The sequence below is a fragment of the Pholcus phalangioides genome, unplaced genomic scaffold (assembly GCF_987345545.1).
Source record: "Pholcus phalangioides strain wild (caught in Gottingen) unplaced genomic scaffold, Ppha-v1.0 ptg000009l_1, whole genome shotgun sequence".
Taxonomy (NCBI): Eukaryota; Metazoa; Arthropoda; class Arachnida; order Araneae; family Pholcidae; genus Pholcus; species Pholcus phalangioides.
Window position 1 is genome coordinate 60,834,461 of NW_028301602.1, and position 144,179 is coordinate 60,978,639.

The 144,179-nt window shown below is 35.7% G+C and overlaps 6 protein-coding genes and 1 long non-coding RNA gene across 7 annotated transcripts in view; all 7 read left to right on the top strand.

The window, feature by feature from the left end:
• Positions 1-5,566: 5,566 nt before the first annotated feature.
• Positions 5,567-12,787, top strand: LOC149083429 (retinaldehyde-binding protein 1-like). Its single transcript, XM_089236933.1, has 3 exons — positions 5,567-5,795; positions 11,208-11,453; positions 12,637-12,787. Exons 1-3 carry the CDS (start codon positions 5,645-5,647, stop codon positions 12,642-12,644), a joined length of 405 nt encoding a protein of 134 aa, XP_089093059.1. The 5' UTR covers positions 5,567-5,644; the 3' UTR covers positions 12,645-12,787.
• A 554-nt stretch (positions 12,788-13,341) lies between these two features.
• On the top strand, positions 13,342-17,399 carry LOC149083430 (uncharacterized). The gene is made up of 2 exons (XR_016193314.1): positions 13,342-13,446; positions 17,000-17,399. It is a non-coding gene; the product is annotated as an uncharacterized LOC149083430 (long non-coding RNA).
• Positions 17,400-32,604: 15,205 nt separating this feature from the next.
• Positions 32,605-74,726, top strand: LOC149083431 (uncharacterized). Its single transcript, XM_089236934.1, has 5 exons — positions 32,605-32,724; positions 46,561-48,374; positions 58,292-58,380; positions 64,400-64,589; positions 72,772-74,726. Exons 2-5 carry the CDS (start codon positions 47,516-47,518, stop codon positions 73,065-73,067), a joined length of 1,434 nt encoding a protein of 477 aa, XP_089093060.1. The 5' UTR covers positions 32,605-32,724; positions 46,561-47,515; the 3' UTR covers positions 73,068-74,726.
• A 5,076-nt stretch (positions 74,727-79,802) lies between these two features.
• LOC149083432 (retinaldehyde-binding protein 1-like) lies at positions 79,803-91,963 on the top strand. The gene is made up of 5 exons (XM_089236935.1): positions 79,803-79,983; positions 86,075-86,320; positions 87,638-87,834; positions 90,991-91,095; positions 91,282-91,963. The coding sequence occupies exons 1-5, from the start codon at positions 79,848-79,850 to the stop codon at positions 91,447-91,449; spliced, it is 852 nt and encodes a 283-aa protein (XP_089093061.1). The 5' UTR covers positions 79,803-79,847; the 3' UTR covers positions 91,450-91,963.
• Positions 91,964-104,661: 12,698 nt separating this feature from the next.
• Positions 104,662-108,814, top strand: LOC149083433 (uncharacterized). The gene is made up of 3 exons (XM_089236725.1): positions 104,662-104,845; positions 107,210-107,396; positions 107,533-108,814. Exons 2-3 carry the CDS (start codon positions 107,222-107,224, stop codon positions 107,673-107,675), a joined length of 318 nt encoding a protein of 105 aa, XP_089092851.1. The 5' UTR covers positions 104,662-104,845; positions 107,210-107,221; the 3' UTR covers positions 107,676-108,814.
• A 1,061-nt stretch (positions 108,815-109,875) lies between these two features.
• Positions 109,876-118,955, top strand: LOC149083434 (clavesin-1-like). The gene is made up of 3 exons (XM_089236724.1): positions 109,876-110,505; positions 113,167-113,277; positions 115,746-118,955. The coding sequence occupies exons 1-3, from the start codon at positions 110,347-110,349 to the stop codon at positions 115,911-115,913; spliced, it is 438 nt and encodes a 145-aa protein (XP_089092850.1). The 5' UTR covers positions 109,876-110,346; the 3' UTR covers positions 115,914-118,955.
• A 24,641-nt stretch (positions 118,956-143,596) lies between these two features.
• LOC149083435 (uncharacterized) overlaps positions 143,597-144,179 on the top strand; it is a 5,525-nt gene continuing 4,942 nt past the window's right edge. The window contains exon 1 of the mRNA XM_089236937.1: positions 143,597-143,683. Coding sequence (XP_089093063.1) covers positions 143,672-143,683 — 12 coding nt within the window. The 5' untranslated portion in view covers positions 143,597-143,671. The remainder of the gene's footprint in view (positions 143,684-144,179) is intronic.

Below are 144,179 nucleotides of genomic sequence, written 5' to 3' on the forward strand. Positions count from 1 at the left end.
AATTTATTTAAATTGCAAAATTAAAATTTCGTTTTTCCTTTACATAACTTTAATGATATTGAAGTAAAAGTGGTAAAGTTCGTGATAAAATAAATATAGATGATCTTTGGGTTAAACATAGACTTAATCCCTAGATACAGTGCAGAAAGAAAGATTTTCTAGTTCTAGATTTTGTGCATAGAAAAAATTGCAGAAGAATATAGAGAGCTGAACTTTGTCATAACTGCGCTAAGTATTCACAATGCATTACAATAGGGCACCGGGGGTTTTTCCTAGTAAAAAAACAGAGAAATTAGTTTTTGCATGAAGCCTTCAATTCTATGCCCCTAATTGCAGGTTTGAAATAATAGATATTGTGCCAACATAAATATTGTTAAGCTTTAGACTTCTTTATTTTTCGTATTAAAATTTCAGGTTTACTCGTTTCTTTTTTTTACCAAAACTCATTAAATCTGTGAAAGAATAAAAATGTGTAAATTATAATAAGCACATCACCCAAGTCTCGAAACACACGATAATAAATGCACCCATCAATTGCGCAAGAAACAATCTTGTCAACAGAATATTTTTCAATTTAGTTGATGCTGAATGGGTCTTTGGTTGTACATCGAGTGAATCGAGAACTATTGATCTATATATATATATATATATATATAGAAAAATGTACATTATGAAAATTTAATTTTTGTCGAAACTCCCCAATACCAGCGCCATAGGCAGTTGTAATATGCAGTGTACTGAAAAACATTGTTAAAGTTCCATTTTAAAATGTGAAAATATTAATTATGTTAACTGGAAGGAGAAAGCAAAAATTCGAACATTGAAAAGTTCAAAAAGAAATTAATCGAAGAATTCAAAAATGAAAAATTAAAATAGAAGTTCAAAAATGAAAAAGTTATAGCCAATGTCTAGGGCTCTCATCATTGGGAAACACCCTGACATTGGCTTAGCACAGAACGTTCCTGAGAGCATTTCTTGCCCTCCATAGCCTAAATAGATGCTCGATTCCCCCGACGTTCTGCTGTAATACCATTGTATTCAAAAAACAAAAAAAAAATGTTTCGTATAATATATATAATATATTATTACATTAGCTATATGTCCTGACTCATTGACTACTACTACTACTTAACCGCACATGCACCTCGTACACATTCCTCTATGGAATTTCTAACGAATCGGCACATGACGGAATGTGTGTTCTTAGTGTTTGTGTGACTTTAACGTACTTTATTTATGTACTTTCTTTCTTCTTCTTTCTTTCAAACCGAACACAACTCAGGTCTATCACCATTTATGGGCGATTTACTACCTAGTGAGTTGTGCCGGAGGTGTAACTGTGTGTGTGTAACCTAACAGTCTGAGTGCATATGTAGTGTTGTGTTTGATTTTTCAGTGCTGCCATCTACATTTCAGAAGGGAAGTGAGTGATGTATTATGATTGAATTACATTTGTGCTCTTTGTAGGTCTGTTGCTCTCTGTGGCGAGACTTTTTAACGGGGAGATCGGCTCGCATTCGCGCCTTGAAGTTGGGAGCCACAGAAAACCAACTTCAGCCGACCACCACTATGGCGACGGTGGGACTCGAACCCGTGTCAGGACATCATTTAGAATGCTGGTTGCAACTTACTGTACATCGGGTATGCAAACCGAGATGTTCCGAGAGAAAAGTATTCAATATGCACAAGACGATATATATTTCATGGTAAACGAGAAATATGAAAATACAAGACATCGCCAATTACTGCCACAAAAATGGGGGAAGTCATAAGAAACTTAAACTGAAATTTTATTAACATACATACACACGCATATACAACACATAAAAACACAAATTAAATGCAACACCACACATATACGAACATTCCCGAACAACATACATGGTTTGCTTTTGTTGCGCCTAAGGGATCAGTGCTATCCGTCCAAGGCAAAATATATAAAATATTTATATTGGTGGCAAACACATATAAAGCAGAATGAATAACGTAGCCTTAAACATGGTTTTCACTATCAATCCAATCACGTGCCAATTTCAACTGTATTATAATTTTAAAATGGTTTCTGAAGCTAATTATTTATATAATGGATAATGGATTTCCTAAAGAAGTTTAAATTTTCATCATTTTTTTAAATCGCGGTTTAAGTTATTGTAGTTTCTGGGGGCGATATAATAAAAAAAAACTGCTTTTGGAAAACGCTTTATGAAAATATGTCATTTAACATAAAATCGTTGCAAAAATCGCCAATTGGCTGGAGATGCAGCGCTAGAAAAAACCGCAGCGAACTGAAATACATAATTCACGAAAAAATGTTCAATTCAACAAATGTATGAGAAAATGAGGTGAATGTTCTCATGACTATATATAATTGGTTATGATAATTACAGTATAATCATACTTGACACACTATAATTTATAAGCTATAAAAAATAATCTTAATCCTTGATTTCAATAACGATTTAAAATTCAATGAAGCATCGGAGGGGGGGAAACATGTAATTTTTTTTATAAAAATTGTCGATACAGAAAAAATTACGGGAATCCCGAGTCATATAGTCACCATAATATTTCCAAGTTTCTGGCCCGTCAGCTGGAGAAATATCGCATGGAGGGCCCACAGTCTGATCTGAAAACATACAGCATGTGCACCCCTTGCTGTCGAGTGGTTAGGGAACTAGCTTCTCACTGCGCAGGTCTGGGTTCGAATCCCGGTTCGGGCATGGATGTCTACTAACGCTAACAGATTCCCTGGACGGATCATGCTAATTCCTTGGGAATACGTGAACATCACGTTTTTTAAAAAAAAAAATCTTCACTTTTCATTTTTTAGTTATTGGCCCACACACACACGCAACAAGACCGACATCTCACAACGATTTTGGATATTTCGGTTATATGGTCATACCAGTTCAATTTCTCGTCAAAATGGACCCCCAAGAATCTTTACTCTGCTGCCCTTTCTGATGAAATGCTCGCCAATCTTAATTGATGACATGGCCCCCCTGACAGAGTTTGGCACGCTTTGTACCTTTTGAGAAACAATGCCATAGTCTACCTTTTTACAGCTCTAAAAATCCCTGTTTTGAAAGTACATTTTATATGGCAGCTCTCCTTCGCTGACACTTGGAAATGGCGGGGCAAAAAATGCTGATACATAAAGTAGTGGCTTCGGACTGCATTGAAATAGCGGAGAATATATATTATCTCAAAAAATAGAGCCAATCCTACAAAAGTAGCACCAGTTTTCAAATCAACAGCCAAAAATATCCTAGAACAGTTGAAACTTCCAGATACCATGATTTTTTCCCCCTTGAGCAGTGTTATTAATATCTTCACACAAAAATAACAATAATGGAGGTAGCGACATGTTTATGCAGATGAAATGCGTAATTATTCCACATTATACTAGTAGGAATGAAAATTAGTTCTGTCATTTTCTTGGCTGCTTTTAGGTGATTTCCTTGGAGATTATAGCATCCGTGATGCCAACATTTGCTATATCTGGCACTGATGAGCGAAAAAATATTTTCTCTCCTCTCCTCCTAAAGAAGTTAATTTGGTAAATGTTTGTGTTTGACGTATCCTGCACTGTAAAAACTTTAGGTTTTTCCAACAACTTTCACCAGGAAATACCTAAACATGGGTGAAAGAAAAGAAGTTTTTCTGGGAGAGAAATATAGAACTAAAATTTTTAAAATGCAAATTGTATTTCAAGGAAAAAGAAAAAGAGTTTAAAATTACTATAAGTTCACACAGTATTCCAAGGTAAAATAGGAAAATTTTATGGTGTTCCAAAGTACACAATCTTTTTTGTTTTAAGGTGCACGATGCTCTAACATTTGTGAAAAATATTAAAAACTTTATTCACAGTGCTTGGTATGATTGAGCACTTGGTATGGTTCTTCAGGTGAATGCATATATAATAATTATTAAATATAGTTTACTGAATTTGCAATGTTGAGAAGACGAACAAGCAAAAACAAGCTCACAATTCTTCAACTAACTACTTGTGAAATCTCTGTCAATGTAACGCAAAGAGACGTAAAGCCACACTCAATTGTAAGCTTATATATTCCTAATCTTTTGCACTCCATAAACATAAACTAGAATGCAATACTAGAATTAATACTATTGAAACTATTTCAAGCGTTTCAAGGTTTACTATGGTCAAGATACAATAATTTACTCCATATACAGTATATTCAGCCTTTCGTAATACTCCAAAAACCTCGTTGGAATGGCGTCATAAAAATAAACGTATTGTGTCGCCTCGATACCGTGTCTTCTGATAACTGAGTAACATCAGTATCTCCGAGTCAGGATGACCCAACGCACCACGGAAAGAAAAAATAAACCCCACACAAAATATGAAAACTAGAGGATGATGATATTTAATAGGATTCAATGCCATCTGTGGCCATCGCGTGGCATCACAAATCCGCCTAATGAAAAAAATATGTTCCGAGAAATTTTTATACAGACGATATATACAAGGTAACTATTTAATTCTCCTTGCCGCAAATTATTGGCAAACCGTTGATCCTAGAGGCATACCTACAACTTTTAACAAGTGAATTTTCTAAGGCGAAGAGATGAGAAAATATTTTATTGCTCATCAGTGCCAGATATAGCAAATGTTGACATCACGGATGTTGTATCTCTAATGAAATCAAATAAAACCATCAAAGAGAAAATGACAGAAGTAAATATTCAAAAACATTCAATTTTCCTTTCTACAAGTATAATGTAGAATAATTATACGCATTTCATCTACATAAACACGTTACTATACCTCCATTCACTGTTACTTTTGTTCATATGTATTAATAATCATAGTTTGTGCATTATTTTTATACTTTATACTTCAATATATGATTTATAATATGTAGAAAAAAAATTATATTATTTTTCATGTAACATTTGTATTTTTTTATCTTTGTAATTTAATTTTTCCTCTGTTTCAAGGTACAACAGTACATGCCTTAATGTACAAGACCTTTTGTTGTGCCATGGAATTTATTTTCTTTCATAAAATTCGTATTTCTTGATTACGGTAAGAAAGAAACGTAATTTGAAATTTATATGATCTTTTATACGGTAAGCAAATTTTAAAAATTAATTCAGTTAAATTTTACGGTAAAAATTGATTGAGAAAAAGAAAGTGTGAAAAATAATGTGCCAGGGGGTGTAACAGTCTCCCCTACGGTTTTCCAACGTGCAAAATTTCTGATACATTCGATTATTCTTTCTAGTGTTAGTTATTTGTTTTGTTTACAGAGAGCGGTGTACTTTCTTGGAATGATTTTTATGCCCATATGCCTTGCATATACTTGTTTTAACATTGATTATATTTTTCATCTTGTATCATTGAAAGTTCTCATTTACCTCTAATAGTCTTTTAATCTCATTATTTCCTACTAAGTAGAACGGGTAGTTTGTCGTTATTGCGATAACGTTATGAGGTCATATTAATAGCCACGTGTCCGTATGTTTAATAAAGGCTGAATCGCAAAGAGATCCTCAATAGATTTTTCGTTTTTCCATTGGACGTACGTGGCTCTTTTCTTAATTTTTTTAGAAACATATTCCCGAACCGACTGGAAGTCAAGCGGTTCAAGCACCAACAAAACCCGATTGTGCAAAAATGAAGCCTCTTAATGAAACATCTCTGATAACGTATCCATATAATATGGGATATCTTCCCCCGGAATTCGTCAAGAAAGCTGAAGAAGAACTGTTGGAGACGCCACAGAAACTGAAAGAACAAGTGCAAGAAATTAGAAGGTTGCTTCGTAGTAAGTTCTATAGTCCATGAAATTAATTATGTGTAAACTTAAAACTGATTTTTAAAGACAATAATATTACAGTATAAAACCTGTCTTTTAAACGGAATCGCAAGGGACTGATATTTTTTCAACACAGGTTTCCGCTCAATAAATGCTCTATTGACATAATGTGCAAAAGTAGATTTTCGCAGCATTTTCTGTATAAAACTTCACCCCCACGCTGTTCCCCTTTTGAATTCTGAGGACGTTTACGTTCTTCTTTTACTTTCTCTAAAATTTACAATGAGGGGTGTCAATATCTGTCGTGAATAAGACAACCATAAGTATTATGGGCATTGTATAATATTTTATCACGTGTGTATATTGTGTATAATTTTTATTAATTACATTGCTGCATTTTTGAAATATATGACATCCATATTTTTATGGGCATCTTTTTCTCAGACACATCGTTGGGCATTTTGCCTGTTGTGGCGTTGTATTTGTATTTGTGTCAGATTCAGTTTGTACATTGTCGTCTATTGAAGTCCTTAGCACTAGGATTTTTGTGGAGTTGGGTACAACATGATTTTGTTGCCCTCCTCTACCACTGTAAAATTCTTTGATTTTATAACGGTGTTTTTGTTCCCACTCAAAATTTTCCAGGTTTTTAGATATGTATTATTGATTTTGGAAAGACTACCCTAGGACTACGAGAGGGTCATATGACGCCAGGATAAGAATCATTTATCCATGCCGTTCTATTACGTTTCGATAATTGTCCAACTTTGATAATATAAATCTCAAAGGGACAGCAAAAAAAAGTTCTAATTTTCCAATTCATCGATATAAGATAACAAATTTTCACGGAAAGTCGAAAATTCTTGATAATTATAAAAATGTATCGAATGCTACCACATGTGGCACTAGTTTCTTCGTTGTCGCAACTAGTGTTTGTGTAAAACGTAAATGATAAAAATACTATTTCATTCGTAAATATATAATTTTCATTTGTTTTCTTTTGGATGCTCTTAAACATTGTATAAAATTAAAATGATATGATTTTTTGAGAGTGAAAGATACGAGGTTTGAACTTCAACGGCTTTAGTTTTTCTAACATGTCCGTAGCCTCTGACTTTATTCTCTACGTCTTTTCCAATTTCCGCATCCGTCTCAGTTAACCACAATTTTTGTTTCTAAAGGTTGAACAAGCCTATGAATCGCGTTTGGAAGTGATTAAAAATATTAATAGGATATTTTGAATACTCCAAAAAATAAACGAACAATAATGATAGAGAGACATGAATCTTCAACAAAATAAAATAGGATTTCAGCATTCAAGCTTCCGCATGAAGAGGAGCTCTTCCACCATGAATAAAACCATCTGGGTAAGCTTATATCCCCTATTGTTACGTTGAATTGTCAAAATTCATCATAACATTACATCAACTTAATCTTAAAATAGTTTTAATTGTAGAGAAAAGAAAAGATTATTATATGGAATGGATTTGCTTTATGGGATGTTGGATTTTTATTTGTACAGCGGAATCTTGCATAATTAATCATATGCTTATGTATATATTTAATTGTATATTTTATGGTATATAATAATAATGTAGTTGGAAAGCAAAATCTATTCTATAGAAAATTTAGGCCTTAAGATACAGTTGGGGACCAGATGAGAAACACAGATCGAATTACAAAGGGTTGTAAGAGAGTGAAGGAGATGGTCATGGAGCCATATCAGGTAATGTTTGTTTTTCAGGGGGTGTGATTAGGGGTCCTTGGCGAGAGGAAATTCTCCGAAGGTCTGGGGGTCTATCACGTTCACGTCGTTATACAACGAGGTCGTTAGTGACGTCACGCCCTTAACGCAAATCTCAACGACCATCGTTAAAAACTCGATTTTTCTCAGCAGCCGGCGGTATATCGTTATCGATTTCACGAAAAACTCTCTTGTCCGAGAGTTGCGTTAGCTACGAAAGAGATGAACCAATCAGATAATTTTCCCCGCTGCTGATAAACATCATCACTATCAACAAGTGCTGCAAAACAAGTGCGTTATTATTATTGTATTTTTATTTATTTTGTGTTTTTGATTGTCCCTAATTTAATAAGCTACAGTTTTTACCTCGTAAGCTACATATATTTTTTTTAATCATCCGGATTCTTTTTATTTTCATCAAATATTTGAGAAAAAGATAGGCTATGCACGCACATGAAACTGTCATAGAGGAAATTTCTAAATTATTACGTTTAAAACAAAATGTTCAATGATGTTATATGAATTTTCAAAACGACTAGCAAAAATATCACCATCATATATTCCCATGATTTTACATATTTATCTACCGTCTTGATATTAAGACAAAATCAAGAACAAGTAGCCTTTTATTTACATCATTAATTAGACAATTGGTTTCCTTGTTTCACACAACATGAAAATGAATTGTCACCAAATTTACACTGTTTTGTTGACATCTCTTTTATACTCCTATCAGAAAATGCACTCAAGGATTAGAAAAAATTTGTTGATTAATAAAATTTACTTCGAATTTTTATAGTGTACTTAGTGCGTATAGTGTGTGTGTGTGTAAAAGGGTGTTTACTGCATTACACTTCTATGTGCACTGCACAGAAAGTAGCAATACGATTATTTTAACACTATCAGTGATATTACAAAATATCGATGTTATTAAACGAATTAAGAAGGGAAAAATATGGAGACGTTTAAAAATATATTGACGTCGATTTTGAACGAGATGTAAAAAAAATATTGTAGCGAATTTCACAAAATGTTTTGAAAACATATCGCGATAGAGAGATTCACCAGTTAAATAATAATAATTTCTATGCAAGATTTGAAAAGAAAAAAAAACGTTGTAGAGTGATTTATCTTTGTACCGAGTATGATAATTTATAACGAATTATCACTATGAATAATTTTTTCCAATCAGTATGTGTACAGATAACGTTTTAAACGATAATGCTGTCTCTGAATCATGTTACTAACTAAAGTAACGTAATTCAGAGAACTATATTATTCATTATAATGAAAACTTGATAAATTAAAAATGAATGAATAATTTCCAATTCTAACTAATTTGTCTCCGTTGCTCTCACCTTCATCGAAAATTGTAGGCGCTAGCGGCCATGTTTATTTCCGTAACGCGAGCTTAACGAGTGGTTTTCGCTCTCCGGTGTCGCGGAAGCAAATAGTATAATGTAAAATATTGTAAAATAGTGTAATGTGAAATAACAGCTACCAGTAAACAGTGCGGAGTGAAGTTAACGTACAAAGTAATCGGCGACCACATGACAGCTGACAGCCTTCCGAGGTTTTGCCCACGGGCCATCTTGTTTGATGGCTCGGACCATCGTCATGTAGCTATTCATGTAAAACAACTCCGGTCCGATTTTCACCTATCATCAGAGATACGTCGATAGTTGTCTCTTTGCACACTGGCTTCTAATGGAGACCCCACCACGAATTCACTGCCAACCACCACCAGTGTAAAGACAGAGGGCTTCTTCAAAATGTGGACGAACTAAGAACTTGTGATTCCGGAGTGTTTTCCCGCTCAGCTGCTATCACCCTACATTAACTCCAAATTCGTCCATCGACTGGTCACCGTCTTCGGACATTAAAACCATGTCAACCTCATGCAAGTCAACCTTTAAAATGAATTTCGTAATCTGTGTATAACCATCCGGCAGCAACCTACAACTTGTCTGTTTTTTTAATTTTTTAAATATTCTTTTAAACTTAAACCCTTGAACTCTGATTTATTTGTTCACTGAAGTGTTGTGTTGTTTTCCTCTCGTCTTATGGAATGGTTAACCGTGTCTTGGTCCTATAATATTTATTCGAACCTGGTTGAATAGATTTCAATTTACAATCAAAGGTAAAATAAATGAGGAAAGGATCAAGACACTATGGGGCCAAAGCGGGGTGAGGGGTGATGGTCGGTTTCGGATCTTCGCAATGCCACTCCATCACTATGCCCACTCCACCACCACTGCGTGCGGATTGTGTCGACTTTAACTTTTTTCAACGTTTTAATATAGGCTAAATGTTATACTCTGGTAAAAATGAGTAAACCACGAAATAAAGAACAAGATGACCTAAAGTTAGGAATACAGAGAGAGAAAAAACTCATTTTGCAGGTGACATGTCTGAATCAAAATTCGAATTATCCAAATCATTCGGGGAAAAAATTCGAAGTAAACAGGTAATTCCACCATTAAATTCAATTAGAATCTCGGAGGAATCACACTAAAATCCGAATTTTCCAAAAGTTTGAATTTACCAAGTTCCTTTATATTTTAGTTAATAGTCTTTAGAGGAGGTCAGAGTCAAGCTTAGGATTTTCTCGGCACGGTGTGAAAGTACTTTTGCTACCTCTACAGTATTGGTGTGTGTCCGTGTTCGTTAATAAGATTTGTTAATAATGATACACGCATAAATTGATAGAATTTTGAGCTAAAGGCTTTGTCAAGCAGTTGAAGACAGCAAATAAGTATATTCAATGTATTATAATTCAACTTTTGGGAACTTGAAATTTTGCTGTCCGTTGCGGTCTCAACTTTCGGAGTTTCTCAAATGCACCCTCACCAGACGCAGAGCCCGGTGAAAAAATTTAAGCGCCGGTTGCCTGTCAACAATTCCGGGGCACCAAAAGTATTCACGACCCCCTCCCTCCTTCTTCACTTTTATATATTTTGTGGGGAAAGGGAACTTGCACATCTAAAATATTTGAGAATATGCAAAAGAATGCAGAGAAATACCTATACAAAAAATTCCAAACACATAGCTAAGTGTAAGTTAGCACAAGAATTGATGGAAATTCGGCCCAGAAAGTAATTTCAAACTAATGAGGGGGAAACGATTACTGAAATTAATTAAACTTTTCGACTTGATTTGAAAATAATTGAAATAAATAATTCTTGCTCGAATGAAAATTCAGAATTAATCAAAGAAAAAAGCCCAGAATCGACGGAAATTCGGAATCAACGGAAGAAAAAACTTCCAGAATCGCTGAAAATTCAGAATTTACGGAGGAAGTAATGCCAGAATTTCGACGAAAATTAAAAATTGATACAATAAATAGTTTAAGAATTGGGAAAAATTCTAAAATAAATGTACCGTGAGTGCGGGGTCCCATGAAGCGTGGAGCCCGTGATATGCTGTAGGTGCGGTCGGACATCCCAAAGGGTGGCTTTGGCCCTGTGAATCCGGTAAATTAACTCGAAGTTCGTTATTATCAATGAAACAGACAGGTTTTGAAACGTTCTTAAAATATTTCTTTGTTCATTTGTATTTTCAGATCTATGGCTGTGGTTGTATCACGGCCGTGATTCCGATACTAAAAATGTATGCGATGTGATTTTACGAACTCATTTTTTATGATTTTTGATTTTGTCATGTTTTTATCAACTCAGAAGAGGAAGGTATCGAAGACAAATGGTTCAACGACGATGCCATCGTCATGTACTTGAGAGGCCGGAAGTATCGGACACTAGAAGCTTTGGCTTCCATCAAGAAAACGGTCGCTTTCATCAAGAAGAATCCGAAATTTTTTATGACACTCGATCCAGAAGTGACAGATAGACTCATAAACGAAGATACTTTGAAATTTTTGCCTCACAGAGATAAAGACGGGTGCGTTGTCTGTGTTCTTAGACTGGGTAAGTACTTAAAAATGCAACTGCTATGTTCAAAAAATTCCGTGACCTATATTATTACGGAAGAAGGAATACAGATTGAACGTGTTTATTTGGTATTTCCTTCGAAGTTACTCTGTGCAATAATGCATTTTTGCCATTGTCCGTAAGAAGATGTAAATATGGATTACAAGCATTTTATTTTGTCACATCCTCCAGTGCCTTCGTCGTTGCACTTCTTTGGAGTCTGAGAATCGTTGCCGTTAACAAAATTCTTTATCCGAGGAAAAGGAAAAAACAAGTCACATGTGGGCCAAGATTAGGGGAATAAGCTGGTTGCGGAAACATCGAAACGTGATGCTTTGACAAGTAATCTGACACAAAGAGGGTCCTGTGAATCCTTAAATGTCTTCATGATTGAGTAATACATCTGTACACCATTGTCCCACCCGTAAGGACATTCAGGTTAACTTCGTAAACAGGACGACGCCAAATTACTCAGTACAGATCTGACTGGGCGAGACGGAAATTATTCCCGAATCGAGAGCAAGCGGAGTCAGGTTCGAGGGGTGGTGCCAACCTTCTTAATGTCCGTCTTGTGGTTTTTACTAAAGCTACAGAGCTATAGCCTTCGACCGCAAGACTTAATGCTACATAATGCATGCATGATACGATGAGACGTAAGTTGCCAGATCTTTGGAAGGATAAGTCTTGGGGTGCTCCATCACGATAACGCGTCGGCTCACGGGTCCCTCCTGTGTCTGATTTACCGGTAAAACATCACATTCCGATACTTTCACAATCACGTTAATCATCGATTCTCAAGCTCCGAAGAAGTGCAGCGACGAATTCGGTGAAGGATGTGACAAAGGAGGCTTGCAATCCGCATTCACATCTTTGTATGAACCTTGGCAGAAATGCGTAATTGAACAGGGTAATTACTTTGAAAAAAATACCAAATAGACGGGTTCTATATGTATTCATTCTTGCGTAATCATGTTACTCTTTACGTAGTAGTCTTGCACGTAGTAGTATAATTAAAATATAATGCTAACTTTTTATCTATGAAGAAGGATTAATAATATTATTTTTGTTTAATTTGGAGAAGAAATTCTTTTATCACAATTTTGATGTCTCTCGATGAGTATGGAGTTATCTCATTTTTCTGAAATTGCGTTTCATTCTGTCACATGTGGCTATTTAATAGGTAGATAGAATACATCGAAATCTAGCTTTGAAGAGCACATGAGACATACAGTGATGGGCGCTCTGGACTGTTTGAAAGATCCCATGTCACCAGTTAATGATGTCATCATTGTATACGATTTCCAGAATCATGCGCTGCGATACATGAAATACTTCACGCCGTTTTACATCTACGCCGTGTATCAAATGTTTATAGTACGTACATATTTCAAAATATGAGTACATACTTTCATATTTCTTTTTCTCATTCGTCACAAACGAATAATTTAGAATTCGAAGAGAATTTTTATTTAAAAATGGAATTTTGAATTTCTTTAACTTTTGAATAGCTTTCACGTGCCACGGTTGGCCAGCCCTGGTCTATGACAAAGGAACTGCCCTTTTTCCAAGGTTGCACGAGAAAGAAGGGGTGGAGGGTCGAATCAAGACACTGAGCTTGGCGCTTTTCAAGTGTTGCCAGCTGAGTTGATGTATTTTAAAACTTGCGCGCACGCACGTGCGTGTGTGTGTGTGTGTGATCTTTTTCGGCGAAAAAATAAAAAATCAATGTTCGAAGCAACGAAGCAAACTAAGCTACATAATTGACAATATTACTGGCGAAAATTTTCTAGTTAAATTTTTTTGCCCCCCCCCCCCCCCCAAGGATAAAAATGATAACTGCATTATGTTTCTAAGTCTAATTTCATTCTCATACACGTAGGATTGCCTTCCTTCGAGAGTAAAAGCCGTTCATTTGGTGAACCCATCAACGCTTGCCAAAATGGCGTGTTCTCTCGTGCTTAAAGTATGCTCCGAAAAGTTCAAAAATAGGGTAAGTCATCAAGAATTCTGCATTTGTTGGTTATTTATCTTAATATAAAAAAGCAGAGTTTCAAAAAAATTTTGTTCCACTACTCTCTTCTTATGACTTCTTTCCTCACCACCCCCAACTCTTAGGATCATGTGTTATACCCGTAGCTTCTATCACACAGAGCCGCCCTTAGGAGTGTGCAACAGGTGCAGTCGCACCGGGTCCGTATTTATGCTAACAGTAATTTCTTTCATAAATTTTGAATTTTCATCAGTTCTCAAAATCTGTATTTTCATCTAGCAAGAAAGAATTCTGGATCTCTTTACATTTTTACCTACAAAGAAGTAATTCTGAATTCTGTAATTCTGCATTTTCTACATTTTTATCTCGATTGAGAAAAACGATCTCGATTAGATTATCTCGATTTAGATATGTGTAGTGCTTTCAATGACTTTTTCGCGTCGGCTTTTAATAGGGAATATGATATTCTATGTACGGGTGTTGCATGGAGTAATAAAAACCTAGGGGATTTTATTACTCCACGTGTGTCAGTCGCGCAGATCTACGGGAGTAGTGTTGCTGAGGGTGTCATCCCAAGGGATTGGAAGCTTGCTAATGTTGTTCCGATATTTAAAAAGTGTAGTATACAGATCCTGTCTCTCTAATTATCGTTCAGTGAATTTGACGAGCTTCCTCTCGAAAATTTTGGAAATTATTATCAAAAAAAAATTGGTGAAGTGGTTAGACGAGAATAGTGTATTGTCGGATAATCAGCATGTGTTCAAGAAGGGGAAGTCATGTGTAACTAACATCTTTTGCCTCTATGATCACGTGACTAGGGCTCTGGGTACGGGCAAAAATGTAGATGCTGTTTACATTGATTTCCAGAAGGCATTCGATCGAGTCCAACCTGGTAATTTCTTGAAGCGTTTACATGAAATTGGGATTTAGGGCAACTTGCTGAATTTGATAGAATCGTGGTTGGGAGATAGGTCACAGCGGTTTATGGTGAACGGGGACTTCTCTGATTGGACAGATGTCACAAGGGGAGTCCCTCAAGGAAGTGTCCTTGGCCCCATGCACTTTGCATTTTTTATCGATATACTCGATCAGGGTATCGATGGGATTGTTAGCAAATTCACAGATGGCATGAAGCTAATGGGAGTTGTTGGGAATCAAAGCGAATTGGAGTTGCTCCAGACAAACATAAATAGGATTGCAGCATGACAAATGGATTGAGTATGATATTTAGCGTTGACAAGTGCATGGTCGCTAATTTTGGTACGAACAACCCATGTTTCACTAACGAGTTGAATGGTGTCACTATCCGGGATGCAACCGGGTCACCAACTCGGGAATTCTCATTCACGAGCGGTTTGGGTTTTCTGAACATTGCATCAAAATTTTCCGTGGTCAAAAAATCGGAACGAATGCTCAGTTTGATTTTCAAAAAGGACTCTTCGCGTTCTTCTAAAATCATTCTTTCGTTTTTCCGAGGCTTAATTCGTCCTCGGCTGGAGTACGTTTAGAGACCATACCTACAGAGGGACATAGACTTGGTTGAAGGGGATGCAGAGAAGAACTACGCGTGTCCTTGTTGGCACACGGGGCTGAGTTATGAAGAGGCATAATTTTTTGAAAACGTTTATATTGGATGAATGTGTCTGGGGGATATGATCGAAGTGTGCAAAATTTTCAGCGACATGGATAGGGCTGACCATGAATTATTAATACGCCGTCAATCGACTGCTTCGACAAGGGGGACACCGGTATCGATTGTTAAGGAGCAGTTCTAGGTTGTGGTGACGCAGGGAGTTTTACTCTGATGCGGTTGTTAATAAATGGAATAGCTTATCCACGGGGGTAGTAAATTCCAACACAGTTGACACGTTTAAAAAGAAACACAATAAACATATTGGGATAAATAGAGAATGCGTAGGAGACAAACATAATTATTTTTATGGGCATCGTATTAAATCGTATCATGTATACGTAACTTTTAGTTTCTATAATCGCATTTTTAATTGGGGGTTGCTGTGTTTTAGAAATGCATGACATCCATATTTCTTGTGGCATATTTTTCTCATCCGCCTAATTGGGGATTTTGCTAGTTGTGGCCTTGCAGTTGTATGGAAATAATTCTGGAATTTCACATTTTCTTCCCGAAAAAAAATGATTCTGAAATTATTTCTTCCATAAATTCTGAATTCCTATCAATTCTGTGGTTATTTTTTCGATTACTTCAAATTTTCATCACACACACACACACACAAAATTCTTTTTTTTTTTTTTTGTTTTATTCTGAATTTTCACTAATTGTAAAATTCTTTCTAGCATTTATTCTAAGAGTTTCGATTTTCCCTCTTCCACAGAAGGAAAAAAACCGGGAGCTAAGGGGCCCGCAATTATTTTCGCACCGCACCCTGCGTCTGGTAAGGATGGCCCTGCTACCTCACCTACCCTCACCCTTCCCCTGAACGATTCCATCGTTCTCCCCGGGGAGGAAATGGAATATTTACCGATTTCTTACGTTTTCTTTCATTCGATTTTATCTTTCCGCGATCACTCTATATTTAATACACCACAAGTAAATATGTAATTGAAAAAGTCTCTCTCTCTCTCTGATAAGTAATATTACCACGGGCTCGTTCCCAACATAAATTCGGGCCAACAATTCATCACGTTCCTCAAGTTCGGGCTCTGTGCAAACATTACATTTTGGCCCTCACTTAACGTTCTTTAAGGAATCGTTACGGAGTATTGTTTTGCATAAACACTTTTAAAATAGGTTCTGGAATGTACTATGGCATTTGGTTATTTTACAATTAATTACAGTGTTCAATTTTATAAACACCATTCAAGATTTCACCAAAATGTGAAAATAAAATAATGTTTTGGGCTCTTTTTTAACACTTTCCACAATTTTAAAAATTTCACTGATACACATTATAACAGACAGAGTGGAAATAACCATACCTTCTGTAAAATGTGTCACATCTTTTCCCAAGACTTTTTCTCGATTTTGTGCAGATGATTGCCCCCTACCTCCCAGCTCTGGTAATAATAAAACGAGGAACAGCAATACTCAATAATTTGTATACCGTACACATATTCCTATACTTCCCCAAAGGGGAATGGGGGGTATATTTCACAACACCGTTTATAGACGATCTTGAATCGGTTGGTACAGCTTGAAGAGTGGTAGAATAGAAATCCGGATTTGATTTCCACTTGAGGGGGCAAATTGGACAAAGAAAGCACCAATTCCACTCCCCTTCTCCTCCGTGGAACGAAAGTAAAAAATATTTGGTCAATCAATGCACGAGTTGTTTAAATTTGGAAAGGACCTACTAAGGGGCTCCTAAGTGAATACGCCCCCTTTTCTCATGAATAAGGCTCAGATAAAAGAAAAAGAGAGATTGACCCCGAAAAATACTGTACGAATATAAAATGGAATTGAAGCCGAACATTTATATACATTTTATATTCGTCTTTGAAACGTGTTAATTCTCTTTTTTAATTTGAACCACGCAAACTTTCTTTTCGCATCGTAATAACTGGTTTTTATTCACAGATTATACTCCACGACAAACCACACAGAGTTTCTGATTACGTGCAGAAAAATGTCCTACCCGTAGAATACGGAGGAGACCTGAAAGAAGAGGACGAATATAAAAACGTTTGGACCAAAACGATATCAACGCCAGACTACGTTGTTTCCATAATGGAATCATCGAAGTCCTGAATGTAGAAGATTCTTCTTTGTTCGTCAGTCATTTAGGAAGAAGAGGAGGACATAAAAATTATGCAATGATCATCGAATTAACTTGGAATAATCATTTTCGCCCATACGTATAGAGCAATAAAAACATCATTTTGTTGTGAGCATTATTCAAAGTGATAATATGGTGTCATGATGACTTCTATTTTTTGAAGAAAAAGTGTGAAAAATTCAATTCAAATGTAACTTTGTTGATGCGATTAATAAAAGAATTGAATGTAAGTGGTGATATATTTGATTTTAATTTTTAACCGCTTTCCTGACGCAGACAAATATTTCAAAATCAGCGCTACAACAATACAAAGAACAATCTTGATTGTCATCATTTCATGGTTGTTATTTCACATGTACTTTAACCATAAGCGCACATGATACACATTGCTCAGCGGAATTTCTAACGAATCGCATACACGCAGGAGCGTGTTCTGTGTGAAAATATAAGTAGCCCTGACGTATTTATGTTGTCAGAGTTGTATTTCGTGTTCTTGCTGGTGCTGATGGCACACATGTTCTCACAATCAATCCGATCACGTGTCAATTTCAACTTTATTATAATTTTAAAATTGCTTCTGAAGCTATTTAAAACATTATTATTTTCTATTTAAAGTATAGAAGTTGTATGTTATTGGTTATTTATGTAATGGATTTTTCTCCTATAGAAGTTTAAATTTTTATCATTTTTTAAATCACTGTTTAAGTTATTGTAGTTTCTGGGAGCGAGATAATAAAAAAACTGCTTTTGGAAAATGCTTTATGAAAATATGTCATTTAACATAAAATCACTGCAAAAATCGCCAATTGGCTGGAGATGCAGCGCTAGAAAAACCGCCGCGAATTAAAATATAATTCACGAAAAAATGTTCAATTCAACAAATGTATGAGCCAATGAGATGAATAATTGGTTATGACAATTATAATCACATTTGTCACATTATAATTCAGAAATTATAAAAATACTCTTAATCCTTGATTTCAGTAAAGATTTAAAATTCAATGAAGCATCGGTGGGTATACGGGGGAAAAAACGGGTAATTTTTTAAATCAAAATAGTCGAGACACAAAAAATTACAGGAATCCCGAGTCATATAGTAACCATAATATTTCCAAGTTTCTTGAAAAGTTGCGCACAATAGGGTGGGTCGAAAAAAATGAATTTTTAATTTCAAATAGCTATATATAGTGCGGAAAAGTTGCCTCCTTTAATAAGAAGAAAAACGACGTAAAAAATTTTAAAATTGGTTAATATCTTCCGGTCGCGCATCGTACTTGAAATTTGTAGAAAAATTGGCAAAATTGAACATTTTTTTTAAATTTTTTAAAATATTTTATTTATTTTATTTTATTTTAAAATAGTTTGTTATGCTTAATTTATGGTCCAATGACATAAAATAAATTAAAACATCGTTAACATTTCAATATTCACCGGTCACGCAATGTGTGACGGACTCACATCGTGAGGATGCGGGTTCAAACCCCACGGTCACCGCAGTCGATGGTCGGCTGAAGTTGGTGTTCTGCGGTTCCCAACTTCGAGGCGCGAATGCGAGCCGATCGCCCCTTAAAAAGTCTCGCCGAAGAGAGCAAGTAGAAAAGCCAGACACGTCCAGCGTTAATATTCGATACCGTGTCTTCTGGTAACTGAGTAACATCAGTATCTCCGAGTCAGGAAGACCTAACGCACCACAGAAAGAAAAAATAAACCCCGCACAAAATATAAAAACTAGAGGATGATGATATTTAATTGGATTCAATGCCATCTGTGGCCATCGCGTGGCATCACAAATCCGCCTAATGAAAAAAATATGTTCCGAGAAATTTTTATACAGACGATGTATAACAGGGTGCCTATTTAATCCCCCTTGCCGCAAATTATTGACAAACCGTCCAATTGGAAATAGTATTCAAAAAAGCGTAGACCGTAGATGAGTCATTCATGTTGCAAGGAATTGTATGGTTATCGAAACATACAAATTAACTTCTTATCTTTCGTGCTCAAAAATCTGATTAGAAAGTTGCTTCCCTGTCTCTCCTGTGGCCAACAAAAAAAAATTTCATGTTTCCAAGTGGAACGTGAAATCCTTAGTGATTGTGAACGTGAGTTCCTAAGTAGTATTCACTGAGATTTTATTTCATTTCAAAAATCGCGAAGGATAGTTAAGAAAGAACAGCATAAATCAGGAAAGGGAGCGTTAGTTTATGCTGTTCTTTCCAAATTTTCTACCTTTTTTGAATTCAAATATCTCAATGAATATTGTATTAAGAAACGTAAAAATTTTTTGTTTCTCTGAGGGAAGACAGAGCAAGGACCTTCTAATTGTGTAAAGGGGGTAAGGAGATATCCGTATAAAAAGTTGATTTTTTTTTTTTAATAACTTCACAACCCCTTACAACACGAATAACGTATCTGAGTTACACGTTATTTGAATGCCTTTGTAATTTGAAGTATGCCTCCAGGATCAACGGTTTTCCAGTGAATTGCGGCAAGGGAGAATTAAGTAATCAATCCCTATATTGAAAATTTTCGTACATGCATTAGCTGATATTTTCAATCAATTATCTTATTTCTAAAAAACCTGAAATACAGCGTGTTTCAAAAATAATCATCCGATCTTAAACATACTAATCATAAGCATTCGGCTTGCAATCCGTGCCGCTGTGGTGGTCGAGTTGTCATAGTGACGGACTCGCATCGCGAAGTCCCGGGTTCGAACCCCACCGTCACCACAGTGGTGGTCGGCTGAAGTTGGTTTTCTGTAGTTTCCAACTTCAAGCCGTGAACGCGAGCCGATCTCCCCGTTAAAAAGTCTCGCCACAGAGAGCAACAGGCCTACACAAAGTTACAAATATTCAATCATTACACTTCACTCACAATTTCAAGTATAGATGGCAGCACTGAAATATCAAAAACACAACGCTAGCTGCACACTGAGCCTGTTAGGTGCACTCACTCTGTTTCAGACTCTGCTACGAAGCTGGGCTGGAGGAGATCTCGGCAACGGGATAAGTCGGGTGGCAGAGCCCCTGGCGTTCATTTAGCTTTTAATCAGTTTTGATCGAATAATGTATAGGTAGAAAGGGGCAAATCTCGAGTTTCACGCAGTTGCCGACGGGTAGCGCTAACGCTTTTCCTTCAGTGTTTGTCAAGATTGACTTTTCAACACAGTTTGAAACCGATTCGGATGACTTCATTTTCCAACAGGACGGGGCATCACCTTACTGGAGCTTGGACGTTCGAGAATTTTTCAACAATCACATTTCTAAACGATGGATCGGCCGTTCGGGACCTGACGATTCAGTTAAACATAACTGGCCTCCAAGATCGCCGGACCTCACAGTGTGCAATTTCTTCTTGTGCGAGTTTATGAAAGACAACGTTTATGCGCCTCCCCTTCCAGCTACATTAGCCGAACTAAAGATACGCATAACAGCAGCAGTAGATGCAAAGATGCTCCCAAAAGTTTGGAACGAAATCGACTACCGTATAGACACATGCCGTGCATCCCAAGGTGGACATATTGAGCACCTTTTATTTGGTTTGTAAAAAAACTTTATGATTAGCCATGTAATATAAAATTAATCTTAAGTGCCTATGTTCAATGTTTTTCGTAATATACGCATTTAAAATCGGGTGATTCTTTTTGAAACACCCTGTATTTTTCAATGGAAAGGGAGAGGTAGAGGCTTGGTTTATTCTAATATTTTATAAAAATAATGAAAACTGATTATTCAACGGTTTTCATTCATTAGTTAATTAAATAAAGAGTGTCAATTCTGATAAGAAACTACTCGAAACACAAATAAGAGAACATCGATTACCGTAACAAGAAGCCTTTCCGAGAGATGTTATCTTTCAAATATGCTTTCAAGCCTCATCAGCATTCGTTAATGCAAATTATGGCCCGTCTCATATTATCATCGCATCATTTTTTATGAGAAAAAAATTTTTAGTTAACGTTTTCGCACTGGACAGAAAAAAAAAAATTATTATTTAAAAATTAGTGCTGGAGTTTTTTCGGGTTTGTTTCATCCTAGATAAATACTTTTTGATACAATGACAGCCGACAAAAATCCGTGGGAAAAAGGTAAAAATCGTTTAATCTTTAATTCATGGCAGCCACGGAGGGCGGAATAAAATACAGAAACTCGAGTCCCGGGTAATGATGAACCGCTTGGCCAGACCACCACGTTCTATAGCAGAAAGCATCCGCACGAAGCTCGTGACGTCACCGAAGTCGTCCAATTCACCTACAGTCATTGAATATACCGCAAAAAAGGTAAAGATTTCATATACGTCGGCCTGCTTTATCCAATTGCTACAGGTGAAATGGACCACTTCAATGACGTTAAAGCGGAAGCTTTCTGCTCTAGTTGGTGTTGTCCACGCCTCCCATTACCAGACGCGGAGTCCGGTGCGAATGTAATTACGGGGGGCCAAGTGCGTCCCAACAATTGGGGGGGGGGGTGAAGGAATCAGAATCAATTATTTCAGAATAGACGGAAATACTGAGAAATATCCATACAAAAAAATTTAAAACACGCAATAAAATGTAAATTGACACAAAAATTCATGACAATTTAGCACTGAAGGTAATTTTAACCTAATGGAAAAAACAATTCCCGAAACACTGATGAGAATTTCGCACAATTGATGAATTAAAAATAATCGAATGAAACGATTCTAGCTCAGATGAAAATATAGAACTAATGAATGAAGTAATTCCGGATTTGATGAAAATTCTGAATTTTCAGGAAAAGTCAAGGGGATGAAGTCGCTGTCCGCTATATCTATACGAAGGTTTTTAACAGCTGGCTGATGCGCGGACCTCATGCCTATTGGAGGCCTAGATCAGATGAGATCTGTTATTATCACCTTCGAGAGTAAGACTTATAAATATATAAGTAGTAACTTCCGACTCCGTATGGGACACCCCCCCCCCCCAGAACCCATGATATTATGACGGCATACTACTACTGCTACTAAACCACACATGTAAATCGTCTATATTCATCTGTGGAATTTCTAACGAATTGGTACATGTTGGGATGTGCATGGCGGTGTTATGTACCTAACGTGAAGCTTGTTTATGTGTAATGCTTGTTATAGTGCTGCCATCTACCACATATTTTTCGAACTATGAGTGAAGTGTAATGTTTTGAAGGTTTTATCGGTGTAGGCCTGTTTCTATATGCGGTGAGACTTTTTAATGGGCAGATCGGCATCTCGAAGTTGGGAACCACAGAAAACCAACTTCTACCGACCACCACTGCGGCGATGGGATTCGAACCCAGGTCGTTGCGATGCAAGTCTGCCACTATGACCGCTCGACCAGCACAGTGGCTATATGACGTCATAGACTCCCCACCCCCACCAAAAAGAAAGCTCACTGAACCATAGCTCATGGTAGGCGCTATAATCTAGAGTAAATATGTCATTAGATCGTTCCGTATTTTACAAGACAGAATGAATTTTTTCCAAATAATAGGGCTTTTGGGAAGGGCTGAACGTCTGCCTCCATCGCCCCCCTCCTGATCCTTACCTAGCCCAGGTGTCCAGATATCGACCTGATTTACAAAAATTCTGTTTATTTTAACTAAATTCAATTTAGTATGTAAGAAGAATTTTCTCCTGGTTGAGATTGAGGGCGCTGGAAAAGACAAAAGGGGGCATGAGAAAAAAAATGGTTCAAATTTGGCCATTGGCTAAAAAGGGTCACGGAACACTGGTCTAGTGCTTTCACCCGGCAAGTGAGAGGACTTGGGTTGGGGCCCTCAAGGACAGTTGAATTTTCTTTCATTCCTAAATTCATCTTCGCGTCAGGCAGCTGTTGGAAACTTTCGAACTACAGAATAACCTGTAGAAAAAAATTGCAGAATTAATGAAAAAATTCAGATTTATAAATGCAAGAAATAGTTCCATAATTGGTATGAAAGCGTTTAATAATTTAATAAGAAACGCTGGACCCGGTCCGACCGCACACCCTTTAAGTTATGGGGCATAACATTTTATAATTTGTCTTCCTTTGATTACTAATTGCAAATTATTGGGCAGCCAAAATGTACGTTTGAGGCGAATGACAAAATATCTAGTTTTACAGCCCTGATCCAAAACATATATTTCACATGCTTTCTACGGAAATGTTAATCACTGGGACGATCACTGGGATCACATCGTCACGATAGGTTGTACGTTGCCTGTGTTTCGAAAATTATCTCAGCGATGAATTTCAACTAATTGGTAAATTCGGAGCTTGGAATATAACGCGATGGATCGGTCCTTCCGAAATCTCCAAACGAGGCTATGAATTACCAGAAGCTAGAGAGGGGAAAGATCATCGGCTGTGTAAAACTTGTCACTAACTAATAATTAACACATTAATATTAACTATTATTCTTACCTTTTTCTCTGATTAGGAAAAAAAAAAGAGGAACCTATAGAATGATGACTTCATCTACAGATAGGACCGGTTGGGAAAGGAACTAATTATGTCGCAATCAATATTCAGTTTTAGTCGTAAGGACTAAAAATAAATATGCTATGGGATTGGAGTCTCTTTATGGACGTGGATTGGGACAATTGAAAGGACGGAGGCATTGGAATGACGCCCGATGACACACCGGAAGGTAAAGGTCCCAGGGACACCTGGAGCAGAAAAGGGTTCACCCTTTATAGGGCAAAAGGCTCAAGGCACAGATTTTAATTCTTTTTTTTCCTTGTTGTATGTCAGGAGGTGCATAAGATCATGTTACTGTAGAAATTCTATTGAATATCATTGATATTATTCAAATTGTAAGGTAGGAAATTATTATCCCCCTCCCCCCGGTTAGCACAACATGATACATCGAATGAGCAATATGGGATAATAATTTCGCCTTTATATCTACTACTTTTAACCGAACATGCACCTCGTACACACTCCTCTACCGAATTTCTAACGAATCGGCACATGCCAGAACATATGTTCTGAGTGTATGATTGGACCTAACGTTATGTTGTCGAGTTGTACTTGTTTCGTGTTCATGCTGCCATCTGGCTTACATTTTTTGAAGTGAAGATTGAAATGCTTGAATGTTCATGTTTTGTCAGTATCGTGTTGTAGGCCTGCCTGCTCTCTGCGGAGAGACTTTTTTTAAATGTGAGACCACCTCACATTCGCGCCTCAAAGCTGGAAAACCATAGAAAACCAACTTCAGCCGACCACCGCTGTGCCGTCAACGGGGTTCGAACCTGGATGCTCAGGACGAGGGTCCAGCACGATGCCCACACGACCGCACAGCGGCCCACTTTATATCTGCAATATAAGGATAAAATATAGCTTTGAAACATGAAAAAAAGGCGAATGCACAAATAATAATTAATGAACATGACTTAGGAGCTGTGTGAAAAGCAGCGAAACAAACTTTACATTAAGCCACACATTTCTTACAAATCGTATTGCTCCTTTTCTTCTTTGGCCTTTGTGATGCACAGGCCTATACAAACTGACATATGTGTGATCCTACATCTGGAAAACGTAATTTACTTTCGATCACACATTTATTTCTTTTCTCACAAACTCCATGTAAGGTTACGTAACCAGCGCGTTTTTTGTTGCAAAAATGAGATTATCAATTCATTTGCTAAAATTGAAGGAGAGTATAAACGGCTAATGAGTTTCTAATGGTTATGGGTTATAAACGTACTTGTTTTCTGTTTGACTTTCTTTTTACAGAGTTTAATTTCCCTCTATTACTTGCAGGCTCGTGAATAGAGCAGATGCCTTTGGAGGAACTACAAATCGATGCATGCAATGATAAAGGGAATTACTGCTTATAAAATCGTTACCATAACATTTGAACCATCAAAAAAGCGCTATTTGTAAGGCTTACACATTCAATAGTTCGAAAACAACAAAAAAAGTTAATAAATTACGACACATTGCCGACAAAAAGAAATTTAGAATATATAATCAAAACTGTCATTATTATTTTAAAACTCACCGAATTATATACATTGAATTGCATTGAAACTGGTTACATACCTTTCAAATAAGTCACTGCTTTTTTAATAAGGAAAAAAAATTGAACGCGAACTCCACAGAACATCGGTATCCAGCTAAGTACCACTGCCCAGTGAACCACTGGGAGACACACTTCTCACTTTCATGAGAAACATTCATTATAAAAGCAAGAAATGAATCTCATATCAATAAAATGCTTTCATCTATGAACAACATTCCCACCTTCATGTAACTTCACAAGAAAAATAATCATTTTTAATAATTAATTTAATTTTTAGTGGTGGGAAATTATTATCCCAGAGACATATAAAGGGTTAACGGGGTAGAGATTCCAAACTTAGGGGGAAATTCGAGAAAAAAGGTGGGAGGGAAGAAAACCTTAAAGGGCAAAGCGGCGATGAATGTTATAAAAACACAAAGAAGGATAGAAATCCGGAAAACGGACAAGGTGGGTTGCAAACATTAAGAAAGAGGTTAGAAATTCGAAAAACCGGCAAGAAAGGACCGAAAATCTTTAGAGGGGGGGGGGGTTAGAGAAGAAGCTACAAAAAATGGAGTGGGGAGAGGAGGGAATTCACTAAAAAAAAAGTAAGTTGTTTTCAATTCCCTAAAGTTTGGAAAGATTTTTTAGAATAAGTTTGAGATTGTGATGAATCGGAAATTTTCTTTCGAATATATCGTTTCCTCATTAATTGATTCAAATTCCCAACCCAACTTTTCCCCCCTCAAGTGAAGGGGAAAAGACTCCTACTAAAGACTACTACCAAACAAACATTTCTATGTTTGCTTACAATTTTACTTCGTGCACTGAATGTGTTCATTCTGCAAAATAAAAAAGGTATTCTAGGTTAAATATTCACAGGCTATATCCCATTTTACTTAAAAACCAATGCGACTCTCAACGCATAAGACGTTCAATTATATCTTTTAAATGAATTTAATCATGGCCCCCCACATCTTGGAGCGGGGCCCCTAGGCTGGGATCTTTTGCGGGCCCTCTGGTCAGACTTTTCACGGGCCCCATCTCTGTAGTTAATTTATAGCGTGAAAAAAGCAAAAAATTATGAGAACTGTCCCGGGCCCCAAGGCTAGAGTCCTGTCAGCGCCCCCCCCCCTTTGTGGGGGGCGGAGGCATGAATTTAATATATGACATGAATGTCGCTCTCCACTTGTTAATACAAGATATACGGAAGACTGGATGTTGTGAAGATATTTATTATTTGAGATGTTAATTTTTTAAGGAAGGAAAAAACTCATCTCTGCCTCTACCGGGAGTCGAACCCGGTTCCCTCGATTGCCGGACGAGTGCTCTGAATATACGCTCTAGTGAAGGAAAATCTCTATCTCCTCTGTAGCTTAGTGGTCAGAGCACTCGTCCGGCAATCGAGGGACCCGGGTTCGACTCCCGGTAGAGGCAGAGATGAGTTTTTTCCTTCCTTAAAAAATTAACGTCTCAAGTAATAAATATCTTCACAACATCCAGTCTTCCGTATATCTTGTATGAATTTAATAGTTCACAGCTGCCTGTCGAATGTGAGAAGCAGCAGGCTTTTGACAATGAAAAAAAAAATGTCAGTAAGTGTAACACACTCTGCAGGGTTTACATACTGTATATATTCAGAAATACTGTGTTTTTTTTCACTTGATATTCTAAATGTTTCAAGTCCTTTTTATCAAAGTACAACTATGAAGAAAAAATGTATAAATGTTTTAATAACAGGTTTTGAATAATTTTTAGGTAATTAAGTTGTGTCCTAAAAAATATAAAATCTGTCTGGTGTGTTAATAAGATACTCAAATACGTGTAATATTCATGAAAATACAAATACACATGTATGTGACAGAGAGATAAAATACAAATATACTCTCAGCATGTCATCAAAAATCAAAGTTTTTGATGAAAACAAGAAATCCAGAACTCCTAACAAAAAGCGGGACGGACAGAAAAACAACGAAAAAAAAACAGTACTGTACTGAGGGGGGGGGGGGGCCTATGGTCACCACATATCTACATCAAAACCATTCTAATCTGAAATCAATAAATTGATCCATCATCGCCATCTATTGATGCAAAGCGGAACCTCTCCCCTTGTCTTGACGATCTTGCGTTCTACCAAATACTCGAGGTGTCTGTCGCCGACAGATGGCAGCAGAAAATATGTTTCAAATCAGTTGAATAGAGCCCGTATTATTATGCACTGTGAAAAAAGTGGCGAAATATGCTCAAAAAAATATGCAAATGAGCACTAAAGAATACCAAAAAAGTATAAAACCACTTAAAAAATCTCCGAAAAGTCATTGGAAATTCCAAAATATGTTCTAAAACAGGAAAAAAATATAATATGCGTTTTATTTCTAGTTAACCAGTAGCTGCTTGCGAACAGGAGAAAAGGTCTTTGAAGCAACGTCCATGTTTTTTTCAAAGTTTTTAATTCAACGCATAATATTTTTTGCAATTTTATTAATGATTTTTTACGTAACATTCATTTTTTAAATTAAACATAGGAATTCTGAATGAAATCCGATAAATGCTGCATTAACACGTTCACAGCTGCCTGTCCAATGCGAAAAAGCAGCGAGCTTCTGACAACAAGAAAAGTCAATATGTATAACTCTGTGTGATCTATGTATATTAAGAAATATTGCCTCACTTTCAAAACGTTTCAACTCGCTTTATATCAAAGTATAATACAACAAAAAGTTAAGGGGAAAAAAACGGTAATTAATGTTTTATTAGATGTTTGACCGATTTCCAAATAAATACGCTGCCCGAATAAATATAAAATACTGCCTAGTGCCCTGAATCCCAACGTGGGGCTCCACGCCACAGGGGGAGAAATAATGTTTTTGAGGGGAGGACTATTTTATGACTAAGATTGGGAAACTATGGTCTAGATCATTGATTCTCAACTTTGGCGTTAACGATAGGCGCTGGAATGTTACGGGGGGGGGGGGGCGGTAGAAGCTACGCGTATAACGTAGGATCCAATGGGTGAGATTGCGTTGGGGGCGATGGGAGGAAAAACAAATTTCTGAAGAAGGAGGCGATGCGACAAAAAAGGTTGGGAAACTATGCTCTAGATTCTAGAGCATAGTTTCTCCCCATCGCCCCCTTTTTCAGAATTTTTTTTCTCACATCGCCCCCAACGCCATTTAACCCATAGGATCCTATGTTATACCCGTAGCTTCTACCGGCCCCCTGGAACATTCCATCGCCCCCACAGGGGGCATTAACGCCCACGTTGGGAATCACTGCTCTAGATACATCCCCGAATCACACTCATCAATTTTTATTCACGAAAAACACTTTTTCCAGTCGACAATACATGGCACCACACAAAACTGATACATTTTTTAGTACTACAAAAAATAGTTTCCGAAACTTTATGTTCTCCATTACCCCTTCTTCAATTTTTTTTAATCTACGTAAATACGATAAACTAATAACATAATGTGGAAATTAATTAGTGATCTTATTAATTAAATATAAAAACACTTTTGCGGACCGGCTTTCCCCCCCCCCCTATCCTGTGTAATTAGAAAAATCTCCTAGCACTGATTGAATGTATAAGAAGACATTAGGAAATGTTTGAATAAGAAAAACACGAGCGAGTAATTGCGAAAGAGTGAAAAAACTCATTCTAATGATAAAAATAATAATCTATAAATAAATAATGATTTTATTTATTCTTTTAGGTGTATTCGGCCTGCAACTGAATATGCAGGGTGTCCCATAAATTCATATATAGTTTAAAAATTCATAAAAATTGAAGGAATTTTCAATGCGGTTTACGAAAAATCAATTTTCACGAAGAGGAATTCTTTCAGCACAGAGAAAAATAGTTTAAAGTTTTGTCGATAGAGAGCGCTGCAAGAAAGTGAAGCAGGAGCTATTGGAGACCTGAGTCTTTCTTTTGACTCGTCTGCGTCCGAAACATTCGTAAAGCTTCAGTCGACGAATTCGTGCCTGAGGTAAAAACAACTTCACCATTAGTGTTTTATCCAATAATGTGTCAGCAACACAAAGAAGGCCTCAGCGCCAGAAACAAAAAAATTCGGAAATGACACTGATTTGCATAGGTGTGTTGAAGGTGCGCGCCTCCTTTGAAAATTTTAAAGTTATTAATTCAATTCTTCAAATGTATTTATTACCAACTAATACCATTGAATTTCTTTCTTTTTTTTTTTTTGCAAATGAATTTGATAAATTAGAAAAGAAATTTTGGATGCACTGATTAAAAAAACAGTGTCCCGCCAAATACAAGTCATATGGTCACGATTTGGCGGTGCCTTCCATGGAGGGCTATGTATTCTTCCCTCTCTGGGCACTTTCCGTCGTGCGCTGATATGAGATGCCCTTGAGGTTAGAAACACGAGAGAAGGGAGAAAGGGGATGGTTAACTCAGGTTATCAGGCTGAATCGATTGTTAATCGGCAATGGATTTTTTCCATTATATAGATCCATCTATGGTACGTTCTTCACGGGTAGAAAAATTAGAAGTAGAAGCCTTGTTACCATACTCTTTCTTTCAAACGGAACACGGCCCAAGCTTGATCTTTAGCCAGTCTTAGCCATTGCCCCATTGAGGGGGTGAGACCTGTCAGAAGTTACCATATATTCTAACAAATTAACCGGAATAAAAAAGAAACGGCTAATAGACATTATAATAGAATCACTGGACGTCCCCTTCTACGTTGATAGAGCATTATTATTTTTGTACTGCGTAGATAAATAGGGATGATAATAAACGACAATTGGTTATTCGAGGTTCCGAAGGGTAGTATTAACCTATCAAACCGCCTTCGTCATTACTCTACCGATTCCCATACAAGTAGTGCGCTTTGCCATGACGACTATAAGTATTAAGTGGTTAAATCAGTGGATGGTCACATGATAAATAAGATAGTTTGATAAATGAAAATAATAATAAGTTTTAAATAAGTTAAATAATAATTTTTCAATTCGATATCTTACTTTGCTAATAGTAAATACTTGACTACATATTTTCGCCGATAGATGACAATATATTTTTCTGGCCTACAACGTACAGTTGTACAATCATTACACTTCACTCACAGTTGATATAGATGGCAGTTTATATAATCGATGGAAGATAGCAGCGTTACGCATATAACAAGCCTCACACAGAAACAAACTTCACGTTAGGTTCTCAACACGTGCACACACATTTCGCCATGCACCAATTCGACGGAAACTCCGTAGAGGGATGTGTACGAGGTGCATGTACAGTCAAGTACACTCATGTCCATAAATTAAGGATAATTCAGAATCACACGGAAATCGAAATCTAAAGTAAAAGTTTCACCTGTAGAATTATCACACACATCTGCAAGAATGATATGCAAATTTCAGGAAGCCGCCAGATGATGCCGATAGTACGTCACAATGACGAGAGTGTAAGAGGGGGGTATATAAGGAATGGTGGCAAAGAAGTGAAATTGTTCACAAGAGTTCTGTAAGGCACTCAGTGCCATAAGCGAATAGTTATGACACAGAGGACGCATGTGGATGATTTTTTACGTGGTAGAATTATCGGCCGCCTGGAATGTGGACGTACTCAGATGGAAGTATCCGAGGAACTTGGAATTGCCCAAAGTGTCATCTCTAGGCTTTGGCAACGATTCCAAGATAACGGAAATGTTAGTAGACGTTACAGTACAGGTCGCCCCCCCCCCGAGTTACAGCGCCGAATGAAGACCGGTATATTTGGCAGTAACTGCCAAAAGAAGCAGACGGAGCACAGCATCCGACCTGTCTCGTCAGCTATCTGCAGCCACGGGTACCACAGTTTCAAGGCAAACCGTGTACAGACGTTTGGGAGATATTGGTCTATATGCTCGCAGGCCTGTCAGATGTGTTCCGCTCATGGCAACTCACTGTCGGCAGCGATTAGCCTGGAGTAGAGAACATGCAATGTGGACATCGTCACAGTGGGCTTGTGTGATGTTTTCCGACGAGTCCAGGTTTAGCTTGCAGTCTGATTCACGTCGGACTTTCATATGGAGAACGCCAGATACCCGTTACCACCAAGACAACATCATTGAACGACACCGTTACGGTGGTGCAGCATTGCTCGTTTGGGGTGGAATTATACTGGGTTCCAGAACAGATTTGCATGTTCCAACCGGAACCACGAAAGCCCAAATTTATCGGGACATCATTCTGGAACAACATGTACGTTTGTTTAGGGGTGCCATGGGCGCAGGATTTGTGTTTATCGATGACAACGCCCGTCCTCACCAAGCAAACATCGTAAACGAATGCCTTGAATCTGAGGATATAACCCGTATGGAATGGCCAACATTCTCACCTGACTTGAATCCGATAGAGCATGTGTAGGACATGCTTGGCCGACGAGTTGCAGCCCGTCAACCACCTCCTACGTGTGTACCGGAATTTCGGAGAGCATTGCTTGCTGAGTGGAGTGATCTTCCCCAAGATCAGATCGATAATTTGATGCTCAGCATGCCTAGGCGTTGTACGGACTGTATTTCATCGCATGGAAGACATGCAATGTATTAACCATCATACCAACCACGTAACAGTAAGTTTTTGTAAAGGAGATATTTTTTACAATTGCTCCAGGGAGCAAAAATCGTAGTTTTCATGAATGGTATCATACATACACCATCGTTTTTGTTGTTTATCTTTTGTTTAATAAATGGGCTTTATGAATAAGTAACGTTTGTTTTGTTTCTGAACCTTTATTTGCCGGAGCTGGCATTATCCTCAATTTATGAACATGAGTGTAGTAGTAGTAGCAGCAATAGTATATTTTTGAAATCTGTGCTCTCCCCCCCCCCCCCCCAGAAAACCGACAAAGAGCCGTTGATGGATTTGCATATTTCCGGTGATTTGCTTTCATGCAGCGCCCTCTATTGACGAAATCAGACAAATCTTTATTGTACCAAAAAAAAAAAACCCCCCTTCCTGAAAATAACTTTTTCGCAAACCAAATTCAAATATGCCGATTCCTTCAATTTTCACGAATTTCCAAACCATTTACGACATGTATGGGACACCCAGTATTACTATATGAATAATGAAAAAACCTAGCCCGAATGAATGAATGATACGGCAAAGGGCAAGGATCGCAAAGGGTCATGAAACAAATGTCAAGGGATCCCGAGGATTTTCTCCTCTTTTTCTTTCTAATTCCCCGAACGAAAGAAAATAAGACAGATAGAAAAAAAGGAAGAAAATTCGAACGAACTTCCGCTTTCTCCGGGACAAAGTTGCCGAGCTGAGCATGCGCAATACGGAAGCGGAATTCCTCCAGGTTTTCTTTTTTTTTCGTTTACTTTCGTCCATCCCCCGTATAATCAGCTGTTCCCGTTATTCCCAGTATTTTCACTTCACTTTCGTTTCGGCACGTGACAGTGAAGAATGGCCTTTCGGCTGATATCAGTCTTGACAGTTTGATGATTTTTCGTCCCGCGCTTATACTTCGAGTGAAACTTCTGATTACGTAATTCAAAAATATATACCTTCATAAAAAGGTGAGTTGATTTTTTCCCCAATTATTTCATTGCTACTACGACTCGGAAACATTGAGTTTTTAAAAGATATGTATCAGTGGAATCTCCCCTAACGGGCACCTCTCGTTAACGGACACTTTTGTGACCCCTTGTCCCGGGTAATTGGACTTCAACGTATTTCACTCCCTATTAGGGGACAATAAAATCAGGCAACTTTTTTTCCCCAAACTCCAGTTTATTAATTTTTGTTCACAAATCGAGAATTTATCATATTCAAAGGTGATAATGTATAGTCCCAAGCTCGTATTGGCAAATATGATAATCCGTCAATAATTACTTCATTAACTGAACGTAACTATGATACAGGATGGTGTGATTCCGAATGGTAATGCTGGTTATGTTTGCGCATGTTGGTACATGTGAAGAAAACCAACATTACAAAACTGATAATGTTGTTATGAACGTTTTTGTCTTCTTTACAATTATTTAAATTTAATTCAATTTTTATTTCAAAATGTGTTTAATGCACGTATCATGTACGGGTAAAAATAATTGGTTTAATGAAGAAATGATATAAAATTTTCGATATTTAACACAATTTTTTTTATTTTGGGAGTATTATACATAACCGCACGTAAAACTGATAAATACAGTAAAACTTAATCAAAATATTCTCTATCGAGACAATCAGTGATTATGCATAACCACCACACTGGTGTTCTCTTTTACACAGTAATATATTTTAACATTAAGATATATGGGAACCGATTGCGACCGAAGCCAAACGTCGTATAAATGTGAAAGTCGTACAAACGAGGTTTCACTGTGCGTCGTACCTCCCAGTTAGCGGACAAAATTTTTGGTTTCGTGGGTGTCCGTTATCGAGAGGTTCTACTGCATGTACTACAATTTTGCGGGCATAAATGTCCTACATAAACACAGGAAAAAAAAAATTTAAGTTTTCGTTTCACAAAAATCCCGAATAGAAGCATTGAAGCATTAATAAGACTGAATTGTTTGTACATATTTATTAGCACTTGTTTAGTGTTAAGGTAAATCTCACTGCTCAAAAAAAACATTCATGTTTCCAATGAAATTTTAATGATTTTGAGATATATTGGGGCTGCTGATTTTAAAACTACTGTTGGTTTTGCCGAATATGCTCTAGTTTTCGAGAGACAATGCAGCTCACAACATTGTCTACAGCCACTAACTTTTTCATAAAATTATATTCGTGACATGAATGTCGCTCTTCACTTGTTAATACAAGATATACGGAAGACTGGATCAGTCTTCCGTATATCTTGTAAAATTATATTCATTTTTTTACATTTATGTCATGATCAGTGGTCTTAATTTATTGATATTAATTTTTTCAAATTTCGCACGAATATGATTCGTATGCTGCTTTTATGTATTTACCATTGAAACTTAACTTTCATTTTATCTCAAAAACTGCAGCCAATCTGACAAAATTAATGCAGATTCGAAATCAGCACCCCAGAATCACTTTAGAATCATTGGAAAATCTTTGAACAAAATCAGTGTTAAGCAGTGTTGAAAAAAAGAACTAAAAAATTTATTCCGAGCAAAAAACGTTCAAATTTTTTGCTCAACATGCTTTAATAAAATGAACCTCCGTTTTACAATTGACTAATGGGAAGTGTTTTATAAAGAATGTTGAATTTCAGATTCTTGAAGTTTATATTTTTCCAAACTGTAAAATTCATTAAATTCTAACGAGTAGTCAGATATCCTAGTTCGAAGTGGATTTTACTTAGGGCGGTATTCACCGACATGGTTTAAACTATAGTCAATTTTTTGATAAGAGATCGGCAGGGATTGGTTAAATTCAGGGTTTTAACCAATCTATGTTGATCTCTTATCCAAAAATTGTGAATACCGCCCTTAGGGCCGTATTCGCCGACATGGTAGTAGTACAACTGTAGTCACAATTTTTGGATAAGAGATCGATACGGATTGGTTAAATTCAGGTTTTTAACCAATCCGTATCGATCTCTTATCAAAAAATTGTGACTGCAGTTTAAACCATGTCGGTGAATACGGCCCTTAGACGAATAAACATTTTTACAAAATTTCAGAATTTTTGATGCAGTAGCCTTTTTTTTTATCTTACGGATGAGCTCAAAAACTGAAATCTGAGAGCAAAAATCGCGTTCAAATTTTTTTTTATTGCGTACAAAAATTTACACAATAATTCGTCAACTTCTTTATTTTATTTTAAAGGAACAAATAAACCGATATTGCTCGAAATTTTTTGCATTTGATTTTCAATTCAATGAAATATTTTTTAGTCATTTTTGAAAAAAAATAGCGACTTTAAGGGTCACGGTACCCCTTAATGATAAAATCTAGTTAGACTTTGTCCAATATAAACCCTAAAGTACACACACACATAAACATTTTGGTCCGAAATACTTTTACAGGATGTGCGTGAAAGCTACATTGTGTGGTTCTCCGGGCAAAACATAGGATTAAAAACACAGATAAAATCAATGTAAACACATTCGTTCTCACTGATTGGTGCACCTTGAGCTTTCTTAACTCTGTTTAGTAAATATATTACGGTGAAGTTAATAAATCGGTGATTATTCATCATCACCAATCATCTAGGCAAGTTTTATGCATTTTTATACAAATACAAAAACAACGCCACAACAGGCAAAATGCCCAACGAGGTGGCTGAGAAAAAGATGCCCACAGCATTTTCTACATTTATCACTTTTACTGGGGATTATGCATAATTGCCGAAAGAAGTTGGTATGTGTGATAAATATATGGAAGAAATCAAGCGGAAATATCACTTGAATTTCGACACCTTATCAGTATCTCCCGAACGTGATGAGTGCGCTTCACATATATTTCGCCATAAAAATTAAACTAAAATGAGTATTATTAAGGATAAGAAGGTATAAATTATCGGTCTTGCTACTTTAGCTTTATTCACATTTATCAGCATTTTTAAGCATAATCGACATCGCCGACTGAATCCATCATCCCAGACTGAAGTTTGAGCAAAATGTTCGATAAATTTAACTAATTCGTTGACGATGCTTTCCGATACGAGCTGGTTATAACACATAATCACTGGTAAATGTGATAAATTTGCCAAATTTATTATTCTTACCAAAAATGACCGGTGATTGTGCATTTTTATCTCACTGGATTTATCACATTCACCGCGTAGCATGTATTACAGTCGACGTCGCTTATTAGAATCACGGATAATGTTATCATTCGTTATCACTTTTGCAAGGAACGGGACTGATCAATACCATAGCAGGGAAAAAAATTCGTTTTTCATTATCGCGACTTCGGAGATAATGCTGTCAAATATTTCTCTGCCGAAAGTTTTTTTTGAGCATAAGCTAAAGTTTAACTAAACTTCATTTTTTTCCTCGTAAGTTATCGCTATCAGGCTGAGACTAAGTAGGAGGCTAGAAGGTGCCCCCCCCCCCCACCGCTTGTTGACAAACATTTCTGTACTTTAAACCGTAAGTGGTATTCGGTCCATAGTATTCGCCATGATCCATGTACACGTGAAGCTGCTTTTACAATGGCCTGTCTATACTAAAGCCAAATGCATGGCGAAAAAAGACTTCTCATCAGTTCTTGATCAGTTTCTTTCATTTGTCCAGATTCAAATTTATTTTCGCGAGAGACTTCCTCAAGGAATCTATGAAAACTATTGTGTACATTAAAAAATATCGTAATATTAGTGAAGTACATTACATAGTTTTATTCTAACGCCTCACAATGGCTGAATAAGAAAAATGCAAAGTTTTACTTTAAAGGAAGAAAAAGAGGTTTCCCCCCTTTCAGAATAGAATAAAAAGAAAAAAATGGAACGATTTTGAACATTTTACAACCAATTACATGGGAAAGAAAAGCAGTTGTCGCATTTTACCAATACCCGTATACCATTGCGTTGAACGGAACGCAATGGTATATCCGTTGACGGTTGGGCCGAAATTTGTACAGTAAAGTCTTATAGAACTCAATAAACGTATTCTTTGCGCATGTGTGTTTTGGATTTACAAAAGTTATTTGGCTCTTACAAATAAGCTTTAATTGTTTTTCGTATAAACATCCACGAAATTCCCGCCACATATTTAAAGAGGTTCTTATTCATTTCAAAACTAATAAGAAAGCAAATGAGTGAATGAGTGAGACACTCATACAGTCACTCACTAAGGGCCGTATTCACCGACATGGGTTTAAACTGTAGTCACAATTTTTTGATAACAGATCGACACGGATTGGTTAAATTCAGGTGTTTAATCAATCTATGTCGATCTCTTATCAAAAAATTGTGACTACAGTTTAAACCATGTCGGGGAATTACGGCCTTAAGTCGCTCATACGGTTACTCACTCGGTCACTCATGAGGTTATATTCACTCACTCTGTCGCCCACCTACTCACTTGGTTTCGCATGTGGTCATTGAAAGCGCTCAGTCGCTCACACTAAATCACGCGGTCACTCACTCGCTTGGGGCGAACCGCTGTCGACGAATTTTCCGTAAATCGCTGATAAAAACTAATATCAAATATACTGTGCATCATTCATTATCATCACTCTGTAAAAAAAAAATTAATAAGAGAACTGATCACCCGAAATGTGTTAATAATAACAAAAATGTTAACCATTACTGCGAAAATTCATCAAAAAACTTTTACGATTATTTTTTTTTTCCAATACAAAAATGGTTCTTACAACATGGGAACATGGCACGTATAACATGCCTCGGAAATTGACATCAACTGGACTAGGCTTCTACTCGATTAACCTTAAGAAAAAGATCATGGAGTGACACTTAAATTATCGTCGAAGAACGATTATCCATTAAAAAAAAATTCCGCACGTCAAACTGAATACAATATACTGTATATATAAGAAAAAATAAATATTATTTTTTCCTGTTCTTATCATAGACCATAGAGCCATCCATTTTCGCGAGGATCTGTTGTCGAGAACCTACATGATTGATCACTAGACCATAGATAGTTCTCCAGACTGGTCTATAATTCCTCGTTTTTTATCTATATATTTCTCAACATGAATTTCTATCGCGAACCTCCACCGGGAGAGGGGGGGGGGGGATTATATTGTGCTCAGCAAAGTCTATCACTAAAATAGATTAAAGTAATAAAAAATTGGAATTAATGTTTGATATTTTTCGTTTTATTAACGGTGCTGATACACGGGGGGAATATAACATGTTCTTCTAAACGAAAGGGGGGAGGGGTGATAGGCGAGCCCAAGTTGAACATGAAAAACACCCTCTACTAACCCCTATCCTATCTCTAACCTTTTTCGAGTTATGGTGGATAATCGATTATGGAAAAAAAAATGCACCAAGTCTGAAAAAAACCAGTTTTGCGAAGTTCCTGAAAGACATACACGCAAACTGGAGAGCATATTATTTTGTAATGAGTAGGAAAAAATCCTATAAAGTGACGCTAATTTCATCGAAATATCTGGATTTGATAGCGAGCTACAAGCGCTGTAAGATTGGCGAAGTTCAAAATCGAATTGTGGCCAACATTTTCCATCGCGAATTACGCAAACACCCTTGGTTGGTCGATCGATAAAATTTACCAAAAACTTATCCATTGTACCAACATTCGATTCTGGTTCGAGAGAAATTTAGCATCTTGTTCTCAATACATCACATTAAAATCGGCGTTTGTTCGACGAAAATTCGAAATTAGTGGATGCAGATTTTGGTCACAATTTGATTTTGCAGAAGGAATCCTATAATATATATGAGGCAGCTTTTCTCAACCTTTTTGAATCCAAGGACCAGTGAAATGTCTGAAACAAATCGATGGACCACATACTTAGATTATTGTGTCCCGTATTTTACGGGACTGTCGGAACGAACATATTTAATACAGTTGTCCCGTTTTTTACTCAACGAAGCTTATTTGAATTTGTATGCTTTCTAAACTCATGAATGAAGGTAATTTTTATAGTTTATAAATCACATTTTGATAATAATGAATTCCCATATTTTCCGTAATGAAATATGGTCACCAAGTCGGAACAAATTTCTTTTACTACGATTTTCAACAGCCCTTTATTTCATCCATTTTTGGAGTAATTAGCAAATTTGTCGTAATTTGCACTTTTTGACTACAATTAGGGTTATCCTGTATTTGGGTCGCAATTTCTTGCATTTTCCTGGATGTGATATTATGGTGACGCCAAGTATGAAACTATAAATTTTATTTGAACCCATAAGGATGTTACTAGCAGTAGCAATTACAACAATTGAACAATTTTACGATTGATATTTGGAAGTAAATTATCAAGCCTGCGTGCGGACCACCTTTGTCATCGTCGAGGTCCACCTCTGGTCCGCTGACCATTGGTTGGGAATGCTGATATAAAGTGACAAAATCTTTCTACAGATATCTATCAAGAGCGAACTCCAAACGCCGCTCGCCAATAAATCCAGATATTTCGATGAAAATGATGTCACCTTATAAGATTTTTTACTGCTCTTTCCAAATATGCGCTTAGTTTGCGCGTGTAGATTTCTCAGAAATTTCGCACATTTGCATTCTTTTTTCACAATCGATTATCTACCATAACCCGAAAACGTTTCGGATAGGACAGGGTTGGTAGGAAGTTTCGTGTTCCACTTGGGCTCGTCTATCGCCCCCTTTCGTTTGGCAGTGCATGTTATGTGCACCCTGTATAATAATTTTTACAATTTAAAAGACATCTATAGCCATGCCTATGTAAGAGAAATTATGTGAAACATGACTGTGTGAAATGATTTAAATATTGAAACAGATGAGTCAATGATCAGCGGAGTCAGGGAGATGGTGGGTAAGCGAACGAGCGGGTGAGTGAGCAAGTCAGCGAATGAATGAAGACATTAATGATGAGCAAGTGAGTAGTTCAATGAGCCATTCTGGTTGCATATAAACAAAACGGATGAGTAAGTGCGAGAGCAAATGAGCGTGTGAGTGAGCAAGTTGGAAACAACAGAAAACCGATTCCAACCGAGCTGACTTTCGACTAGAATAGTCCCTTAAAATTTTAATAAAATTCCTAAACTGAGCAAAAAAACAACCGGAGACACACTGGCAGATATAAGTCTTAGGTCCTTATAGGCCATCGTTTTCCAGCGGAACCCTTTCCATGGTTATGAGGTTGTTCCTTGGAATCCTTGTTGTGGCTGTTCGGCGGAAATCTAAAGAAAAATTTGAATATATTTCTATAGTACATTGGGTGTCCCGTAAATTTCGGGTAGCTGATGTGGTTCAAGAAAACTTGCTCCTAGTGAATCAAATTTTTCTCAAAAATCAACAGGTTTTTCTCTACTTATACGGGAATGTCCCATACATTGCGGGACATACACTGAAGTTACACAATCCCTCACGTGGCGCACGATAAGTTACCAAATATCTTAAGGCAGTGGTTCTTAAATTTTAAATCCCGCGGCCCGGTTTCGTTTATTTTTGTAAGGGTTTAACCCGGTCAAACACACGACTAACAAAAAATGAATGGGAAAGATGAAACGACCAATCACTCGCGATCCAGTATGGATGACGTCAGGACCCGATCCTCTTGAAAACAGGGAAAGTGGATCTGAGAAAAAACCATTCCATTCTCTCTATCTATAGAATAGTTGTTAAAGTTAAGGGAGGTAACTGATGCGTCTACTCCAGCACCTCACGCCACAGTGCGTGAAATAAGGAATGCAGAGTCATTTCTCCAGTGGCGTATTCGGCACTCGTGTGGAGTGGTGGTAAGACACTGTTCTACCATCATGCAGGTTGTCGTCAGGTTCCAGGTTTGATGTTTGATCCGAGGGCAGAATATAGATAACAAGGTATTTTCCCTAACGAGGTTGGTGTGACCACCGAGAGATGGCACCTTCGTTTTCAACCCAACTCCTTAACGACACTAAATTGCAGAGTAGCGATGTGGCCGAAGTCGGTGTGTGGCGAAGTAGTGGCGTAAATGATAGCGCGCGCACTTCCCGGTTTGCAAGAGGACCTTTGTTGATTCCCAGTGGAGACCAGATGACTTTTCCGAAAAGGTCTATTTCCTTGATGCATTAAACTGAGAAAAGTCATCTAATTCCAAAAGATTTCAGTAATTTTAAAATGCAGCTTATTTGTATTTTTCACTGGTGCCTGGGAGGTAACTGATGCGTCTACTTCAAGACCTCACGCCACAGTGCGTGAAATAAGGAATCAGGGCCATTTCTCAAGTGGCGTATTAGTATTAGGTATTAGTCAAATAACCTCCACTCCAGACGTCATTCTTATTCAATATACACTGTTTACTTATACTGTGTATATATCAATAATCAAAAAAAGATCAAAATATCAATCGATACAATTCAAACCGGAGTTATATATATAAGATTTTTATTCCATTCAAAAAAAACACTCTCAATAGTACTTTTTTTATCCCTTCTTAGTTCACGATCACGAGTTTGCCGTAACGGTATATATGTGAAAAGACACGTCATTTCTGAAACTCGAGTCCTAGAATCACTATTCTCTATGAAAAGAGCCCTTTTAAACTTCCAATTGGAAATACTGTATACAATAATGGCAATGATAACAAAAAAGAAAAAAGGAAAAAAATGTAAGGAACCGCTTGAAAAATGGATGAAAATTTCGATTTTCTGACAAAAATAATCGTTTTTATGCGTCGTTTTCAAAGAACTTCTATTTCCTAATACTATTTTTGTATTTCTACTAAAGAAAGGTATATTTTGAGTTATTTATTATAAAAGAAACAGTTATGGCCATGGAAATGCATTTTCCTCATATTCTTCTCTATTTCGAGAATATCGAGATGACTACCTTTCTTGTCACTTTTCTTTAAAATTGTACTGGAGTGAACATTAATAACATTTTTCGATAGAAAGTGTCCCAGAATTATTAAAACAATAATAAATATTGGACTTCCTGTAACATTTTTCTGTGAAAAGTCATTTTTATGTCAAATTTTAGGCAAAATTCATGCGTTCTTTCAATCACGATTGCAAAGAATTCTATGAATGAAATGTTTTGATTTCACTGTATATTCAGCTAGTAATGGTGCAAGTTACAAACCAAATTTGAAGGATTTTACTTTCAATTTCATTCAAACGTCATCTATAAAACACTGTAATGAGACAAATATATGTTAAATACCGTAGGTTGTGATTCATAACCTCAACAATATATAGCAGAACGTCATATTAAACTTTCGTAGTGATAACAATGAATAGATTTTTAGAAAAATCATGTTTCAAACTCAAGTGAAATGTCAAGAATAGCACATTCTTCGTTAAATACGTTGAATTTTTATTTTATTCACGTATTACTTGCGTGTAAAAACGCAACACTATACTGGATGTGATTGCGGTTCTGAACGTCATATAAACAAAGCAAGACCTGTTTCGGAATCATAACACACACAGTGCTTTCATAAAAATAGAAATCGATATTTTCTTCCAAAATGACGTTTTCAACGTAGTCTAATACCTTAAGATAAATATTTTTCACCTACATTTGATCATTCAAATTTCTCAGTATAATTAGAAATTATCGTTATTTTCATGTTATTTCTGTTGAAATAACATGAAAATAATATATATATGTTCTCCGAAGGGAATGTATATATATATATTCACTTCGGAGAACATAGTTTCAGCCTATTAAAAATTTCAAAAAGCCTCTATTTTGTAAGTTTTGAGAGAGAAATTTGTTTCATTTCATTAAGTTCATTAACTAGTTTACCATCTCGAGTAGTAGTATTCAGCTTCTTTCAAGAAATTTTTATCATTTAAAAGATTTATTTACTTATATATGTAGCGAAACACGAAATGCGCGATTCATAATTAAAATCGCTGATAACACTGCTCAAAAAGAAAAACAAAAAAGCAATTTTATGTTCTTAATGAAATTTTAATGGTTTTCGGGTATATTGGGGCTGTTAATTTCAGAACTGGTGTTGGTTTTGCCAAATTATCACTCGTTTTTGTGATAATGCACACTCTTAACAATGTGATTTGTATGCTTCTTATGTGCTACCATTGAAATTTAAGTTTTTACTTTTTCTCAAAAAGGAGAACTAATCTGACAAAACCAATGAAAGATTCGGAATCTGCGCCCCAAAATCATCCAAAAATCACTGCAATATCTTTGAGAACAAAATCAGAGTTGAGCAGTGTAATCCTTTTCATTAAATCTATGCATAATGATAGAAAATACAGTGAAACATCGATATAGCGATACTCTACGGACCAAGAAAAAATATTGTTGTAGAGAAGTTATCGTTATATCGAGCGGTTGCATTATTATCAGTCATCACCAAATTTATGCTGTTGTTGGCATCTCTTTTGTATTGGCGTTGTTAGTACCAACATAAAATGCATTTATGAGTCTTTATTCCCAATAATTATAATTGGTGGATTGGTTATCAAAATTCGTTTTGATACCGGTGTTACCATCTGGCTTTCCTATTTTGAAGTGAAAATGTCTAATAACTGAATTTTCATGCGCCGTATTAGTTCAGCTATTCATAATAGTGTTAGCGCTAGCGAAAAACGACTGAGTCGCTGCCAGAGAGCGTTGCTGAGGGAGTACCGGGAGAGAGAGAGAGAGATCCACAAAGAGAAAACCACAGATATTGGTGAGGTAGATCAGTAGAAAGAGATTCCTTAATAAAGAGACCGTAATTAAGAATGGTACATAAGGTTTTGAATATTTAGAAGTTTTAAGTTTAATATTAATTATATACGTTAAAGTTTAATATTTAATTATATACGTCTGTACAATATAATACATAGAAATGTGTAAATAGATTCAAGTAAAGTTCAATTTGTACTGTGCTTCGAAAGGGAAATTATTTAGCGTGAACTCGTGTGTGTTTATGTGTGTGATGTGCTTGCGTCTGTATAACATTGTGATGAGATGTTAATAGCTACCTAAAGCCGTGACCATTCATCAGAATGTCATGCCTACAATTTTATAAGAATTGTAGGCATGACAACCACATATTCAAGGCGCGAGTGCGAGCCAGTCTCTTCGTTTGCAAAAAAAAATAATCTCCGTAGAGAGCAGGCAGACTTTACATAGCATCACAATTCAGGCACTCGTCATTTCCCTTCAAAATATGGAAGGCAGATGGCGGCACCAGTATAACATAACGCACATAACAATAACACCATAAATGCGTTAGGGCCACACGTACACTCAAAACACACATTCCGACCGTACCGATTTGTTAGAAATTCTTCAGAGGAATGTGTACGAGGTGCATCTTCGAGCGAGGACGGGCGCATCCCAGAGGGTTTATATATACAATAAACATGAGGTGGGGAGCAATATTCCAACTCTGTATTACTTTACCTTTATACAGCCATTGTACAGTAGTGCGTTTTGTGAAAAACGTGGTCAAAAATCTTTCCACACCTTGAAGCACGTTGTATATTCTTGAAAACTGTTTGGAACAAGAGATATTATGCTTTTTTTTACGACAGAGTGCAGATTATGTGATTGAAGGGATTTTAACGAAGTGAAATGGATAAAAAATTACATGCTTTTGACTTGGTCGGACATTAGCATTGACAAGGGACATTGACGTTTTCGGGGGGGGGGGGGTGCAGAGAAGAGCCACACGTACTCTTGATGGCACACGAGGCTTAAGCTATAAAGAGAGACTTGATTTTTTTTTTTTAATGGAAGAGAGCAGGTGTCGGGGAGTAAGATGTGATCGAAGTGTTTGAAATTTTTAACGGGATGGATAAAATGCACCACGAGTTACTAATACATCGCCCATCAACTGCTTCGACAAGGGGGCACCAGTATCTATTGTGGTAAGGGACAATTCTAGGTTGTGGTGCACGTGGAGTTTTTCTCTCTAATAGGGTTGTGAATAAATTTAATAACTTACCTCCGGGGGTTGTGAATTCTAACACAATTGGCACGTTTAAAAAGAAATACGATAAACATATTGGGATAAATCGAGAAGCTATTCATACTTATAATAAGACAACCATAATTTTTTTATGGGCAGTATATATTTTATCAGAATTAATGGTTTTCTATTACTCTTATTGGGTTGCTCTATTTTTGATATAGTTTATATATTTATTCGTCATCCATATATTTTATGGGAATTTTTTTTTTTCAGCCACCTCGTTGGGCATTTTGTCTGTTGTGACATTTGTATTATGGCCATTGAGAGAATTCCGGAAAAACATAGCATGGATCTGTTCATGATATCCCATTATTACATGCATTATATTTGAATTGGAATAACATATTAGAATCCGATAGCATGGCATTAAAATACCCCTGAAGTAACATAAGATTGCTGCACACAAAAAATTATTTAACATTTCGTAGGGAATTCGCATTTAAAAAAGAAGTTAAGTAAGCATAAAACGTACTTTAGACATGGAAATTTCTGTTAGAAAGTTCATAATGGATCGAAAAATATTTCTAGTCGAGATCTGAGTAATAGATAACATATTATGGTCATAACTATTAATGTATGTCATAACACTATTACGATCATAAATATGCTTTATTGACCTTTATTTTGACAATATCGCTCAATTTAAGTAGTCAAATTTAGTTTTGTGCTACAATTGAACGACCGACGTAGTTGAACCGAAAATTGCAAAATAACCACGGCTATACGCGTTTCGGAACTATAAAAAAGATCTATAACGACGAAAGAGTTTGTCTACAACAGCGAGTAACTCCCGCTATAAGGAGTTTTTTCGATATTTTTCTTTTTCCTTTGTTTGCTACTGATGAAGGAACTTCATATAGTTCCAAAACGCATATAGCCGTGATTCTTTTGCAATTTTCGGTTCAACTACGTCGGTCGTTCAATTGTATTATCAAGGTAATTCATTTCTAGTTTTGTGTTATTTAAGACGTTTTGCGATATTCTTAAGAGTGAAGCACCTTGAAACTGAAAAAAAAAAAAAAAATTCCGAAACATGCTTTGCAGTTTTCTATTTAGAAGTTCTGATAATCACGTCATCTATCTGGTCATTCCAATACCTGCCATTTTTAAATAAATTTTCTCAAATTCAAGTATGTTTTGCATTTGTTTAGGTGAGCCTCAGCTATGGCATGCTGAAGGAAACTCGCGGCGGTCAGCGGTGTAGCAGATATTAGCAACTGATTTCACTTTTTTCATAAATTAGACATGCTAAAGTATGTTAAGAAATCAATTTCAACATTACGCACATCAGGATACTTTTTTCTACCACCACTCACAAAAATGAGCTTTTTTAAAAAAAAAATGGCGGTTGAAACATTGAATTATTTTTTAATAAAAATACCAAAAACGAAATTCAAATCAAAACGTATTTCTAAATTGCTAACAAACTTAAAGGAAAATAATTAACGGCCTTAAATTTCACGGAGAGCTACGAAAATTTTAAACGAGAGTGGTTTCGTAAGAGGTTTAGATTAATGTAATGTTAGATTGAGACAAAAGCTCAGAGATGATGAGCGAGAAAAAACATGCGTCGAAAAGCTGGGGTTTATCGACTCCTTCATCTGTGAAAAAATCAGAGTTGAACGGCTAACCATTTTCTGGGGTTTCCGGCCACGATTTTTGCAAAACGCAGCACTGTGCGTTGCGTCGATTTCGGTTTTGCTCTAAAACACATTCCACCGGACTCCTTAGCAACCCTTTGTGGCTACCCTAGTAGAGACTTCCGATAACTACTAATTTCATACGAGTAAATACGAATGCTTCAACCTTTGTCTTTATGCATGTAGATTATGTGGTGATAATGGATCTTACTCGTCAGCTTTAATTTGAATTCTTTTATTTACTTTTTTCCAGAACAAAAAAGAAAGCATCCAGCTCTTCCCATCGCGAATACTATACATAAGAAGAAAACGTCTTGGCAACACACCAATATGCTCGTTAATCCTGAAAAACAATATTGAACCAAAGTTCATGGGATTGAGACGAACTCTACCAAAATAGCATGTGTGAGGATTATCAACTCAAATCGAGAAATAAATCCCGGAACTGCTTTTGAAGCTCAATCCATCCATTACACGAGCAGAAATATCTCGTCCATTAAAGAAATCGACGTCGTATATTGGACTGAATCGTTTTCTGTGACACACACCGCAATATTTCGAGCTTTCCTCCGTTAAGAGAAAAACTGTGTACTGCATTCAGTGAAATCACTGCTGTCTCTGTGGTATATATATATATATATCCATACAATATTTCTCTTTTCTGAGAATTGAACAGTACATTTTTTTCCTCTCTGATAGCAAAGACTTTCGCTGTTACATTGTGTATTTTTTTCCCATCCACATTGAATCCAGATCTTTCAATTATCGAAACGACGCTTTGATATTTCGTAACCCCTCGGGAAATTTAAGTACTCGCGATTGGATCCAAAGGAATTGGACTTATCAAACGGATTTTAAAGAAATCGTTATATTTTTCTTAAGAACTGTCTCAACAGAGAGTTTTACTTATCTCTCTCTCTCTCTCTATGCTTACGTTTGAACGATCTTGCTAAAGTTGGAACTACAATTTCGTAATCCAAACATTGAAGGAAAGTTCAGTTTCAAATCATTATTGACGTAAATCATTATATGACATAGTTTTTTGATAAATCTTTGCTGATCCGAATCAGTTATATTTTTCGATAAAAACGAAAGAAAAGATCAGTATTATACTGTAATATTTTAGTCCTTCATGCGACGTTTCGTAATATCTGAGCGTGGCGTTTCCCGTGACTCCAGTACTCATACTACCGCTGTACATCGGAAGAATGCTGACTGCTAATAGAAACTTGTTGAGGAGCACACCGGACCTCAGTTGCTTCCCGAGTACGGCCAGAATCATGCCTAACGACCAATGGAGGACCTCGAGTGGTTCGGCATTGCACAGGTCGAGGTCCACCAGGTCCAGTCGGACTTCCGGTAAATCGCTCAGTCGGGAACACAGCAGCAGGAGCGCATCCCGCAGGTCTGCAGCGACGGCGGCGGCGTCGACGACAACGGTACCACCAACGTCAATCACCATAACGCGTGACACGTTGTCCGCTAACACGACTCCGGTGAGACGATCCGGTTCCGTAAGGCATAACCGGTCTCAGTCGTTCAGAACCGTGAGGACACGTTCTCCACAACCCACAAACAGGAGACGCGAGACTCGAGATGCTGAGGGATTCCAACAGGGGATCGACCGCAGGGTATCGACCATCTCAGCATTGGGCGGCTACCGGACAACTCAAAAACCCACAAAGATTGTTCGAACGGACACTGACGATACGGAATTCGCGAGTGCCGCCACTGTTGCGGCGGCATACGATCCGGCATTCAATGATGATGAAGAGTGTTACTTGCTCAGAATTTTCAACATCACATCCAAAGGATCTATTGTGAACCAAGGAGACTATGTCAAACAGAGACCCAGAAGAAGGAAGAGAAGAAGTGAGGACTTGGCTTCGACCAGCTCGAATGGAGCTGCTGCTGCTGCTGGTGAGGCGTCTGCCCATGGTACCCTTGGAACAACCGAACCATCAACAACTCGCAGAGTATTACTGCTCGGTTCAGCCGGTGTTGGGAAAACGGCTTTAGTTACGGACTTCTTGACGCATGAATTCGTGAACGCCTATGACATGCAAGGTAAGTAAATTGTCCTTACAGTTCTAGTTTTTTCATATTTCTCATAATTACATACTTCCCTCTACATATTTCTAAAAGCTACATTTTCAGTATGTTTCAAAACAATCAAGTAGCTACTAAAAACAAATTTATTTATTACCGGTGAATTTTTTGGCAATAAATTCGGAAAATGTGTAGTTTACGTTCTAGCGATAAATCCTAAAAATTAATATCTCCAATTTCATCAATGAAATAGGAGAAAGAACTTCTATAATTGTCGATTGCTCTTTTGAATTTGAATGAAAAAAAAATAATTTCCAACTCATCCTAAAATATGGAACTAAGGGAGAAGCTAAACTATGCTTCTCCCAATTGAATCGTGACGAGTCAACTCGCACAAGACGCAACACAGACTCAAATCTGGCTAAGAAAAACTTTACATTTAATTTTGAGAAAAATATTAAATTTAGAATATGTGTATTTGCTTTTTTAAAAGAAGGAAATTTTTAATGGTGTTTATAATGGCAAAAACAATAAATATTTTAAAGCAATGTTATGACATTACTTGGAGCTTTTCTTTCATTTTGCATTCTGTAGTGCTATAACAGTCCATTATGTAAATATAAATCATACATTATACTATACGATGGTACGTTGTATGAATGAATGAATGAAAATTGTATTGACCTGCACAAATGTGTCAATCAGGATTGGCAACACAAAAATACAAGGTAAAAAACATAAATAACAAAAAAGCTGATCGGAAAAGTGAATATATCTTACATACACAAAAAATTATAATTTAGAGTCCCTGTACTCTGAGTAGTTTTTCCTCAAACACTACTCATCCGAATACAAGAAAATTTTCAGGGTATCTTAACGAGACAATGGGAGAGAGATTTATGTAATAAAAAAATAGTTCAATTTTTGACCACTAGGGGAAATTTTTATTCAATTTTCCTTTTTTTTTCAAATGGTCCATACAGCGTATATACCAAGTTTCAGCGGGATACTTCTATCAGACCTGTATAGCACACTTTCCGGTGAACGTATTCCATTGAAACGTGTTATATACGCTACATAGACCATGGAAAAAAGGAAAATTCAATAGAAAAGCTCAACTTATTGGTGGTCGAAAAGTGAACTATTTTTTTATTGCATAAATCTGTTCCATAGTTTCATTGAGATATCCTGAAAATTTGGCTGTATTCGGACGAGTAAAAACTACTCACACAGAGCACACACACACACACACGAGCTGTAATTATAATCACCCTGTACATTGAATGAGACACGATCTTGGATATGTCTTCAGTAAAGTAATACAGGGAGGAGCATAAGTTTTCTGAGGGGGTTCTTGAGGAAAAAGGCAAAATTGCTCCTTGAGCGGAACATGGGCACGACACGAATTATGACAAATATATATGCCTCAGGGGGTATACCTCAGGGGAGTAAAAAAAGTTGCGCTCGAGGAAAACGTGGAATAGGTCATTTCTGCTATTACTGTAGTTGCAAAAGGAGCATGAAATATCTGTTGAGAATCTGAACAAATCGCCACTGCTGGAATGCAAGACAGATTGGTATCAACGTAGTCTCGCCATAATTATTTCGTCTGACAGATGGCATGGTGTATCCGTATACAGATTCTCATGATACAAGAAACTGAATAATTTAAACTGCCTAAAAAAGACTCAAATAATATCGGGGACAATCTCGAAACAGCTCCAAGAACCACAACGTTCCAGATGTGAGAATCAAACTACCGTAAAATTTCCTGCATGTAATCCACGGTGGTGCAGAATCCACAGATGCAAATTTCTATCCATCAATAATGAAATATAAAAAAAATGAAAGAGGTTGTTTGCGTGTTTTCGTGGGAAAGAAATTAAAATCAAAATTTATGAGCCTAAAAATGGCCTATTCATTGTCTTATACATCTTTACTTGCACGCACGCACACGCACACACACATGTATAGTCTATCTGAAAATCTTTAAAAGCTATTTTTATACATTTCTTTTTGAAATATGTATTTCTATTCCGACCTTTCAGTAAAAATGACGAAAGATGACTAAGAGCATTTCTGTCATAGGGATGCCAGCGTGAGAAGATATTTTAAAAGAGAAATCATACATCAAGATACATGACATAATGGCGTATGCGATCATTAGCGATGAAATTTCGAGCGAATGTCATTCAAATGATTGCAGAGCAAAGAGACACGTTAAGAAAGGGAGCTACTGACAACGAAGAATTTAGCTTTACGTTTGTCACTCATGTGCGGAATTTTTTTTCCCCTTTTTAAAAAAGAAATATATTCATACCTGTGTATCAGGCCCGTCATTTGCCCCCCCCCCCCGGCTTTAGAAAATACACTAGAAATGGTATATATATATTATACATTGAGTATATGGTCTTTGTGCCCCCCTGGAAAATGTTGAAAATGACGGTCCTGCTGTGCATCGGGTAAATTACAAATTTGAATTACTTTATAATAGACATACTCGATAAAATCGATTGGTAAAGGCATGCCATCGAAATAAAACAAAAGCTGAGACAATGGAAAATTACTAATCCTGGTTAAAATTCAGAAAAATCTTTCTAAAAGTTTACAAAAGTGTTCGAAGCAGATGAATCCTAGGAAGAAGAATCTTCCTTTACTAGATGAACAAACCGTGCCGTTATGGACAATGGTTGCTCTCTATGCTCTGAGAAATAATGCGTGTGGCAACATACCCGTGTGACAGAGTCCCGGTCTCCTCTACTGTACCTGGTGCATATTCCAGTTCGTTAGAAATTCCCCAAAGGAACGTTTACGAGGATCATGTAAGGTTAAATTGTATTTTCGAGTATTCCATCCACAGTCAAAATAGTGATGACTATACCAGCAGTGGTCAGCTTTATGACGAGCCTCTCAAAAATTGCGTGACTCGTCATGGGCAACTCAGTTCAGTAACTGATCGCGACCCGCAATACAACTGAAGAGCTCGCAGAATTTTAGCATCATGGATGGAAATTCTCAAATGTAATTTGGATGATCATTTTTCGTGGAATTCAAAACATAAGTGCCCGTTAGAAGCACTTTTGGCGAATCTGGAGTTCCCGATCTGTGACGATTCACCAGCTTACATATTCACAAAATTTTAATTAATCAACATTCATATTAGACATGACTTCGCAGGGGTTGGTACTACATTGGTACATGCACTGCTTGTTTCGTGTTTTACTGATGCTGTCACCTCTCTTCTATACTTTGAATTAAAAATGGCAAATGCCTGAATTTCTATGTTTGTCATGTTATGTAAATATCGTGTTGAAGGTCTGCTTGCTGTTTGCCAGACTCCGCACTATGTCTGCTAATCAGTTTTGTAAGAGTTTCAATTTTTTCGGAGCACGAGACACAACATCACTTAACATTATTTTCAAGAATGAATACGCGGTATTTCTGTCACTCGCGGGTCAGAAACTTGTATGTATAGTGTATCTGTATGTGTGTGAGACCCATATTTTACGGGACATTTCCGTAATTTTGGATGTTCCAACTTTTTTTAAATAAAGTTTTCCGTTTCCTCTCTCTCCTACTTTCAATAAGGTAAACTTGAACTTTTCAAATCAAGAATTAAGATTTTTCTTTTCATGACTTACTCATAATTATCATTTCATATGAAGATATTCATTGGAACATATTTTTCAAACATATAGGCCTATGTTTAGCTAGATGAATTATATAAATTTTCACCCATTACGTCATGTGGAAGTTCCCTATTTACCGCCATCGGCGATTTTTCAGCAATTTTAGCGATAGTTGGCAACTTCACTTGCATTTGACAATTTTTTTTGGTAATAATTTGTGATATCCCGTATGGATCCCGATTTTCTGTTTCCCGTATTTTTATGAAGGAAACACGGTCAGAACAGATATTTCTTGTGTTGTTTGTATCGATACTTTTCGATCGGAACACCTTTGGCGAGCCAGATGAAACCCCTTAGCTGGCCGTAGTTTGCCCATCACTAACGTATACAATCAATATTATGAACTTAAATTTGGCGCTAAGACATTGATTGATATCTAAGAAATAATGTATTTTTGAACGTTACAATATACTTGATTAGTTTGTGTTAGTTGAGCTCATTTGCATGATTCGATGATGACAAAAGCTTCTGCGAAGCATTGGCAAACTTGTCATTAGTTCCTTATTTTTATTTATTTACGGATTTATTAATTTATTGAGATCTATTAAGTTTAAGCAACATGATTACAATTGTTCATCGGTACACAAACAGAACATTTCAATGTATACCCTATCAAAAGAACTTCATAAGATTATTCAAAATATTTGGAGCACGAGCCTGAACCTCCATTTAGCTTATTTTAATATTCCTATAACGTTATCCAAATAATACATTTTTAAACCAGTTTGTTAGATTTTTTCATACGCCAAGACGTTATGACAGTGGTGTCACTTGAACCGGGAATGTCAGGAACTCATCTTTTATTCATTAGTGACTTTTATCCCTTTTCTAAAGCTTCCAAGATGGTTTTATATGTACACCATTCGAACTCGGAAGTTTTCAAATATTTATAAAGAGCGGAAATTTCTTTTCGGATTATTATATTAAAATATAGAATAGGCACGAAAATGAAGTCATTTTTCCACTTTGGGGAATATTCTGAAAGCATTTTTATATTGTCGATCAAATTCCATTATTCATTATGTAACCTATAACTTTTGACGTGCATGAGAAATCTTTTAGGAATTCACTCATATTTTTACTGCACCAAAAATACTTTGAATACCTCTCTACGTTGACAACAGATGGCGTCACGTTCGTCATTTTCGCAAACAGAATTTTCTATTATTTATACTTTCCTCTTGATATTTTAATTGTTGTTTCTTAATCTCCAAGAGACCAAGAGATCGTCAGTGAATATTATTATATAGCATTCCAACGTCTATCGAATAAAATGCATTTCAACTATTCAAAATTGGTTTTGAGTATTTGTAGCATTTTCTTACAAAATGATGGATGTGTTTTGTACAATACAAAGAGGGAGTAATAAATGAAAGTAAAATTTCATTCTTAAAAAGTCTGGCACATACGTTGAACCAGTTACAATTTTTTTATTTATCTCATTTATCTTATTTCATTTATTTTATTTTATTTTTTATTTTATTTATTTATTTTATTTTATTATTTCATTTTATTTATTATTTTATTTATTCTATTATATTATAATTATCTCCTATGCTATTTATTATTATTTTTCCCCTCTCTTACTGCAGTTCATGCGTCGCTTAAAAAAAGAAGAAACACAGTAAATTAGAAATATTGTTGAGCTATTTCAAGCAGTGTATTAAATGTTAACGTAAAATAAATTGCTGGAAATTAAAAAAAAAAAAAGCTAATGACCATGCATGAATATCAAAAGTAAGTAACTAGGAAAATATGTTCAAAAAGAAAAAAAGCCGAATGAAACTATGCTTTTTTTTTTTTTAAATTTCTAAAAATACTTTCATTTATAAAACTAACAGAATTTCATCTATATGAACAAATAATATTTACTCTTTTATTTATTTCATTTTATTTAATTTATTAATTTTTTTACTTTTTTCATTTATTCATGTGCAATTAAATGCATTACATATTACATCAGTTTACTTAATTATATCATTTCATTTTATTATTATATTCACATCATTTCATTTTGTAATTATTTTTACATCATTTTATATGTCATTATTTTTTTCCACGTCCAAGCATCGCTTTGAAATCGTGAAATAAATATGTGAATCAAAAATACTTCTAAGCTAATATATTTTCAAGTAATTAAACTGAAAATTAATTTGAAATATATAAAAAAAATTCAAATCTAACTCAAGTTCATGAACATGAATATCTATATATCATCTATTATCGATCTATACTAATTTAGTAACTAGAAACTGAATGAAAAATCTAATTTCTTGCGTTTTAAAAATACTTCCATTTTTAATCTAAAAAAGTTCAATTTAAAATACGATTGATTCATAAATAAATAAACAACGAGTAGATAAAATATTTCTACTTGAAATTAGATAGAAAATAATTATATATCAGCTTAAATAAAATAATGATAAAATAAATTTGTGGAGATAATAATTTCTTCTCTTGCTTTTTTAAAAATGAAATCCCATTTCGGTTTAAAAGATTATTACATGGTTCATAAGACATTTATGAGTGTGCGAGTAAATACAGGAACATTAAACACTCAGGAGAGAAAATATTTGAATATTTCCCGCATGATTTTCTTTTCTTTTCCATGGATAAAAATGAAAAATCTTTCCTTTTTTTTCTTTTGGTTTGCTTATCGAATGGTTCGATCAAAGAGAGGAAATTCTTGTTTGCCGAAGAATATGACACTGGACTTTTGATATTTCACGAAAATATTCCCGAACGCAAACTTGTCTTGATAGTAAAGCAAACACGCGGGCAATTTTATTGCTTCCACGATGGGATGGATATATATAAGTACACAAATAAAATCGCATGGACGTGTTTCTCTTCTCGCGGTGGATAAGTTTTTCTGGTTATAAAAGAAAACAACGAATTTCAGGCCAGACCGATAGATAGGGTTAGTAAAATATTTAAATTCGTGTGTTGTTTTTTTAAAAAATAAATTCCTCCCAACGTGACATGAAATTCGTATTCGTAATATTTCGAAATTCTGCCACGTGTTATCATTGTTTTCAGTGGAATCTGAGATAAGATGTAAAAAATTTATTAATGTTTTTTCGATACCATTTCGAAAGCAGGTTAAATTGTTTTGGAAAACTTGAAACATTCTCTCTTCTCTGAATACGACTTAAAGCTATACACTTAAGAGTCTGTCCAATTTTATTTCAATTTAGTTTCTCTTCCCGGTGTTCATTTCTCATCTCATGCATGAATAAAACGAATAGTTTGATAGCACGAAATTCTCATAGATACTCGAAAAAAATATTTAGTATAGGGAATCTTACTCAGCATTTTTCGTACATGTTTTTGAACGAATGAAAACGAAACGTACGTTCGTTTAAGACAGGGATCTTCAACGCAAATCCCGTGGACCACACTTGGACCTCTGAGCATTTTTGTCGTGGAAATGATCTGTCGTCCGAAAATGATTGAAAACGTTGAAAAACGAACAATTCTAAAATTAATGAAATAAATTATTTCAGGATTGATATAAATTCAGAATTAATAAAAGAAATTATTCCAGAATTGATGAAATTTTAGAATTACTCAAAAAAATAATTTTAAAATTGTTGAAACAAATAATTTTAGAATTAGTGAAAATATATCATATAAATTAGAGAAATAATTTCGTGATTTCTGATGAAATTATAAATCAAAATCGTGTTCAATCCCCCTTAAGGTATTTAACGGGTATTTAAAAAATTCTGTCCTTGTAGACTACTCGTTAGCTCGTTTGGAGGTAATAAATAAAAAGTGACTTTTTGGAAGAAAGGAAATGATTTTTTTTTTCTACATAATTAAGGGAACGAAACATGTGTGAACATTAGTGTGATGTCTACTCAGTGTGGTGGATGTGATAAAGCATTCCAGTCTGTTTCATAGAAATTGGTTTAAGTAACCAAGAAAAATGGAGTTTTCAAATTACGTTTTGGGTGAATTTCACAAAACATGCCACCCACTGAATATCGATCCATACAGTTTTTTTCTTCGCTTGTTGTACGAAATGATTGTAGGCTGTATTTAGGAACGTTTACAATCTCTGCTAAGCTGTGATCGATCAATTTCTGATTTTCTTTGATTGCTACCGTGCACCTGAAGAACTCTCTCAACTCATCTTTCTTTCTACTTTCTTCAATTTCTTCATTCAATCATCTTCATTGTGAAAATGCTAATTCACGAAAATCATCATCTCCATAGACTTAATTAGATTTGCATTACCTCATTCAAGAAAAATCAATATAGAACAAGTTTCTACAATTAAATTTTTTATCAGTCATATTTAACGCCTTGTGTAAATATTAAACATATGGTAAAAAGCTTGACGACATCTGGGTAGACTTCTTAGAAAACTTCTCGTTTGAGAAACAATTTTTTATTTTCATATAAGTAACATCAACAGTTGTAACGTACTACTACGTTCAAAAAGTTCCGAGACCTATTTTATTACAGAAGAATGAGTACAGATAGAATGTGTTCATTTGATGTTAGTTGCGAATTAACTAACCTGTGTTTTATGCATTTGTGCCAGATGTAAATGCAAATTGAAAGTTTTTTTTTAGTTATTATTATTATTATCACGCCCTCCAGTGCCTTCATCGTTGCTCGCTGCATTTCTTCAAAACGTGAGAACCATTGGCCCCTAAAGCAAATTCTTTGTCCGAGGACAGAGGAAAAAGTGACATGGGGCACGATCAGGGAAATAAGATGGTTGTAAAGTACCTGAATGTGATGTTTTGAGTTAAAAACTGGAGCATTTTCGTGATGATGACATCGCACCCATGGGTCAGCCTTCCAAATATCTGGTTGCTTGCGTCTCAGCGAATCGTGCACACCTTTAAGGACTCGCAGATTCCCCCTAGTAACGTGCATAAGTGTTTCAACACTTATGCAACCAGCTTATTCCCTCCTGATCTTGCCCCGTGTGACTCTTTCCTTTCTCCTCGGATAAATAATTTGCTTAAGGTGCAACGATTCTCAGTTTCCTAATTTTCCGCGAGCACCGACGGAGGCACCGGAGGGCGTGACAAAAAAAAGGCTTTCAATCCATCCGCATTCACATCTTTATACGAACAATGGCAAAAATTCCCAATTGCACAGGGTAGTTACTTCGAAGGAGAAACACCAAATAAACAGGTTCTATCTGCATCAATTTTTCCGTAATAAAATGAGTCTCGGAACTTTTTGAACGTAGTAGTGCTATAAAAAATGCTTAGAACATTCAAGTTGACCTCAAATTATTGACATTAAATATTCAACGGGAAAAAATTGGAAAAATTATAACGTTCGTTCTGTCTTCATGGTAATGTCCATTTAGGTCATATATGCTTGGTTTTCAGGGATTCAACACTAAATAAAAAACGTCTGTTACATCCTATAAATACGTGAGATTTCATCATTTATTTAATTCATTTGACTTTTAAAACACAACCGAGTCACGAAAAGCATCCGTAACTTATTTCACTCGAAACAAATATGATAATAAAATTATAGAAATTCAGTGTCAAAGGGGAAAAAACCGAATATCAATGAAAATTTACATAAATGCTGTCTTTAATGTGTACCTTGGAATAATATACAATTCAGGGATATCTTCAGATCATGTTCACGTGAATATATGATACACGAATGGGTTGTTATTAGCGAGGGCGGATCTCTGTTCGTGAGCGACCATACTTGCAAGTGAGTAGTTCATTTCTACTGGGTAAGACCACACCCATCACTTTACCCCCCACAAGAGTCATTTGCAGCATATCATTTACTACACACAAGTATATATTTTCCTCCTACGTAGAACCTAACTATAAAAGAAGCATCCTCTATCATTATCAGCTTATATTTCGATATGTAGGGAACGAGGCAAAAATGTTCGTACCACGCAGCGAATTCCATTAATGTCATCGTATTCTTTTCCTCTTAGTCAGTAAATGTTTAAAGAACCTTAGCTTTTAACATAAAATGGGGGGATTATAAGTACCAAGGTTTAAAGGAAAAAAAAAAGGATTAAACTTGATCTTGACGAAACATTTGAATGCGGAGAATATATTACGCACGAAGAAGACTAATTAGTTCCGGATTATGGTCTTAAACCAATTCACCCATCAGGTCGACCCCCCTAATTACGCAGCGTAATTCTCTTTAATGAATTTTCTCCTGCTTTGCTTAGGCTTTTTTTTTTGGTTTGTAATTAAAGTTCTGTTAATTTACTTTTAATTTTTGTTTCAGATGAAGAAGTAGAAAAATGCGTTTCAGTGCTTTTGGACGGTGACGAAATAGAGCTTCTCTTCCTTGATAAAGCAATGTCCTCTAAAACCGTAAGTACGAGTATGTACGAAAAAGCATTAAAAATGCATGAACAGCAAAAACCTGATTTTGCGGACAAAGGCGGGGCAAAAAATAATGCGTCCATAAAAGAGGGTTGACTCTCATGAGGAGTTTTACTGTATATGTTGCCTCCATTTTACACGATCTTAACACGTCTAAGTTATTAATACTTAAAGCCGCTGCACACTACTTTGATGTGGAACCACGTCACGTCAGAAAAGTCTATAGTGAACTTTACTCTCATGATGCCTTTCAAGATAGGCACAAATCTGAACGAACACGCAGTATATAATCTAGACAGGGTACATATTTATAGTTATTTCAGGGAAAATCCCCTTTTCTTGAAATAACTCGCGAATCCTCCATACTAGAAGGCTACTTCCAATTGAAAAAAGTATCTAAATAATGTGTGTTGGCCTCAGATACATCACTCATATTCCAAGGGTTTGCATAACTATTGAAATTAAAAAATAATTACTTTTTATTTGGTCGCCCTGTTCCAAAAAACCCAATTAAAAAGTTATTGTCTGTCTCTTCTCAGCACAACAAAAACAAAATTCATGTTATTCAATTCAATACAATATTCGCTGAGATATTTGAATTCAAAATCGCTGAAAATGAGAGAGAATGAACAGCATATGAATCGTAGAATGAGCTTGTCTCTCAGTTTATGCTGTTCTTTTCCTTCATTTTTAGTGGTTTTCGAACTCAAATACTGTATCTAAGCGAAAAGTGCGCTTGAAAACATGGAGATTTTTTTTTCTTGGTTGAGACAGAGCAACAACTTTCTCTAATTGAATTTTTTAGAACAAGGTGACTAAATAAAAAGTTAATATTTTATTTTAATAACTATACAACCCTGTTCAATAGGAATGACGTAACTGAGATATACACGTTATTTGGATACTTTTCCATTTGAACGTATACTTCTAAAATCAACGGTTCGCGAATTATTCCACGATAAAGGGACTTTCCCATGCATCCTGTATAATCCTGTGATGTATGGTGCACAGGGTGGGTTATTTTTTTATGGTACACAACCGTTGCTCTACTGGCAAATTTTTTTAATTATTAAAATTGTAGGAAGTTCCTGCAACAGCATCTTTATGGTCAGTACCTGTATCTTCTTTTTCCCCAGAAGACACGCTCCTCACTCTATTGACAAATACATTTTGTTTACAATTCATAATACACTTATAATTAACCAGGGAAGAAATGAATGGACATCCTAATTTCCAACTCGTTCAAAATATACGAGCTGAAATGAACTTTCAATACGCAATTTTCACTCTCTCTCTCTCTCAAGCCATAAAAATAATCCCCCTTCTTTTTCCCCTGAAATATCTCTTGAAACTATACTTTAATGATTTCCTCTCTCTCTTAGAACTTTCTTTGACATCAAAGACAATTTTTTTTCCTTCTTTATTGTTCGACTCTCATTATTTTCGTTGATATTTTTTTCTTGATACAATACTACATTTTTCGTTATATTAGCTCATTTATTTGAAAATTGGAGGATTTTTCTAAGCATGCATATACAAGGAAAAAAATGAAATAGCAATTTAATTAAGATCAGTAATCGGATCTGGTACGTAAGAGGATCTAATAACTTATAGATATCAGATGTTTTTTATTGCGGAAGTGAAGGAAACGAGTACTTATTATTATATTGTTAAATTTGTTTTAAAAAGGGATTTTATGGTATTATTAATTATCGTAAGTTGTTCGAAATTCGTTCGAATGTGTGGAAAAATATTTCGTGAGCTATTTTCCTGAACTTCCACATTTAATGGCTAGTGCAGTAAATAATATAATAGCGAGGCAGTGTTTTCATGAAATCACATTTACATACGTGAAGGATGTAAAAAAATTAGTAAAATATTTTGTCAACAGAAAATTTTATTTTTTGTGTTTTTTGTTTATTTTTTCAGCGTTTTCCTTGAAATACCTTCGAATTTCTGTGACTTGACAGCAGCTCTATCCGTTGTTGAAACTACAAGAATTAGTTTCTGTTTTTTTGGTGCTCACTGTCGGCGCTATTTTTAAACTCAGCTAGTATTTTGAAGGGGGATGAACACACACAAGTGAATTTTTTTTTTCTTTGATTGGTTTAATTCATTTCTGAAAATTGCTATCGTATAACGAAGCCAACTTTCCATTCCTAATACAGTTACTATTGCACGGATTTCCAACTGGTGAGGAACCCTTAAAAATCCTGGAACTCGGCGGGAAAACGTTCGTGTTAAATACTGATACTCACAAAGCTGTTCTTTATTTTGAATTTTAACGACATAGTGTGTCGTTTAAAAAAATTCGGACCACTGCAGGCTAAGCAACTTAAAAACAGTAACATTAAATTTTTTCACATCGAATTTTCAAATCAGAAGCCGCTGCAGATGTTATGAGAATGTCATTTTCCCTTTCATCAGAAACTTATAAGTTGTAAAAAAGAACGATGTTTTCTTTTAAATTTTTATATTCACTTTAAGTGAGGATTGTCGAATTGCAGAATTCACGTGTACTTTACGGGACACCCATGGTCATCTTAACACGCGAGTCCCACCCGGCACGGCGGCATGCGGCGATCTCATTTGTATAAATAAGATCTGGCACAATTATTGATGACAATAAATATGTAAATTAAGAAGTAGTGTCTAAACCCAATTTTTTATTTTGACGCTGTTGAGAAGGGGTAAGGAGACACTTTTTTTTGGATAAATATTCAAAAATGTCTGGGTTCCGTAGAATAGACTATCATCAAGGGTGTCGCGGAATAGCCGGACATAATTTTCAAGGGTTATGCGAGAAGTTTTACGTTGAAACCCCCGTTTTAGACATTGTGACCAAAGAGTGACCTGGTGAGCGAGGGACGACCAAAGAGTGACTTTAGCGCAAAGAAATATATACGGTTTGGGGGAAAGGGGTGGAGGCAAGCGGGCTATTGTCCAAAGCAGCTTATTTAGTGGAATGAGTAGTCACGAAAACAAGAGTAGAATATGTGAAGGGAGGCAAAATTTTTATAGCCCTCAGGTGATGAGGCCAAAATATCGGCCTCAGGAGGTGTTCTCTGGCAAAGCCCTGATCAGAAGGCCCTAAAGTGATGTGAACCTTGTCAGTTACTCGAGTTTCCGCTTGGAAAAAATGACGCATTCGTCCAAGTGGCACCTGTAACAGCGGAAACTCGATAAGTCGTCACCCCAAAAGTATCGATGAACATGTCGACTTAAGCGGATGTCTACATTTGACCTCCCACTACCAATTAATTTTTAAACAACATTTATTTTTATGCCATGTACATATGCATAGTTGAACAATTTCATTCCATCATCTACAAATTAATAAAAAAAAGTTACCAGCGATTTTTTATGCAAAAAGTTTCCGAATAATCTCGAATTATGGTGAAAAAGTATAAGTGCATCGAAAAATATCTGTTATATTTTCGAATGAGCAGTGCAATTAACGAAAGTTAGTAAAATCTTGTTTTTTAACTTAGAAATTTTAATCTAAAAAATTAATTATTTTTAGCTTGTTCAACTATCGCTCAAAAAAATGTCAGATATCATCCGTGCTTATCTGTGATTTTCGTAGTCACGGGTCGAGCCTCCAAAAAATGGAAAGTGGCATAACCCCCCCCCCCCCAAATTTTAAAGATGCATTTCGACCAACAAAGGACAAAAACCATAACGAAGAATTGTTGAAATATACGAGAGATGTGTCGTGGCAATCTATTAACTGTCCAACCTACGGGAAATTTCACGAAGTTCGTTGCGATAGCAAAATCACGAATCGCAGTCGACTTAGGCGGGATTTAGCTATCTTTTGTCGAGTCAAGATATATACATAGATAGAACCGCTCACACAACCCCGGACTGATGCAAAGCACCTTACTTCCGTTAACTCAAAAGAGGCAGAGTTGTGTCGGAAAAGTTAGCAAAGATTTATAGTGGTGGCTCCCCCTTGTCCCGTGCTCGCAAGTTTCGAATTACTCGCGTCGACAAGAGGTTCCTCTCCATTGAATTTAGTATGACAACTCATAGTTGTCGAGTTATCATGGTTCTGCTGTATTTATCATAGCACCTCCTCCTCCTAACCAGATCAAGCCCCGTCCCCCCACGAATATCATAACACCCGATGCCATTATCGTGAAGTGCACCTTATAAATCCGAGAAGGCATGTAGGCCATTCGTTAAGACTGCCCTGGAAGTGATTTATTAAAGAATCACGAAATCTCTTCCTTCTTCAATTCAGAAACGAACAAAATGGGTGAAGCCACATTCACCCTGGTTTGAAAAACGCCGATATAAAAATGCATATGCGTATTAAAAGGGATTCTATTTTGGCTGGAAAACAATTGTTGTTGTTCTTTGTTGGTGTAGTGGCGCCGTCTATTGTAAATATATTTAAAGAATATAGCCGAAGATGCCTTCGCATGCGTCCTTATGGCCAAGTTTAAGACTTTCTGGTAACCCTAATTCAGTGCTTTCTCTCGCATATAGAGTATGTAAAGTATGTAAATAGTAAATAATATCGTTGTTTCGGAATCTTTACTGCCATCTGTGAAACATAAATACCAAAAAAGAAATACTGATGCATGTTTAAAATGTACCGAATAAAAAAATATAACTTAATATGGATATTATATGTATAGTAAATATTTTATGAAAAATAATATTAGTTAAAATATCAAGTTTACTCTGAAATTTTAACGTTGTTATTTGTGTACAGTAAAATGTAATTGAAACCTGCAGAAAAAAATTTTCCTATTGAATGAATTTAGTCGATATTTTGTAACGATAATAGGAGTGTCTTCATGCTCCGTCACAAATGTAAGCGAACTTAAACTCTGAAATAATCATCATGACTATGATGAAAATCCTCCTGGCCTGTAACCCTATCAGGCCCCCGGGGGGCATGCGAGGACCTCAATCACATAAGGGCTTCCACGATAAGATATGACTTAATAAATATGTATTTAAGAGGTGGTGAATAAGCCCCTTTTCATTTTGCCCTGCTGTTGAGACTGCGGTAAGGACGAACTTCTTTTTGGAAAAAATAATCAAAAATTTGTTTAAGCTCCATAGAACAGCCTTATGACTATCAAGGGTTGCACGAGAAATTTTACGTTGGAAACCCCTTGCAAACCGGGCTATTGCTCTACCACTGTAGACACAACCCTGGCTTCCCTATTTAACGCACTGTGGAGTGAGGTGCTGAAAGTACAGGCATTAGTATCCTCCCTTAAGCCCCGTTCACATGTGCAATAAAACATCCTGGGAAGTTCCCGGTAACGGGGATTTTCGCTACGAACCATTCACATGCCGTTTAGTTTATGCCGGTAATCCCCCCTCTTCTTTCCGGAAGTCGTCACTGGTTACGTGGGTTGAACGGAAGTTGTTGATTCAAGATGGGGCTGACGAAGGAGCTTACAGTAGTTTTCGCGGTACAAAGGATTATGGGAGAGATGGTCGGTGTCGACCACCAATCCCCTCCAAGAAAGATGGGCTTTTTAATCAGCTTCTCTCCCACCTTTTTTTTCCCTACGAGGGGAAAAAAGTTGTCATGCCAGTAATTATCACAAAAGCGACCCCCAATTTTACACATGTGAACGGGGCTATAATTTCATTAAATATCCCTCGGGTGGTACGGTAGAGAGTGAGACGTCTATTTCTTAGCCCAATGCATCAAGGAAATATATCTTTTTTTTTGGATATTATGCCGAGTTGAAATCGGAACTCACAGGGTCGTTTCTACAGTGGTGTGGTGTATATGGTAACTCACCCTCCTGGTTTGCAAGAGGACCTGGGTTCGATTCCCGCCAGCGAACAGATAACTTTTCTTTGCGAGTTCTGCATATAGTATCCACAAAAGGTCTATGTCGTTGATGCATTGGGCTGAGAAAACGCCGTCTCACTCTCTTTCGTACTATTTTTCCATTCGATTAATGATAAGGGCTGTATGTGTCTGGAATTTTCTTCTACCTTATTTTAATGATACTTAAAACTATTTCAGGACAGCGACAGTTCACCTGATGAATACGACGCATACGTGATCACGTATTCCGTGACAGATCGGCAAACATTCGAGAAAGCTGTCGATATCCTATTCGGATTGAAAGAGCAAGGCGTCACGACGAGCAAAGCCGTAATACTGGTCGGCAACAAATCGGATTTAGCTAGATCCAGAGAGGTATCAAATCACGGTAAGAGAAATTGTACAAGAATATGTTTCATATATACGATCTAGGAAATATATAAAAAAAATGTGATGATTTCTTTGTATTTGTTGCTTCCACTGCAGGAAATTGCATTTATTTCTCGTAGAGTTTGGGAAGAAGAGGATAAAAACAAATCGAATAACATTGTGCCATTCGGAAGTGCTTCGTAAACTTATTGCTTCTGAGTAGGATGTCATATATCCTGCCGTCTTAAAGAATTCATTCCGAACAACATATTGAAGTAGTTAAGACGATATCCTGGATATATTTTTGTGTTTCGTGTTTTCTTTGTGTCCAGACGATGATACGCCATATATTCGAATATATGGATCATTGGCTAACGTGAAATGGATTTGTTTGCATGCACAGCTCGGATATAACTTCCGTTGTACATTATTTTTTCTCAGTGATTTTTTTTTCATACATATACGAGTATATTGCATAGATATCATATTTACTCGCATAAAGGACGAGGTTTTTATTCAATCTTCACTGCTTCAAAAACCCAGGTCGTTGTATGTGTGCGACTGAATATCTAAGCAAAAAATGTCGCTAAAAGACAAAAAAAAAATCAATGAAAAATGAAAAAATAAATAACTCTAGAGAACTAAGGATAACTTTGATTGATTGAAAATGATGATTCGGGACTCATTGAAAACCGAATATTGCTGAAAAGTCAGGGTCAAAGAGTAAATTTATCGAAAATTTATGAATCAATCAATCGAAAAATAATGAGAGAAATAGTTCCAGAATCATTATTTATATGAAGGACATAATTTCAGAATTTGTGAAAGTTTTCGTACTTCCCAACCCCCATTTGATTCAAGACACGGGGATTCCAACAGTGGCGTCAGTTCTCGGGGTGCACAATGATCCACAGTATTTTGTAACAACATTCTGAGCACCCCCTCTCCCCAGATTTTGTTCAGAAATCCACTATACAATAACGTCACCTTGCATTTACGTCGTCTCCCCTTAAAAATCTTACGGAATTATCTGTGAATAAACGAAATAATGAGTTGAATTAATAAATCTAGTTTTTTTTTTCTTTACATTATGATCTCTAAAATCATGCCTAGTCTTATTTGCGAGATCGTCCTATATGAGAGTAAATATTGTATAAAAGAGAACTTTGGTGCCCACAAACTAGGGAAAGGTTTTTCTCGTTTTTAGCACGCCGAGTAAAGATTCTATTAAGAATATTTTTATAAAGGGTGGTTTATGACGTAAACATCATTCAACCCCCCTCCCCGAAATCGATGCTGACGTAATACTTGAATGACCCCATATACGAGTGGAGATGTTTTTGCAATGGTCTTCCCTATAGGTAAAGCAAATGTATGACGAAAATAAAAAACGCTTTCCTTCAGTTCTACATCAGTTTCTTTCAGTTTGGACAGAAATTTGAACAGATTCAAATTTCTTTTCCCGAGAGATTTTCCCAAGGTATCTATGAAAAGTATTGTGTATGAAAAAAAAGTATGTATCGTATATATAATTTGTGATAAACATTAAACAAATTCATTCTAACGCTTCACAAAGGCCGATTAACAAAAACACAAAATTTTAGCTTAAAAGACAAAAAAATCCCGTTTTAGAAGACAATAACGAAAATGGAGAGATTGAACATTTTGCAACCAATTATGTAGAAAAAAAGAGACAGTTGCCGCGATATTTCTTCCCAGATGGAGTAAAGTTACATCGTCCTTTTTGGGGAACGCCGATCTAAAGATCATTGGTTCCTAACTTTTTAATGCTTCGAGTACTCCTACAAATGCGGTGGCATGCCATCTCGTGAGAGAATTTCGAACTTTTCCCGACCATTGCTGACTGTCCGTGTCCATTACGCGCACCAGGGGTCGCGTAATGGACACTATATATATATATTTTTTAAAGGTAGAGACAAACGCCCTAAAGTATTTTAAAAAAAAAGGGTTTCAAAGTTTTTCTACTTCTGCATGCGCACCTTTAGTCACAAAGGATATAAAAATTTTAACGACATTTCTTCCCATGTCATTTGTAACGTGGGTGTTGCAAAGAATGGAAGTAAAACAAAACTTTGGTGTTGTTGTTTTTTTTTGTTTTCTTTTGTTGATTGATTTTATTTTTGTTTGGCTGTTGCCACTTTACTTTTGGATTGAATTTGTGGATAAAGTATATTTCTTTCATTCATTCATATCTGCACTTACAACAATAAATTCTGTGTGGTTCAAAACTCTGGACCTGTTTTGAAAAAGAATATTAAAAAACCGGCTTAATACATTTGAAAGACAATGTATCAAAGTTTTTTTTTTTTACTTTCATTCATTTTACTTCCATTCTTTGTAATACCATGTTACAAATAACATGGCAAGATATGCTATACAGGTAGGGGTGGCCAGCAACTGGCCCGCGGGCCGCATGCAGCTTGTGAGATGATTTTATGCGGCCCGTGACTAGGTAAAATTACTGTGGATGTATTAATATATGTGTGTATATTTTATAATATTGATTGATTTTCTTATCATTATTTAAGCCACCATTTTCCACGGTAGACCTGATTAACAGACTATTTGAATTCATTATTTCTAATAACGATAGTAATTGGCTACGTTCTCATCACACTGCCTTTTTCGTACACATTTATTGCTCTTGAAGTTTGCTAATGGTATTTTTATACCCCATTTCTTTCCGCCACCTCTTTGGGCAAGGTGCCCTTTTGTGGCCTCTGTGTTTGTAGTTGGATGCATATTTGGTTTTCTGACTATAAATTTCTTCGAGTTGGATGACAACTTACAATGACACCTCGAAATTACAACCGACTCTGGGCTACGCAGACCCCAATAATTCCGAAGAGCAACATTGTGTCGTAATGGGATGGTGGGGGTTCATATTGTGCCATTGAATAAGCGTTCATATATATCACCATCATCATACCCAGACACGATATTTTTTGCGTCGAAAATAGAGAAGCAGTCATTCCCAAATTTCGACTTAGCAGTTTGGTGTCATTCCACGTTGTAGCAGACTAATACTTTCTCAAAAAAAATACCGATATTCTGTTCCAAGAAGCTAACTGCAGTTATAAGAATATATGTATCGCAAATCTGGTTCCATGTAATGTCATGGACATATAGGAGCCCCAGGTAATGGTGCGTGAGCGCATCCTTACACATCTACGGGTAATCGATGCTGGTCCATGTTTTCTTGGTAGCATAACGGATTTACCTATGATAGTCAATACAATCCACACGAATGGCTTTTGGCACACTTTTCATCCCAATAATAAAACTCCCCTCGAAGTCTACTGGTGCTTGAATCCTTGAGCGTCTATGCGGCCCCCACCGGTTGCCACCGTTTATTTGAGGTATAAAAATATCTGCAAAATATGTAAGAAAAATATTTTGTCTGCAAAATTCAAACTATGGATGTGATTGAACGGACTAATTTGCAAAGGAAACAGTAATTAATTTGTGAGTCATTGTATTTACTAGCTGGGAACCAGTAAAACAATGGATGCGTATAGTTCACGAAGACGTGAAGCCCAGGGTAAAATGTTAATGACTAAATTGCCCATTTTTGACCACATTACTTATGGCAGACTCAAATATGCTACTTTTCCGGGTAAGTTTATAGGTGCGGCTTATACACCGGAGTGTTGACCTTGGTGTGACCCGCGACGCTCCAGATGACCATTATGGGTCTCACCATTTTTGGGTCTCACATAACTTCTCACCATTCAAGGGTTTTCCCTTGAATGGTGAGAAGTTGGCCACCCCTTCTCTATAGAGTTTTGACAACGTCCACGTCACTATAGGTGACTATAGGTGCGCAAGTAGAAAATTTATAGTAAATAAAAAATTAATATTTTTTTCCCTTTTGAATATTTTTTTATCAAAACAGGCCAGGACCTCGAGACTATCAATCAATTCGAATCCCTCGATCGAGGGACCCGGGTTCGACTCCCGGTAGAGGCAGAGATGAGTTTTTTCCTTCCTTAAAAAAATTAACATCTCAAATAATAAATATCTTCACAACATCCAGTCTTCAGTATATCTTGTACAAACAAATTGTTTTGTAACAAACTTTTTTTTCGTTTTCCTTGTTATTTCCTCGAAAATTCCTGGCTCCATCTAGCTATATACACACATAATAATTATAGCATGGTGAATTTTCAATGAAATAACCTCATGAGGAAAATCATCATTAAATTATTATTTTGTGGAACTTTTTTATATATATATATTTTCTCTTATCTTATCGGTAAGTCGCTTTTCGAGAAAATAATGTTAACGACTAAAAGACATCTCTTTTCCTCATCCTCTCTTTCTCTCTCTGACTCTACTTCGATTATGTTTTTTTTTTCTTTCTATTTTAACAACGGCTATGATAATAAGTTTTTCAAACATATTAAGCAACTTTCGCATAAGACGAGACTTTTGTTAATGAAATTACAGCGCATTCTCTTCATATTTTCTGTTGAACGAGGGCGGAAAAAAATAATTTTCTGACAAAGCGAAAGATAGAGGAATAAAGCTATATAACTCACACACAGGATGGAGGATAAAGCTATATAACTCACACACAGTAATTAATTAATTTTTTTTTTTTTTTTGCATTTTGCATTTTTGTGCCGAAATGTATTTTTACCCTCATATAATGAAGTAAATCTCTAAATCTCCGTTCTTAGGATAGCGTAACGAGAGAATATTCAAATCCCCTTCCCAAAAAGTAGACTTTTCTTCTATTAATTCCATGTTGAGGAATCTAATTTCTCGAAAAATTTAACAAACTATTTCGTTATAAGGGATGTTTGTATAAATACAACGTAATTCTAGACTTTTTTTTTTCTGCAAACAATATTGTACCACCATCTAACTGATTGTAAACTAAGGAAAGCATACTGGAACTGGAGATATCAATGACTTGTGTTCAATTACGAGCGATTTCATCTCGTTTCCGAATTTTTCCAATTTCCGGAGGAACATTCAATCAGCACTTCGTATATACCTTATTTTTCATTGTATTTCGTGAGACGATTGATCAGCGTTTGACACGTACCTTCCCACATCGTAATATCGATTCTGCAGTTTCAGCATGTCTGTCTCCGAAAATCCATTTGTTATCGCTGTATATTTTCCAATCTGCGATAGCCGGTATCTTCCGTTTAACTGAACCGAAACTTGTCTTTCCAACAAGAGCCACAAATACCGTTTTTATCCTGAAACCACAAACTGATTGCTCAAATGTCATCAAGCGATGTCTTGAATCTTCAAAAATGTTTTGTTTAAAAATTTCTAAAAAATTGCGTTTTATGTTTCTTGAATGAATTTCTAATTAATTTTTAATAGAAAAATTTTTACTTCATCTCTTTGCCTCCGCATTAATATTCAAAAATTTCCATTAAAATGCAGAATAATTTTGAAATATTAAAAATTGAAAGAAATGTCAGACATAACGGAACAAAATTTCAAATAATTCCTCCACTTAAAACTCAAGCAATTTAACTATTTGGGATCACATTTTTCGTAGTTTTTTTTTGGATGCGCACATAAAATATGAAAAATGCATAAAAACAGTACCTAAAGAAAGGTTAACATAAGATACATTGATTACGGTAAGTAAAATAGGTTGCCATAAACCTATGATCAAAACATACTCGGATATGAAAAAAATACGGATATCATCAATCTATACATATATAAAAACATGTCCCCCTGACTGACTGATTCATCATCACCGAGCCGGAACCACTGAAGCTATAAATATCAAATTTGGTCAATAGTTTTGTTTCATGGTGTAAAGGCTCACTAAGGAGTTTTTGAAATTCGACCTCTAAGGGGGGTCAAAAGGGGTGGTTCCAAGGTAACATATTGAAATTATCCAGAGCCATAACCACTAAAGCTATAATCATGAAATTTCAGAAGTGTTATTTCATGACGTAAGAAAAAAAAAGCAAAGAAGGGGTTTTTCGAAATTCGTTTGGTCATTTGACCATTTTTGTCACACCACGGTCATTTTCTGTACACGAGGGCTAATCAGACCGGGACCTACAATTTACTGCCGATTCCGAAAGGCAGGTTTGTTTTTTTTATACTCATCGAGAGGTTGGTGCGCTAACCCCTCGATGGGGGTACTCCCTGCGGTAGCAACTTTTTCTGTGGTCATATATCCGTTTCTATGTTGCCCCTGTGCAGGGAAGTTTTCTGACAAGGACGAACCGGGTATCGAACTCGCGACACCTCTAAACATCCTTTGGTATTTTTGGCGAGTATCTTATCAACCTGGGCTACCGCACCCAAATTCGAAATTCGTCCTCTAAGGGGGTGAAATGGGATTCCAAGGTAACATGTAGAAATCATGACAAAAACCGCTTAAGCTATAGTTATGAAATTTGTTCAGAAGTTTTACTCCATGACGTAAAGACAAACCAAGAAGGGTTTTTTCGAAATTCGGCCCCTCGGTAGGTCGAAAGGAGGTTCAAAGGTAACATAGAAAAATCACACCAAGCTGATATTGCTGAAGATATATTCATGAAATTTGGTCAATGGTTTTATTTCATGAAACAAAGACCCACTAAGAAAGGGTTTTTTTTTAATTCGACCCCCTAAGGGAATCGTAAGGGGGTTCAAAATTTACATAGAGAAATCATGCGGTCCAAAACCACTGGAGCAATATTTATGAAATTTGGTCAGTAGTTTCACTTGATGACGTAAAGACTCATCAAGAGGGGTTTTTCGAAATTTGGCCCCTAAAGTGGTCATGAGGGAGCTCAAAGGTTATATGGGACAATAAATGCTGAGCCGAAATCGCCGAAGCTTTAAATATCAAATTTGGACAGTAGTTTTATTTTTTAGTGTTGAAACTCACTAACCATGGATTTTTCAAATTTCATACTGTAAGGGGGGACAGGGGGTGTTCAAAAGTTATATGGGGACAATCATCGCTGAGCCCAAACCACTGGAAGCTATAAATATGAAATTCAGTCAGTATTATTTATGTATATAAAACAAGTAAAAGCCCTGCATTAAAATATCCTAGAAGCAACAGTGATCACTGGGTGTGCTCGGGAAAAAAAAGAGATGGGTTTTTTTTCAAGAATACCATTAATCCCAACGGAGTATCCATTCGAATTCAAGAGAATACAGTTCCCTCTCAAGGTATGCTTTGCCATGACTATCAAAAATCTGAAAGGCAGTCTCTGGAAATAACCAGTATCGACTTGAGAGAGGACTGTCTCTCATGGACAGTCTTATGTCGCATGTTCCAGAGTGAGCTCTGCCAGTAGCCTGGTCATCTTGGCCCCAAAAGGCATCACCGCAAATGTGGTTTACAAAGTGCTGAGCTAAATGAAACTAAATTTTTTGGTATGTTTTATGCTTTATGAATTTTTCCAAAATTCAACCTCTAAAGGGGTCATAAGGGGCTCAAAGGTTACATGAGGCAACATCATCGATCCAAAACCGATGAAACTTTAAGTATGAAATGTGGTCAGTTGTTTTATTCTATTATGTAAAACCTAAGAAGGGATTTCTCAATTCACCCTCTAAAGGAGTCATAAGGGGGCGGGAGTTTATACGGAGAAGCTCTAAAGCCATACGTATGGAATTTTGCGAGTTGTTTTATTTTATTATGAAGAGGCTCACCAAGAGAAGGGGTTTTTCAAGATTAAATCCGTAAATTGGTCTAAGGGAAGAATTTTCAGTTACCATATCCGTGTGAGCAAAGCCGTCGGTATCAGCTAGTGGTTGAATAATTGTGACCGTTGTAGGCCTGTTGCTATCTGTGGTGAGACTTTTCAACGGGGAGATCGGCTCGCATTCCCGCCTCAAAGTTAGGAACCACAGAAAACCAACTTCAGCCGACCACCACTATGGTGACGGTGGGGTTCGAACCCCGGTCGACCACTCGACCACCATAACGGCAGCTACAGTGACTGGAATTATCTTCCCTTCTGCGAGAGGTTGATGGTTCGATTCCCCGCAAAGGCACGTGTATTTTCTTTCCAAACTTCATTTTTCATCTCCGCTTGGTGTATCTAGTCTTTCTTCTTTCATATGAACAGTGGAGAGTGACACCACGTTTCTCTCTATATAAGCACGTTACATTTTTATAAGTTAGAGAGAATGATTGATTTTGTTGCTTCATTTGCATGAAATGAAATTAATTGATGGATTATCTTTCACAGAGGGCAAAGCTATAGCTTCTTCGTACGAATGCAAATTCATAGAAACTTCGGCTCTCATCAACCACAACGTCGACGAACTTCTGGTCGGAATCGTCAGTCAGATTCGCCTCAAGAGCGACTGCAAGTTCGACCGCAAGAAGAACAAGACGCTGAAAGTGACCAGTTCCCCTTTGCGCAAGTGGGGCAGCACCAAAGCATCGTTGAGATCAAGCCTCAAATCCAAAGGAATCATCAACAAGATACTAGGTAAAGGGCCAAAGAAATCCAAATCTTGCGAAAACCTGCATATCTTGTAGATGTCGCGAATCCTTTCACTGGACTCAACCTTTTGCTGTTGTATATCATATAACCTTTCCCCCATTATGAATGTGACGATCAATGATTTCCCTTCACTTACAAAAATACCGTACAAGTGGACCATGATACGTGAGTGAAACGTATTTCCGTACATACAGGGTGTCCTATAAATTCGTAAATAGTTTGAAAATTCATAAAAATTGGAAGAACTGATATATTTGAATGCGGTTTGTGAAAAAATTTATCTCACAAACAGAAATTGTGTTGGTACAAGGAAAAAAATGTTTCTAATTTTTATCGATTGAGAGCGGAGAAACCAGTTCGGCAATTTCTTAGAATGTCCGGAACGTTCGTAATGCTTCAGCTGGTGACTCGTGACTGAGATAAATACATCATGATGTAAGCACCAGCAAGAGGAAACTTCAGAAATGAGCTGTTAATCATGCACCCTTTATGTTATAGGACTCTGATTTGCATATTTCCAGTAATTTTCTTTCGTGCAGCACTCTCTACTGACACAACTTTGAGCTTTTTTTTTTCCTCTATCGACACCCCCCCCCCCAACGTGAGAATAACTTGTTTTTTGCAAACCACATTTATATTGTCCCTTCAATTTTTGTGAATTTTTCAACTATTTATGAATTTACGGGACACATTGCACCATAATCATACATATAAAAAATGTTATACAATATTTTCTTTTTAATTATTGTATTTTTCTCTATTGAAAGTCAACATTATACCTTCATATATTCATGGTTATATTATCTACTACGGTAAAATTATCATATTAGAGTATTAGACAATGGACTGGGAGTCTATTGCTTCATAAATATGCAGAATGAGATTAAAAGTCTCAATGAAAAAGGGTTGCAGCAAAAATAAAACACTCCAGTTTCTTACAACAAATATTGTGTCTTAATACTTGGGAAAAAACGAGCTTATTTTAATAGTCAGGTTGGCCTTTGTGGACCACGTATAGCACCCACGCAATAGAAAAGAATAGACTTGGGAAAATATACATATGTCTATTTCACAAGAAAAGTTTAAACTGGTCTTTCGAATTTGAGAGCCAAGATGGAATTGGCAATCCCTGTAGATAGCCACTGATCTCCCGCAGTGTGTGGTGTGTGCAAAAAGGTTGGGGGGGGGGGGAGTGAATCAGCTGTACTGAAAGTAAGTATTCAGGTCCGATTAGACTGCTGTTTCCACAATTTCTACTTCTAACTGACAAGGAAACGAGTTTATGCTTCTCACCCAGAAACACAGAAAAACAAAACAAAAAAATTAGGGGTGTAGTGCCATTATTAAGAAGTTAAGGCACTCTTAAAACCATTACTAAGAGTGCCATTATTAAAGACTCAAAAAATATTAAAAAGGAGTAGCAAGTGACTACTCATCGCCTTTCGCGCTTCTTGGCGATATCTATTAAAAACGTCTTTTTCACTCTCTCACACTCTTTTTTCTTTGCCTTTGGCTGTGCTGTACATGATCACGAGCTGTTTGACTGATGTCATTCTAAGGCTCTAGGGTTGCAGAATTTTAAATTTCTTCTTGGCCTCTATTGGTGTTCAAAAATATTCATATTTGAAATTTTTTCTGAGTGATTCAAAATAATCACCTGGTTTTTTTACATATTTTTGGGCATATTTAAATGAGTAGAACCAGTGAGAAAAAAATAATGGGGGGGGGGGGAGAGAGATTTCTTAATTCTCTAACTTATTACATTTTATCATGCGAGAAACATTTTTCATATGGAACCCCCCCCCCCACCGCTGCTGCCACCTATCAAATGAAAACAAGCCTATTTATTATAGTTCTTCAAATAAAATTGTTTGGTGGTTTCATTCTGGTTTGCAGCATAAAAATGAATAGATGACACCGTACTTTTTTAATTTTCCTGATGCACACCGGTGTAAATGTTTGATATAAAAGAAGGAACTACATTGTCTGACTACATGGGTCTCAGTTAAAGTATATAAGAGATAATGTAAAAAAGAAAAACATCGATATTTACCTACATCGAAAATAGAATAAAAATAAAGGAGGAAATTATACTATTTATTTTGTATAAAAAACATAAAATAATCATGAAATGCAAATTTATGAAATTCAAAATGTATTAATAAAATATTTTCAAACATTCCTTGCGATTAAAAAAAAGTATTTTAAAAATGATGGCTTGAATTCGTCTTATACAGTATATACAGTAATCTTCTTCTAAACAGTTGGATTGAAAACGACCTTGAAAGATTACACAGGGCGCAAGTCCTAATGCACCCTTGTAACTTCAAAGTCGTTGATCGTAGAATCATACTTTAAATTAGAAAATAAGGTATAAATGTGTCTTTTTTTTTACAAAGAGCTATATACATTGTGCGTTCCATAAGAACTTGGAATAAAATCATAATAAAATCAAGAAATATAGGTACAACAAAAAAATAATTTATTATTTTTCTAAGTACTTTCTCTTAGACCATATATGACGGCCCCCATCGTTCAATACACTTTTCCAAGCAAGTGGAAGCTTTTTCCGGAGGCTGTCTCAGTAAACCCCGCACAACTGAAATTTCTACCAGTTCACGACGCTTTCTCGATATGTAACAAACTTTTGAAAACTGAAATATAATATGTAAATGCAATGTTTAAATCATGCCACAACCCCCTTACAGTCCGGAACTTGCACCGTGAGATTTCTGGCTGCTTCCGATGTAGAAGGAGAAGCTCCGTGGGGAGAATCATTAGTGATATTAGTTGTGCAGGGTTCGCTGAAACATCTTCTAGGAAAAGCCTCTTCTACTTGCTCTGAAAAGTGGATTGAACGATGGGACCAATTCAGATCATCTTTTTGCAACTGTATTTTTATGATCTGTTATTCAATCGTTGACCCCCTTTAAGTGACACAACAGAAATCACTAAATTTTCCCCCGCAAAATGCCATATCTTTTTTAATGAAGTATGCATTCCTCCGATTTCCAGCCGTTGAAAACTAAGGAGTATAAGAAATATGGTTCTATTGCGATAAATCAAATATGCAAAATATCTGGGCTTGTCATGCTAAAATAAGAGGCTTTTAAAGAGGCGAGATATCTCGTCAATGCCGCTTAAATAGTGTATAAGGATTTGGCTTCTCAGTTGCATGATATTAGACAACTGTATTTATGAAATGTGCTGGATAGCTTATCTTCGTTATCCTTTGTTTTACGAATTCTACTTCATACACCTGCACTACCGAATTCAGTAATATTAAATCCGGATAAAATAACATGAGCGTTTCACTGTTATAGAGCTTTTATACTATCGATTAGAATCCGCTTCCAGAGAAATAACAGTAATTCCAATTTAACGCTACGTTTCTTATCATTCATGTTCAATGTTATTATTAATTAGAATATAGTGTTTCTCACAAACAAAACGATTGTACATAAGTATTAAATATCGTATGATAAAATTCGTCTATTACAGCTGGTTCCTTGCAAATAAGATGATAATTACAAAGGTCCAATCCAATAAATTTTTCACGATAAAAGAATATTATATAAGTATTTATTAATTTACAATAAAAAAAATAGTTAAAATTATCAAGATTTGTATATTTGTACTCGAAAAAAATTCTATGGCGTTCAAATATTTCTAAGCATATTTTATGACTCTATGTACTCGTATATCTATATATAAAAAATATACATAAATATACATTTGTTTCGCTATAACTTTGAACTGGTAACATGCGTACAAGTGTAAAGACGAATGCTTTACCGCGTTTGTATTTGATGAACGAATAAAACTAGAGGTATTTCCAGAGTAAATCTTCTATTTACAGAAGATGAAGAACAAGAAGTGATAAAATAAATATTTGATGTTTCTGTGATGTATTTCGGTATAATGTATAAGTATGTAAGTTTCGCAAAAAAAAAAATGTACACATTTGAGTATTTGACAATAAAAAAATATAAAAATGGTGACTTTCAGAGTTTTTTCTTTCTTATTAAACTTTTTTTTAAATTCCATGGATTAAATGAAACAATGGTGTCATTCTTTGAGCGTTATCCGCGGTACTTTAAGCTGTTTAGAGTTAACATAGTGCTTGTAAATTATTCGTGAAAATATTCATATAGAGATAAATGGACTAAAGAGATTTGGGTCTTTTTCTGTTTTCCTTGCCTTTTTCCAAAGTTTTCGTAATTACGCTGAGTATTGGTCGGCTGTTATTGAGTAGTGCCAACGCAGCACCAGCTTTATCAGTGCCGGTATTGACCAAGTAAGAACGGCAGATAGATAGTCTCAGACACCACTACCATTGCAGTAGGAGGAACATACCCTGCCGGTATTACACTATAAGAGTTAAAATAACACGATAAAATTAAAACATTATAATTACAAAATATAAAAGTATAAGTAAATAAAGTAAAAAAAATATCAGAATCGAAGTTATATTATAATAAAAAAATTAGTTTTTTTTAATTTAGTCACTCTATTTAAAAAAAAACAGTTAGAAAGTTGGTGCCCGTCTTTCCTCTCTGCACCCAACATAAAAAATTCCTCATTTTTAAGTGCATTATTCACTGGGATATTTGATTTTAAAACACTGAAAATTAAGGAAAAAGCCGCATAAACTAACAGATCATTATACGCTCGATACAACCCCTACCAGAAAGTGTTCGTCCACCCACGAAAACACTAGCAATGCTACGTTTAAAATGCAAAAAAAAAAAAAATAATAATAATTCTTTTTTTTTTTAGATTGAAAATTTTTGTTAAAATCTTTCTGAAATCGGAATAAATGAAAAAAATCATAAATTTATTGCAATTTGATCATGAAAATCAATTTATAAACTCGTAACACCCAGGAAAAAATGATCGGCCAACTCAGTTTTGAGAAAAAAAATGGTCGATCACCGTTTCAAACAAATGTGTTGACTCGAATTATGAAAATGAAGCCGTTCGCGCAAGCGCAAAGTAACCAGACAATGTATAAAAAGTGAACTCAACAAGTTTTTGTCATCACAAATTTTTCGGAGATGTAAGAAATGGCTTCTAGAAGATATCTTTCTAATTATTTCAAGAAACGAATAGTTCCCATGTTGAAAGATGGTGTTTCTCAAAGGGGTAGGTTTCAAGTATGTTCAGCTGTGCTCGAAGTACGGTGTGTTGCCTTTGGATGGAATATCGGAGGACTGGCAGTGTAGAAAATTTTCCTCGATCGGGTCGCCCTCATAGTACCACAAAGAGAGAAGGTGGAAAATTGATCGCAATTGCCACGAAATATCTCCGCGCCACCTCGGAACAGCTGAATGCAGAGTGGGTGAAGTTCAACGTTCGTGTTTGCAACCGTGTCGTACGCAACCGTTCGCGAGAAAAGGGATTCGGGTACTGCAAATCAACACCTAAACCTCATTTAACTTGGCAGCAGAAGAGGTTTCCATTGCTATGGTGTAGACACCACGTCTACTGGGGCACATGGACGATTGATATAAAGTTATTTTCGGTGACGAGAAGAGAATGAGCTTTGGGACTGGATTTAGCTACAATAAATTCATCTGGAAAACACACACACAGAACAAAAGTTTAAAGATGAAGGCATTGATAAAAGAACTAAATTTCGTCGCTCGTGTGGAGTTAAAAGTTTTTCAATTGATTTTCGTGGTCAAATTGTAATAAATTTATGACTTTTTTCATTTATTCCGAATTCAGAATGATTGATTTAAACAAAAATTTTCCCTCGGAAAAAAAATGTATTTAATATATTTGTTTTTTGCGATTTAAACGTAGAATTCATAATGTTTTCGTGGATGAACTGACACTTTCTGTCAGGGATAGTATGCTGTTCTTTCCCTCACTTTTAGTGATTTTTGAATTTGATTATCTCAGCGAATATTACACTTAAAAATGAAATTTTTTATTTTGGGCTCATTAAAAACGGAGCGCAATGACTTTCGGGGTTTTTTTTAGAACAGGGTGACCAAACTAAAAAGTTAATTTTTTTTAATTATAATAACTATAACAACCCTAATGCAATATGAATGACGTATCTGAGGTCTGCACGTTGTTTGGATACTTCTTTCCAACTGGAAATATGCCTGTAGGATCAACGATTCGCGAGTTATTCCAGGATATAGAGGGACTTTCACACATACGTGCACCTTGTATCTATTAATAGCAATGTTTTTGAACAACGAAGGAAGGAATGGGAATTTTTTTTTTATTTGCGGTGAAAATTGACAGTCATGAGGATAGATAATAATTGCCAAATATCCTCGAATGAATCAGAAACACACACTCTTTTTACACGTGAGTTTCCCTCTACTTCCATCATCCTAGGAATCGAGAAGTAAATCCGTGAGGTGAAAAATCAAGATGGGTAGTGTTTTCTTCTTTTTTTCTCGAAATACTTTTCTTTTTCTTTCTATTCTTTCTTGTTTTCCACCTTTTTGAAAAAAGATGGAAAACAAGTGGATATCTCTTAAAATACTAGGTTTTTAATTAACAAAGAAGGGGAAAACAGGTGAAAACTGTCTGGCATATTGGGGGAAACAGTTACAATAAGTTTCTCTCTCTGCTCCATGTCTATAATTACTCTTTTCCTTGCTTCTGAATAACAAAGGAAAAAAAATTGCGCATATAGCTAATTTAATTGTTTTGTTTTTAATTTGGTTCATTCGTCGACATAGTCTTACGTCAATGCTTTCTTTATTTTCGAGCTATTGCAAACTTTGTTGAAACTGGCCATTGCAATAAGAAGAACTGGCGTTGACACAATCGGGGGAAAACAAGAGAATATGGATGCTGAAGAAACATATCCATTTATTATGGGATACCTGCCCGAAATATTTGTGAGAAAATCTAAAGAAGAGTGGTGTGAGAGTTCGGAGAACAAAATTGACAAAATTGGTCAAGTAAGAAGACTTCTGCGAAGTGAGTTGATAAAAAAATGACAAACAATATTATTTCAAATTACAGTTTCTGTATTATACAGTATTACTGACCAGAGCCGCCCGCCCCGCCGCCCCAAGGGATGTACAAGTGCGGTCCTCACACGAAGCCTCGCACTTTGTGTGGCCGCACCCTCACGGTGAATTATTGGAGGCTTCAATCAATTCTTCAATTTTCATTTCTTGCGTTAATTCTGAATTTTAGTTAGTAGAGGAACTGCTGATTTCATCACACACACACATTAACTCTTAATTTTCATCACTTCTGTAATTATTTCATTAATTAATTCTGCGTTTCTATCACTTCTGGAGTTTTTTTTCCCCGTTGATTGTGATCAATCAATTCTAGAATCGGAATTTTTTCCTCGGTAAAAATTTTGAATTTTTATCAATTCTGGAATTATTTCTTTCATTAATTGTGAAATTATTTCTTTTACACACATCGATGATCCTGGAATCATTTCTTTCATTAATTTTGGAATCATTTCTTTCATTAATTTTGGAATCATTTCTTTCATTAATTTTGGAATCATTTCTTTCATTAATTTTGGAATCATTTCTTTCATTAATTTTGGAATCATTTCTTTCATTAATTTTGGAATCATTTCTTTCATTAATTTTGGAATCATTTCTTTCATTAATTTTGGAATCATTTCTTTCATTAATTTTGGAATCATTTCTTTCATTAATTTTGGAATCATTTCTTTCATTAATTTTGGAATCATTTCTTTCATCATTCTGGAATAATTTTGTTCACCGATGATTCTGGAATTATTACTTTCATTAGTTCTGAATTTTCATTAGTTCTAGAATTATTTCTTCCGTTAATTCTGAATTTTCATTGGTTCTGGAATTATTTCTTTCAATTATTTTTAATTCATCTATTGCTAAGGTTTTCATCAGTTTTGAAAATTTTTTCTCTCATTAGTTTAAAATTACCTTCTGTGCTTAAATGTTCGTCAATTTTTATTTAATTTACATTTAATTGTGTGTTTAAATTTTTTCATTCTCAGCATTCCTGTATATTCTGAATAAATAGATGCCGATTCCTTCCCGCCCCCTCTTAATGTATTAAATCGGGGCAAAGGAAAAGTCGGGGAAAAGTCAAACTTTTTTTTTTGTGCCCTGAAATTGTTGAAACGCAGCTGGCCTTTCGTCTGGTAAAGACGATTTTCCTGTTACTGACAACCCTGAATGGCTTCACCCTGGGACCGAATAGTGCTTTATTTATTTATTTTATACAAGGAAATGCAGTGGTGAAGTTTGACGGAAGAGACAGTTGATATCACAAAAGAAATCGGAAACTGTTGTACAATCAATAACGTTTGTTGGGAGGTTGTTACAATCGGTTATTGTTCGAGGAAAGAAACTAAATTTGACACAATCAGTGAACGTAAAGATGGGTTTCACTTCATGGGAATGGTTAATTCTATTGGAAAAGTATGAAGCTGGAGTTAAAAAAATTGGAAGTGTCGATGTGAAAAGGCCGTGAAGGATTTTGTAAAAGAAATTCAGTCGAGAGATGGGTCTACGAGTGGAAAGCGATTGGATATTGAGTTCAGTAACGGTGGCAGAGGATGACCAATAGTTAAGAATGAAGCGGGCGGATTTATTTTGAATAGATTCTAATTTGTCTATGTTTGAGAGAGTATGGGGGTCCCAGATTTCACAGGCGTATGAAAGTACAGGGAGAATATAGATTTGGAAGCAGAGATGTCTGATGTGACGCGTGGACTTTTTAAGGTTTCAACGAAAAAAAAAAGAGTTTCTGGAGACACTTATGAAAGACGTAATCAACATGGAGGTTCGAACGGAGGTCGGAAGAAATAATTACACCCAGATATTTATAATAGGAAACCTCGTTGATTGGAGAATTATTGGTAGATTAAGAATACAAATACAATACAAATACAACGCCACAACAGGCAAATTGCCCAACGAGGTGGCTGACTTAACAATATCGAGGTGAAGTCTTTTGCGAGTAAGTTTGACAAAAACTGTTTTAGAAGAGTTAAGGAGCAATTGCCAGGACGAGCACCAATTCGGATTTAATGTTGAGATTATTTTGGAGAGATTTTTGGTAGGATTCGTTGTGCACTGTTTGGTAGATGATTCAATCGTCTGCAAAGAGTCTGATATGGACGAGGAGACTAAACTTAAGGAAAAGGAAAAGAACTCTGTTGTTAATATAGTGCTTTATATCTTTCATTTTAGGTTTATGCAGTACATAAGAAAGAGGCTTTTTTTATTTTTAGGAAAATATTTCCCGACTAATATAATTTTAATACATCGGCTTTTTCATAAAAAAATGCAGTTTAATATATCCTTTCTTTATTTTCGCTTATCTGTCTTTTCATACGCGATTGACCAAATGTTTCACTTATTTTCAGAAATATTAATGGAATCGAATCAATAATAAGAACAATAAAAGAAAACAATGCTGGAAATATGTTTCTGAAGATCATTCGTGCTTTATTCATTTTTGCCAAATATGGTCTTCGGAATCTCAAAGCGAGCTCAAAGCGAACAAAACAATTAATTACTAAGAATGAGAGTTTGGAACGACCGTCCTTTTTTCCCGAAACAGAATAGCATGTTAAAAGATTTCTTGCTAAACTAAGCCCTCCTTTCAAAAGAACTCAATCAAGGAACCCTGTTTATGACTTCCAGTAATTGTTTCTACTACGAACGTCAAGAAGCGGCCCACACGGGCTATGCCCGGGAGCCTCGTAATAATGAGATTGGTCAAGATTTTCTAGATTAAGCATATGAATTGCTAGGCAGGCATTTTCAGCCAGGTTAGGTCCTCAAAAGAATTCCTTTATCCGGGGGCCCATGACATTCTTAAGACTGCCTAGATACGAAGAACTTTGTTTTAAAATATTATTCCCCAATGTAAAATTAAAAAAAAAAGTTTGGACTCATTTCATTTCATTGGGACCCACGACAATTTAACAAATCACTTGGGTAGCCTGCGCTCTCCTAAAAGTTGAGCATCTCTGCTGTAGATATTACACAATGATAGTCTGTCAGTCAAAGTGCATCGCTTCACCAATTCGGGAAAGAACCTGGAATATATATTGGAATATATATATTCCAATTAATAAATATATATTCAAGTCATCGGCGAAGTTTTGTAAAATATTTCAGTCTGAGGCTCAAACTTACGAGAGATGGCCATAGCGGCGTTTCTCATTCCATGGTCCGAGGACCAGGTCCATGAAGATGAGATTGGCAGTCGGTGAGCACAATTCGATTCTAATTAAATGAAAACTATTCAGTAGGATATGTGCCACGAATATCATATTCACATAGGTTTAATTAAAGGAACAGTAATTTCGTATTACGTCGAATCGTTTCTAATATTTCACTGGTTCTTAGGTTCAGAAATGTTTGAAGCAAAAAAAACTCGTGATCTATTTTTATTATTGTTATTAATCAGATCTAAAAAGGAGATAATCTTATCTCCGGCAAACATTTTTCGACTCCCATGAAACAAAATCGTTCTCTTCTAAACATACTGAAGATACATCGGCAAAGTTCTGACCACGCTATTTCACTTCCTTGACAGTTCCAACAGTCAACAGCTTCCTTTCTTATCCCTTTATCTACCGATGATACTTTGATGTACCAACTAGTTTTTTGAAAAACAGTACTTTATTTTTTTTTGCCTTTAATCACAACTAAAATGACCTAACAAATAATTTATAAGATCGTATAATATTTAAATAAATATTAACTATTTTTATATTTATATGATATATTTATAATTATATAAAATTTGTTATATTTATATTAGAACATTATACACACACACGCAATAGAAGTTGATTAATTTCAACACGTTTCTTTTATTTCAAATAATTCGAATTTTGAGGGGAAAAATTACGATTTTTTGTATGAGCAAATTTAGCATTCTGTAAGTCGGAATTTTTTATTTGACAAGTCATTGTGTGAACAACAAATTTTTAAAAGCAAATAAAAGTCTAAAACTTCTGTTTTTCTCTACTCTTTTCTTTGACAATTTAATGTTCATTTGCAGCATCGAGAACTTTATATCAAGGTGTGCCATTCAAAATATGAATCTTTCTGCCATCATTAAGAGCGTAGAAAGTACAAATTTTGTGTGTACTACGTTAATGAAATTATATTTCCTTGATAGCATAAGAATTATAAAAAAAAATTTGAGAAATAATTTCGTATCGAGATAAATTAATATCATTATAAAGTATTAAAATTGACAAAACTGTTTCGTAGCTGATGATAAGATTTCAATAATTGCTAATTATTATCCTATGTGAAGGTTGATGATTAAGTTGCCATGTGTAATCAATTTGCGGACAGATTAATTCGATAATTCGACTTTGGACTTTTAATTAACCAAGTTCGACTATATATAAAAGATACAAGCACAAAGGCCACAACAGGCAAATTGCCCATCGAGATGGCTGAAAAAGATGTCCATGAAAAATATAGATGTCAAATGTAACCCCAAAATCCCACAATCCAAAATAAAGCATATATCACGAAAGAAAAAACGAATAATTAATATCATATTATACACAGCCCCTAAAAAGATTATGGTTGTCGTATCTAAGTATGGATGGCTTCTGGATTTATTCCACTATATCTATCATACTTCTTTTTAAACGTGTCAATTGTGTTAGAATTCACGACCACCAGAGGTAAGCTATTCTATTTATTGACAATCCTATTAGAGTAAAACTCTCTACGACACCACAATCCGGAATTCGTCCTTACTAAACGATACTGGTGTCCCTTTGTCGAAGCAGTTGGTTGACGGTATGTTAATAACTCATGGTCTCTCCTATCCATCCCGTTGAAAATTTTAAGCATTTTGATCATATCCCCCCCCCCTCCCTGACACCCACGTTCTCCTCCAATGTAAAACGATTAAAAAAAAGGAGTCTCTGTTCATAACTAAAGCTCCGTGTCCCAACAAGGACATGCGTAGCTCTTCTCTGCAGCCCTTCAACCACATCTGTATCCCTCTGTAGGTATGGTCTTCAAAACTTAATCGAGCTGAGGAAGAACTAAGCCTCGGAAAAGCGGAAGAATTATTTTAGGATAGCACGAACAGAGCTTTATAAGAGTGAAACCGAACATTCTATTAGTTTTTTTGACCACTGCTGAACAATGTTCAGGAAACCTAAGCCACTCGTCAATGAGAATTCCTGAATCGGTAATTCTACTTGTATACGGGACAGTAATACCAATCAACTCGTAAGTGAAACGTGGGTTGTTTGAAACAAAATGAGCAACCATGCACTTATCAACACTAAAGGTCATTCTCCATTCATTAGCCCATGCTGGAATCATATTCAAGTTCGTCTGGAGCATCTTCTTATCGATTCAATTCCCCACTACACCCCCCCCCCCATTAGATTCACGTCATCTGCGAATTTGCTGACAACCCCATCGATACACTAATCGAGTTTATCGATAAAAAAGTGAAAAAAGTATGGGCCCAAGGACACTTCCTTGAAGGACTCCATCCACTCTTCAGAAAATTCCCCGTTCATCATAACCCGTTGTGACTTATCTCTCAACCATGATTCTATCTAATGAAGCAAGTTGCTCCCGATCCCATCTCGTGTAAATGGTTCAAGATTTTATCATGCTGGGCATGATCTGGTAATCGAGATAAACATATACGTTCTTTCCTTTTAGCAAATCCTTAGTCACGTGACCATAGAAGCAAAGGACGTCGGTTGCAAAATTTATGTTATATTTTTATATTTATGTTCTGCTTATTATTTTATCATTAAATTTCCATTTTACTTTTTTCTATTGTGGCTGATAAAAGAGGAAAAAGGAAGAAGATCCTGTAAATATTTTGTCCCTAGACACGGATCCAATTACCAATATCGAAAATGTAAAAAAAAAGCTGCAATATTTCATATTTTGTTGTAAAAAATAAATACTTTAAAGATCTTAATTGATCTAAAATTCACACAGCTTATTTGCTTAAGGGAAACTTTTTTCTTTGGAGAAATCGGAATCATCACTAATTTTTTTATTTATTTTTCATCGTCTTCTCTCTATTCGTTTAGATGAGAAGCATATAAATGAAGAATGGTTCAGCGACGAAGTGATCGTCATGTATTTGAGAGTACGGAAATACCGCGTCAAAGAAGCTTTCAATTCCATCAAGAAATTAGTCTCAATCATAAAGAAACACAAACATTTATTCCAGCCTTTAGATGGTGATTTGATTGATAAATTCATAGAAATGGGTGTCACAAAGTTTTCTCCTTTGCGCAATAAAGATGGCTGCGCTATTCTTACTGGTTCTTTCCGTAAGTATTAAATGCGTATTCAATTAATTTATTTATTGACTGCATGCTGTAGTATTCAGAAGTTTTTGATTTTATTGACTACTTTCGGCAAACGCAACATTTTATATCGTTCTTAAAAACTGATTGATACAGCAGACGCCACTTATTGCAATCACAGATTATATTATCATCGAGTGTTATTTTATTTTCACCTTTGCAAAGTAAGGAACACACCAATATCATAACATGGAAAAATACGTTTATAGTTATTAGTTATGTTATCGAAATTTTTTCATCGATTTTTTTTTTCTTTTTGCATATTTTGAAGCTAAGGTTGAATCGGACATATTTATTACCCAATACGTTATTGTTTTCAGTCTGAAAGGCAATGTAGAAGGTCAAAAGGCCTTATTGACCAAAATTTCCCTACTCGGTTCACAATATCCTAATCGTTGTGGCCGTAATAGCCGCTACGATCCGTGTACGTGTAACGCTGCTTTTGCAATGGTTTTCTTACAATGAAGTTATACGTAAGGTAAAAATGAAGTCCCTTCTTTCAGTTCATGGGCAGTTTCTCGACTGACCACATTTATAGTTTCTTGGCCAACATACCGTAGATTATAAATATTATCGTAATTCACAAAACACGTTCAGATAGTCCCATTCTAACTCCCCACGATTTCTGAATAAAAAAAAAATGGATTTTAGCTCTAAGGGGAAAAAATCCTGTATTAGAGAATACTGTCTAAAAAAAATTTCACGATCTAACATTTTAAAACGTGCTTATATGGGTAAGAATACATAGTTGTGTCCCCGTTAGTCCAAACGACACTTATGGCCATCGTACCTACAACCAGGATTTTTTTTATATGGTTATCAATCGGTTATTGTTATCAGAAAACCCGAGTCCGATGTGATCATATTAAGCGGCATGCTCTGTATTAAGCTGGGAAAATTATTTCAGAACCGCGAAAAATTACTATCCATTTATCCGTCCATAAGTATTAAAAAATAAATTCAATGGAGATTTTCAAATGGCGTTTCTCTGTAGTTATTAAAAATTTTATTTGACAGGCGAGAAATAAGATGATTTCATTAAAAACACTCGCTTCCCTTTTCTTTTATTATTATTATTTATTTGAATCGCATAAATTAACCCTCATAAATGTCAAGAACTTTTTATTGTCATTTTTAATATTAAGAAATAATTCCTGACGTTTTGAAAGAAATATAATAATTATTTCGCTTTTCATTTTTGAATGCCATAAATAATTTTTCCTGAGAGAGAGGTGTAAAAACTGCGTCCACTGCAAATATTATTTTATTCTATCTCCGCAGATGACTGGGACCCCTCGAAAGTCAACATCGAAGATGTATACAGGTACATGATATTTGTCTTTCTGAATGCTTTGAGTGATCCGATGACACAAGTGAATGGGATAATCTTGTTGTTCGATTTCGAGAACACTTTACAGTTACGCTACGCTCGTTACGTCACTCCGCATTATGTTACTTTAATGTACGAAATTATGATGGTAAGAAATAATTACTTGAATAAGGCATCATCATAACCGAATATTGTTCCACTTCAATGGAAATTGCGTGTAATATAATATAAACAAATAATTATGAAATAAATAACAATAACGAGTTTTATAAATAACAAAATATTATTTTATTGATTTATATATATTAAACTCATCATCGTTGTTATTATTCATTCATATATGAACTCATTTCGGATGTATGTTATCATTTTAGTTTAATATGAACGAATGATAATAATAATGATTAGTTCATTATAAATGAATAAAAACAAGGTTAAAAACAGCGTGGTTATAATTAAACTGACACTACTCGGCTTAATTATACTGACACTACTACGACTTCTGTAGTGCCTGTTGTGATGAACGTATTTCATTGAAACTTGTATATATACGTTATTTGAACCATGGGAAAAAGATGAAAAGCGCCATTTTTTCACCTGGTGGTTAATTCTTTTTATATTGAATCTTTCGTTTCCCCATGGTCTATATATCCTATTCATCAAGTTTCATCAAATCAAAATACCTCCATCAGAATGGGCGCTACATACAAACGTCCAAGTATAGTGTCAGTATATTTACAACCACCTTGAAAAAAAATGAATATTAATAATGAGTCTAATATAAATAAATAATAATAATGAGTCTAATATAAATAAATAATAATAATGAGTTCAATATAAGTGAATTATATCAATGAGTCTAGTATAAGTAAATAACAAAAATGAGTTCAATATAAATTATAGTAATTATCACGTGTTAATAAGTGAATAATGAAATATAATGAGTTTGATAATAATGGGTAATAAAATAATAAGTTTAATAATTAAGTTATTCATGGATAAATAACTGAAATCAGTGTGATAAATAAATACTGATGATGACGAGCTTAATATAAATTAATAACTAATTAATTAAATTTAATTAACTGAATAATTAATTAATGAGCTTAGTAAGAATTATTGATAATAATAATTTGTTTAATATAAATTAAATAAAAATATTAATAAATTTGATAAAAATTATTAACAAAAATGGGAGTATAATATTAATGAATGATAAAGTAATGAGTTAAATATAAATAAAGCATAAAATAATAATAATATAAATAACAAAAATATGTTTGATAAAAATAAATAACAATAAATAGTTTAATAGGAATAATTAATAATAGGAATAAAATTAATTAAAATAGTCATTTTTTTAATGTAAATAACTAACAAAACGAATTTAATATAAATGAACAATGGTAATGTTTTAACATAAATTGAGAAATCACCAACGAATAAGGCAAATATACGGAAAATTCAATTGTATTGTACTTTCCGTATATTTGCCATATTCCTTGGTGAATTCTTAGTACACTGCTCAAAGCAATTAGGGGAGCACATGGTTTTAACAAAATTACGCAAAGATGTATACCGATAAGTAACATAAAATGAATCGTCCATAATTTAAAGCCTAGCAGGAAACGGAAGAAGAAAACTTCATATGCAAATCAAAGTTCATGACGTCAAAAACCAGAAAAAGGAGATAAGGGCAGAAATCGGGATGTTGCAGAAACGTCTGTTTTACTGCCGTAACTGTGAAATTCGATTGCGCAGTATTTTTTTTTTTTTTTTTTTTTTTGAGACAAGGTGACTTGAGGATGTCTCAACAACGTGATTTACCGGAATCCATGGCATGGCGTGTTATAGGCAGACTGGAATCCGGGCAAACACAACGTAGTGTCGCGGACGCTGTTGGAGTCGCCAGAAGTGTTGTCGCAAGGCTGTGGAATCGATTCCAAGAAACAGGAAATGTTAGACGTCGACCAGGGCAAGGTCGGCCACGCGCCACTACAGCAACTGATGACCGGTATATACGGTTAACAGCCCGTCGAAACAGAACAGAGAATGCTACGCAGCTGCAAAGACGGTTGCTCTTGGCAACAGGACGAAGGATGTCCAGCCAAACAGTACGTAATCGGCTTCATGAGGGAGGGCTCTATGCACGTAGGCCAATGGTCTGCATTCCGTTGACCCCACGCCACCGTGCGGCCCGAAGAAGATGGGCTGCTGAACATCGAGATTGGGAGCAACATGATTGGAGCCAAGTGCTGTTTACAGACGAGTCCCGATTCAGTCTGGAGTGTGACACCCGACGTGTTCTGGCATGGAGGGACAGGGGTACTCGAAATAACCCCGCATTCGTTCGTGAAAGGTCACAATACAGACGAGCTGGTTGGATGGTATGGGGTGGAATCAGCATAGGCGGAGGTACGGACCTGCATATCATTCGGAATGGCACTTTGACGGCCCGAAGGTATGCAGACGAGATACTGCGACCTCATGTCATCCCTTACGCTGGAGCCATTGGAGATTCCTTTTTTTTCCCAGGATGATAATGCCCGACCGCATAGAGCTCGTCTGGTGGAGAACATGCTTGAAGCTGAAACAATACAGCGTATGGAATGGCCAGCGTGCTCTCCTGACCTGAATCGCAGGACGACGCATTGCTGCGCGACCAAGGCCGCCTGTTACTGTCCGAGACTTGCAGATTGCACTTCTTGAGGAGTGGAACAGTATTCCCCAAAGTCTGATCGATAACCTCATCGCATCCATGGCAAACAGGTGTGCAGCAGTCTTAGCTGTTCGAGGAGACCACACGCCCTATTAAAACTCATGCATCATGTCTAAACAGTACTTTTTTTTATCGTTTACATGTAACCAAATTGTTGCCCTAAATCATCTTTTCATGTTTTTTCCATATTTTCAAAGAATTAAAGCTTAATTCCAAATTTTTTTACGTCTTTTTTCTGTATTGCGCATTGATACGCGTGTACTATCCATTGTATGCCAATACGTGGCTGTCTCGCACAGTTTTCTTCACTTTTTTGCTTGCTCCCCTGATTGTTTTGAGCAGTGTATTTCTGGCCCAAAAAAAAGTTTATCTACTCTTCCATAACATTAATTAATAACAAAAATGTGTTTGATGAAAATAAATAACAAAAACGAGTTTAATAGGAATTATTAATAATAGTGAGTGATTTGTTCAATATGAGTGAAATAAAAATAGCTATAAATTTAATATAAATAATTAACAAAAATGAGTTTAATATGTGAGTTTTTTGATATAACCGTGTCATATTCCCCCTCTCACTTACAGGAATGCCTGCCCATGCGGATGAAAGCGATCCATTTTTTTAATCCGAATTTATTTACGAAAGTAATATTATCAATATTGATGTTTTCTGAAAAAATGAAGAAAAGGGTAATGTTTTTTCTATCCTCAAATATCGTTGATTACTATTCTAAGCGTTTGGTATATATATATATATATATATATATATAGTGTAATAATAATAATTATTATTTTCAATCCGATAATGTTTATTATGGAACTTTCTTTTGACTGAATTCTTCGTCTTACGCATGAATATTATTTCTTACAATACAGGTTGTTGTCCATAAATCATCGGAGGGTGTGTTGAAACACGTGCAGGGGAATGTAGTTCCTGAAAATTTCGGAGGCAAAATACCAATGCATAGGATGAAAAATCACTGGGTGAAGGACGCTTCGTTACCTGATTACGTACTGAACATACAGAAATCAGCACTGAACTAATAAAATACTGTAACAATTTATTCGCGCAAATACGACACAGGTGGGGTGTTATTATTTAAAAATACTTCATTCATTAAACGGGAAGGAAAAATTATGAGCGGAAAACCTATTTCATCATTTTCTGTGCATGGAAATATTTATTCATTGGTCAAATCGAAAGGCTACTTCCGATATTCACGATGAAACGAATCATGAGAAAATAGAAGCATTTCTTTAAACCCATTAATTGTTGTTTGTTATTTTGTTACTTTTTTCATCAATTGTTATCAACTTGTTATTTGGAATCTGTCTCCTCTGTCACCGTATCTTATCTGTAGCATTTTTTTTTTTCTGATTTTCTGAGAGATTGTAAAGGTTTTATGGATATTATGGAAATATAACGTGTTTTTTTTTAAAGCCGTAAATATAAAACTCATTAAAAATGCAACTCATTAAAAATCTTTTACCGTTGTTGATCATCGGTCACCGTCGTCATCCATCACTTCTAATAAAATTTCCTAATACTTTTTTATTTATATTTGTCCTATGTTTTCCATTTTGATAACGAACTCCACGAATTTTCCTCTCCATAATAAGATGCGTGTACACATCATGAGTATTCCGGTTGTTTTCGTTTCTGGTGTATACCTTATTGAAATTGTATTGTGAGAGAGGTATATTTTAACACTTAAACTGTCTAAAAGGAAAAATCGTAAGAGGAAAAAAACTAATCACATCATACCCAGTTTTCCCTCATCGAACAATAGAAACTACAAACACCGGTATTATTATCATCATTTTTCACATAAGGGGTCATTCAAGTATTACGTCAGCATCAAGGGGGGGGGGAGGGGTTTCGGATTTGCTGACTTTTGATAACAAAGGAGGGGAGGGGGGTTTGAAGGTTGCTTACGTCATCAACCACCCCCTTTTGAAGGCATGAAATATTCTAAGCTGCTGACGAAATTTTGCTGACGGGGGGGGAGGGGTCGAAAATGGCTGAAAATCTGCTTACGTAATACTTGAATGGCCCCTAAGAATTTATTCTAAGTTTACCCGGAGGAAGTAAATTCTAAAATTTACACGTTTAAAAAGAAATACGATAAGCATGTTCTCAACTTTGAGGCGCGAATGTGAGCCGATCTCCTCATTAAAAAGTCTCGCAGCAGAGAGCAACAGGCCTACAACGTTACAATTATTCATTTATTACACTTCACTCATAAGTTGAGGAAAAACCAATAGTTTAAAAAATCTATTCCAGATGGCAGCACTACATATAACAAGGATTAGACAGAAACAAACTTCACGGAAGCTTCACTATACATACACACACATTCCAACATGTACCAATTCGTTAGAAGTTTCGCAGAGGAATATGGACGAGGCGCATGTCTAGTTTAGTAGTAGTAGTTATTAGTTTTACTACTGTATATACGTCCATAAATAAAAGACCCTATTTTATAGTTAATGTTCGTTAAAATGAGATTTTCGCTATAACGGTGTTCGTTAAAACGGGATTCGAATGTATATGCAATATAAAAATCATGCCACAACCCCCTAACAGTCCGGGTAATGCACCATTTCTGGCGGTTCCCTACGTTGAAGGAGAATCTATGTGGCAGAAAATTTTAGTGAAGATGCTGACGTTATTATAGCTGTGGCGTTGTTAACTAGCTCGTGCTAGTTAAATAGGAATATAGAACAGAGGGAATATTTAAAATTATTATTTTCAGATATATTTAAATTGATAGTTTGGAGTATTTAAATTTGATTTTTGGATTTAACTATTTAGAACTGTAGGTCTCCAGGCGCCGATAGCAGGCGACAGTAACCGATATACTATATGTACAGCAAACAAATAATTGAACAATAGGAACGTAAATAAGAATGGTTGTCTATGGATGGTAAACATGTTTCTTGAGGGTTTAAAGTAAGCGGCGTCATGTCGATGGAAGAAGCTTTGTCCAAGCGGTGGGAACATAGTCCCAATTAAAAGAAATACAATCACAGGCCGATGCAAGTAGATGGGGCAATCGCCATTCATTAGGGAATCTTTTAGTTACCGTCACAAAGCATCTGGTCGGTTGTACTTCAGGGGTGCCCTAGGCAAAAGGGATCGTCCGAGGAGTGTTTTCTTGGAGAGAAAGCGGGGAATCGAAGAAAATAAAGGGGACCAACGAATGAATAGACAAATTTCAAGATTGAGAATAGATGACGGCCATTTAAGTAGAAGTAGAATCCCTTTATTTAGGGGGTGCAATTAAAGTATAACAGAGGATCTAAAATGCCGAGTGTTAGTCATGGGAAGCTTCGATGTAGGTTAAAGGTTAGGCCATGGCCGTTGGGGTTCTCGGGGTCCTGAAGGGAGAGTCGCTTGGACAAAGAAATTAGGGATGGATCGGCAGTGGCCAATCTTATGAATAAACCTTCAAGAAACATGTTTACCATCCATAGACAACCATTCTTATTTACGTTCCTATTGTTCAATTATTTGTTTGCTGTACATATAGTATATCGGTTACTGTCGCCTGCTATCGGCGCCTGGAGACCTACAGTTCTAAATAGTTAAATCCAAAAATCAAATTTAAATACTCCAAACTATCAATTTAAATATATCTGAAAATAATAATTTTAAATATTCCCTCTGTTCTATATTCCTATTTAACTAGCACGAGCTAGTTAACAGCGTTCTACTGAGGCAACTTTCAGAAAAAGCCTCCTCTACTTGCTTCGAATAGTGGATTGACGACGGGACTACTATTGCATACTATCTGAGGGAAGATATTTTTCGAAAAGAATAAATTATTTTTCGCTAAAACTATATTTCTTTATATTTTACGATTTTACTCTTAGTTCTTATGGAACGCACCTTGTAAAATTACTCATTAATTGACAGATTAATCATCTCACTACAAAGATTTCATGTAATATGGATATTATAAAAAAGTTTTATTCACCTGATCCAACACATTAAAAGCAATTTTCACAGAAGAAACCTTAAAATCAAATTTCAAAAATAAAATACATTCAAACCTCGCTGATACGACAAGAGATGTAACAATCGGGTAACGATAAATCCCTCTACAACGATATTTTTTTTTCAAATCTCGTTTGGGATTGCCTATAGTCTAATGTTAAACTTGATATCGTTAAACAACGATATCCTTTACTATCATGAATCCTTCTATAGTAACATTTTTAGGGGATTTTTGAAATCAAAATAACGATTTTTTTTTTTAGTTTTGCAGTTTTGAATTCAATTTTAACTTCGTCACTTGTTTTCGTTCTTCTGAAAGCGTCGAACAACACGGATATTTTGCACTAAAGGATCACCTGAAACTAAAATTATTGGTATTGATACTTTCTGTGTATATACGGCGCAAAAGTGCAATGCGGCGAACTCCTCTACAGGGCAATGTATCTAAATGTACACTGCTGGCCACCGTAAATGCAACACCCTGAAGGAAGCATGCAAATAATATGAAATTTACAACATGCATTAGCGGAGGTGAGATATGCAAATGATTAGAATTTCAGCGCAGACGCACATCACGCGCGCTTGTGGCGCCACTTCAAAGCGCTATTTAAGGCTTGGAGATTTCGACGATTTAAAGTACGGCAATTGTGTTTTTCTTGTGGTTTTTTCAAAAAAACGATCAATTATGCCTCGTAGAAAACAGCGATCATCTTTTGATCAAGTATCCGAGTTCGACAGAGGAAGGATAGTGGCCTACCGAGATTGTGGATTATCTTTCAGGGAAATCGGCAGTCGTGTTGGACGAAACCAAACAACTGTAATGCGGATATGTGATCGTTGGATGCAGGAGGGTACGACGGACCGACGTGTTCGATCGCATCCACCTCAGTGCACCACTTCACGTGATGACAGGCGTATTGTGCGTATGGCAGTGACGGATCGCTCAGCCACATCACGAACCACAGCACAGCACATTCAGTCTGTACCGCATCATCCAGTGTCTGCGCGTACCATTCGACGCCGTTTACAGCAGAGTGGTCTGTCCGCAAGACGTCCATTGCTTCGTCTACCCTTGACGCAGAACCACAGACGTCTCCGCCGCCAATGGTGCGATGAAAGAAGGATGTGGACGGCACAATGGAATGAAATTGTCTTTACTGACGAGTCACGCTTCTGTCTGCAACACCACGATGGTCGGATTCGAGTCTGGAGACACCGTGGGGAGAGGATGCTGAACAGCTGCGTTATGCATCGCCACACTGGTCCTGCACCGGTTATTATGGTATGGGGCGGTATTGGATATCACTCTCGCACTCCTCTAGTACGCATTGCCGGTACTTTAAAAAGCCAGCGCTACATCTCCGAGGTGTTGGAGCCAGTTGTCCTTCCTTACCTTCAGGGCTTGCCCACAGCCATATTTCAACAGGATAATGCGCGACCACACGTGGCACGCATTGTCCAAAGGTTCTTCGTCAATCGCCAGATTGAATTGCTTCCCTGGCCAGCTCGCTCTCCGGATCTTTCGCCGATAGAAAACATGTGGTCCATGGTTGCTCAACGATTGACCCAGATTACATCCCCAGTTGCCACACCAGATCAACTTTGGCAACGCGTGGAAGCTGCTTGGTCTGCTGTACCCCAAGAACACATCCAAAGTCTCTTTGAATCAATGCCGAAGCGTGTGGCAGCGGTGATCTCCAACAATGGCGGCTACTCTGGCTACTGATTTTGGCAGGAACCACACTTCACAGAAGTCTATAAATTTAATCATTTGATGCTTGGTCAACATGTTACCTACAAAATAAATATTGTTGCGATATCTCTTGTCTTTCTTGGTGTTGCAATTTGGGTGGCCAGCAGTGTATTTCATTCATAAACTAATATATTGCAAGTTTTTGCGGTGAATAAATACACATAAAAGCGCATTTTCTGGGGATACTGACAATTCCGATACAGATAAGATAACAACAGCGTAAATTCGATCACACGTAAGGATAACGTTGCCTCTTCATATAATGATATTCCCTGAACAACGATTTTTTTTTCCTTTGTCCGCAGAATATCGTTATATCGAGGTTTCACTGTATGTAATTTTCCTCTTATCAGCTATTTTATTTGATACAAATCAACTGAAAAAGATTACTATCATTCATGATTCACATAAAAAAACCCCAAATGATAAAACTCTACTTTTTTCCGACTGAATTCATCTGAAATAGGAACATATTGTCTAGCAATGTTATTTCCATTCAATGTCCGAGCAATGCGTTCATCCTTCGTCTTTTGTAGTTCGGATCGCATTGTATTTTGAGGCAGATCTTCCACGTTTCCTGTTTCTTTCGTCTTTTTCTTTTTATAAAGTAAAATAGAAATATGAAATTTTTCGAAGTATATATAAAAATAAAATAAAGTGTATTGTGAAAAATCTAATTTACGATTTTCTCTTTTGTAACAACAAAATAAAAATATTAAAAAAAGGAAAGAAAAGAATAAAATTGGTTCAATCAGAGAAAAGAAAATTCCGAGACAGAGAGAAATCCTTTGACGTAATTCTTTATTATCAAAATTATTATTTTTTTTATAAAACTGACTTTAACTTTTGTCGTTTTAACTCCCGAAATACAATAGTATTGTTTGTATTATTTTAGTTTAGTTATGTAAAAAACAGAAAAAAAACATTTTTTTTTCCCCCTTCGAATGAATATTCGGACAATGGCCATTTCAGAAAACGAGTAGAATGAGTTGGAATCATTGAGAAATCCCGGAAATCCTTGGTTTTGTTCCCATTTAATAATCTTTGGTTTCCAATGTGTAACTTTTATGCTCTCTGAATTTGACTCTTAACATTCATTGTTTTTCAAAAAATGAAATGTAACCAACAGTAATTTTCGACAAAATATGTTTTTTTTTTTGCAAAAACCATGTTGTTGAGTTAATTTTAACCAAATACAAGAAATACATTACAGTTAACCATTTCACGTATAAGCATTTGGCAAGAAATTTGGATTATCTATATTTCTAAATTTGACGAATCGGCGATAAATCTGGTAACCTCGTCCTAGCTCAACCGGATAACACATAACAAGCATTACACACAAACTTCACGTTAGGTTCCCACCATGTACACGCACATCACGGCATGTACCAATTCGTTAGAAATTCCGCCGAGGAATGTGGACGAGGTGCATGTGTGGTGTAGTAGTAGTAGTAGTCGTAGTCCAACGTCCTCCCGATCTAATATGGTGAACGGATACTTCCGAATCAAATGAGAAACGTTTGGGACGAGATTATACCGCTGTCTGATTATGTGATGTTTATTTTAGAATCGATAAAATCCTCAACTTGAACTGGTTATTGTGCGAACGAGTTGTAAATCAAGGCTCCATTTCTGTTTTCTGTACTAATTTAGGAGAAGAAACAATATTTACACAACTTGCACTAACAATAGTATGAAGAGATAAAAAAAACATGTTAAAATAGGAGGCGACGTGTTAACAACATTTCTCGAAGAAAACATTTCCACTGCATTCCCCACAAGACGGGGAGGGAAAATATACCCCGATAATGATTATCACGGTGTAAAACTAAAACTGGATTGTTTCTCAATTACCAAAGTCAGGCCATTATGCTTATTAAGGTAATTACGCTGATTCGTTTCTGATTGTCGAGCGCCGTTTCTGCAAGTACACACGGATAGTGCATGTGTTTCATTGTTTGTAAAAGTATTACCCTATTCAAAACTTGTTGAAAAGCTTTCGAAAAGCTCATTTCTATTCAGTTTAGCAACGTATGAGGAAGCATTGCATCTTGGAACATTTCTATCGCGACTTCTCTTATGGAACGAAATAAATCGCATTGTGCATTCAAATCATGTTGCTATCTACATCTTGCATGTTTTTCTTGCAGACTATTTCTGAGTTAATCAGTATTACAAAAATGAAATGTATCGACGTGAATCTGAAAGTGAAGTACGGTCAAACTTCGTTATAGCGACTTGAGTTGTAATGACATCTCGGATTAGTAGTCTGGCTGATTCCCATCATAGAGAAAAATGTAAATGAACCTTGCTTATAACATAAAAGGTGGATATGCAACGACTTAGGATATAACGATACCTATTCCACTCTTTTGCTTTCATTTCATAGCGTTTTTCCAAGAAATGCGTATAGCGTTACATCACGTTACGGCTATGCTTTTTTATGTTATTCTATTGATATTTGTTGTCGAGATTTTTTTTTTACGACTTGCTTATTGATATGAACCTTATATAACGGGACATTTCCCTTTTTTTTTTTACCACATTGACTAATTTCCCACAAAAATGTCCTGTTTTTTTCCAGTGGAACTTATACTTCACGTTCCACATTTTTCAACTAGAACCGGAAATGAAGGTGTTTTTCAAATTTATAAATTGTATTAGAATTGTGTTAGAATGAATGCGACAGTGTTACTGTGAAAGACCGAAATTAGGGAATGTCCATATTTTCTCCGGTGAATGTCGACACATACCAAATAGTCGATTAAAGACCGAATATTTAGTTATATTCTTATACATTCGAACCATTGCCGGTGTATGTCGACAAGCATAGATATGCTCTGCATGCTGAATGTCGACATTTGCCGGTGTGAGTGAGAAATAATGATATTTAGCAAATATTTCGGATATATACCAAGCGACTACGTGAATGCGGACATTCACCGGAGAATATCGGCATTTACCAGATATCGGTCTTTGACGGTAACAACTATATACTAATACTAGCTGTAACCAGCGGTTTCATTCGCGTGAATTTGATGATCAGAAAATTAAATTGTTCTACAATGATTTTTCCCCCAAAACATTTGGACCCCCTTGGGAGTCAAATTTTCGGAAATCCCGTCGTAGTGATTCTCTATATCGCGCGCGCGCGATATAGGAGCGCTATAGGAGCGCTATAGGAGGATATTATACAAGCAAACTAAACTACTGACAAAATTTAATATTTGTAGCTTCAGCGGTTTCGGTGAAGCATGATTTCTTTGTGCAACCTTTGGACCCTCTTATGACACCCTATGGGGTCAAATTTCGTGAACACCTTCTTAGTTAGTATTTACGTCTTGAAATAAAACTACTGAACAAGTTTTATAATTATAGCTCCAGCAGTTCCGACTCGGCGTATTTTCTATGTTACCTTTGAACCCTTTTATGACTCCTTTAGGGGTCGAATTTCGAAACAACCCTTTATATTTAGCCCTTACATGATAAAATGAAAGTATTGACTGAATTCTATATTCATAATTTCAGCTGTTTCGGCTCGGTATGATTTCTTCATTCAGTATTTTTCCCGTAAAATACGTCCTAAATGTCCTTTCAAAGCCTTTCTGTGGCCCTGTATTTCTTGCCAAGGGTTATTTATAAGCAATATTTGTTGATTTCACCGACAACGCGTAATATTTGTATCGAGAGCTGATGTACCGTATTCATGATCAGGATTCCCCCGTATTTTTCGGAATCAGATCCGTTCACCCTAATCATATTGAACATAACAACTCCCCTCACAGTATTTGCACAGCATCTGATTACATTTTAGTCAAAAGGTCTTGAAAACGTCAAATATCGGTTGGAACGGCACCTCCAGTACTTATAGCGGAATCTTCGATGTCGTTACAGCCATGTTTGACTGTATCTTCCCGGCACACCAATGAGATGATGGCACAATGTCATATAAGTCCTCATGGTGAAGCGCAGCATTGTGAATTTTATAAGTATATACCCGGAAACATTTTCTTCTTCAATGCATTTTTCTTCAATACTTTAAACAGATCTTCCAGAACTTGCTTTTTAGATTTTCTCCTCTTACAAAAAAAAAAACTATAAATGGAATTTCTAAGACTTCGTATGAAGGAGGAAGAAAAAGAAAGGGGGGTGTGGAAAGTGCGTTGAAATCCAATTTTCGATTTTCGCTGTTGAATCAACATCGACAAAAAAAAAACGTAAAACGAATAAAAAAAAAAACGTTACAGCTAAAAGAAGAGAAAAAAAAATGAAAGATGAAATGTTGTAAAGCTCTTTTCATCCTGTGAATGTTTCTTTTATGAGGTCCAGATGTTAACTCTTGTCATTCTCACTTAGTGGATGAAGCCATTCCATGTCCTTTTCTTCACCAGTTGCTTTTATTTAAGAAGAAAAGTTTTTTGACTAGTTTCTTAATAAGATTTCATTTTCCGATTTAAAGAATAAAAAAAATCTGTTCTTATGAGATTTATCTTCTTCAAGTAAAGTTGTGTGAATGTGACCTTTTTTATGATGTTGGGTAATACTCTCGTTGATAATTGCGCAGCAAGAACGCGAAGAATACAGCCGACCCTCTCATTAATGGACTACAATGGAACCAAAAATTTCGTCCGCTAATTGGGGGGGGGGGGGGGAGGGGAGTGCGATATACAGTAGAGCCTCGTTTATACGACTTTCATATTTATACGATGTTTGGCTTCCGTCATACAATTGGTTCCAAATGTATAAGTTACTCCAAGTGGTTCCATTCTGGTTCACGAAAGGTGTTCCGGTGGGAAAAGTATTAATGTACACAACACGATAAATAAATAGCCCGAACACGCGTATTTCCGTTATAAAATAGGGAAAGCATCGGCATTTTCGCGGGATAGCGCTAGTAATCACCAAAAAAAATTAAAGTTGCCAATAACAGCCAAAAATTGTGAAAGATGTGTAAAGTTGCCTATTCGCAGCCAAATTGTCAAATATGCATAAATGCAAGTAAAATTGTAAATTATAGCAAAAATTGCGAAAGAAAAGTAATTTTACCGATTTAAACCAAAAAATTGTCAAAGGCAAGTAAAATAAAGTGTGTTTGACGAATATAGCCTATGTGATGAATGTATCAAAAATTTAAAAACGGACATTTTTTAAAAAGTTCGGATGGCCGAATTTACGTAAATGTCTCTTAAACAACGTGTGGGTCAACCTATGTTATAAATGTTTCTGGTCCGCGAGCAGCTAAAATATCACATACCTGGCCCACAAACTGATACCCCCTAATCTAGACATTATTCCCATTTGAACTTCGTAAGGAAAAGTTGGTTGTCTGCGGTGGAGAAATCTAACCCTGTATATCTTGCAAACCAACACGGACCCCATTATGAATAAAATCAAATTTTATTCACGTTAGAACTGCACACAAAAGAAACATTTGAAACAGAAAACATCCAAGGAGAATCAAAGGTTCCATACGGGTCATTGCAATGATGTTACTGACGTTATCACATGCACTATCAAATTTTGTTTATAAGATAAAACATCGTATCAACAAAATTTTGTTGTCTGAAAACAAAATGTATTCATATTCATTAAAGGAATAAGATCCTTGAACCTTGAACCTTCACTCGCATATCGGGGTACCGATGATGAGACTTTAACAGCTCATGCTCCCTTCATCAACGCTCTGCCAATTAAATGAGTAGTGCATTGAAGCCATAGTTGGTATAGGGATGATGGCAATTTAAGAGTGTTCTCGCTCCTTCTCTAAGATGGCGAAAAAAATTGAAATGTGGCTGGAAGTACATCTTTATACCCGGGAATAAACAGAAACCTCCACAGGAACTAATGGATATCACATATTGATGATAATTGATGCCATAATTAATCATATGTGATAATACGGTGTAATATGACAATGTGACAATAAAGTCACGATGTGATCAGTAATATGCTGGAGATGAGATGCAACATGTTAATAGTGATATAATCAATGCTATTTGAATATGATAATGTAGATATAAAAATAATAATGGCTAATAATGCTCAACTCGAGGTTAAATAGGGAATATAATATGTGTAAGTCATGAAGTATTTACAATGACATATGCAGTGTATTATGGGCATTGTATAGTATTTTATCATGTGTATATATTGTTTATAACTTTAGTTTTTAATTGGGTTGCTGTATTTTTGAAATATATGATATCCATATTTGTTATGGGCATCTTTTTCTCAGCCACCTCGTTGGGCATTTTGCCTGTTGTGGCGTTGTATTTGTATTTGAATCCAATCTGACAGTATAGAAGGGAGAAATCAGCCATATAATATCAGTACGTGTAAGAGACCCGGAACATTGGGTGTGGACATCTCAAGAAAAATTTTCGACTGTTTAAGTCTAAAAGTATCAGTGCTATTACAATTGGAGATTTCACGCGCGAAGATGTTCTCTCATAGTCAGAGTTGTGTAGAGAATCATAGCAGTTTCTGGAAAGCATTTTCGCATAATCCATGATTGTTTCAATCTTGGTTATCTCTGCGTATATGCCTTATATATACATACTATTATACTGTAAACATACTCATTGTATAATACTATAATACTACTCATTGAATCTTTTTTCAAAATTCCGAAATTTTTTTTTTAAATTGTATTTTTTAGTTTTGTTTTTGGGAAAAAAAATTGGAATGAAACATTAATGACGGCCGAAAACTGTATTAATAAGTTTCAAACATCAGGAAAAAATATTCACTTTTAACACCTTGTGCGCAAAAGGAGTAAAAAAATAGTTTAAGAATTTTCATAAAGAAAAGTTCATCAAATGAGGAAAATTACCGATTTTCATTTTCGAAAGATCAACTTTCATACTGAAATTTAAATTAAAAATTAAAATTCGTAAGATTTAAAAATTTTACAATTGAAGTTAATATTTTTATTCAGATTAAGTACTTATATGAATGGATTCCAAATATTTTCTTTCTTTTGATGAACAGATATTCTTAATTTTGAGCCAATTTTTATTCAATTTCACTGATGTCATGCTATTTTATCATGCAGGCAAAGACGTTAACAATACATTTTTTCTCTTAACATTTGGGAATTTGCAAACAAATAAGTATTGGAGGTACGTAAAACTTTGTGTTTTATTAGCATAACACAAAGAATCGAAAATATGGTTATCAAGTTCGAAAAAAAGTAACGGTAAAATAATAATTTTAATGATATTTCTACTAGAACATAAATTTTGTGGCCTTCTGGCCATTCAAAAAGTATGAGACTCCTTAAATCTCTCTATTTTAAAAAAAGTAAAAATATAACATACTTTGATAATTTGATAAGTGAGAAATGAAACTAATATTTACAACTGATCCCCTTATCATATTTATCGGTTGTTTTACGGCAAACATTAACAGGCGGCATTCCTCATAGTGTGAGAACTCCCTCTATCTCTCTGAAATCACTGCTAAAAAAAATTCCATGTTCTTAAAATAAATTTTAATGATTTTAGGTTATATTGAGGTTGCTGATCTCAAAATCGGTGTTAGTTTTGCCGAATTGGCTCTAGTTTTTGGTATATAGTGAATGTTCAATTTCAATGGTAATACCATAAGTAGTGTACAAATCACATTGAAACTATGCGACATAAATAAATACAGGAAATTCATTGACAAAGATATTTCTGTGATTCAGTGATTTGGAAGGGCTGAATCTAAATCTGGCATTTGTTTTGTAAGATTGGCTCTAGTTTTTAGATAAAGTGAAAATTATATTTCATTGGTAATACATAAGCCACGTACAAATCACATTGAAACTGTTATAAATTAATACAGTAAACCATTTGTGCAAAGATATTTCAGTAATTTTTAGGATGGTTTTGGGAGACTAATGCTGAACTTGATATCGTTTTTGTCAGATTTTTTCTAGGTTTTGAGATAAAGTGAAAATTATATTTCAATAGCAATACATAAACAGCATACAAATAACATTGTTGAGAGTATGCATGCTAGATTCGGAATTAGTGCCATAAAATGACCCTAAAATTAACTGAAATATCAGTACCAATGATATACTATACTTATTTATAACGCACGGTTTCAATATGATTTGTATTTTGTATCTCTGTCTTAAAATTAGAGCCAATCTGACAAAATCAATGCAGATTCGAAATCAGCTCCCCAAAATCATGCTAAAATTACTGAAATATCTTTGAGATTAAAATCAGTGTTGAGCAGTTAATTGCATCAAGTTTTAGGAATAACATTGTAACCAACTTATTTCTTGACAGGACAAGAAAGCTATCCTTGAATATTTATGGAACGGGGTGATCGCAATGAACTCCTTATCTTTTCCTCTTTTTTTTTGCCTACATTATTACGATTGAAAAGAAAAAATCAAAAGGAAATCGTCGATAAAAACCGTTATCTCAAGGTTACAGAAACGTTTGATCACGAGTGGAAAATAAGCATAAATGCGATGTGTAATTATGTAGCTGTGCAAGTTTTCCTTGTCGAAAAAAGATAGTCTTTGCGTTGTAAAATCTAAAACAAATTCCGTTTTTCGAATTAAAAATGCTTTAAAAAAGTTCATTAAATAAATTCTATTATTTCTCAGGACGAGGTAAAATCGTAATTTGTGATACATCCGCTCCACTTCGAATATTCAACTATGGAATTCAATTGATGTAAAGGTAAAACTATTATATAACTTTTTCTCCTGGAACACAACGTTCCCCAATTTAAAATAACTTTACCCCCTCCCTTTTTTCTTTTATAAAATAATATTGATGTTAAGTTGGAAAACAAAAACCATTAATAAATTACTTCAAAAGAAAAGTTTTGATTATATCGACGCGCAAAAAGTACATTTACAGTGTTGGTAGACTGCAGTAGTATATTTTTGTATATACTAGTACATTGTTGTGATTTTTCAACAAAAATTGTATTTGTGGTGACAGCTCTCGATAGGAGTATGAAACGTTTCAGTTCTTTTGCAGTACAGTAGATGAAATTGCTATAGCATCCCATTTACTGGTACTGGATCCTCCATTGTTCGAGAACATTCTTGCTGTCAGGTCGCTGTAGTTTCTGTTGCTACAAATAGTGGGAGGTGGGGGTCCATGGCAGATACCAAGATTTCTGGGAGTCAACGACTAAAAGAAAAGTATATGGGAATCGCTGTTCTATATAGAGCATCGTTTTTCAAACTATGGTCCGCGAAAAACGGAACAGGGAGTGAGCAGGCATACTTGACCTTTCGATTCTAATTAAATGAAGTCTATTGAAGTGAATGCGCAACTATCATAATTTCTGCAAGAAGCACCGTGTTGTTTACTTGCATGTAAGCTCTATGCTTTACCCTTACAGCGGCAATGACGAGACATCGCCTAACGGGATGCCTTTTATTTTGAAAATTCCAAGATATCTCGCTTCCTTAAAACCCTCTTATTTCGGCGATGCCGAGAGCAGATACCGTTTCAAGTTTTATTCTCCTGATAACATGTCTTCCACTACCCCCCCCCCCCTCCTCCTCAACCTGACAGATCCACTGCCAGTGGGCGGAGTTAGCTTTTGTTCAAAGTTTGACAACAGAAGGAAAGACAACGTCGTCGTCCCCCCCTCGTATAGGAAGTATGGGAGTAATAGGAATATGAGTGCAGTACAAATAATGGAAAATGATAGAGTATTTCTGTTACTGCTTTTGCTTTTTGTTGTTATTATCATTCTCTGAGTTGGAGGGGGGGACCATTTTCACTTGCATAAAATCGGAGGAAGTATTGTTCTTCAAAAAAGACATGGCATTTTGCAGAAAATTTAGAGATTTCCACACTGTGCCAGTTATAATGCGGATCAAGGAAATTTCAAAAAACCCTTAAATTTTTAAAGTGTGTGCGGTGTTTACAAGCATCTTTTCTTCCGTTTGTTTCCGAAGTACGTCCCAAAAAATATTCTTCAACAAAACTTCAATGCTTATGGTGTATAGGGAACGTCTTTTCTCTGCCATCTACCCACACACTAAAACTATTTTAGTGACTGCAATCAGTCCGATTTTGATCCATCCTGATAATTACATTGTACAGACCTTTTAGTGGAACCCCCTTTTAACAGTCACCCCTCTTTTACAGACGAATTTTTTTGTCCACCTGTGTCCGCAAAAGAGGTTTTACTGTATATATCGTTATCTTTAGTTTATGGTATATTAGATGGTATTTCAATGTGAATAGGTCAAAATAGCTCATTCGAAAGCCCCGAGTCAAAGATGGGTCTCAAAATTATTGAATTTATTTTTAGAGAGAGAACTTGAGTTTGTATTTTATCTATTTATATATATATATTTTTTTTTTTCATTTCTTACTTCGATATTTTATTCTGTCCTTGGTTCAATTCAGTGCTTTAGTACAGAAAGTCATTACTATCTTAAGAAGAAGCCCAAAAAATCTATTTGGTACTAGACCCTCACACTCGTTCAGATAGTCCTGGGTAGGGTCAGTTGAAACTCTAGGTACTCATTCACTGACTTTGAGCGAAAATGTGACGTCAGTATTATCGCCCACGCCGGTACTTCAGTATTTGTTGGTTCTTCATGATTTTTTAAATGTCCAAATTTATGGAATACCCTGTACGTATACTGTATTATAGATATGTATATATATTTATTATTAATCATACCTCATTTCAACGTCTAACGTGACTTTATCTGATCCATTCTATTTTTCCAGCCCGAAAAAGACGCCAGAAAATTTAAAGTATTTTTCTATTATACCCCCTATTAAAGCCATTTTCTTAGCACACTAATGTTTTCGAATCGGCATTGGTATGATGAAGAGGCTATCAGCTGAGCCTACACTCAGCGGGGGCCCTCGTTCCACCATTCAAGATTTCAAGTTATGCAAGAATAGAAAGAAACACGTGGAATAGGCGTGCATTTATTTATGTTAATATGTTTATGGGGTTCATTTCGTACGTGGATAATTTAAGGAAAAGATATGAATCTCTGCTTCTTTTCCTCCTCTTACGATAATTTCTCTTATTGAGATAAAATTCCAAAATTCTAGTTTTCGTCTCCGATGGACCATTTGCACACGATGAACACGAACGACGAACTCAGTGGTGAGCCGGTGAAATATCCGCTTCATATGGGATATATCCCACCGGAATTCGAAGAAAAGCTGCAAAAGGAATTGAATGAGACTCCGGCAGAGAAAATACAGAAAACTAAGCACTTAAGAGAGCTGTTGAGAAGTAAGTCGTCTGAACTCCTAAAATGATTTGTAAAAATTGTGAATGTGACCTATTCAGTTAAAACGAATTTGTTTTTGTTTACATCAGAAAATTCTTGGAAAAACCAACAATTTTTATTTTCCTCTTTTTCTAAAAGATGAAAATGGAATCAAAGAAGAATGGTTCAGCGACGAGGTTCTCGTAATGTACTTGAGGAGCCGTAAATATCGCATGCGGGAAGCATTCAGCGCTATCAAGAGGATGGTGGGTTTCATCAAGAAAAACAAAGCTTTATTCTAGCCTCTGGACCCAGTTGTCGCTTGTAAGTGCGTTGATAACCATGTCACAAGGTTTTCCCCATTTTGGAATAAGGATTTGTTGCGCTGTCTATATACCCAGATTATGTGAGTATACACCTAAATGTGTGTGTGTTGATGAATTCCGCGATTATTATATTATATTGTTCAGCTGGAGTGCATCGATACTGTGTACAACTTAATGCTGATTATTCTCTTCAACCTATAGACCAAAGTGTAACATTCAAAATCTGAATATTTTTGTTGTCATTAAGAGTATGGAAAGCATCGGAATATTCTCAGCTTGTTCATAATACGTTAATGAAAGTATATTTCCTTGATAGCATAAGAATTATGAGCAAAATTAGGGAAACAGTTTCGCAACAAATGATCATGAACTGTTTCCATAAATCAGATTTTGAGCATGGTCAAGAAATTCTGCAGTGATGCTGATTCCAGTACAGTGGAGTAATGTAGCAGCTAAGATCTCAGTTATATTATTATCATAAATTATCGAGATTTGGAAAACTGTTTCGTAACTGATGATAAAATTTTAATAATCTGTAGTTATTATCCTATGTGAATGTTGATTATTAAGTATTAAGTAGTCATTTTTTATACAGATCCAGGACAGATTATTTGTATAATTTGAATTTTAGAGAATTCGAACTTTTTTCCAGTGACTGAACTTCGAATTAACGGGGATGTGGTGCACGATTTCGGCTTCCCATTCTTTCCTATAGGAAAAACCTTTTTCTTTTAAGGAACTATTTTTTTTTCTATTCCCTTTAGGTATTCGTTTTATTCTTCTCAAACACTGTGAATATTTTTATACAATTTAACGTGAGCATTTCGATTTTAACTGTTGTTGGTGATTTTTTCTTGAATTTTAACTTTGACAACGTGCAACTTTTTCAAAAATTACCAAAATTTACCTATATTTTGTAACATAAAATTTTTTTAAAAATAATTTTAATAAAAAATCCTCGTGTTAAAGTACGTAACATCATAGTGTTCAGAGACACACAACGTTTTTCAAGACATTTTAATGAGTTTGTTTGAAAAAAAAAATATCCCTTATCTAACAAAAAACGTAGTTTTGAGAACAGAGCATTTTAGTGTAAAAATATTAGCCCATATAATGCCTGTTAGCAGTTTATATTAAAATATTTTAAATACATTTCTAGTACAGGCAGAACAAAAACTTGAACACAGACGCAAAAAATTTCATAGTAATGTATTTGAAAATTGAAAAATTCGGAAATGTGTTTTTTGGAAAATTTTGCGTGCACACCCCAAGCCCCCTTAACCACAAGTTCGGCTTAATATTCCTATAGTTGCTAGACAACATTGGTGATTAACAAAGGTAATTTAATTTTACACGTCTGATATATATACAGTATTATATATATTTGCGATATTAAGCATTTAAGGGGGTGTCACGACCCCTGAAGTCGAATTTTCAAAAAATGACTTCAAAAATGTTTCATTCTATTGCAAATAAAATGCAAAAATTTCGTGTGAATCGGTTAATTTATTTCTTCCATAATAAAAGAAAGAAATAATGAATTATAGTGTAAACGTACACAAGGAAAAATACTGTGAACGCGATCTTCTCAAATTGCAGCTTTTGACATCATCCGTAAGATTTAAAAAAATCTACTGCCCCAAAAAATTCTGGAATTTTGCAAAAATGTTTATTCGGCATGTATTAGTAGAATGAACCTCTGATTTAGCAATCGACAATGGGAAGTATTTTTTAAAAAATGTAGAATTTTTAGATTTTTTGAAATTTTAAGAATTCATAAAATTCTAACGAATGATCAGATATCCAAGTGTTAGAGGCGAGGTTCATTTTACTAACACGTGTCGAATAAATACTTGTTGAAAATTTCAGAATTTTTGGGGCATTATTTTTTTTTTAATCTTACGGATGAGCTCAAAAACTGCAATCTGAGAGAAAATCGCGTTCAAATTGTTTTTTCTTGTATACGTTTATACTATAATTCATTACTTCTTTCTTTTATTATGAAAAAACAAATTAACCGATTAACACGAAATTTTTTGCATTTTATTTGCAATCGGATGGAATATTTTTTGAAGTCGTTTTTGAAAATTCGACTTCAGGGGATCGTAACACCCCCCCTCCCCCTTAATATTTCCGAAATTTCACTTTTTTTTCACGTGAATACGGATTTAACGAGCATTTTTGCAAGAAACGAGGCTCCTCGTTATAAACGGATCTGACCATCACCACCTAGAGATATAAGGCCTCTGCAGTGTGTGTGTGTTTGCCACAAACGTCATTCAGACTACCTAGCAAGTTTGCCACATTTTGAAACACAGCATCCTATTTTGTTTCTTCTTATTTTGGCGTAGAATATACCTGATTGACTCACAAATTCCGCATAGTGATTGGATGTGGGGCATAGAAATCGCCAATTCTGAGCCCGAGATCATTTCTTTTCCCCGCAACGATGATACTGGCACGAGCAGGGAATTTTTTTTCCCTGAATATTCTGAGGAAAAATGGACTACTTACTTGACGTCACAAGCAGAGTGCGAAGGCCTTCTATCTCTAGGTGGTGATGGTCTGACTTTATTACTTATTCCGTGGTTGATTCTGTGTATGCGCAGGCAACTGGAATCCGTCGGAAATCAGTTACGAAGAAGTGATGAAGTATACTATGCAAACTATGTTATCCGTCATCGGCGACCCAATGACTCAAGTAAATGGGATGATTGTCATTTTTAACTTCGAAAACACCGTATCACTTAGGGACGCCCGTTACATTTCACCGTACTACGTTCACCTGTTTTACACTTTATGTCAAGTAAGTTGAATCAATTTTTTTTTTCAACTCTTTTTTTCCTCTCTTCATCTTCAATAAAACTAACCTGTATGTTTTCTCAGTAATCGATGTCTTCCAGTAAGGCCTCGAATATATACATACATTGAGTACATGTTCTTTGCCCCCCCCCCCCCACTTCCCCCGGAAAAATTGAAATGGTGTCCCTGTGTTACGGCCAAAAAGCCTGAAGCCTGACCGATTCACGACGGGTCCGACATCTTCGCGAATTGGCCAAGAGTTTTATTCAAAGTAAAATTTGCAGAATTGGTTCGGACTTTGGCCGGCCATTTCTCGAAGTGGCCGGAGATCACTAGGCAAAGTTCGATGTGCTAATGTAAGACGGCCCAATACGAACCAAATCAATTTTTTTTATCGCCAACATGTGACACATGTCTATATACGGTATAGAAGCTCTTTTGGATTAGATCCATGTGACGAGAGAAAAAAAAAAGTGAATTTTTGAACGAAAAAACTAAGAATTATATAAACACGGGGGAAATTTAGTCATAGCTTTGTCTTTTTGACATTAGATGGCGCTGCGACACGCATGAGGATGAATAAGATAAAGATATAGAAGGATGGCAACGGATTGTTGTCGGATAGGATGATACTTTGATTTAACGAATTTCTACGATTTTTTGGGCGTATACAATTTAATCCCAATATAACAAACTCCAGTTTAACAAATTCTGCAATTGCACCTAGATATAGCGATCATTATTATTAAGCAATTATCAAATTTACCAGGTACGCTTTGGTAGTATGCATAATCACAAGTAAAAAAGTGATAAATTTGTCAAACATACCTCCTCCTAACCAGATTATGGCCCGCCGCTCTGTCTCAAACAAGAGATTCTTGCAGGTGGTCCAAGAAGACCTGGGCCATGCTGGAAGTTGTCCATGCATGTGCCGTGAGCCTAACGTGAAGTCTGTAATGCTTGTTATGTCCAGTGTGTGCTGCCATCTGTCAGAAATTTTTCTAACTATGACTGAAGCGTGATGATAAAATAATTGTATCGTTGTAGGCCCTCTGTGGCGAGACTTTTTCAACGAGAAGATCGACACGTGTTCGCGCCTCCAATTTGGGAAACACAGAAAACAAACTTCAGCCGACCACCACCACCGTGGCAACGCTGAGGATCGAACCCGGGTGTTTGGTCTTTCGGTACTTGGTGCTTCGGGCGTCGCATATCTCTCTTCCACCATGGCCCAAGCCCTCTGGGTGACCAGCTTATATTCCCTATGGGGACAGAGGGGGGGGGGCTCATGGTCGGTTCCGGGTCTTTGCGATGCGAGTCCATCACTATAACTACTCAACCACCGAAAAGAAGCCATAAATTGGTGATCGCCCGAGGCTAGGTAGGTAAAGAACTTGTTTCTGATGTTCTTGCCCGGATTCAAACCCGTGGACCTTGACGGTAATCTTCATAGTGGAAGAGGAGCATCTTACCACTGCGCCACTCGAGGGGGTAAAATATCGGATGGGGATTTGCTATACCTGGCACTGATGAACACAATAAAATATTTTCTCCCCTCCTCCTGCCGAGCAAATGCATTTAGTGAATAGTTTTATTGGACGCGTCCCGCACTGTGAACTTCATGTTTTTCCAACAACTTTTCGACTATGAAATTCCATTCCAAAAGGTGGCACAGAAGAAATGGGTGTCGCTGAAGTTTTTGTAGGAGCGAAAGAGTATATAAATATAAAATTTAAAGTATAAATTGTGTATTTAAAATGCAAAAGAAGTTAAAACTTGTTTGTAAGTTTAATCTTTCAAAGTAAACTCGGAAAATTTCAGCTTTTATGTTGTTCCAAAGGTACACGATCTTTTCTGTTTTAAAGTACACGCGTGTTCTATATAATTTATGAAAAATAATTTTAAAACTTCTTTTAACACTTTATTCACAGTGCTTAGTATGATTGAGCACTTGGTATGGTTCATCAGTTGATTGCAGAGATTGTAATTACTAAGTTGTAGTACACTGAACATACAATGTTGAGAAGAAACATGGCAAAAACAAACACATAATTTTGTCACTAAAATGTACCTGTATCCAAGATTTCGTTTAAGGTCATGAGAGCTGAAGGTCATAGACTGAGAGCTGAAACAACATTCAGTTGTGGGACGTATTTAAATCTATGTAGTATTTAAATGTATTACAGTAAAACCTCGTTAAGTCTATATATCTCTCTTAAGTCTGTCTATCTATACCTCTCATACACAACAATGTTATTAAACCCTCGTTTACTCGTCGCTAATTTCGGTTAACTAGTCACTATGGAAAAATTTGAGAAAGTGGAACAAAGACTATTTTTATGGCTGCCATTACAAAAAGATTGTTAACAGCATCGACTTATCGAGGTTTTACCGTGTAATTAATTCTAATCTCTTCCACTCAAAAGACAGCTGAGATGTAATACTATTAAAACTAGTGTTTTTTTTTTAACATTTCAAGTGTTGAAGGGGAAGGTCTATGGTCAAGGGGGTACAACAGTTTCCCCTATATTAATATCCAATTCATTGTCTCAGTAATCAATGCCATTATGACCCAGAATACTCCCCCCCCCCCCATTCTTCAAAAATTTAATAGAATGTTAATGCATTTATTACAGAATGTTTTTACATATTTTTTTCATTTCAGGAATGCTTGCCATTACGATTGAAAGCCCTTCACTGCGTACATTGCAATTTTTTTACGAAATTTGCTGCTACTCTTTTATGGCCAATTTTATCAGAGAAAAAGAAAAAGGGGGTAACTATTATGTTGCTTTAATAAATACTCGGAATATAAATTTGTTATACAAAAGTTTTGAAGTTTTTAGAATAACTTATTAGTTTTTTTTTTTTTTCAGCGTGAAGAAACATACAGGGTGTCCGAAAAATGACTGAGTGCTGAATAACAAAAAACCGCTCAGCGAAAATGTACCTTTTCCATCATTCTTGTTAGGAATCCAGTACATTTTAAAACAAGGCTGAATTTTCAAATTAGTAACGAATTTTGCCGATGGCACTGCAGTGAAAGTCAACCCTTCAACTTACCCAGCTTTACCCGAACTGAACCAACTCCACCTATAGAACAAAGCCTCCGCACGAAGCTTGTGGCGTCAATATAGAAGGTAATTTCTCCTACTGCCAAATGTATGGCAATATACTGGATATACTGCAAAAAAATGGTAAAGATATCGCATGTATCGGCCTGCTATATCCAGTGGCAATAGGTGAAATGGCCTTCTTCAGTGACGTCACCAGCTTTGTGCGGAGGCCTTGTTCTATAGGTGGTGTTGACTGAACTCGGACATACATTACCTGTCATTGTGACCCCTCCCTGGTGTGGCTCTTTCTGCGGTTTTTCAACTTTGAGGCGCGAATGCGAGCCCCACAGTTCCCACCTGAAAAAAAATCTCTACGTAGACCTTCAACACGGTGCTTATATAACAAGAAAAATTCGGGCATCTGCCTCTTTCATTTCTTACATTGAAGCCAGACGGCAGCGCCAACAGAACACGAAACACAATAATTCAGAAAAATAAATACATTAAGACCACGTATACACATATCCTGCATGCACCAAAGCCTCAGAAATCCATTAAAGGAACGTGTACGAGGTGCATGTGTACAGTTAACTTATAGTGTAGCGCAGACATTAAGGAATTAAAGAGATGGTAGAGTGTCTTTTTATTATTTACGCCAGTTAGTTGTGCTGTTATATCTAAAAAAATTGAGCCTTGAAGGGGGCAAACCCTAGTGCGCACCGCTAGAATAACTTACCGACAAACATCGACAAAGTGATATGATGAGTAGATAAGCAGGTGAGTGGGTAAGTAAGCAAGTAAGTCGGCGACGTAGTGAGTGAGCAGATGAGCGTAGATGAGCAGTGGTCCAGAATTAACTGGCTTTCCACACACAAATTAAAAATGGCGCAAAATCTACTCCCAATCGCTAAGCGTTTTTCCATTATTCAACATCAAAGCTGTGTGATCACTTCCTGAACATACACAGAGTAGAGTCTTTTACGTCTTCCTATGTACAGAATTTTTTTTTAACTTAACTGCAAATTCAAAATCGGTTATAACGACATCGAATATAGCACGAAATTTTTTCCTTCTAACCGACGTGTCGTTGCAGCCGAGATCGTTATAACCGAGTTTGTATTATCAAAATATCCTGAATATGCAGAGTGCATGGGTAACAAAGGCGTATGGTATTTTACTGGCGAACCGTTGGTCCTAGAGGCATACTTCCAATTAGAAGAAGTATCCATACAACGTGTAGTAGTCAGATACGTCATTCATGTTGCAATGGGTTTTTGTTTTCAAATTTATTCAAATAAAAAAATTAATTTTTCATGCGGAGAGAGAGAGAGAGAAATACCCTGTGATCAAAAACCCAATTGGAAAGTTGTTGCCCTACCTCTCCTGATGCCAACTAAAAAAATACCGCGTTTCGAAGTATAACATTCGCTGAACTATTTCAATTCAAAAACCGGTGGAAAGTTGAAAAATAACAGCATAAATGGGGTGGAAAAGCGTTGTCCGTTAGGTTTTGCTGTTTTTTTCCCCAATTTTTCTCCGATTTTCGTATTCAAATATCTCAGCGAATGTTGCACTTAGAAATGTGGAATTTCCTTTGTTGGCCTCACAAAAGATAGGGCAACAACTTTCTAGTTGGGTTTTTTGAGCACAAGGTGTCCATATAAAAAGTTACCATTTTTATTTTAATAACTATACAACCCCTTGCAATACGAACGACTTATCTGAGGTCTGTAAGGTATTTGGATACCTAATTCGGGTAAAACGATTTTTCCGCATTATGCTAATTTTTCCCCACCATTCCTCCGGTTTTCGAATTTGAATATCTCAGTGAATATTGCACTTGGAAACGTGGAATTTCTTTAGTTGGCATCAGGAGATACAGGGCAACAATTTTTGTAATAGGATTTTTGAACACACGGGGATGGTATAAAGAGTAAATTCTTTTATTCTAATAACAATACAACCCCTTGCAACATGAATGTCATATCTGAGTATAATACACGTTATTTGGATATTTTTCTAATTGGAAGTAAGTATGATCAATGGTTCGCCAGCAAAATGCTATACGCCCTGTTGCCTATGCACCCTGTACATTTATAATTCTGTCGGGAGCGAAAAAAATCATTGTCTATATGTAACTCTTACATGCTATAAAATTATTACTTTTATTATTATTATTTTCCCCCAGATTGTTCTTCATTACGAGCCGAAAGATGTCGTGAATCGGATACAAGGCAATGTTATCCCTGTCGAGTACGGTGGGCAATTGCTTTCTGACAACATAAAAAACAACTGGGCAAAGACGATATCGATGCCCAATTATGTGAATGCTATCTTGAAATCAATCGAATCTTGAAATTTAACTTCCCTGCCTTAGGGATTTGTTATGATGGCAGTATGGTATGTGAAAGTCCTTATATATAGGTTGATTGTGAGTTCATGGGACAAACTTTGAAGTGATGTAAGACTCCTAAACAAGCATTTTTGATCATAGAATGTACGGTCGAACCGCAATAAAAAAAGGCGGTAGATGGTTTTTTAATGAGTGCATAACAGGACTTCACCGAAAACAAATATCTTGGTTTTTCTGACGGATTTGCTGCAATAAATGCAAACAACCATTCAAGGGTATGGGGTATTGTAATGTGATAAGCCTTCTCATGGTGCAGACTGAGTAACGCAAATTCTACCACAAGTACTTGTGAGGCCTTGATGGGCTTTGCATCAATAAAAAAACAAACTCCAATCCAATCGGTAGGTGCATATGCACCCTCAAATGACTTATGGCACATATCGCAGCATATCTGTAGGAAAAATATGATATTTGCTTTTTGGTGAAGTGCTATTGAGCACTCTTTAACAACGCCTTTGCTATTGCGATTCGACCACACATTCTATGACAAAAAGTGCTTGTTTAGGTGCATATCGCCAGGCCGGTCGTTCACTGGGAGCTACCACCGGCGGCAACAAGTCGCAGAACATGTCACGTATACCCCACAGTCGTACTTTCTTTCTTTTCTTTCAAACTGAACATGACTCCAGTCTATCGCCATAGGCATTTACTACCGATTGAGTTGTACCGAAAGTGTGAGTGTGTGTACCTAACAGTCTAAGTGCGTATATGGTGTTGGGCGAATGAGTGCCACCATCTATATTTCAAATTGTGAGTGAAGTGTAATGATTAAACATCTGTAGCGTTGTAGGGCTGTTGCTCTCTTCGGCGAGACTTTTTAACGGAGATATCGGCTCCTTGAAGTTAGGAACCACAGAAAACCAACTTCAGCCGATCATACCATAGCGGTATTGCACATACACACGACTTATTTTCGCTCGTCATAGCTTCCAATCGACGACCAAACTTGTTGTACCATGAATTTAGAATAAGCCTGTATACAAGATCAGCATCGATTATACCATACAATCTCAGGAAGGAGACACGAACCATCATTTAACCCTCAACTGGCGTGGCTCAACATGCCACTCGTTTGAGAAAGAAATGCATCCAGTGCATCTCGTTATCAGTACCTTTCAAGCAGGTTGCTTATGCATTATATACGTTCTTGACAAATTTATGAGGTTGTTCTATTTTTTTCTTTACGTTATTTGATTCGTCAAAGTTGACCCCACGGCGTAAGACATTTTTTGTCTGACGGCCATAGTGCTGAGATCAAAATGTAATCTTGGAAGAGCGCTAGTTTTCTCGATAACGGTTTCAAATTCATGAAAACGTCATATCTGTTCAGTTTTAATCACGAAAATTGCGTTCAAAAAATTTAATAAGTAATTTAAAGAAATTTTTCCAAAATTCACGTATCCCTCCATTTTGTTTTTCGAATGTGTACTTGCTGGGGTCAAAATGACTCCACGACAAAATGACTCCACAGTTACCCGCAGAATTTTCACAACGCCAGTTAAGGGTTAATTCAACAATTCTAACTACATATTAGAGGGTCTACTTATATCAATCAATACGTAATCAATCAACTGATAGAAAAACTTTCCTGATTTTCTTTTCACAATATTGTGCGGGTATTAGGCTTAATACAGTGATACCTCGGCTAACGAAGATAATTCGATCCAGAATCACGTTCGTAAACGCGATTTCTCGTAGGCTTTATTCATTCTAAGTAGACGACCAAGACCAAGAAGTGCTATAAAAAAAAGACAAGAACGGACAGGAGGTTAAACGGCTCTAAAATTGTATTAATTAGTATTACAGGAAGGTGAGACACTGAAGATATTTTTATTTTACATTATGCACACAACCAACAGCTTCAGTCTATTAAAGCTGTTGTTGAAACAATCCATTCGAGTTGGTAGGTGTGCCCTTCCATTTTATGATTTGACCAGCTCATTTCTGTGTCTTATACATGCAGATGAAAAAGATAAGCTCCTAGAATCTTCAGACTGTTCAGCTTGATTCCAAAAGTCCTTTTTTTGCACTAAAAAGCAGAGGCTCTTTTTTTTTAAATACATTTTCTATTGGATGAATCTTCCATTTCACATGATACGGTTCAAAAACTTTCAGAGAGAGAATATGTGGGGCGGGTTTATCTCTATTTCTTTCTTTCAAACCGATCACTACTAATGCCGGGTTTTCCTAGGGGTACCTGTTGCACCGTGTGCAGCGTGAAAACGCTGATTGGTTAAAAGGTTTTAAAGGTTTTAAAATTCAGGTTTTTTGACCAATCAGCAGCGTTTTCACACAGCGCGCGCTGTAGTAACCTGCTCCTAGGAAACCTGGCTTTAGGTCTATCGCCACGGTAAATTTACTGCGCGTGACTTGTTCCGGAAGTGTGAGTGTGTGTACCTAACAGACTGAGCGCGTATGGAGGTGAATCTGGAAAAACATTCCGGGGTGGACGTGAGTAATATTATAGGTATGAGTAACATGAGTATGTTAATCGGGCTCAAGTGACAGTAATATTCCGATGATAACTGGCGTGAAAATTCAGTTCACGACTCGGCTGTTTCATGATAGCGCGTGCCTCTAAATCAACAGCGTTCATTGGCAGAATCCATATTACTTAGCCATGGCAGAAAATCACAAAAAAAAAAATTCGCGTGAGCCGAGACGTTGATAGTCGAGATATCACTGTATTTTGTTTTTTTCTTGAAAATGTTGACTTGAAAGTATACAGTGTTAATGTAATTGTAAGTACAATGTAATTGCTACTTGAAAATTTTTTAAATTTTAAAATTTACAACTTATGTTGTAATATTTCTGTGGTTTCTATACCTTCCTTATGTATGTAACAATTTTTGGCTGAGTTTTAACAAGGCGGTCTTTATCTTAATTCCAGAGAATTCTGTTCTCTTCCTACTCGTAAACTATATGACTGTGAACTGTTTTTATTTATTGAATATACTGTATTTATAAAGTGATGATTAAAATCAATATCTCTTAGCCATTTTTCTTCTCTTTTTCACGCCTGTTTCTTATATTATACATGGTGAATGAGACGTCCTACACACATTTTAAAAATTAATTAAAAAATCAACCGAATGGAATAGAAATGCCAAGATAGGTGCGGTTTGCACTGAAATATCTATCGTGGCTAAGGATACGCATAAATTTCGTATTTACGAAATAACCGCGATAAATGCGAAATTCCCATAATAAATGCGATAAATTCGAAATTTGCCAATATCGACGAATAAATGCTAAAATTCGATTTTTGACTACTTTTTAGTGAAATCTAGGTAATTTACACTTTCTCAAGTGGGGAAGTCGTAATTTTGGTCAGTACTTGTGAACGTGTTTGAAAGGGGAAACCACAAGCGTCAATTCCTTTCCCTCTGTGTTAGATGTGAATACAGTCGAGTTCGGTTATAACGAAAGCCCCTTTGAGATTCGAGAAGTGTTTGTAATAATCAACGTATACGCTATAAGCGAGCCATTGGAATTAGCTTACGTAGCAATAGCATATAGGCCTTTTCGAGATTGTCGTGGACAAAATAAGCTTATGTGACACATAATTGAAATACGTAATATTATAATAAATAATATAGCATGAACATAGTTTTTAATTGATATCAGAAAAATTATGAAAATTTATTAGAAAACGCAAGATATAACGTGCAGACATTTTTGGAAAACTTAATGATTTTTTTTTTAAGTTGATGCAAACGGTTTTACCCTTTGAAGTTGACAGTATTGTACAACTTGAAAATTCGGAAAAAATAACCCCTCTATAATGCAAAATAACATAAATGCGAAATTTCAGATTTTTTATTAAAAAATTTTGCGAATAAATGCGAAATTTCTCATTTAAAAACTTTTTTTTTTGCTAAATTTACGTATCTCTGATCATGGCCTATTCCTAGTGGTGGTGATGGTAGTGTGTTGTTGTTTTTTTTTAATTTAAAAAAATTAGTTGAAAATTTCAATCACAGATGACACTGTATCACGAACTCGGCCTTCCATTGATTTGTTCTGTGTAGATACTCTCTTTCAAACCAAGCAACATCTCCAGTCCATTGCTATGATCCATTTTGCTACCGAATAAGTTGTGCCGGAAGTGTGTGCTTGTGTGCTCAGCAGTTTGAGTGCGTATCTAGTGTTGTGCATGAATTTTTAAGTGCTGCCATCTGTTTCTCATACTATGAGTGTAGTGCAAAGGCGTGCGTAGAGAAAAGCACCAAAGGCCCGTGCCCTTTTCCTAATGTGACCAAAAATTAGAAAAAACATCTATATTTTATTATATAAAAAATTAGAAAAAAAATCAATATATCGAAAAAATACTTTTTGAATTTTATTTAAACAATTTTTTTAAACATAAATGGTTTTTTTTAAATTATTGCAATTACATCATAAGATACTATTAAAATGCGTATGCACTCTATTCATGAAAATATAATGTGTGCTGTACAGTTAGCGAGTCGAAGCATGATCTCTTTCTATTTTATTCGCTTCATTTTTTTTAAGAACTTAACTAGCCCTTCATTAAAATCTCTTAGTCATCCAAGCCCTTCGATTTGCTTGTTAATTACAAGACAGTGATTTCACGTTCTTCATGCACCATGAATTCACAAAAATTTTCCAATCACTATAACTTTTCTTTTTTCCGTTCCGTTCATGTTGCGGCAAAACAAAGCAGTTAAGGGTCGCTTGAAGTTTCTGCCACCAATGCACTTGTCTTTTTTAAATGTCAAAGTTTTGTTAGAAACAGTTGGAAAAGATTCCGGCTTCGTCTGCGTTGAATACATCGGAAGGATCACTTTCGCTATTTCACCAGAATTTTTAATCGACCACGCCAATAGTGGTCACAAAGATGAAGGAGATGTAGACCATTTGTTAAAAAATGGGTCTGGCGCTCTGTTTAACTGTTTCACGGTCACCAGAATTCTATTCATTCACATTTTTCATATCAGCTGAATTTGCTTGCCTCCTAAATCTGCTTTGCTACCACACCATACAATTCTTTAAAAGGATTCCAGCCAGCCGACACTTGCTTGTAAGTTTTCGTATCCAAAAGTATATGTGAATTCCAAAACCTTTTCTCCTATGAGTGGACCGGTAACTGCCACATTTCGGAAACGAATGTCCTGAAACCATGTAAAGACAGCTGCATCCACATCTTGTAAATTCGAAAGTTAGATCTTTTTCCTAGGAGATCCTATAACTACTGTTTGAATTTCAGTTTCATCCGATTTTTTCAAAAACATAGAAAGAGTAGAGAAGATTGACGCTTTTTTGTTTTCGGACACTTGTTTTCGAGTTCGTTATAACGGATTTTTCATTTCGTTATACCGGAATTGCATAATACATTGTTACTATGTACATTGTTTTTCTGGATTAGAAAATTTTTCGTTACAACGAGATTTTTGCTATAACGGTATTCGTTAAAACGGGATCAGACTGTATACAGTCTTTTATGTTCGGTAGTTGAGACCAGTGATTCCCAACGTGGGCATAACGCCCACCTGGAGAGCGATAGAATGTCCCATGGGGCGGTAGAAGCTACGGGTATAACATAGGTTCCTATGAGTTAGATTGCGTTGGCGGCGATGGGAGAAAAAAAATTCTGAAGAAGGGGAGCGGTGGGACAAAAACGTTTGGAAACTGTGGTTTCGCCCTCCTTCTTCAGAAATTGTTTTCTCCCATCGCCCCGAAGCAATCTAACTCATAGGAACCTATGCTATACCCGTAGCTTCTACCGCCCCCCTGGAACATTCCATCGCCCCCCAGGGGGCGTTAACACCCACGTTGGGAATCACTGGTTTAGACGATACACTAAGATGCTTTTTCTATGAAAAAGAACGAATTATGCAACTATACACAGTTGTCAATTTACCATCACAAATAACAACGAAAGCGTTGAGTTTTTTTAGTGTTGTGTTGCGTCAATGTGTGCAGAACTCGGTACACTTTCAAAATTGAACACACTGTTTGTACACACACAGTACTCCCCGCAGTAAATATTCATGCTTCTGGGAATGGTTTTCTGTTCTTTTTTATATATTATTTATACCCTAGTTATTCTAAAACATGTATAAAGGGTGTCCTGTAAGTCCTAATGCAGCCTTTCCTCATCAACCGTTCGTTGTAGAGGAATGATTCCAGTCCAAAAAATGCTCAAAATTTTATACGATGCCAATCTCCTCTATCTTCCAAATAGAAAGCTGTTGCCCTGTCTCTCCTGTGCCCAACCAAAAATCATCCCATGTTTCCAAGTGAAATATTCACTGAGATATCTCGGAGGAAAGTCGGGAAATGACAGCATAAATGAGGGAAAGGAACGTTGACCGTGAGTTTATGGTCTTGCCCAACTTTTCTCCAATGTTTGAATTCAAATATCTCAGTGAATATTGCGATTGGAAACATGGAATTGTTTTACTGGCCTCAACAGAGGAAACAACGTTTCAATTGGACAAGGGAGCCGTATAAAAACTTAGATTTTTACCAACGGTTGATGAGATAAACGCCGCATTTAAAGGACATTCTGTATATAGGTTTCAGTTTCCTTCTTCTTTTCAAAAGCCAAAAATGAAATTTTCCAGACACCTCAGAGAACAACAGAAAGTATAGGAAACCAATTTCCGATACTTGATGTTGAATCGACATTCGTGAATATTATATATTGAATAAAAATAACCCCGAGAATAATACGTATCATATACATTCACTTTAACTGATGAAAAAGCCCGCATAAGTAAATTTTGCATACGCTGTACTATAGTTATTGTCTTTATTTTCAGGTGGGGGGGGGGGGAATACGTTCTAAAGGGAAACAGCAAGAATTTAAAAATAACATACTAGGTTTAGTGATAACATTAGGTTTAGTGATTTATTGTAAGTGGAAAATTATTTCTCGACACATTTCTAGAGGTGATTAAGTTGTTGTGTTATAAATGTTATAGCACTCAAGTATACACACAGACCATATAGCAAATGAAACATATAAACTCCATCACATTGGTAGTCAATATCGAGTGATTTAAAATAAACCCGATAGATCCATTTTTTTTCGATTTTCAGAGATTATAACATTTATTTTTACTGTTTTCCTACAAATCTATCAGTAGGTGACGTCGAATAGTAGAATAACCGAATGTCCGTAGATTAACTGAACTTGGCATATTTTTGTAAGTAATAGCAAAAGTTACTGGTTCCCAACTTCGAGGCACGAAGGCGAGCCGATGTTTCCACTTTTAAAAGTCTTGCCATAGAGAGCAACCTGGCTAGAACGGTACAATTATCCAATCATTGCACTTCACTCGTAGTTAGAAAAATTGATGGCAGATGGCAGCACTACGCGTAACGAACATTGCACAAAAACAACGTTAGGTTCACAACATTTACACGCACATTCCAACACGTACCAATTCATCAGAAATTCCGTAGAGGAATGTGTGGTTTAGTAGTCGACAGGGAAGTCATGACATTAAAAATGTTCTTATATGTTGTTCATTTTTCATTGTGAAAGTGTGCTGGATTTCCAGACATGTCCAACCTTCGGGAACGCTCTGATGTCTGTACCGGATGGGGGAGCGTCTGGTAATAAAAGTAAAAAAAAAAAAAATGTGAAAATAGCGGTCGGCTGAAGTTGGTTTTCCGTGGTTCCCAACTTCGAGACGCGAATGCTAGCTGATCTCCCCTTTAAAAAGTCTCGCCACAGACAGCAACAGACTTACAAACGTACAAATTTATAATTCAATCATTACACTTTAACTTCACTTCTGAAATATAGATGGCAGCACTGAAATATCAAACACAACACTAGATACTCACTCAGACTGTTAGGTACACACACACACTTCCGGTACAACTCACTAGGTAGTAAATCACTGATAGGCGGTTTTCGATTTAGTAAAAGATGGCGATAGACCTGAATTGCGTTCGGTTCCAAAAAAAAATGGCAGGTTGGTTGCAAAACCAAATCAGTTTCAAAAGCAGATATATCAAGATGCACGTAGGCATAGATAGATTACATAGCTTGGTTGCAAAACCAGATAGATCCAAAAGAAAAAATAATTTCTCTCAAAGTAATACTTTATGCAGGTCTAAAATTTGGTCAAGACCTGATTGGTCTATCTGATAAAAATTCAGAAAATAAAAATAAATAAATTCATCCATAAATAATGCAATTAACTAGTATTTTGTTTCTCATGAAAAAGTTGTCAAAAATTATCTATCTTGTTTAGAAATTAGACGGCTCATATGCCAAAATCCCCATTTATGGATTTAATCCCTGAATTAGTACAATTGTGCTCTGCGCAATTTCATGTCAACACTAATCCGTCGTCAAATTAATGTCAAGCTGCGGTACTGTCGAATCGTGTCGGACAATGTGTTTGTTCCATCTGAGTCAGTGGAAAACACGTTAATTCATTATCGAGCGGTTAATGTATCTATCCATCTTTAGTGGCATATGGTCTATTATAGCGAAGACCTCTCGCTAGAAAACTGTCACTTTGAATGAATAAAGCAGAGAGAAATAAGCAACTAGAAACGAAAAATTTACTTTGTCGCTCGAAAAAAATTTCCATTTTGGCGTCCCTCTTTCCGTAATTTTGAACGGAAAAACAGAAAATTTAGCACCCTTCTTGATCCAACTTCCCGGGGCACCACCACGTGCCCCGGAAGGCTTTGAATCTAACGAGAGGTCTGCGCTATAATAGACCATTTGCCACTGAAGATGGATAGATACATTGAACCGCTCACACAACCCCGCGCGCGGACTTTCTTTCTCTTCTTTCAAACCACAGAGCACAACTCAGGTCTACCGACATCTATGGGAAATTCCTTACCTAGTGAGTTGTGCCGGAAGTGTAAGTGTGTGTATCTAACAGTCTGAGTGTGTATCCAGTGCTGTGCCTGATTTTTCAGTGCTGCCATCTATATTTCAGAAGTGAGGGAAGTGTAACAATCGAATTACATTTGTACCGTTTGTAGGTCTGTGGCTTACTGTTGCGAGACTTTTTAAAGTAGAGATCGGCTCGCATTCGCGCTTCAAAGTTGAGAACCACAGAAAATCAACTTCAGCAGACCACACAACCCCGGACTGATGCAAAAAGCATCTTACTGCCATTACCTCAAATGTAAGATGTGTGGGAAGGCTTGTGTTGTAAAGAGGCTAGCAAAGATTTATAACAGTGCTCTCTCCCCCCCCTTGTCCCGTGCTCGTTAGTATCAAATCTCTCACGCTCCCCCCCCCCCCATGAAGATAGCTATCAAGTCGATGCAACGTAGAAGCCACTTGACTAAAAAAGAGAAAGCTGAACCCAATGTGTCCAGGGAGGAAAATTGCGTGTGCCCTTTGTGGCATGCACATAAGACTCGGAGACCGCAGCCCGGGATTTTAGAAGAAGGAGAATTCACTGAAATTCAGGAATTCACTGAAAAGTAACCTTAATAGCCTTGAAGTGGCTGTTTAGTGTTTCAATTTCTTTTCTTTTTTTTGTGGGATAATCGTTGGATTTAATTTTATGCGCTGTGCTCAAAAAAAGGAGTTTTCTGTGTATTTCAGAATTCTTCCATCAAAACATGAGATTTTCAGAAAATTACGCGTGCTTAATTTTTTACTAAAATTTCATACAAAAGTCTGTGATGCTATAATTTAATTTGCAAATTTACTCTGAGAACAATCTTCGAAAAAAATATTATCTACGAATAGCCAACAAGGGCTTAATGAGTCTTCATAATCCCTTTCCAAAGTTTTCCGAAACAACAAATGTATAAGTTGTTTTCAAAAGCATTTAGTAAAATGGCAAAAAAAAAAAAATTGAATCCTCTTAGATTCATAATCCTAATCGCATCAGGGGCAACAAGTGAGCTGAAGCGTAAAAGCTCTTCATATATGGCGTTATCATTATGATTATCAAACAATCTCTAGGAGCTTAATCCTTTGGTCATAAAATTTCTCATGGACTTTCTCAGTGAGTGAAAGTTAGAAAATTTTTTGAAGAAACAATGTTATTGTCTGTCTGAACTAAAAATGTTTCCTTATTTTTTTTTACTAACTTTTTCTATATACGTACACATTTTCTGGGGAGTTTCAAAATTAAATCAGTTTCAAAATAAAGAAAAAGTCATGGAAACTGCAAAACACGCATATTCACACAAAATTATGCTTTCGAATTTTTAGATCACCCTTGATTCATATCTAGCCAATGATCGATAGCATAGAACAGGGGGTCTTCGATACATGACCTGCCGGTCACATGCGGCCCTCGGAGATTTTCACCGTGACCCACCGATGACCCATTTCATCATGCCTACACGAAAATTCTCAAATAAACCTTGATGAAAGAAGTAATTGCAGAATTTGCTGATTAATGAATAAATAACTAATGGAAAAATAATGATGAAAGAAATTATTTTAGAACTGCTTTTATAAAAAAGTAAAAAATTACTTTTAGACAAATATTCCGAATTACGTAATGAAGAGAAATAAATTCATAATTAATGAAAAGGAGCAGTTTCGTAATTAAATGGAAGGAATGATTTTATAATTTATGAATGAAAGAATCTCTCATTAGCACTGGAAAAAAACTATTTCCAATCGATGAAATTGGATAGTTAATGCAAAATGTCCAGAATTATTGAGAAAAATAATGTCATAATCAATGAAAATTGGTAACTGATAAAATATAATTTCTCAGAACACATGAAATTCTTCAATAATATATACCAAGCAGACGCTGCTGTACATTTCATCAAATCCTTATGAATCCAGAGGGCACTTAAAAGAGTTCGGGTAGGGGGGCCGACCAAAACATTTTTGACTTCTCCTTGAGCCTAGGTTTCGTACCTTCGGGGGGGGGGGGGGGGGTCGAGTTACACAAAAAAAACATTCATAATTACTGAATGCACAGAAATACCAAAAAACACCAGTTCTGAAACATCCTTACATTACACCCTTACATTACACAAAATTTAATGACATTCTCGAATTAAAAAAGTCTTGCACAATTTGGGGCCCTGTTTGACTCGTAGCTCTGGACGCCTACAGCCCGTCAGTTATACCAGTTATCTGGCCAACGAATCTCTCCGTGGTGTCCTTTTTTACAAAGATGTAAACGCTTTTCCCCAATTCCTTTTTTTTGGAAGTTTAAAGCTATTAAAATATTATTTTTGATTGAATTTTTTTTAATAAAAACATTGAAACTGATGTCCTTTGCTGTGTATTCAAAATAATAACAAACGTTAGTTAGTAAAACTAATTAGTTTTCTAAACAGAAACTCTTAATTAATTAAATGCAATGGCAGCGTGGGCTTTTCAAGTTTAAAATTTATGCAGAAAAATATTTCTCAGTACCGTAATTCATGTTAAAAATGATTTATTGAAATTTATAAAATGGCATGTAAAAATCCTATATTTTTCCCTTGCATGTTACTCATTATAAGATAGAATATACATGTAAAAAAATAAAACACTTGAGGGGATGCAGCCTTTGCAAAGCATGGAGAAAATAATAGTGACGATAACCCCAAACTTTGAAATATAATTGTTCAACACTCCATCTAGTATCAGGATAATAAAGTAGAAGGATGGCTGTTCAAATAACAGCATGATGAATTATTCCACCTTTCTTTCTTTCTCTCAAACCGAGCACAACTCAGGTCTATCACCATCTATGGACGATTTACTATCTAGTGAGCTGTGCCGGAAGTATAACTGCGTGTGTGTACCTAACAGTCGAGTGCGTATGTAGTATTGTGTTTATTTTTTCAGTGCTGTCATCTATATTTCAGAAGTGAAGTGACTGATGTGTTACGATTGAATTACATTTGTACTGTTTGTAGGTCTGTTGCTCTCTTGTTGCGAGACTTTTTAAAGGAGAGATCTCGGCTCGCATTGAATTATTCCACCATATCCATGAGATAAAGACCGAAAATCAGCATGACGGCATATGCCGTCGTAGGCACCACTGTTGCGTATGACCGGGACGGAAAATGCCGTCACATCCAGTTAACTGGTGAAGAAGGCAACGTTTAGGCATTTTTTTCTGAATTTCTCAAAAATACTGGACGAATAATTTTGTTAACATAATGCTTGATCTCAAAATTTCCAATGCAGATTCGGTGACGTTGGTTTTTAGGGGACCGACAAAAAATTAAGAAATAAAAAAACGTTTCTGATGAAACCTGTATTATAAAACGCTACAAATTATTTTTAACTTTCACAAAATATTTTACTTGCTTTGTGCAATACTTTTATTCATTTTCGTGAAATATTACGTATATTCACTTCACTTCCAACTGCAATTTCTGCACTTGATTATACTTGGAACGTCTGATTCGTTAAATCAAGATGCCATGTCGATTTTCCGAATATAAAATCTACAAGCGTTTGATGAGTGTCTGAAATCTCATCATACGGTAACTTGTTAGAATAAACTTATTGTTATAATTACAGGAAAAGTGTAATTAGGAAAATTGTTCCTACCAATAATTAATACGCTCTTGAATGTGCTCTTTTGTGTCTCTGTGAAACGCGAGAGCGGCATCGTATCCATTATTATGGTGAAAAGTCTCTCAAGATGAACTTCGAGGAGGTAATTTGCATTTCTCCTCTTTTCAACGTGGATCTTCTCTATTTTGTTTTTTTTTTCGTTATTGTGATTACTTACTCGAACGGAATCTTTTAAGGGAGTCTTAATGGCCTTCCTGTCATGAGTCTCATTAACGATCACGGTCGAACGCAAGTCCAAGTTCAGTATAATTGGCATGAGGACAGAGTTATAATCACTGAGAAAATACTTAAAGCTTTATTATTTTCACTTGGGTTGGTCAACAACTAAAAGAAGCGTGCTAAAAAGTCGCTCTGTATAGCTTCTTTTTTTTTTTATCCCTCCTTCCATGTTATAAGAGAACTCAGAAAAATCATTATCTCTTCAGGAACGATTGCTGGAGTGATCTGATTTTCATCAAAGCTATCTATGTTTCATTAACTTGTCATGCAAGTTTTGAGTACTTGGAACATTATGCTACTCTGATTTGTATGAAAATATGTGTGTAAAAAAAAAAGAAGAGAAATCACGGTTTCGTTCATGAGCATGTAATTTCGATTTCAAAATGATCCACTCAAATTAATAATAAGAAAATGACGATCACTTTTTAGTTATAAGAACAAACCATCATTATTACTTTCAAAGGTAAAGAAAGTAGTAAAATGATGTAAATTGCTTTTCACAAACGTCAATTTTGTTCACTTTATGAGTAGAATTTTTACCCATGTATATCAAAAAATTTAAAACTCCCCACAGATTAAACAAAATTAAAAATTACTCCCAAAAATTTTAGCAATAAGGAGGTTCAAAATGAAGAAAATTAATTCGAATTGATCAAAAACAGGATTTAATGAGTCTATGGCAATGAAAAATAAAAATTTTATCTCATGTTTCTTGTAGTTTATGATGCGGTGGTGTCAAAGTCTGTTTGTGCAAGAGTCACAAATACAAACAATATTCCCATTCTGCCCCAGAACCATCAAGGTGGGCCCACAGAGAACACATTATTTCCAGACCTTTCCTCTTCTATATTGCTAAACTTTCCATTCTGAAGAGATATTCTAGCTCAACTCAGATAATGCTTATAGTTTCCCATATTATCCGACACACAATGTGTGAAAAAATATCGTTCTTTCTAACCTTAGACAATAAGCAAATCTAAAAATTAGCACGGCACAGTAAAATAAAGCACTTGTGATGTACGTTGTGCTTAATTTCAACTTTTTAATGGGCACATTTCCAACAATTAGTAAACACTTTTGTAAACTTGCCTCGGTAAATTTCAAGAAGTAGAAAAACAAATGTTCTCTTTCCCATAAGCAGCCGTGGTGATGATGACAACCGAGCGACACTGACCAACGCTATCTATAGCTGCAAGGTCTTCCTACTGCTTATTCACGTCATCAATGGTTGATGGCTTCTCTCTGCCTGATTGTCAATTTTGTTACTGATTTTTGTAAAAAAAATTAAAAAAAAAAAAAACATTTCTGATTAAAATAATTTGGCATTATAAATTATATAGGAATAATCTGACAATTCTTCAATTTTAGAAATTACTGTTTGATTCAAATTCCATATTTCCCGAATGTACTATATATTTTAATAGCTTAACACGCATATTTATTTCATATGTGTTGCATTTTTTTTCATATGCAAAAGTTTTTAAATCAATTTCTATTTTAATTCTCACAACTACATGTTCTATATGCAAGAAAGAAACAGCACTTTAAATATATTTTTTTTCGAAACACAGAAAAATTGCATACATATTTCTATACCATTATTTTGAAACTTATGGAGGGCCGGATTATGCCCTCTAAGCAGGTCGTATTTTGCCCATCACTATTTTAGAATATGATTTGATGCCGTGAATCGAAACACAAGTGCATGTTTTACGATGAACAATATATTCGAATCCAAAATTCAATTACTTCGAGTGACATTTAATTTGAAATGAAAGGCACAGAACGTTCACTGAAGAATGAATGCAAAGAAATTTCTCTCAACTATTACGAAGAGCGGGTTTTTCAAGGTAAAAAGTTTTTGCTGGAGCTAAAAGAAAAATCTTGTTATGGGTTTGCGATTTTAAAAGAGTGCGCAAGAGGCATCTCCATTAAGTGAAGAAGGCAACGTATGGTCCGTAATAATAATAGAAAAAAAAAACATTACGAATAAAATATTCAAAACGAAAAAAAACTATTTCGTCTCTGAATATTTTTTTAACGAAACCACTTTTATTGTTGTACTGTTTTTATAATGTTAATGCAACCGGGGGCAAAATCATAAATTGGATTTCAAAATGCACTTTTCTTGCCTTTCCCCCCCCCCCTTTCTTTCATGCCCGTCAAAAAACAAAATTTAATTTTTTTTAAGAGAACCAGATTCTGAAAATCTTTTTAAAGGTACATCGCATATGAACAGGAATATGTATGAATAGCATAGTCTCAATAATGTGTGGCTATGGAAAAATGCATGAAGAACGATTCAGGAATATGGATATGAATATTTTCGGGTCATTTCATTTCTAATCATTACGTATGGTATTGACGTCATGTGGAATAAAAAAAATCTCTTTAATATTATTCAATTACTTATATAGGTCTGTTTTATGCATTCGAAAGTAATTTTTAGTTTTTTTGAATAGTTTTATTGCTTAAAAAATAATTTTACAAAGTTTTTGTTTCATCGCTCCCTTTATTAGTATTTTTTCTTCTCTCATCGCCCCCAAATCAAAAAAAATCTCATTGGATCTTTTACGAAATCCGACGGCTTCTTCCGCCCCATTGGACCCCTTCATCGCCCCCCCCCCGAAGGCGATATTGCTTTCTTTGGGAAACACTGGTTTAACACGTAAAAATATCAATGATATTAGCGAGAAACTTATTTCAATTTATGGACGTAATTTCACACTGAAGCTGTTGAAATGAACTCTTTTATACCCATAGACCATATACAAATATTTTCTTCGTAATTGCCAGATTATTTTATTTCGTTTTTCATTAATTTTGAATTTTTGAGGAGCTGCATACGGGTGTTGTTTGAAATTTAATTTTTTTTCACAAAACTTAGCAATGGTCAATGGATCAACCTAGCAAACTTAGGATCTCTTAGTGCAGTAAAACCTCTCCAAAAGAGTCACATGCGTTTGTCGAGACATGGTCAATCCTCCCAAAAATATTGCCAATTGTCAGTGAAATTGCTAATACAGCTCTTTTTGTAAATGAAGTGTCACAGCAAGTCTGCAGTGATTTTAAAACATATTCACGAGAAAATGGTTGAACATGGCACATTGGCCTACTCGTGATGAATATTTATACATAATTCATATGCATTATGATATAGTTATTAGATTATGCAAATCATCTTCGTCCGCGATCTGAGCAAAGGTTATGAATTCAAATAAGCATCTAGAAAAATCCGAGAAAAACGGGACATTTTTATAAGGAAAAACTCGTTATGAACAGAACTAGAGGAAAATATGGGAATGCCCGTTTATGGGGCATATCAGTAACCAAAGTTGAAAAGCGATAAACATATAGTCAACCTTTTTTTCATCTTTAGGTATCGATAGAATAACTGACAAACATTTTCTTAATGAGATGAGCTCTAATTCTTGGAATTTCTTGGGTAAACCCCTGCGAAACGTAAACAGAAGTGACAAAAAATTTTAAGTGGAAAAGTATCAACGCACGCAACGCAATAAATATCAAGACTGACCATATTTCGTTCATAAAAATACGGGAATCGAGATCCATACGGGAACATCCCCAAAAAATTGTCAAATGAAAATAAAGTTGCCAATTACATTTAAAAAAGTTATGAAAGGCAAGTAAAGTTGTCAATAATGGCCAAAAAAATTTACAAAGGCAAGTAAAATTTCCAATGACGGCCAAAAAAAATTGTCAAAGGCAATTAAAAGTGCGAATTACAACCAAAAAAATTTCCAAAAATACCTAAAGTTGTCGATTACAGCCGGAAAGTTGTCAAAAGCAAGCAAATTTGTCAAAAGCAAGCAAATTTGTCAAAAGCAAGCAAAAGTTGTCAAAGGCAAGTTGCCAATTATCACTGAAATTGCTGAAAAACCGCTAATGACGGGAAATAGGGGCAAGTTGCAATGGGTAAAAATGTAAATTGGATATAAATATTTTATATGACAAATATAATTATAATATACTATTAATATAAATTATATTTAATATAATAAATATAAATTATATTTAATATAATAAATATAAATTATATTTAATATAATAAATATAAATTATATTTAATATAATAAATATAAATTTAATTTAATATATAATTAATATAATATATATTGATATATTAATATGTGTTATATATATAATAAATTATATGATAATGATTAATTATAAATAATCAAATGTGATATAGATTTTATCATGACAATTATGACTCTAAGCCATCAAAATAACCTCAATTCTTGATTTCAAAAATTTCAGTAAGCCTCGTCGAAAATATAGGGAAAAACGGGACATTTCACATATAAGTTGGGAGGGCCAGAATTACAGGAATGTCTCATAAAATACAGGTCATATGGTCACTCTATATATAATTGATTTCTGACTCGCGAACGACAGACATACTGCATGTCTGGCCCGTGAACTGAAAGTTTGTCTTTGCTCTCCCTTGCTGTACTTGTTTCATTCCGTAAAGCAGTTTACTGCACAAAACGTTTATTTGTACTACACAAAAAGTAGTTTCACAGCAACTTCACTTAACACTTAGATGTAGATGTTGCAAAACACCGATGCTTTTAGACACCCTAGAAAAAAAAAACTGGTGAAAAATTTGAAAAAATGTTTAAAGTAATTTTAAACGAATTATAAAAAAATATCGTTTTAGCAGTTTCGACTTCCCAAAAAAATATCATAATAAAGGGAGTTATCGTAGTAACGGACATCGTTGTATCGAAAGGAATTTAACATTACACCATAGGCAATTCCAAATACGATTTGAAAAAAGTCAAATCTTTTTCAAATCGAGCACAACTCGGGTCTATCGCAATGGGCAATTTACTACCTAATGAGTTGTGCTGGAAGTGTAAGTGTGTGTATCTAACAGCCTGAGTGTGTATCTAGTGTTGTGCCTGATTTTTCAGTGCTGCCATCTATACTTCATAATTGAAGTGTTATGATTGAATATTTGAATATTTGTACCGTTTGTAGGCCGGTTGCTGTCTGTGGCGAGACTTTTTAACGGGGAGGTCTCACATTCGCGCCTCGAAGTTGGGAGCCACAGAAAACCAACATCAGCCGACCACCACTGTGGTGCCAGTGGGGTTCAAACTTGGATATAATATAGAATATAAAAGGTTGCGCAAAAAGGTTGCGCATTAAGTACTTCAAATATTATTCCATATAATTTCCTTTCACCAAAGAATAATCCATTCCATTCACGTGACAAAAAAAATAAAACCAATCATTTTTCTCGAAGATGTTCTTTGTTAGACGAATGTGCGTTGTATTAAAAAGAAAAGGCATGTGAAAGTCCAATAATACCCTCAGATACCATAATACATAAATAGGAAAATGCAAAAGACCAGAAAACAAAAACAAAAAAAATAGGAGCCTACCAGGGAAAAAAGGATAGAGAGCATTCATGGGATAAGATAAAGAGGAAAGGGTCAAAGGCATCAACGAACATCATGATGTTCGTCTTACTCGAAGATCAATTTCTATGCATTAGTTTCGGTTTTGGAGGATACAAAACGACGAATTTTTCTTTTCCTTTTTGGGTTTCGCTTGTTTGCTCTTGAATAGAAATGTTTTTTTTTCTGCTAGAATGAGTTTTTTTTTTTTTCCTACTCTTTCAATGACATCTCTCTTCCTATTCGGATGTTCCATGGAAACCAATGCCAATAACAACTATTTTATGCAGAAAATATATAACGTTAATAGAAAAATCCAAGAATCGTAACCCAGTTTCAGATAATCCATTCATTCTTCATAAAATATTCAAATTAGTAAGTAACTGAGTTTTGGAAAGCGAAATCACTTTTTTTTAACAGTATTTTATATCACAGTAGACACCGCTTATTTAAATCACGGAAAATGTTATCAATCGGGTGTTGTTATCACTTCCGCTAAGTACGGAACAGGCCAATATCATTACATGGGAGAAAAAATTCGTTTTTATAGCTATCAGCACTTTGGTATATGTTATCGTTATTTTTTCATCGAAAGTTTTTTCTTTTCTTTTTTTTTTTTCTTTTTTTTTTTTTTGCACATTTTGAAGCTAAAGTCGAATCGGACTCATTTTTCCCCCTTGTAGTAGATAGATAGATAGAACCGCTCACAACCCCGGACTGATGCAAAGCACCGTACTTCCGTTACCTCAAAGAGGCTAAGTACCCTTTTAGTAACTGTTTTCAATATGCAAGACTATGTAGGAGGTCAGAAGGCTGTCTTATTGAGATATATTTTCGTACTCGGTTCACAATGTCCTAATTGGGTCATAATAGTCTCTATGATTCCACGTACGTGATGCGTTACTTTTGCAACAGCTTTCCTATAGTGAAGCTATGTGTAAGGTGAAAAAAAAAAGTCCCTTTTTTCAGTTCATGGGCAGTTTCTTTCGCCTGACCATATTCGCAGATGTTCGACCGGAAAATTTCCACAAGGGAATATATAAAGCATACCGTGCATTATAAGTATCATAATTCGTAATACACACCCACGGGTCATACAAATTCACTTACAGTCAAAAGTTTTGAGCTATGAGTCATGACCCAATTCCGGTTCGTAGGGGCTTCTTAGACGAGTCGTACGAATCCAATAATATCTTGTTATAAAAATGCGCTTATTGCGTCACTTGTTTCACTAATTTCGAACAGACCCATGAGTCACAAAGCTGGTCTTGTTTCGATTTTGGATAGCGGCTGAAAAGGTTAAGAACCCGTGGATTAGGCAGTTTCATTTTAACTCCTCACAATTTCTGAACAAAAGAAAAAGATTTTAGTTTAAAGGCAGAAAAAATACTATTTCAGAACGATTGAAGGAAAAATGCGTGGTTTAACATTTTGAAACCTGCTTACATCGGAAAGAAAAACATATTTGTCCCGTTCGACCACAAACAGGACATATGCCCATCGCGCTTATAATCTGGATTATTTCGGATATAATTATCAATCGGTTATTGTTATCAGAAATCCCCAGCCCCTATGAAATCACATTAAGCGGCGTGCACTGTATCTCAATTATTTTTTTTTCGAAAAATATTTCGATGAGTTTCATTCGAATTTGAATAATAATCATATCAAATTCAATTCCATCGTGGAAAGGTTAATTGATTTTTGATGCTTAATATTCCTCTGATGAAGAGGTTTGAGAGAGAAATACGTATACTCGGATACGAGATTAATCCGTTTATAAAAGAAGCATTTGTCCTCTTCCCGCGGGGATCTTTTCATGGCATATTCAAACAATGAATGATAGAAAGGAACTTCATCTCTGTTGAATACGAAACGCATTCCTAAAAGTTTTATCCGCTCTTACATCCTCTTTACATCCGGGGGCTTTTAAAAGAGATTCCTTTTGTCGCTTATTTCGATCGATTTGATCGATTGAATTCTTTCAGGAGGTGTGTGTGTGTGCGTGTCTGAGCGCGTAAAGGGCAGCATTTAATCCTTTAATTAAATTTCAGTGTTAGTAGTAAAGCATTAAATACCATCCGGAATGAAGGAAAACAACTCTTCAGTCTTTTATAAATCGCCGATGACAAAAGCCTGTCCCCCTTTTTTTTAAGTCTTTGTTATTTAAACAGAAAAAGATTTCTCCAAAAGCCATTTTTTCCCCTTTTTGGAGAAAAAAGATTTTTTTAATAAAAAAAAGTTCAACTAGTGCCAAATACATAGCACAGTTGACTGGAGGCATTAAGTTATTAGTTAATTAAAACAAAAAAGTTTAACTAAAGAAATTTCAGGGGTGGAAAAAAGCCTTTCACGAATATTCCAAAATAAACTTTAAAAAAATGGTGCTTTTATTTAATTAATTTTGAATGTTGTTGTGGACGGTGTTATGATGCATGTGAATTTTATAAATTTTTCGGAGCGTTATTTTCAGTGAAACAATAAGCACATTCCTTACACAGCCACACGCCATGTTACTAGCGTGAGGCTATAAATAGAAATATCTTATCGAGATAAATTCCGATTTTGCCCAAACACGACGTACAGTCTAAATCTCATTAACTAGAATGTACAACGACCGACAAAAAACTACGAATTGTCGTTAGTTCGACTTATCGAAAATTCCTATTTCAGAGAGAAAGTTAAGAAATATTTATTAAAATAACAGCACTATTTACTATTTACGAATATACGAATACAGTAATCTAAAACATGTCACACTACTGGAGATAAAGAAATTCGAAATGATAAATTATTCTCATTTAATCACATTTAATTATTGAATGAGAAAATTTAGAAATAAACAATATGTAGAAACGATCGCATACATCGTACTTGTATAAATGAAATGAATTATAAATAAAGTATATTATAACGCCGCCTGGCAGTCGAGTGGTTAGGGAACTAGCTTCTCACTGTGCAGGTCTGGGTTCGGGCATGGATGTCTACTAACAGTAACAAATTCCCTGGACGGATCATGCTGATCCCTTGGGAATACGTAAAGATCACGTTATTTTAAAATTGTTTTTTTTTCTATCAAAACACGCGGTGATTTTTGACTGTCCCTCTCATTTTTGTCCTTCTTTCGTGAGAATGTCATTCACTTTTTGCAAGCATACAAAAAATCCGTTAAATGAATCTGTTTAATTCTATTGCTAAAAGCTTCTTTTTTTTTTAATTTCTCTTATTCCCGACTTAAGAAATGAAGAAACGCATTTTGATCATTTTTTAAATGGAAACCATACCTCTACGACAAACAGTTGATGAGATCAAGGCTGAATTAGGACTTACAGAGCACCCTTAATATGGGAAACTAGGATTATATTCAAAGGACATCAAAACTATTCTGGCCAAAAATGTTGGGAATTGTCGGTGAGATCACCAAATATTGCTCATAAATTGTTCTTGGCGAGAAATATAGTTCTACAACAAGCCTGCAGTGACGTGAAATGCATTTCACAAAAGAAGTCGTAATTATCATAACATTTTATAAACAGAACAAATTATCTTCAAATACGATTTTAGTAAGATCATGAATTAAAATAAGCCTCATTGAAAAATTGCAGATTACACAGATTTTACTTGCTCTGGTCATAAAACCAATTGCAGAGGTGACAACGAAAAATTAAAGTATAATTATTAATACAATTAAAGACACACACACAAATTAATAATATACGTGAAGACAGGTATGACATAAAAGTAAGACAATTATATGCATGTTATATGACAAAATAATTTATACTCCGATTCGTAATACTACAGACAAGAGGGAGGGGGTACAATTACAAATTCTAAAGGTGCACAACATTGTACAAAAAGTAAATACAATAAATAGAACTGTATAAAAGCAGCTATAACAACACTTCAATGCAAACGCGTTCCGAAACATTGAAATGTAAGAAAGAAACCAGAATATATTTTGTATATGAGACTATCAGCACTTTTCATGTATGTGACGCATGTGAAGGATTGGTTTATTATAGTGGCTTCCAAATATTTTATTCCATAATAACTGTAAACTTTGCATCTAAGAATCACATGCTGCCAAGTCTCTGATACCCTTTCATTCATGTCACAGTTTCACTAAAACAGTAGTAGAAAAGTATTTATTTACGAACAAATGAACGAAATTTTTTTCAATGTCATAAAAACTGATACGATGATGATTCCAAGATGAAAGTGAAAGTTACGTACAAAATAATTCGACAAAAAAAAGCTTAAGCACAGAATCTATAAGAAGTACCTCTTATTATGTAACGCAAACTATCAAATTTCTCATACGATCTGTCATTTTCTAACGTTATAAGATCTCGATATCGCTTAAGAAATACTTAAAACTCTAAACTATTGCTGATTTTCCACGCGAAGAAACCTTATTATTATAAACCGTTACGATTTATTTTTTTAAGCAAGTTATGATTGAGAAATCGTTCGAAAGCGATTGCGAAAAATCAATCAACGAGGAGATGGAATCTTTCTTCGGCGGAATGTATTGAACACAAGAAAACGAATCGGGACGATATGCTTGTGTAAACCAATTTACTTGGATCCTACAAATTCTTCGCTTAAAAACGTTAAACCCTCTTGAGAGATATTGAAGCAAACAGAATTGCGCATGGTGGCGAGCGAGCGAGTATGTGTTTACTTGTTATAAGGAAGAGACGGGGGGAAAAATAAGAAAATGAAAACCTCTTTCAATGTTGTATTTCTTTTGGGGGAAAGATATGTGAAAATAGTGAAACGCGCCCTTTTCGTTTTATTATTTTTATTATTATTTTTCCAACATACAAAAACTTTTCGAGTGAATCGATAGCAACTTTATTCGAAGTACCCGTAGTTATCGGCAGCTTTTAATAAGAAGAAATGTCACCGTTTGGAAATTTTTGAAAAGATATATATATATATTTCTTAAGGTGAGAAATTTTAGAAAGTTTAAGATGTTTTTAATCTGTTAGAACGAAATTTAATTGTTTTGAGGACTAGAAAGAAATTCCAGTACGGTAAATAGTGCGGTAAGAAAGGGAACTCGGAGATTTTTAAAAAACCAAAAATACAAAGAAATAACGTTCTTTCAATTTTATTACTAGACAGGGTGTACTATAAATTCGTAAATGTTGTAGTTTAAAAATTCATAAAAATTGAAGGAATTGGATATATTTGAATGAAGAAAAAATTTATTGTCACTAATGCCGGGATTACACTGTAAAAGTTTGATAAAAGGTCTTTTACAAAACTTGAAAAAATAACCAATAAGGCTATGGGTTACATTCGCTCGAATGTAACCAAATGATTATTAGTTAAATTTTTGCAAAATTAATAAAATTATAAAAGAACTTTTATCAAACTTTTATATTGTTTGGCCGGCTTAAAACAAGAACTACTCCGTAAAAGCGTTCGAAATCCAGCGATGACAATCAACATCACAATGAAAATCTTATATGTAAGCGCCAGTAATAACAGAAAAAGTCAAAGCTGTTAATCGAACAATCTTCATTTTATGACTTTGCTTTGCATATTTCCAGTGAATTGGTTTTGTGCAGCGTTCTCTATCGATGAAAATTTCAAGTTTCTTTTTTCCTCTACCAAAACGAATTCTCACCTTTATAGAAATAACTTTTTACGAATTGTATATCAAGTTTTTCAATTTTTAATTTATAAATTTTTAAATTAGTAAAAAATTTATATCATTTGATATAATTATAAGGGAAATTTTTATATCAAATTTAAAAATTAAAAGCGTTTACATTGTCAGAGTGACGTGTAACCGTAGGAGTTTGGTACATCTGATGCCAATGTCCCGTTTGGTTAAAATAGGAACCGAAATATTGGTACATGTGTACCTTTTGAGGCGTTCTTTTGGTTATTATACGTAGTCGACACTTCCTGAATATCTCACTATTAAAAATCGAGTGTTTAAAATTTGCTTATGGCCGTATTCACCGACAGAGTTTAAATGCAATCGCAGGTTGGTTAAATCCCGCATGTACTAATCTGTTTCGATCTTAGTCCTTTCACCTGCGATGGCAGTTTAAACTGTTAGTGAATACGGCCGTAAAACGTCTGACAGGAAGGGACGGAGGTTGATGCCAGTGCTTAACGCATGGGCCTCAGAAAAACGACAAGTAGTTAAATTTTTCAAGAATTTTCCAGGTAGGGCCTCAGAAAAATCACTTGGCCCGAGGACCCATGATGCTCTTAAGACGGCCCTGGTTGGAATCCATAGCGGTAGCAACAATGAAAGGACCCTGATGTTGGATAGTCACTGTTTAATCAGCATCACATAAAAAAAAGACCAAGAAATAATCATGTGAAAAATCATTCAGTTGTTTTCACAAAATTAGGTTCGAGATCACGCGTAACATCAAAGGACACCCGTGATTCACATTTGGCATGTTTCTAAGGACCAAGTGGCATCACTAAGGACGTCACTCGCATGAAATTCAGTCTGTATCATTGTAAGAACTGACACAATTATGTATAATCCAAAGTCGTTGACAATCTATCTAATAGTTCATCACGCTTCGTGAGTCCGAGACATAAACAGGAGGACATCTATACAAAGGTTTGAGGTGGCATGAAAGCAATGAAGCTATACCCGCGTAAAATCGATAGTGATCGCTGAAGCGTTTACTTGCGTCACTTTCTACTCTTGTGGACATTAGTGATCGCTGTATCCATATTGCTTGGTATCATTAGAGATCTCTACCACAGTGTTTACTTGAAGTTACACCAAAAGTAATTTCACCTACAATAAGTACATATTAGTAAGCACCCTGCATCCGCTTCCTCATACAAGAGTTTAAAAAGCAAGAAAAATGGTCGTGATGTGACCTTGGTTATAAACGCACCTTGTCCATTCAGGTCAATAGCAATACCTTCCAAGTTGACAAACCCCAATAAGTTTTTGAACTCCACTTAGTAAAATACAGTATGAGATAATACGGCAGTGAGATTCCCAAATGGCGTGCTACTGCACCCCATCATGCCGTAAGATCGGTCAGAGGTACCTGAAGTGTTTGATATAAAATCTTATTTCACCATTTAAGTATCACTAACGAGTATCTCGCCTCCTTAAAATCTTCTTATTTTAACATTGACAAGCCCAATTATTTTTAAAAGTTTACAAATGACTTTTCTCTATACCCCTTACTTTGCATTTGCTGGAAATTGGAAGAAAACCTACTTAATTTTTAAAAAATATGACATTTTATAGGGGGTTGAGGATTTTTCTCATTCCGCTAAAAGGGATAACGTAGTAATGAGACGGTGTAATTCCCAACCAGTGTGATAGCGATTTGTGGTGCCACCACGTACTCTGAACTCATACGTACTCATACGTACTCATACGTACTCTGAAATAGGTTGGTGCCGCAGTATATTTCAAAAATACCAAAATTGTCGTTAAGGTAAAAATTTTGTGGACTCTAATGCCGGGTCCACACCAGCAGCCGCTACACACGCAAAAACCGATTTTTAGGAGTTACTAGCACAGCGTGGGTGATTTTAAAGATCTATTTTGCGTAGTCACAACTCAAAATTGGTTTTTGCGTGGGAAGCAGCAGAGACGTATTCGGGGGAGATAGGAGACTCGTGCCCCCCCCCAATCCGATCAAAAATTAGAAAATAGAATTTAATATTTATGAAAGAGGAAATACACCCCTTTTATTTGTAGTATTTTAACCAATTTCAGTTAATTTAAATGCTTTTGAATGGTGGTAACTCCAAATTTCTCGGGAAGAATATTTTTTGTTTCCCCCACAAGCCTGTTATGCCCTCTTCTAAGGGCGATCCTGCTTACGCCCCTGAATAGCAGTTGGTGTAGATTCAACTTAAAATGCATTAGTCGATATTCAGTGTACATTGTTTAAGAATTGTAAATTCTTTTGACGACATACATGCAGGGCCGCAGCTAGGGAAGGGTAGCAGGTGGGTGTAGTGCCCCGGGCGCTGGTCCAGGATATGGCACCGAATTTAACTTTTAACTGCTCCTTCTACATTACACGGAGCTCAAAAATAGGTGCTTACTCCGGGTCTAACAATCCTAGCTGCGGCCTCACATGCATGCACAAACACACACAGACGTGGAAACGTACCTACAGTAAACGGACCGTAATACTTTGAACTCGACCATCCAAGCAATGTTCTTGAACCCAAAATACAGGAGACTCTCAGATAAGCTGCAGAATAGTCCTCATCCGGGTGGGAAAGGGAGCTGTCAATCTGTCTTCTAGGACTTTCTGCTGCCCACGGTATGTTGTTATTGTTGTTTTCTTCCGGAAGGCGGATGACCGCACCTCTTGAACACATGCCAAGCATTACTCAAAAACAAACCAAAAAACTAGGTACTTAATACATATACGCCACATTCCTACATATGTCATCAATTCGTGAGAAGTTCTTCAGAGGAATGTTCACGAGATGCATGTGCGGTTTAGCAATAACACCACACACCACGATTGGATCCTGACAGACAAATAAAAAATCAATTTTATATACCAGGTATAAAATGCAGTGGAACCTCGATATAACAATACTCTGCGAACCAAGAAAAAATGTCGTTGTAGGGGGATTATCGTTTTATCGAGAGGCAGCAGTTTAACATTGGAGCATAGATATTTCCAAACACGACTTCAAAAAATATATTTTTAAAGTGATGTATCCTTATATCGAGTATCGTCGTAACGAGGTTTCACTGTAGTAAACCGCTCACATAAAAACATAACATTAATAAACAAGTTTTAACAAATTAAATAATTCTCACACCCTAAACCTTTGATATTACTCTGCTACAGTTGAGAAAAATTGGTGAAACTTCAGCGTTATTATTATGGGTGGGAAACAAAGACAAATCTTATTGTGCTAACGTATATCAATAGCCTTGACCAGAGTAACAATTTCGATACACCGTATGCTTAAGTAACTTAATGCTCAGAATAACGTAACACAATTGAGAGCATTAAAACAAATCATATACCGTATTAAGACACCTTTCTAAAGATTGAAAGTATCGAGAGTGGATCGGTTCGTTGAACAATCTCTAGGTCACTGTGACTTAGATGCCGGCCGGACACACAAGAGATTCGTTTATCCCGTCCTTGAGGCTTTAAGTTGTGATGCTTTTTTTTGATGGATCCGGAAGCAATCCAATGTCAAGACACTATCGTTCTTAAATAAAGAAAATAGAATTATATGGGATTAATTCTACAAAAAATGAAAAATATAGAAAAAAAAGATGAGGAGTATATATAACCACTGGGAGTCAAAATACTCCGTTTGATAATTTTAAGTAGTGTGATTATTGATATCACAAAAGAAATGGAAAAGCAATCGGTGCGGTTTTTCCTAGACCTTGAAAAAAAGCAGTATGAACTCTTGAATAAAGGCTTTGTCCCTTTTGTATAAAAGGACCTGACACTCTCTCGAAGAAATATCAGTCGCACCTAGAGACAGACGCCCATCGCTCAGAATATCAGTCGAACCAAGACGCTCAATTCTCAGAAATCATGGATTTTCAGGTGAGACTCATTCATGTATTCGAAACTTTGAAATTAATTTTCTTCAGTTTTTATCGTATAATAGATACATACTCCAACCCCCCCCCCCTTTCCCTATAAATTATTGATTCCTTTTAGAGATAATACTACGATACACAATTTAACTCTAGTTGTCTTATAATTGGTAGTTTTTACTACAAGAACTGAAGTTTTAAATCTTGAAGATGATTTCTGAAAGTCAATATTGTATTTTATTCTACATTACTTTCACAAATTTACCGAATTTAAATTCCACTATTCTGGCAAACTCTACAGTCAGAAGAAAAAAAAATTCAACGTAAACGCTTTGAGAATAAAAAATTTAGCTCTCTCTCTCATATAATTACTGTCTCTCGTATTCTATAGAAATTTTGTTAAAAATGCTAAATACTTATAACCAATTTGGAAAAGTTAAAGTGTAATTTAATTAGTCAAATTCTCTTTCTATACGATAATGTTTAAAGTTTGTTTCTTGGAG

Excerpts from the sequence above, each read along its gene's own strand:
- LOC149083429 (XM_089236933.1), top strand. The coding sequence starts at position 5,645 with ATGAAGCCTCTTAATGAAACATCTCTGATAACGTATCCATATAATATG. Across the intron at positions 5,796-11,207 it reads AATTAGAAGGTTGCTTCGTA|AAGAGGAAGGTATCGAAGAC; the intron begins GTAAGTTCTATA and ends TTATCAACTCAG.
- LOC149083431 (XM_089236934.1), top strand. The coding sequence starts at position 47,516 with ATGCTGACTGCTAATAGAAACTTGTTGAGGAGCACACCGGACCTCAGT. Across the intron at positions 48,375-58,291 it reads GAACGCCTATGACATGCAAG|ATGAAGAAGTAGAAAAATGC; the intron begins GTAAGTAAATTG and ends TTTTTGTTTCAG. Across the intron at positions 58,381-64,399 it reads AAGCAATGTCCTCTAAAACC|GACAGCGACAGTTCACCTGA; the intron begins GTAAGTACGAGT and ends AAACTATTTCAG.
- LOC149083432 (XM_089236935.1), top strand. The coding sequence starts at position 79,848 with ATGGATGCTGAAGAAACATATCCATTTATTATGGGATACCTGCCCGAA. Across the intron at positions 79,984-86,074 it reads AGTAAGAAGACTTCTGCGAA|ATGAGAAGCATATAAATGAA; the intron begins GTGAGTTGATAA and ends CTATTCGTTTAG. Across the intron at positions 86,321-87,637 it reads TATTCTTACTGGTTCTTTCC|ATGACTGGGACCCCTCGAAA; the intron begins GTAAGTATTAAA and ends CTATCTCCGCAG.
- LOC149083433 (XM_089236725.1), top strand. The coding sequence starts at position 107,222 with ATGGACCATTTGCACACGATGAACACGAACGACGAACTCAGTGGTGAG. Across the intron at positions 107,397-107,532 it reads CTTAAGAGAGCTGTTGAGAA|ATGAAAATGGAATCAAAGAA; the intron begins GTAAGTCGTCTG and ends TTTTTCTAAAAG.
- LOC149083434 (XM_089236724.1), top strand. The coding sequence starts at position 110,347 with ATGAAGTATACTATGCAAACTATGTTATCCGTCATCGGCGACCCAATG. Across the intron at positions 110,506-113,166 it reads TGTTTTACACTTTATGTCAA|GAATGCTTGCCATTACGATT; the intron begins GTAAGTTGAATC and ends TTTTCATTTCAG. Across the intron at positions 113,278-115,745 it reads CAGAGAAAAAGAAAAAGGGG|ATTGTTCTTCATTACGAGCC; the intron begins GTAACTATTATG and ends ATTTTCCCCCAG.